The following is a 143,226-nucleotide window of genomic DNA, read 5'->3' as shown; positions in this document are numbered from 1 at the left end:
TATCACAAGGCTATTACATAAAGTGGTAGGCTAATTCAATGGGGATGGAATGAAAGAACAAAGCACTACATTTAGAATGCATACTTTTTGGTAGCTATTGAACACAGTTGAATTGTACAGTATTCATCAAATACAGCAGCATTTATTTATCTATCCAGGTAATTGATATAAAATTGGAATAAAATGGGATTCTATTCTTAAAGTCATCCATTGTGTTGCTAGGTGGGAGAGGGCAGACTAGGTGGGGACAGAAGGGGAATATATGTCTCTACTGTAACATGTGTCTACAGTTGTAGACTGTAACATATATCAATGTTAATATATTTAGTTTAACCCTGAAAATAAACCTATTCCACTCCAGCTTCCTTTTAATTCCTTAGTGATGTAGTATGACCTCCTTGTCAGCTTAGTAATGGTCATAGGTGTAAATGGCAAGATTCCTCTGCACATCAGTTGATTTGTCTCCATTGTAACTGTTCTCTAGTTTACATGTAGCCTAACCATTCTTCCACTAGGTGGTGTTTTTGCCAATTGTACATTTTTGTCAAATGTATTATAATTCTGTTACACTACATGTTTTTCCATTTATTTTCCAGCGTGAGTGTATCTCAGTTCATGTGGGTCAGGCGGGAGTCCAGATTGGCAATGCCTGCTGGGAGCTCTACTGCCTGGAGCATGGGATCCAGCCAGACGGACAGATGCCCAGTGACAAAACCATTGGAGGAGGAGACGACTCCTTCAACACCTTCTTCAGTGAGACTGGGGCTGGAAAGCATGTCCCCAGGGCTGTGTTTGTGGACCTGGAACCTACAGTTATTGGTAAGATTTTGTTTCTCTTTTAATTGAAACAAGGGTATGTAAAAGAGGTTTTCCTTTGCTTTTTTGCTATTGAGCTCCTTAATGAGCTGCTCATTTTCTCTCCTCAGATGAGGTGCGCACTGGGACCTATCGCCAGTTATTCCATCCTGAACAGCTCATCACTGGCAAAGAAGACGCTGCCAACAACTATGCTCGTGGACACTACACTATTGGCAAAGAGATCATCGACCTGGTGCTGGACAGGATCCGCAAACTGGTTGGTTTGATGAATGAATGAATTAAATATTTTATCAACTATCTGATGATAATGTGGACATCTGTTTCTGCCCATTTATTGGTGTGTTCCTCTTTCTCCTCAGGCTGACCAGTGCACAGGCCTTCAGGGCTTCCTGGTTTTCCACAGCTTTGGAGGTGGCTCAGGCTCTGGTTTCACCTCCCTGCTGATGGAGCGCCTGTCTGTTGACTACGGCAAGAAGTCCAAGCTTGAGTTCTCCATCTACCCAGCTCCCCAGGTGTCCACAGCTGTGGTGGAGCCCTACAACTCCATCCTGACCACCCATACCACCCTAGAGCACTCTGACTGTGCCTTCATGGTGGATAATGAGGCTATCTATGACATCTGCCGTAGGAACCTCGACATTGAGCGTCCTACTTACACCAACCTCAACAGGCTCATTAGCCAGATCGTTTCCTCCATCACTGCTTCCCTTCGATTTGATGGTGCCCTCAATGTTGATCTGACAGAGTTCCAGACCAACTTGGTGCCCTACCCCCGTATCCATTTCCCTCTGGCCACCTATGCCCCAGTTATTTCTGCAGAGAAGGCTTACCATGAGCAGCTATCTGTCTCTGAAATCACCAATGCCTGCTTTGAGCCGGCCAATCAGATGGTGAAATGTGACCCTCGCCACGGCAAGTACATGGCTTGTTGCCTTCTATTCCGTGGTGACGTGGTGCCCAAAGATGTCAATGCTGCCATTGCCACCATCAAGACCAAGCGTTCCATTCAGTTTGTTGACTGGTGCCCAACTGGTTTCAAGGTTGGCATCAACTACCAGCCTCCCACTGTAGTCCCTGGTGGAGACCTGGCCAAAGTCCAGAGGGCTGTGTGCATGCTGAGCAACACCACTGCTGTGGCAGAGGCCTGGGCTCGGCTTGACCACAAGTTTGACCTGATGTACGCCAAACGCGCCTTTGTGCACTGGTATGTGGGTGAGGGTATGGAGGAGGGAGAGTTCTCTGAGGCCAGAGAGGACATGGCAGCCCTGGAGAAGGATTATGAAGAGGTGGGGGTTGACTCCATTGAGGGTGAGGGAGAGGAGGAGGGAGAAGAGTATTGAAATGCCCCTGCAGGCAAGCCATTGTCAAACACTTACTGTTGCATGATCTTATGATACCTAATAAAACATTGAATTAAAGTAGCTATTTGTGCTCTTGGACTTTATTCACCACCTTATCTTGACAAAAATAAAGACATTAGTACAGTTTTGGGGAGGGATTTTAATGGGGAAAATACATATAAATGTCTGACTTCACAGTAGTTTACAATACAATTCACTGATAAAACGTCCAGTATAAACATTTGAGGATGCACATTTAAGTTTGATGGTAATAAGCCAAATTATATCCATTAATGAACTTTCAGTTAAAAAATAAATGTATAAAAAATCGATTAAAGAAAAAGCAAAACATTTCAGATGTTTCTATGCTGTTGTGTATTTGGCAGTTGAATGGGTTGTTTTCCATTCACACCAGCCTGTCATCGAGCAGTGAGCTGTTCTCTATAAGGTCCCATCGACTCAGAAGGTTCCAGAACAGTAGAGGCCCAGAGCTCCAACCAGGACTGCTCTCAGCGCTCTGAGAGGTGGAGCCAACCACAGACTCCTCCTTCAGAGGAAGGTAGGCTTTGAATCGTCTGTGGAACAAAAGGAAAATTATTAATTACATTCATTTTTTCCACTTACACAAATGTCAATCTCAATGTGACTCGTCTGGTAAAATAAAGGATGAAAAGTTTATGAGAAAAGTGTTATCAATTGTACAATATGCTGCATACAGTTGCCCTGAGACAAGGCTATACAGTGTAGACACCATAGGGGTAATATCCCAAGCAAGCTGAAAAGGTTATACCTTGTGGTGATATGGAACTCTTCAGAGAGCTGTGACTAGAGTAGACCAATGCTGATTTGTGACTCACTTGTAAGTGTAGGCCATGGTTTCTGTGACCAGGGCAATGGTCAGGACCATCATTGCCATGGCTACAGTGCCAGCTGAGGACAGACTGGAACCTGCCACCAAAAAACCCAGACAATAATTTATGTAAAACAACTTAATATAACATCATATTACAATATATTAATTATATTATTTCGAATAACAATAGGTGTTGGACTGATTGTCCCAGGGACCCAGATTCAAGACGTGGCGAGGCAGATGTGCAGAGCAGACATCTTACGGTACATACCCACGGTCACGCTATATTTGGCGCTGGTGACTGCCAGACTGACATCGTTGGTCATGGACACATTGATACAGAAGATGCCGGAGTCATTGAAAAAGTGACGCAGTACCAGCTGGCACTCAATAGAGGGGGCCACTGTGTTACACATGGTGTGGATGGGCATAAAACAGTCTGCATCTGACACCACCTTGCACACCTCTGTGGGAAGGCTGGGTGGAGAAAAGACACAGGGTCAGAAACACTTGTTGAAACTCTCAGGACCGGATTCCTTTCCTATTTATTTTTAGATGTGATATGTTTTATGACTGCTGCAAGACAAATTGCCTCTGAGGACAATACCGTTTTCTCATAGTAATGGCTGGAACGGAGTGAATGGAATGGTATAAAACACATTAAGCACAAGGTTTCCATGTGTTTAATACTATTCCATTTACTCCAATCCAGCCATTATTATGAGCCATCCTCCCCTCAGCAGCATCTTGTGATCTGGGGCAATGAAACTGATCCTAGTGCCCAAGTGGTGGAATATAGGTCTACATACTTAGTGGATTTGTCTGTGGATCATGATTCTGCTTAGGAAATAATAAATGGTGTGATTGTCTGAGACAGTCTCCCTTAATTGGGTCTGGAGAAGGAATACTCACCTCCCTTGGCAGGTGACAGTTAGATCCACTACGTTTCGTTCAACCTCAGATTCATCCATCTTGATCACAGCATTGTCCACTTGCACTATCTTCAAACTCTCAATGCTCTCTGAAGACATAGACAGAAAGATGGGCCGTAAAATAATCCTGAATGTAAATCAAATACAATAATAGGATGTAGATTTACATGTTACATGTTACTCTTTAATTATTTCTTATTTTTATCTCTTGCTTTTTTAAGGTATTTTCTTAAAACTGCATTGTTGGTTAAGGGCTTGTAAGTAAGCATTTCACTGTAAGGTCTGTTGTATTTGGCGCATGTGACAAATAAAATTTGATTTGATTTATTTAGAGACAGTGGACTTACCAACAATGTCAATGCCAGTGCAGAAGGACCCAATAGCGATAGATCACACAGTCATCATCCTTGGGTTTGTCATTGGCTTCACGCTTAACAACTATCCCCACGGGAGCTTGGCCTGTAGCAGTCTGTCCTGTATCAGGAGAAACAACAATGGATTCCAGTTACTAAATTGAAAATCCAACAATCTAAAGCACATTAGATGAACAGTTAATTTCTTATTTAATCAGTTAAAATGAATATGTTACGTGTTTAGAACATACAGTACCTGCTGGCTCTAATTCCTCAGCAGCAGGGACAGTCGGAGTCAGGATTAACTTGAGAAGGCATCTTCGTGTCCCGAGCGGTGGAGGCTCCCTCCTCAGTCATGTCCTCTGTGTCAGTCTCAGCGGGAGCTGATGGGCCTACATTTACTGTAGCTTCCTGTGTGGCCACCATCACTGGAGCAGCTGACGCATCAGCAGCAGGAGCTCTCACTGGAGGTAGAAACAGGACTATTACATGATCTATTTTCTTTGTCAATCCTGGCATTGCCTACATATTGAGTGAATCTCAAAAGTATTTTACATGATCCCCCGCATGCTCTCTTCTTGAAGACACTAAGGATGCAAAGAATCCAAGGTAAGACTTTAGAAATTCACTTCTGGACTAAAGCGCTTCAAGATGAGAATGACCTGTTGTGCCGGCCAGGTTTGCAGGCCCGATGGTGACAGCATTACGAGTGGGGTTGACACCAGCTGGTGTGGCACATGCTTTATCAGGGATAACGGCCTGTACGACCACCTGGGGCTTGAAGCCACCAGCCACTATATAGGTGTGGGTGACAGTCAGCTCTCTGGAGATGAGCGCCCCACTGCTGTCACCAAAGTCCCAGTTGTAGGTGACCTCGGCATCACTCAGGTACTCGCTGGGGTTGTGGAGGCTGATGGTGAAGGCTATGGCTCTGTTCTGGACGAAGCTCAGGTCTGCCTCGTTGATGTCGTTCACTTGGGTCATCAAGACTGCGAAGGGGATTTGATCTAAAGATATAGAGATGGAGAAAAACCCTCAGACACGCATCTTATTTTTCAAGTCAGCTGCTCATACATTCATCTATTAATTCATTTGTCCATTCATTCATCCATTTATGACACTAACCAGTGATGGAGAACTGTGTTGAGGCGTATCCCAGAGGGATGAACTTCTCATGGCTGCGGTAGTGGTAGATTACAATGTCCACGATGTAGGAACCCAGAGGGACATCGTCTGTCCCAATGGTGAGGGAGGAGGATGGGCCATCAGACACCTGCCAGTACTGACCTGTAAAGCAAAGAAAATGGCTTATTACATGCTTATAACAGTGTTATTACAGGTTTATAACATCTTTGGCAGACATTAAATAAAACATGAATTATGTAGGCCCTAATAGGTGAGAGTGGTCGCAGCTGCACTTTACACCATGTCTTCCATACAAACACATATGCAGGGGGCTTGTCACCGCCCTTCTTGAAGGGTGTTCCGTCAGGAAAGACATCATTCCAGTCCATGTTTTGTGCAGGATACACTGGCTCAGACTGATGGAAATTTGTTCCTGGAGGAAAACAGGGCGAGTGTTGGTTTCTGCTTTGTCTTAAGACAGAGGAGTATGTATTATGAATTACACTATTTATACAAAAGTATATGGACACCTTCAAATTAGTGTATTCGGCTATTTCAGCCACACCCGTTGCTGACAGGTGTATAAAATCGAGCACACATCCACACAATTTCCATAGACAAACATTGGCTGTAGAATGGCCTGTCCTGAAGAGCTTTGTGACTTTCAACATGGCACAGTCATAGGATGCCACCTTTCCAACAAGTCAGTTCGTCAAATGTCTGCCCTGCTAGATCTGCCCCGGTCAACTGTTGGTGCTGTTATTGTGAAGTGGAAACGTCTATGAGAAACAACAGCTTAGCCGCGAAGTGGTAGGCCACACAAGCTCACAGGACAGGACCGCAGAGTGCTGAAGCGCATAGCAAGTAAAATTTGTCTGTCTTCGGTTGCAATTCTCAATACCGAGTTCCAAACTGCCTCTAGAAGCAACGTCAGCACAATAGTCATTTGTCTGGAGCTTCATGAAATGGGTTTCCATGGCCAAGCAGCCGCACACACAAGCTTAAGATCACCATGCGCAATGCCAAGCGTAAAGCTCGCCACCATTGAACTCTGAAGCAGTTGAAACACCTTCTCTGGAGTGATGAGTCATGCTTCACCATCTGGCAGTCCAACTGACAAATCTGGTGTTGGCGGATACCAGGAGAACGCTACCTGCCCGAATGCACAGTGCCAATTGTAGAGTTTGATGTAGGAGGAGTAATGGTCTGGAGCTGTTTTTCATGGTTCGAGCTAGCCCCCTTAGTTTAAGTAAAGGGAAATCCTAACGTTACAGCATACAATGGCATTCTAGACAATATTGTGCTTCCAACTTTGTGGGAACAGTTTGGGGAAGGGCCTTTCCTGTTTCAGCATGACAATGCCCCCGTGCACAAAGTGAGGTCCATACTGAAATGGTTTGTCGAGATCGGTGTGGAAGAACTTGACTGGCCTGCACAGAGGCCTGACCTCAACCCCATCGAACACCTTTGGGATGAATTGCAACGCCGACTGTGAGACAGGCCTAATCGCCCAACATCAGTGACCGACCTCACTAATGCTCTTCTGGCTGAATGGAAGCAAGTCCCTGCAGCAATATTCCAACATCTAGTGGAAAGCCTTCCCAGAAGAGTGGAGGCTGTTACAGCAGCAAAGGGGGGAACAACTCCATATTAATGCCATGATTTTGGAATGAGATGTTTGACAAGCAGGTGTCCACATACCTTTGGTGATGTAGTGTATGTAGAAAAAGGTAACGTAGTATTTAACCTCAAAATGTAATGTTTGCGGACAGCAACATGGCACTGTAGGCTCCAAATGGGAAGAAAAAAAACAATACAAATACTGTAGTCTCTCTCGTGACAGACTTAATTAACAATAGCTGGCTAGAAACCGGCATTCGTGCAATATTTGGTTCCGATTGCCAAGATTACTGTATAAGTGACAAAAGACCCTCATATGGCCAAAAGCTTGGGAATGAGGTTACCAGAACCCTGATCTTGTTCACCAGACATGGGATGAGGTTACCAAACCCAGTCAGTCCTGGAGGAGGACTTACCATTGACGGTGCAGTTCTCAGCCCACACCACCTCTCCATCGGGCGTGACCTTCTGGTTGTGTGGGAACTGCAGCTCGATGGTAAAGGTCACATTGGCTCCAGTCAGGGTCGGTGCATCATTACCCACAATGAACTTCACCTTGCCACCTGTTGGGAAGAATGTACACTTTGAAGTCAATATCATTAGTATACTATTTCACAGAGATACTTGACTTACTTTACATGAAAGTGAGCAGAGGTCATCCAAAAATGTCCACACATTTCAGTGTTATTCCAACCTCATAGTGTGGAAACATATATAAAACACAGGAAAATCTAATTTTGGACTGCATTGGGCCTTAAAACCCCTTTACTGTATGAGCAGCAGAGGTAATCCACAAATGTCCACAAATTTCACAGAGATATTCCTGTCACCATCAGTGTACACACATTGTGTTGAGACAGAGGATAACTGTGCATACCTTTCCAAGAGTCTTTGTACCGAGGATCTTCATCTTTCCAGACTGGATACATTTTCATATTCCATGATGGATATTGTGTGAAGCGACTTTTGGGCTCTGGAATATAATCATAGAAATTACATATAAAGCAGAGCATGCATTCATTAGAGTTGAAAATGAAGGAGCTGACCACACTTTCAGTTGCAACCATAAAGGAGGGCACTGATAAACACTGATTATTTTCATATGCAGTAGTAGTATGTTTTAATTTATAATCCTAAATTGGGATTGAATGCTGGTCATCCAAAATCACAATATGGATATCCCAATTGGCGGAGACCGCAAGGTGCTTATCAAGAGTATGATTGTTACAATAGGCTACTGTATTGTGCAATGATCCCACCAACGGTACAAGTTTACTGTTAAATTAAGAATTAACAGCCGCTGACAGATACTTTCTATATTGTTTGGAATTAATGTAAACTGCTGATTGGTGACAAATGACACTCTTGATTTTTTAACAATTAATTTAAAGCTCATGCTACTTGACCTATGTTGAAGATAGCATGCATTACTGCATTGGATCTTCCTAGATGCCCAATGACTGCAATGATGCTTCCCCATAAAATCAAGGATGTCAACAGGTTGAATTCAGATTTGTGCAATGTTTGAAAAGCATTTGGCTATCAAAACGGACAATCTCCCTTGAAAGGGTTTTTGTCCAGGACTAGGCTTAATCTGTGTCTGGGAAACTGACCCTTGGTCATGCAAAGGGCACATAGTGTTGCACTGTGGAGCCTCTTTCATAAAGCATCTAAGACAAGACCAAATGCAGTGTTCCTCAATACACTGAAAGGTTTGAATAAAACAAGTGTTGCCTGAAATGCCAGATGTGCTGGTCCATTTTTAGCCCAGTGGGCATGTCTAACTTGATAATTTTTTGTACAAGATGATCATTATCTGGCTAATAATGGGGGCCTCAAGGGAAAGAAATGGTTTGGTGAGGGGACCTCAAGGGGAAAAATGGTTCGGTGAGGGGACCTCAAGGGAACAAAATGGGCAGGTGAGGGGACCTCAAGGGGAAAAATGGGCAGGTGTGTTAGAAATTCCTTGAGGCACCCTCACCGAACCATTTTTTTTCCTTGAGGCCCTCTCACTGGACCATTCTTTTCCCTTGAGGCCCTCTCACTGGACCATTTTTTTTTCCTTGAGGCCCTCTCACTGGACCATTTCTTTCCCTTGAGGCCCTCTCACTGGACCATTTTTTTTCCTTGAGGCCCCCCATTGGGAAATCCTGGTGAGCCACAGCCTTAAATGAGGAATAAATCCCTTTTGTAAATTTAAAAAAGACTTTCTTGAAAACATAAATGTAGATATGCCTGGATTATCTGGTATACATAATGATATCCAGAGTGGCTGTACTTACTTGCTGTAGCAGATGAAAAAAGTGCCAGCACCAACACTGCAAGAGCTGTCTCTCTCCTCATGTCCTAAGTGTGCACGCATCCTTTCCACCTTAAATATGAAACATCCCTTTTCTTCTCCTGCACTGCAGGTCGGAACAAACTCACAAAAGCATTGTGATTACTGGCTTTATAAATGCTCTAATCTCTGACATAACAGCAGTAGTACTAGACCCCTCCTACCCCACTGAAACCTGTGATCCCACCTCCCCAAAGGCACTTGTGACCTATCTAGTTTTCATAGAACAGTAAAGGAGGGCTCACTTATGTAAAGGCACATAATGAAATGGAGATTCAAATGTATTTTACATGCCCATTTTAGGTTGACCTTTGTAGACCATGTGTACAAGATTTCAGAAGATACCTGAGCGTAAGAAAGAAGTGTAACTTGTCTGATGACACAGGGAGTGATATTATTTGAGGAGTGACGTCCACCAATCCAGTTAAAAGTAAGACATGAATAGAAGAGAACACACCTGTTGTGATTATTTCCCATTAGGCTGTGCAGAGTCTTGGGACTTCTGTCTATTTCTGTCTTCTTTATCTTAATTTGTTTCCATACTGTAGCCTTATAAACTCACTATTACCTACACATCTTCATGAGTGAATTTAGATTCATACTGTATTTGTTAATCTGATTACAGATGGGTGCAACAACTTGTGAAATCAGCAGTCTACCTTGCCAAGGCATTGAGCTAATAAAGCTGCATACAAACATGGCCTCTTTCTTGCTTTCTTGAGTAAGGAAGCTCCAAAATGCAGGTGTTTCAGCCTAGCTCAGTGCTTTCTGTGGTGGTGGGGCATCCAGCGGGAAGTACAGAGCGTAGGGTTTGGTAATGTTCTCTAGTAGCACCGTGATTGGCTCAGTGTTCTGGCACTCTTGGGGACACTCCGTCACCGCAAAATATACAGGGACAGCTAGAAAGTTCTAAATCCCTTGGGTGCTGCCATAGATTTACATTAGACGTGCCCATCCAAGAAGGCTCAAGGTCATTGGCCACAGAAAAAATTACGTCAAATCATGTTATATATTTTTTATATTTTACCCCCTTTATTCTCCCCAATTTTGTGAAATCCAATTGGTAGTTAAGATCTTCAATCAGATGTATTTATAGAGCCCTTTGTAAGGGTTTTCCTCCTCTTCTTCCAAAGAGGAGAGGCGAGAAGGATCGGAGGACCAATATGTGGCGTGGTAAGTGTTCATGGTTCTTTAATCAGAGAAACTATACATGAACAGAATACAAAAACAAGAAACGTGAAAACCCGAAAACAGTCCCGTGTGGCACTAACACTGACACAGGAGACAACCACCCACAAAATACTCAAAAAATATGGCTGCCTAAATAGTGTTCCCAATCAGAGACAACAAAAAACACCTGCCTCTGATTGAGAACCACTCTAGGCAACCATAGAATTAGAGTTTAAAACAGGGCCAAACAGGCAGGATATAACCCCACCCACTTTGCCAAAGCACAGCCCCCACACCACTAGAGGGATATCTTCAACCACCAACTTACTATCCTGAGACAAGGCCGAGTATAGCCCACGAAGATCTGACCGAAGTTAGCTTGCAGGTCCCCGGCCCGCCAAAAGGAGTCGCTAGAACACAATGAGACAAGGAAATCTTCCCGGCCAAACCCTTCCCTAACCACGCAGAGCCAATTGTGCGCCGTCCCATGGGGTTCCCGGTCACGGACACTGTGACACAGCATGGGATAAAATCCAAGACAGAAATGGCGCCTCAGCACTGCGATGCAGTGCCTTAGATAGCTGCGCCAAAATCACGCTATATCTACTGTAGCTTTGATTGGACTGATCATGTCAACATCATATCTTCAACATCTTAGCTAGCAAGCTAGACAAGCAGCCATCTTCATGAATCAAGTCGAGAATCTACTGGCAAATCCTTTTCAATCTTTGTGATATGAAGAGAAATTATAAATAAAACGTATATCAGTGCTCATCGGCCATTGGACATTACACAACAAGTTGGAAATCACAAATTCAACATGAGCGGTTTGGAAGGAATCAGTGGCTAACTGCAAGAGTTGCAAAGCAAGCATTATTTTGCTTTCCCTGCTATTCGGTGGAGAGGGTGTGTGGTCTCCTTTTCCAAGCTTAAAAGGATAAACATTCACACGCAACACCATGGGCCAGAAAATGTTGAATATATTGGTGTGACCTCTGCTGAGTTCAAAACAACTGGAAACTCAGAACTGGGAAATCTCATATTTCAGTGAGTTCAAGACAACTGGGAACTCGAAAAAGAACAAGCTCCAACTAGGAAAATACGTTTTGAGTGGTCATCCAATTCGAAAAATTCCAAGTCAGGAACTCAGACCTCTTTCTAGAGGTCCGACCTGAGGTCATGATTAAACATTTTTTCTGAATTCTCAGTTGTTGTAATGCTCCGGGTGTCGTGGGTGTGGAGTCAGACGCAGGAGACAGAGAGTGCAAGGCTGTGCTCTTTTAATGGACCAACAGGGTGCTCACAATAATAACGGCCCCAAACACGGGGAATCAGAAAGGTACAACTGAAATTTCACGACAAACACGTTCCTCTACATTAGAGCCAAAGGTTACAATCATTAATCCCGCACAACAACCAGGCGGGCCGGCTGTCTAATAAAGACAAACTAATCATTCACCAACAGGTGCTAACAATAAACATACAAGGAGGGGGAGGAAAGACAATCAGTTGCAGCTAATAGGTCGGTGACGACGACCGCCGAGGGCCACCCGCCCGGGAAGGGAAACCACCCTCGGTCGGACTCGTGACAGTTGTCTTGAAAGCACCATACATCCAGAGAATGCCAGACTTTGATGACAAAGATTCATGACAAAATTTGCAAGCAAGGACCGCTGCGCCACCTTCCTGTTCAAGTGAGCACAGCACAACGGTGAGTCCAAAAATGTCTTGTATACTGGTGAATAAATTATGTAAAATACCAGGGAGATATTTATTTATTTTCATTTTATTTCACCTTTATTTAACCAGGTAGGCTAGTTGAGAACAAGTGCGACCTGGCCAAGATAAAGCAAAGCAGTGTGACACAGACAACAACACAGAGTTACACATGGAATAAACAATAAACAAGCCAATAACACAATAAACAAGTCAATGACACAGTAGAAATAAAGAAAGTCTATATACAGTGTGTGCAAAAGGCATGAGGAGGTAGGCAATAAATAGGCCATAGGAGCGAATAATTACAATTTAGCAGATTAACACTGGAGTGATAAATGAGCAGAGGATCATGTGCAAGTAGAGATACTGGTGTGCAAAAGAGCAGAAAAGTAAATAAAAACAGTATGGGGATGAGGTTGGTAGATTGGGTGGGCTATTTAGAGATGGACTATGTACAGCTGCAGCGATTGGTTAGCTGCTCAGATAGCTGATGTTTAAAGTTGCAATTCGTTCCAGTCATTGGCAGCAGAGAGCTGGAAGGAAAGGCAGCCAAATGAGGTGTTGGCTTTGGGGATGATCAGTGAGATATACCTGCTGGAACGTGTGCTACGGGTGGGTGTTGTTATCGTGACCAGTGAACTGAGACAAGGCGGAGCTTTACCTAGCATAGACTCAGTACCTTGACTCGGTACCTTGAGCGTGGCTGAGGTGCACCCGTGACTGACTCGGAACCCAATTGCACAGCGGAGAAGGTATGGTGGGATTCGAAATGGTCAGTGATCTGTTTATTAACTTGGCTTTCGAAGACTTTAGATAGGCAGGGCAGGATGGATATAGGTCTGCAAGATCCCAATCTTTAGGGATCTCGGACAATATGAAAGAGAGGTTGAACAGGCTGGTAATAGGGGTTGCAACAAAGGCGGTGGATAGTTTTAGAAAGAGAGGATCCAGATTGTCTAGCCCAGCTGATTTGTACTCGGCCAGGTCTTGCAGGTCTTTCAGAACATCTGCTATCTGGATTTGGGTGAAGGAGAAGCTGGGGAAGGCTTAGGCGAGTAGCTGCAGGGGGGGGGGGGGGGTATTGGCCGGGGTTGGAGTTGCCAAGAGGAAGGCATGGCCAGCCGTTGAGAAATGCTTATTGAAATTTCGATTATCATGGATTTATCGGTGGTGACCGTGTTACCTAGCCTTAATGCAGTAGGCAGCTGGGAGGAGGTGCTCTTGTTCTCCATGGACTTTACAGTGTCCAAAACCTTTTTGGAGGTAGAGCTACAGGATGCAAATTTCTGATTGAAAAAGCTAGCCTCTGCTTTCCTGACTGACTGCGTGTATTGGTTCCTGACTTCCCTGAACAGTTGCATATCGCGGGGACTATTCGATGCTATTGCAGTCTGCCACAGGATGTTTTTGTGCTGGTCAAGGGCAGTCAGGTCTGGAGTGAACCAAGGGCTATATCTGTTCTTAGTTCTGCATATATATTTTTGAACATGGCATGCTAATCTAAGATGGTGAGGAAATTACTTTTAAAGAATGACAAGGCATCCTCGACTGACGGGATGAGGTCAATATCTTTCCAGGATACCCGGGCCAGGTCAAATAGAAAGGCCTGCTCGCAGAAGTGTTTTATGGAGCGTTTGACAGTGATGAGGGGTGGTCGTTTGACAGCGCACCCATAGTGGATACAGGCAATGACGCAGTGATCGCTGAGATCCTGATTGAAAACAGCAGAGGTGTATTTGGAGGGCAAGTTGGTCAGGATAATGTCTATGAGGGTGCCGATGTTTACGGATTTAGGGTTGTACCTGGTGGGTTCCTTGATGATTTGTGTGAGATTGAGGGCATCTAGCTTAGATTGCAGGACTGCCGGGGTGTTAAGCATATCCCAGTTTAGGTCACTTAGCAGAACGAACTCTGAAGCTAGATGGGGGGCGATCAATTCACAAATGGTGTCCAGGGCACAGCTGGGAGCGGAGGAGAGTCGATAGCAGGCGGCAACAGTGAGAGACTTATTTCTGGAGAGATTCATTTTTAAAATTAGAAGTTCGAACTGTTTGAGTATAGACCTGGAAAGTATGACAGAACTTTGCAGGCTATCGCTGCAGTAGATTGCAACTCCTCCCCCTTTGGCAGTTCTATCTTGACGGAAAATGTGGTAGTTGGGTATGGAAAACTCCAAATTTTTGGTGGCTTTCGTAAGCGAGGATTCAGACACAGCAAGGACATTAGGGTTGGCGGAGTGTGCTAAAGCAGTGAGTAAAACAAACTTAGAGAGGAGGATTCTGACATTAACATGCATGAAACCAAGGCTTTTTTGATCACAAAGTCAAAAAATGAGGGTGCCTGGCGACACGCAGGGCCTGAGTTTACCTCCACATCACCCAAGGAACAGAGGAGTAGGATGAGGGTATGGCTAAAGGCTATCAAAACTGGTCACCTAGAGTGTGGGGACAAAGAATAAAAGAAGCCGATTTCTGAGCGTGGTAGAATAGATTCAGGGCAGAATGTGCAGACAGAGGTATGGTGGGGTGCGAGTACAGCGGAGGTAAGCCCAGGCACTGAGGGATGATAAGAGAGGTTGTATCTCTGGAAATGCTAGTTATAATGGGTGAGGTCTGTAACTAAGAAAGTGTACTGTAGCTAAGAAAGTAATACTAAGTGTATGTTGTGTAGTAAGCTGTTAGTAGCCCATGTGCCTCACCATAATAATTTGGTCCCTTTCCCCTTCATAACTTAGCCTACTGTAACTGAGCCTACTGACTTGGTGGTGCACATGTACAGTTGAAGTCATAAGTTTACAAACACTTAGGTTGGAGTCATTAAAACTCATTTTTCAACCACTACACACATTTCCTGTTAACAAACTATAGTTTTGGCAAGTCAGTGAGGATATCTACTTCATGCATGACACAAGAAATTTTTCCAACAATTGTTTACAGACAAATTATTTCACTTATAATTCACTGTATCACAATTCCAGTGGGTCAGAAGTTAACATACACTTGACTGTGCCTTTAAACAGCTTGGAAAATTACAGACAATTATGTCATGACTTTAGAAGCTTCTGATAGGCTAATTGACATCATTTGAGTCAATTGGAGGTGTACCTGTTGATGTATTTCAAGGCCTACCTTCAAACTCAGTGCCTCTTTGCTTGACATCATGGGAAAATCCAAAGAAAGCAGCCAAGACCTCAGAAAAAAATGGTAGACCTCCACAAGTCTGGTTAATCCTTGGGAGCAATTTCCAAACGCCTGAAGGTACCACATTCATCTGTGCAAACAATAGTGCGCAAGTATAAACACCATGGGACCACGCAGCCGTCATACCGCTCAGGAAGGAGGCGCGTTCTGTCTCCTAGAGATGAACGACCTTTGGGGCTAAAAGTGCAAATAAATCCCAGAACAACAGCAAAGGACCTTGTGAAGATGATGGAGGAAACAGGAACAAAAGTATCTATATTCACAGTAAAACGAGTCCTATATCGACATAACCTGAATGGCCAATCGGCAAGGAAAAAACCACTGCTCAAAAAAACGCCATGAAAAAAGCCAGAATACAGTGTGCAACTGCACATGGGGACAAAAATCGTACATTTTGGAGAAATATCCTCTGGTCTGATGAAACAAAAATATAACTGTTTGGCCATAATGACCATCGTTATGTTTGGAGGAAAAAGGGGGAGGCTTGCAAGCCGAAGAACACCATCCCAACTGTGAAGCAAGCATCATGTTGTGGGGATGCTTTGTTGCAAGAGGGAAATAGATGGCATCATGAGGTTGAACAATTATGTGGATATATTGAAGCAACATCTCAAGACATCAGTCTGGAAGTTAAAGCTTGGTCACAAATGGGTCTTCCAAATGGACAATGACCCCGAGCATACTTCCAAAGTTGTGGCAAAATGGCTTAAGGACAACAAAGTCAAGGTATTGGAGTGGCCATCACAAAGCCCTGATCTTAATCCTATGGAGAATTTGTGGGCAGAACTGAAAAAAAGTGTGTGAGTAAGGAGGCATACAAACCTGACTCAGTTATACCAGCTCTGTCAGGATTAACAGGCCAAAATTCACCCAATTTATTGTGGGAAGCTTGTGGAAGGCTACCCAAAATGTTTGACCCAAGTTAAGCAATTTAAAGGCAATGCTAAAAATACTAATTGAGTGTATGTCAACTTCTGACCCACTGGGAATGTGATGAAAGAAATCAAATCTGAAATAAACAATTCTCTCTACTAGTATTATGACATTTCACATTCTCAAAATAAAGTGGTGATCCTAACTGACCTAAGACAAGGAATTTATTATTTGGATTAAATGTCAGTAAATATGAAAAACTGAGTTTAAATGTATTTGGCTATGGTGTATTTAAACTTCCGACTTCAACCGCAGCTTAAAGCCTGTTTTAGAGAAATGTCATCATCGAATATTGTAAGAGCTTTCATTGACTGCTTATGTGCCCCCAATATTTATCCTACGATTCTGACTAGGTGTACAGAGAGAATACCGTAAGAACAGCCTATGTTTTGAATTCTGTTGCTGTACATTTAAAAAATGCTGACCAAATAGTTATATTGACTACGTCCACCTTAAATTGCTCATTACTGTCTTCTCAAAATTACAGATTGCCTCTTATCTGCTCATCGGTCCCTTATGCCATATTTTGTGCATCTCAATTGTCAGTAGAAACCACATTTGTTTAAGCAAGTCAGCCATGTAGTCAGTGAATGTGACAAATCAAGTTTGATTTGATATCTGCTATGTTTTATTTAAAGGTAGTAAATGAGGCTGAATGAACTGTTTCGCTGCCAGACAAGGCCCCGCTGATAGTCAGGTGTTGTGGTGGTAAGGATTAACACCATGGTGGTGAAAAGAAGGCTCTGCTGTTGGGACAGCTTTATGCAGGGCCTAAGCTTGTGGGTACCTTTTGTCACTGTTATAGTTCAATTTATGTGTTGTTTAGCTTTGCATGCATGCATCAACAACAAAACAATTGGGGAGTTTGCCCCACCAAGATTTACATGCTAAAATCGACACTAAATATCTACTATGCTATGTACAGTAGATGTACTTCTTATAGGGTACTGTAAGAAGTCTAGTGAAACTGCTGGAGTGTTGAGAATGTTACTAGCTTTTATTAAAATTGGGTAATTAGCAGTGATGTCTGTACACCCTGGATTGGTAATGCTATGTATTGGCTATGCTATGTATTGGCTATTGAGAGGCATTGACAACACCGGTCGGCCATATTGGTACTCCCCAGTAGAAGCATTAAATGTTTCAACAACAAAATTACATGTATTTAAGTATTCTGTAGTGGGGACATAGATTTCAGTAATCTCTCAAAAAAATTATACTTCAGGGAAAAAATGGTTTTGTATGTTTAGCTCACATAATATAATTTAAAAGTATGCATTAAGGTGTCTGTAATATGATAAACGTGTCACAAACAAATGTAGTCATTAATAAATTAATTTCTATTGCATCCGAAATATGTTTTTTACAATGGTGAGGGATGTCTTATTGGTCATCTAGTGTAGCCTATATATAAATCATTGGTGATTACAGTGTCACGTGAAAACCGTGCTAATAAGTGAATAGCCATCTTAAAATACCACCTGACCCATTGCATTTAGGCCAATCTGGACTCAATATGACCCAAAGTAGTCCTAATGATTCTGGGATTTACACTCAAATAGTTGCAGCTCTATTCTAATGAGGCTATTCAGTATTAAAATATTCTGACAATCTGAGCAATAATGATCAAATCTTGCCAGAATAAACAGTGAATAAAATACCACAACACTCTTGATGCATAAATTCAACAATCTGAGGTATAATAACTGGAATACAGAGTAAGTTGAACTGATTAGTGAAGTGTTTCTGTGTCAACAGAACAATAGGTCATACATACAATGCTGTCAAGAGGACTGCTTACAGGCAGGGAAATGTCAGGAATGTAAAGTTACTAAGGATTACTGGGGCGCTTGTGACTCCTAAATTCATCCGGCTTTGTCCTCTCCTCCCTTTAGAACCATCACAGTGTAAAAAAAAAGTGTATTAATATTTTATTGTCAAATTGTGAGACTGTTTAAACAATGTCCCCATTCAGAGCAAATATATATAATTACTTTCTCCTAACTTTCAATTTAATATTCCTAACTTAACACTAACATCTAAGAAAAACTACACAGTGTAAATAAATGCTTTTGTCTTTTTTAGAAAATAAATTCATTCTTTAATAGCACAATGTGATTCAAAATAATGTAAGCAAATGCTTCTATCATGTATGTCCAAGTAAACATGTGAATCTTTCTTCAGTTATCACTCTCGCTGTGAGGAGAGGTGTTGGAGGCAGTTCAGGAATCGGTGCGGGGTGTCCCACTCTGAGCCAAAGGGTTGAGCATCTCATTGTCAGATGACAGCGCAGCCAGATTTGTGGCCAATTCGCTCTGCTTTGCCTCAACAACGTCCTCCCGAACAGACAGCATTATCTCTGCGACGAGTCTTTTGGATGAGTCTATATTAAAGATAGACTCCTTGTCTGAGCTGTCCACCGCTCTTAATGAATAAAAAATACATTTAATTTGTGCAGCACTTTTCATAAGAGTTCTCAAAGCTCTACAAAAATAAAAACATTTAGAATTAAGGCTGTTCAAATATCAACAGTGGGCTAGGTGTTAAAAAGCTTTTCATATTAGGACTATGAGAAAGACAGTATTACCTTGGCCTCTGGGACTCTGGAGTTGAGAAGTCTCCCTCGGATGATGAAGGACTGGTCGATTGCATTGTCTCAGTTGGGAAATGAAAAGCATCCCTGTGAACTGTGTAAATGTGCATCTTGTTGGGGGGCTGCTCTGGAACCTTTCTACGGCGAAGCACTGGGCGCCATGGCTTCCTCACCTTTGGCTTTCCCTCTGGAGGAGTAGGGACGAGGCCAGAGACATTGAAGACTGATTTGGAAGAGGTCAGGAGGGATTTGGACAGACTGTCTTCTTCTGTGTAGGAAATCCTATGGGCCTCTTCGTCAATATGGATATCAGATTCACTGGAGGTAAACTCCAATGAGCTCCAACAGTTGCTCATGGCATAAAGTGAGGATGATGCAGAGACATCCTTTTGCAACTGTGTCAGTTTCAATTCTGTGCCGTATGAAACTTCCTTTGAGGTTGAAGTAGGCACACCAATTACGGAGAGAGAGTCAAGGCTTCTACTGAGGTGAGTAGCATTTTCAATGTCTTCAGGATTCTTCAAAGCATCAAGGTAGGACATTGACAGGCATCTTTTGACAGGCATGCAATTGACTGGGGATGCTGGTTTTGAAGTAATTACCTTCTGAAGATCAAGGTCTTCCTGTGAGGATATTGCACCAGCGTTCCGTCTGAGGAAACCATCCTCATCCAGTAGGTCATCACAGACAGTGTCCATGAGGCCTGAGGCAATATATTTGATCTTCTGGGATGACATCCAGATCCCTGGATATGCCTCAAAAGCTTCAGTTGAGTAAGATGCTACATCATCTAGGTCAGGCTGGAGTCCAGCCACATCAGGAACAAATGGTGTGTTGCTTGCCATGAGAGAGGTTCCCATAGCACCCAAAATGTTGCTGACAGCATTGATGGCAGTCTGGCTTGCCTTGGAGGAAATCGCCCTGTTGGGAGAATCTTGTCTAATCATATTGATTATTATAGTCTTGACCTGCTCCAGAACTTTGATGATTAGGTCTTTGGCAGTAGACTGTAGTTTGGGGGTAAGTGAAATGGCATCTACATTGGCATTCATGGTCTCACTGGCTTTCCCGGTCAGCTGACAGGCCTGGTCTTTACTGAGTTTTCTAGATACACTTTTCAACATATCCTCAATCATTTCTCTCTCCGAGCAGTCCTCGCTTTTGAGGTTCACCGATCCAAATTGAGGCAAAGAGACAGAACGTCTTACCTCATTCCTCACAGATTGGGCCAGTATTTCTTTGAAAGGTTCTGTGCTAATTTGGTCCAGAACTCCATCCACAAGGGTGACATAGAGGTTAGGGAAAGAGGTGCTTCTGGTGGCCTTGTGAGCTTTCCTTCTAGGGGATGAGTCAAAGGCATAACTTACTCTAATGACTATTTTTTCATCCGTATTCTTCTCACCTGGAGATATGAGCGCTGTGTCTTGAATCAAAATTGGCTTTACCTCATGGTCTTCAATCTTTACTGCAGGGACCTGTGATTTTGTGTGGCATTCATCACATCCAGACAGGCTGCTCTGAATTGGTCCAGGAACAACAACATGTGATGGACCTTCTTCAGGGTCGTCATGTAGTAGAGCCAGTGGCTGGTCGTCTAAAATCATTTCACTGCACATATCGATGGCATCTTCCACTAAATCATCAGCGATCAACTCAACTTTTGCAGAGGCCATTGATTTCGCTGGGTGCTCGCCTGTTGCCTCAGAGAGCATTCCTTCCATATCTGCTCTGGAAGTAGTACAAGAACATGGAACACTGGCCATCACAGTTGTCTCCATGTCACCCAGAAGACTGCTCACAGCATTGATGGCTGTTCGGCTTACCTTTGGAGATAGAATCAGAATACTTTATCGCCATGCAACCAATGCAGTGGTGTAAAGTACTTAAGTAAAAATAGTTTAAAGTACTACTTCAGTAGTTTATTTGGGTATCTGTACTTTACATTTTATATATTTTGACTACTTTTACTTGACTACATTCCTCATGAAAATAAAGTACTTTTTACTCCATACATTTTCCCTGTCATCCAAAAGTACTCATTACATTTTGATTGCTTAGCAGGACAGGAAAATAGTCCAATTCACACATTTATCAAGAGAACATCCCTGGTAGACTCACTAAATACACATGTTTCATTTGTAAATTATGTCTGAGTGTTGGAGTGTGCTCCTGGCTATCTGAAAATTTAAATTACAAAAAAAATTGTGCTGTCTGGTTTGCTTAATATAAGGAATTTGAAATGATTTATACTTTTATTTTTGATTCTTAGAAATATTTTAAACTAAATACTTTTAGACTTTTACTTAAGTAGTATCTTACTGGGTGACTCATTTTTACTTGAGTCATTTTCTATCTTTACTTTTACTCAAATATGACAATTGAGTACTTTTTCCCCCACTGAACAAATGATACTAGGAATTTATCTTGGTGTTGCAAATAGAAGCATCCCCATCAACAATCACATCAATAGTCAATCAGTTCGCCATCAACACAGATTAAACATCAACACAAATACATTAACACCTGCTCTTTCTATGATATAGACTGACCAGGTGAATCCAGGTGAAAGCTATGATCCCTTATGGATATCTCCTGTTAATTCCACTTCAAATCAGTGTAGATGAAGGGGAGGAGACAGGTTAAAGCATTTTTAAGCACTGGGACCATTGTATGTGCCATTTAGATGGTGAATGGGCAAGACAAAACATTTAATTGCCTTTGAACGGGGTATAGTAGTAGGTGCCAGGCACACCGGTTTGTGTCAAGAACTGCAACGCATCTAGGTTTTTCACGCTCAACAGTTCTAAGAATCGTCCACAACCCAATGGACATCCAGCCAACTTGACACAACTGTGGGTAGCATTGGAGTCAACATGGGCCAGCATCCCTGTGGAATGCTTTCGACACCACTCAATATTAGATTAGGAAGGTGTACCTAATTCTTAGTATACTCAGTGTACATGGCCTCCCTTGTAGGAAAAGTGTCATGGCATCACACAGCACATATAACATTACACATTACACAGTACATACAACATATTAATATATTGACTTACTTTTGGGGATAGACATCTCTTGGGAGAACCCTTCTTGATCTTGACAACAAAATGTGTCTTGACCTCCTGGAAAACCTTCTGTATCAGTTGTGCTGCAGCAGATTCTAGTCTGTAGATCTCTTCTTCATCTGTAGCCTCTTCCGCCATGGTGCAAGAGCTTGTTCCTCCGCACTGTCGGGATACTTCCTTCAGCATATCCTCTAGCATTTTCCTCTCAAAGTAATTATCAATTTGAGTGTTCAACAATCCACAGTCAGGCATAGAAAGGGTGCGTCTCACCTCATTCTTCACTGATTGGGCCAGACTGTCTTTGAAGGGTTCTGTGCTGAAGTGGTCCATAACTGCATCCACAACAAGTCCATACAGGTTGGGAAGAGAAGCGCTTCTGGTGGCTGCATTTTCTTTCTTCACCTTGTGCAAGAGAGTAGGCTTTGAAACAACTTCTTCAGTATTGACTGAGGGGACAGAAAGGGCGTTGTCTGTTTCACTGGTGTTACCATTCTCTACTCTTTCTTCTTTGCATTCTACAGTGGTTGTGGTATCCGTCTCCTGGGGCGAGGTTGATGCAGCTGCGGAGGCCACTGAGCTGCTTGTCTTACTGTTGTTTTCTGCAACCTCTGAAGTGTCTGATGAAAACATCATTCCATAACTGGGAGAGTTGGATAAAGATGAGTTCACTGGCTCTGAGGGAAGTATTTCCAGAGTCAGGGAAGGAGCTTTTTCTTCAAAAGAGATTTGTATGTCACTTCTGATAGCCCTTGAGTTGCTTGGTTGTTCATCTCTTTCAACCTGATGCTCAGGAAAAGCCAGCCTAAATAGGAGGCTGTCATATGCAGTGCTAATAAGGTCACAGGCGACACCCTCTAGTTTTGAACAGGAATCTGGGCGGTTCTCGGGGTCTTCCTTTTTTAATGCAGGTGGCTGACTGTTTGATATGCCTGGGGTGCCTTCTTCAGCATCACAGTCTAGTGCAAGCTCTTCAACGTTTTCCTCATTTAATAAGTGTCTAATGTCTTCCAAAACATTGCTTACCACATCAATGGCTGTTTGGATGGCCTTTGCAGAGACAACTCTGAATTGGGTAGGGGAGTCTTCCCGGATCATTACGATAACCTGCTCCTGGACTTCCTCCAGAACGTCAGTGATCAACGTTGTCACATAGGTGTTTATGTCTTCTCCGTTGGCCATCCACTCCTCTGGTTCTGGATCATCTGCTTGAGCATTGGGTTTGATTGTGTTTCCCCCACGGAGTCTGCAGGCAGGTTCATTGCTAGGATTGGCCGCTCGAGAGACGCACTTCAACACATCGTAAGCGATTCTGGCACTCAGTGCCCTTTGTGCTGCTGGTGTAGACCCTGGAATCGTCAGTTTGACCTCATCCCTGATTGACTCCGCCAGCTGCTTCCTGACAAGCTTGGAGCCCAAGTGGTCGAGGATGACAGATTTCAGCTGAGCTCTGTCTGGGATGCTTTGTCCCTCGATGGCTTTGAAGATACTCAAAACAGGTTCTTGGAAACCCTTCAGCGGTGCCAGACCATCCAGGCATGGTCGCCTCTGGAGTGGTGCAAGGCCTGGTCTCCTCTGTAGCATGGCTGGCTTTTTCTTAGATTTCCCTATTAATAACACACACACATTTAAAAAATGTGACTAAATTTAGCATTCACTGGCTATGAACATGGTTCTTTAGTAAGGAAATGTTCTTACCTGACAGAGAAACTGTTTTCTTTACTGTTTTGGAGTGAGCAGGTTTGAGAGCAGGCTGAGCAGATGCTATAATAGTTTAAAAAAGTACAAAATATGAGATGATATACAGCACAACACATTCAACTGCTCCTTGTATGTTGCATTTGGCATAGTCATTTACACATTGCTTAACTGTGTGATGAATTCAAATGAAATCTTACCTGGTTTTTCAAATATTTCTTCCAGCAGCTTATTTGGTTTGATAGAGGCCTCTCTCAACCTCTCAAACTCCTGGAGGTTTTTCAATTCCTCTTCCATTATCTTCAACCGAATAGCCTGTTTTTGTTCCATAATGCACATTTTCTGTGAAGAACAGAGTCCAAAAATAGCAATTTAGCATCCACAAAAGTTGAGGTAAAATTATTTCTTAATTTTCATGATTTATTCAAACTTGAAAATAATTGTGAGTAGTTTTGTGAAGTATGATGGAAGTGTGACGTTTGTACCTTTCTGATGCGCTTTTCTTTGGCCTCTTTCATATACTTGGCCTTGTTCACATCGTGCCTCACATCCTTTTCAATGAGTTTCAGCCTGGATCGCTCCTTAGAAACCCAATCCTCTTTAAACTCTCTCTCTTGGTCATACAACGCAGTTTGCAGGCCATATTTCTGTCCCCTGTCCCTATCAATACATTAAACAGATGAGTCATGACATTGCCAACACAGAGTAGGCCTATATAACTCTACTTTATTACCTCATGGACTTCTTGCCTACCTGGAACCAATGGTTGACTGCAGATGCTTCAGGTTCTGTGCTCCTTTATTCAGTAAGTACTCTATCATATCTTCCAGGGTAACATCCTTAGGTATATGGCCTTCCTCTTGCAACTGAACCATTCTCAGTATATGTTCCTTCTTAAATAGGATAAATACAATTTTTGTACATTTTAAACACTTATCTACCTAATAAAATACATGTTAGAGTAACATTGTTTTTAGAGTGATGAATGATAATTTCACATTTTCTTGTGAAAATAACATGTGTGATCTTCACGGAAATTCACATTTAAGAACGCAGTCATACTGCTCACATACCAACTTTTTGCTGTAAGTTTTATGGTGGTCAGTCTTGACCGTATCCAGGTAATGTTTGTATGTGTTATACTCCTTTAATGAGCATACAACCTTGAGAAGAGAGAGAATCAAAATGTTTCCTGCTATAATACTCCTGGAGTTAACTATCGGTAAAGCTTATAGTCTTCTACTACACTGTTCAGAAACAACCATATTAACTTCAAACTTACTTTGTCCTCTTCAGTGATGAAGTTTCGCTTCTTTAACTTCTCATGCATTTCCTTCTGATGGTAGTATTTATTGAGGTTTGGGTCATGCAAACTGTTGTACGTCGGCCTCATAATGTGACAGTTTGGGTCACTGAGGTTGAAATCAGATGTAGGCTGATACAACTGAAGGAACAACGATGTAAACAAATAAAAAATAAACATTCTACTGCACCATTATATTGGATCCTTCTTCCATTCTACTGCACCTCTCTACTGGACCCTTCAACCATTCTAAAGCACCACTCTACTGGACCCTTCTTCCATTCTACTGCATCATTGTACTGGATCCTTCTCCCATTCTACTGTACCATTATACTGGATCCTTCTTCCATTCTACTGCACCATTATACTGGACCCTTCTTCAATTCTACTGCACCATTATACTGGATACTTATCCATTGTACTGCACCATTATACTGGATCCTTCTTCCATTCTACTGCACCATTATACTGGACCCTTCTTCAATTCTACTGCACCATTATACTGGATCCTTCTTCCATTCTACTGCACCATTATACTGGACCCTTCTTCAATTCTACTCCACCATTATACTGGATACTTATCCATTGTACTGCACCATTATACTGGATCCTTCTTCCATTCTACTGCACCATTATACTGGACCCTTCTTGGATACTGCACCATTATCTGGATCTTATCCATTCTACTGCACCATTATACTGGATCCTTCTTCCATTCTACTGCATCATTGTACTGGATCCTTCTCCCATCCTACTGCACCATTATACTGGATCCTTCTTCCATTGTACTGCACCATTCTATTGTATGCATGTTCTTTAAAAGAATGTTATACCGTATCCTGTTAAATATATGTTCTGCTTACCTTTTTACCCAGGCTGGCTCTATAAAATTTAAAGGCGACCCCAGGTAGGAACGGAAGCTTTGTCATGGCAGGCAATCTGCTGCTCACTGACGGCTTTGTTTCTATCATGATCTGAGGAGGCTTCCCTTTCAGTGGACGAGTTTGCTTCTCTGGTTGCGAGGGTATCTGACACAGGGGCTTTGAGGTCTTCTCCTGAAAACAGCAACATAGCAATAATGTATTTCTTACAAACTCACCTGTGATAGTTTATCCGACCATTATGACATGGCGGCGGGCCTGATATGTCATCATAGGTTGACGCCCAATGAACTACTGTGGCCATAGCCTGAGTGCCAGTCTATTTTTTTTTTTTTTTTTACATAATCTCCCTGCCACTCACTGTCATGCCAAATATGATGTTTGGCTTAGCTATGAGAGCAATTAAGTTGACAAGAGCACAAACAGATCTGGGCCCAGGCTACTGTTGCCATTCTAATTATGTGACCTGTGTCTGACCAGTAGCGGTGCATGTGTAAAATCACTGGGGAAGCCAAGACAGTAAAAAAGCCATATTGCAACCTATGTTGTGATATTTGCTCTTTATACAACGGCTGGATCTAATCCTGAATGCTGATTGGTTTAAAGCGAATTCCAGCCGGTGTCTATTCCACAAGTTACCACCGGGCTAAATCTATGATGTTAAAATGCCTATTTACTCTGTTCCATCTGACTGCGCAATCCACTGTCTCCTCAGTCCAGGTAGGGAAGGTATAAACTTGATCTGCACTGTAAAAAGCATCTAGACATTATTTAACATTTCTTTTAGACTAACATTTTGTTTTCAACAGCAGATATTTGTATAAACCTTGCTGTCTGTCTCTTCGACATTTGCAACATTGTTTCAATATTCAAATTTGATCTCCAACTGTCCCATACAACGTGTAGGGGTAGGGTGTTGGGACGAGAGAGAGGCAGACAGCATTTCTCAGCCAGTCAAAATCACGAATCAGCTGGCATGATTTTTATGGATATATACAAAGACATGTCAACTGAAAAAAGGTCAAATGAAACTAAGTGCGGGTAGTTTACATCTTTCCAGCTTCAGTTTGAAGTTATTGTGTTAGCTGTGTTGTAGGCTAGCTCCTCTGAACAACAGTGTCCTAAGAACAGAAAAGATGGTGCCGACAGATATGGCAGCTCTGCTTCTAGCTCCTAAGCAACTTTGCAGTATTTTTTTTTTGTGTGTTATTTCTTACATTATTAGCCCAGAAAATTTTGTGTGTTATTAGATGCAGCCGGAAAGAACTTTTGGATATCAGAACGGCGGTACCTCACGTTCCGGAATTGGATCCTTTGTTCATACCCCCAGGGCAATTTAACTTATTCCAGAGACTGGTCCAAAACACTGACGGCAGAGAAGAGGTATTTGGAGTGGACTTCTGAGTCCGATTGTGGAGGCGTGCACACCATCCACCGCTTCCGAGTATATTACTTGCTAATGTTCAGTCTCTGGATAATAAAGTAGACGAGCTCAGGGCGAGGATCTCCTTCCAGAGAGACATCAGGCATTGTGACATACTCTGTTTCACGGAAACATGGCTCTCTCGGGATATACTGTCCCCGTCCATACAGCCATCTGGGTTCTCAGTACATCGCGCAGACAGCTATAAAGAACTCTCTGGGAAGAAGAAAGGCGGGGGTGTATGTTTCATGATTAACCACTCATGGTGTGATTGATATAACATACAGAAACTCAAGTCCTTTAGTTTACCCGACCTAGAATACCTCACAATCAAATGCCGACCGTATTACTTCTCATTACCCCTCAAGCCGATACCACGATGGCCCTGAAATAACTACACTTGACATTATTCAAACTGGAAACCACAGATCCTGAGGCTGCATTTATTGTAGCTGTGGATTTTAACAAAGCAAATGAGGAAACGTTACTGAAGTTCTACCAACACATTGACTGTGGTCAATATTCCTCCTCAAGCAGATACCACGACAGCCCTCAAAGAACAACACGGGACTTTATGCAAACTGGAAACCACATATCCCGAGGCCGCATTTATTGTAGCTGGGGATTTTCACAAAGCAAATTTGAGGAAAACGCTATCGAAGTTCTACCAATACATTGACTGTAGTACCCGCTCTGGTAAAACATTTGACCACTGCTACTCAACCTTTCGAAATGCCTAGAAGGCCCTCCCCCACCCTTCCTTCGGCAAATCTGATCACGACTCCATTTTGCTCCTCCCTTCCTATAGGCAGAAACTCAAACAGGAAGTATTCGTGCTAAGGTCTATTCAATGCGGGTCTGACCAACCGGAATCCATGCTTCAATATTCAAACCCACGCTTTTACTTTATGCTTTCATAGGCTACCTAGCTAAATTTTGTGCTGCCCTAACTTCCTCACATGGGCAACAATGAACCAGCTATGTTAGCTACCTAGTTAATGTGAGTCTACTAGGCTACATATTGAACTTCAATCGTCTCAGGCCAGTGGCATGAATTTATGGTTAGATCAGAATTGCCATTATAATCATTGGCCTGTACAGATAATTAAGTCAAAACCTCAAGTCCAAATCCCTATCTCCATCACCTCAAGTTTAAATCCCCATCTCCATCCATGGCTTGGAAAAGGGCCAATTAAGCAAACTAGCTAGATTAAGCGAACTACTGCAAGACATCAACACAAGAAGACTAGAAATCAACACCTTTTCCTGACATGATGACGTTTGCTCTGGATGTGATTTGATTGGATTTGGCTTCACACCAAATTGGCCTCCCTTGGGGGGCATTTTGCTGCACCAGGACAACCCACAGTTGAGCGCAGCTCAATGCTGATTGGCAAATAAAAAAATCAGAATCAATCAGATTCAGCCACTTGCAAATTTACGGATGATTATGATAACACAGAGACAAAAGATAAATTATTTTTATTGGTCAAATATTTGGGAAAGCCTGGCTTCCCTTGGCATCTATGAATACACGCCACTGTGTCTGACTTAGTTTGAACTGGAGTCATCTGCATGCCACAAGACTGTGTTAGCCCACTGCTGAGCAAATGCCTAGGCTCTAGCTCAAGTATTATTCTGTTCACGGAACCACCGCTACACTTCACCCCTCCCTCGACCTTCTCTCACAACACCCCAGCAGCTGATGGACCTTGATCGCACAGTTTATGTCTAATGGCACCAATGACTGACTGTGTTTGAACCCAGATCATATCCACGCCACAAGACTGATACCTCGGTGGGAGGAGTTTGAACTGTGTGAAATGTGATTGCATTCGTTTTGGAACCGCACCGCCTCCCGGGGGTGAGCCAGGTGCCCCGCTCTGGCCGAAGGCGAAGTCAGCTCAAAACAAAAGTGACGTAATTATTAAGCTCATGGAGTGATGAGTAGGATTGTGTTTTCACATGCAAAAGTGATTGCTTTGATAAAAACGCTTTATCTGCCTTCCCAATGAAAACTAGTTTGAAAATTCAAACGCCTATTTTATGCAAAAGAGATGTGTTTCTGGAAGATGCACCATGCTGCCTTGTTGACAACATGACCGACTGGCGCAGATTACTATTTTATTGAGAAGGGTGCTCCTTCCTCCCTGCTTTCACCCAATGATGTGACTGGCCATTGCTCGGGTCAACCCGGGCCAGCGTAATAAAACTCCCTCACTGTGTGTGTTGGCCAGAGGGTTGTTGCCAGGGGCCGCTCCATAGGATGTCCCAGGGATACAGGCCTAGCATCAACCATGAGACTGACTGGATTTGAACCGAGGTCAATCTGCATGTCACAAGACTGTTATCCCACTGAGCTTAAATCTAGGCATTAGCTCAGGCAGATAACACACATTTCAGGCAAGGTTACTCATCGCACAAGAATAGTTCACTTTGTAGTCCTTTGTAGCTCAGTTCAGAGCATGGGACTTGTAAACTCTGATGGCAATTAAGCTTGATTCACTTAAACAGTAGGACTATGTTCAGACTTCATATTATTGGAGTACACAATTGCCTATTTTACCTTTTCAATTAGGCTAGACAATTGTTTACAAGTTTAGCAAAATGTGAAAAATGTGTTACAAGTTTAGCAAAAGGTGAAAGCAAAAGTGTTTACCTGATTGCTTTTAGAAACGTCGTTCTCCATTGCACAGCATGACAGGAAAGAGCAACATGCCTCTGAACATGATTATTTGTCAATAAATATGCATCATAATGTAGTTAGAATACTGTACCATCTGTGACGCAATTCATTAGCATATCCAAAATTCCATTGAATATATCGCAGGTTGCAAGTTCAAACCCCCGAGCTGACAAGGTACAAATCTGTCGTTCTGCCCCGAACAGGCAGTTAACCCACTGTTCCTAGGCCGTCATTGAAAATAAGAATTTGTTCTTAACTGACTTGCCTGGTTAAATAAAGATACAATAAATAAATAAAAATGTATTGGAGTCAAATTGTTTAATTGTTCCCTTCTAAATCTGTTGGATAAAAAAAAGTATGGATCGATGTATATAATGAACGACTTAGGCCTATCACTAAAGATATTTTACATGAAAAACTGGGCTATACATTTCATTGTGTCAAAGCAAATTACTAAAATTACACCGAATTTACACACAAAAACAAACAAAAAAGATTTATGATAGCAATGTACCAACTCAAAGTGGTTGGGATTTTACTGAAGAAGCAAACGGGTCGATTTCTGATGGATGAAACAGATTCCGCATCTACTCAACCAAGTAGTAACAGGCATTCCGAGTCTTTTCGACTGGTATCATTGGTCTACATTCCCCTCAGGAGCCGTTCATTCGGGCTTTTCGTTTAGTAGTTCTTAGGAATGGACCTAAAACCATGATGAAATTGTCAATATATAATTTAAATCCTAAAAAGGTTGCCTACCAGATCGTGAAATTTGAGTTCAAATACATTTTTACCTGACCAGATTATTAGATGGTCTGCAAAAACAAATTGAGAAAAAAATGTAACGCACTGAAAAAATGAGCGCGAACCAGACTGAGGCTCCTCACTAGATTGTTCCTGCACTGAGCAATTACCATCTTCAGTGAATATTTTTATAATTTGTCAGCAGATAATCGATGTCTGGGGCTCAAAAAGCAATAACAGTAGGCTATGCAAATCAGGACGCCAAAGTAACGGCTCTTTCACAGTTGCAATTCGGTTCCCGACGGTCCCCAAAAAGAGCCGTTCAAAAAGAGTCGTTCGTTCGCGAATGACCTACCACTACAACAAAGCAAGATGGCTGAAGTTGTGGAGCTCCAGAAACTAAAGGTTGTTAACCCGTTTTAGCTTAGTGTGAAACGTCTAATACTGGTATTATATTTTGGGGAAATCAAGTATTGTATGTTGTTAGTTATCTTTACATTGTAAATCATCTAGCACGCTGGGGATCTTCGGACACATCTAGCACGCTGGGGATCTTCGGACACAAAGAGTCGTAGGTAGCGAGCTAGCAGATGCTAGCGGACAGCACGGAAATAGTCCATGCTTGCTGCACGGTGTAGCTAGCTAACAAGGCATTTTGATGTTTAAGATATCCACGCGTGTATTGGGTTGGGTTGGCTTTGTTATTCAACGAGGGCCAAAGTTAGCTCTGCTACTGCTGTGAAGTTGGCAACTGACATCGGCGCATGCGCGACTACAAGTGAATGAATGAAATTTTACAGAATGTGCTTGAGAATGTTAGGCCAAACTTCGCTGTTGGGCAGTAACATTTGAATTGCAAAAAAATGCCATTTAGTGGGAAATCTCAAATGTAATCTAACCAGTAATCTACACTCATGCCTGACCTCCCACAGCTTGCTGAACTGAAGCATGAGTGTGAGACCAGGGGTCTGGATGTGAAGGGCAACAAAGTGGAACTGATCACACGACTACAGGCTTATCTGGAGGAACATGGTGAGCATGCAATAATGGATGGACTAAATACACATGGGGTCAGGTTCCCATACTCTAATAACGCCTGGTGCTGTTTCCAATCAATCAAATGTGTTTAATCAGCCCTTTTTACATCAGCTTATATCAAATCAGCCGATGTCGATCAAATAAAATTTTATCGGTTGCATACACATATTTAGCAGATGTTATTGCGCATATAGCGGAATGCTTGTGTTCGTAGCTCCAACAGTGCAGTAATATCTAAAAGTATACAAGTGGAATTAAGAAATATAGAAATATTAGGATGAGCCAGGTTGAGTGTGTTTGTGATGGGATGTATAGACATTATGGACAGTGTGGATATAATATGTACTATATCTGAAGAATACGTGAATAGAATAGTATATGTACAGCAATAGTTGAATAGCATGGCCCTGACTAGAATACAGGATATACATATGAAATGGGGAAAACGGTATTAAACATTTATTAAACTGACCAGTGTTCCATGTCTATGTACATGGGACATCAGTCTCCAAGATGCAGGGATGAGTAACTGGGTGATAGCCAGCTAGTGACTAAGTTCAGGGAAGGATACTGGGTGGAGGCCAGCTAGTGATGGCTATTTAAGTCTGATTGTCTTGAGATAGAAGCTGTTTTTCTGTCTCTTGGTTCCAGTTTGGATGCACCTGTACTAACCTTCTGGATGATAGCAGGGTGAACAGTCCGTGGCTCATTTGGCTGAGGTCATTGATTATGTTCTTGACCTTCCTGTCACACTGGGTGCTGTATATATCCTGAAGGGCAGGCAGTGTGATATGTTGGGCTGACCGCACCACCCTCTGGATAGCCCTGCTGTTGTGGATGGTGCCGTACCAGGCAATGCTACAGTCTGACAAGATGCTCTCAATGGTGCATCGGTAAAAATGTGAGGGTCTTAGGGGCCAAATTTCTTCAACTTCCTGTTGCGCCTTGTTCACCACACCATCTGTGTGGGTGGGCCATTTCAGATTGTCATTGACGTGTATGTTGAGGAACTTTAAGCTTTTCACCTTCTCCACTGCGGCCCCATCAATGTGGATGGGTGCGTGCTTCCTCTGCTCTCTCCTGAAGCCACGATCAGCTCCTTCGTTTTGTTGAGGTTATTTTCCTAGCACTACTCCGCCAAGGCCCTCCCCTCCTTCCTGTAGCATGTCTCGTCATTTTTGGTAATCAGGCTGTTGTCATCTGCAAACTTGAGGATTTGAATTGGCCTATGAAAGTGTAACTTGCTGAATTCCAAATCAACTCCTACTAGCCCCTACCCCTTGACACCCTTTTATATTTCAAATGTGTGAGCAATATGGTGAAAAGTCTACCCAGTCTATGAAATAAGGTGAATCATAAGCCTGATTTTCATCCTAAACAGAGGATGACATGGGCCTAAATGAAGATGATGTTCTGGGAGAAGAGCCAGAGGTAAGCCTGGTTTTAAACCACTATAGCAGCAATGGCACTTCATGTATGGATTAGATGGGTTCCACCATGTCCAGTATGATTTTGATCATACAGTATAAAGTCACTTTGTACATGCTGCAATTGCTTTGGTGAAATATCTGCTTGGAAAATAAATGTAAAATCATAGGTGCATTTCTTGATGATGCTTTATGCATTTGAACATGTAGGACCTCACGAAAGAGGATGCCATCACTGAGGATAATGACAAGAAACCCATAGTGTCTGAGGAGTAAGTTTTTCCTTTTATGTGAACACACATTGAAGAGTGACATTTTCCCTCCATTTTCCTGATGATCTGATGTCCCTATTGAAATATGTTAGTCATGTGATCTTAATGCGTTTCAGGACGGCTGAAAAGAAAGTGGTAAAAATCACACCCCCAGCGTCTGTGGATGAGGTAATATGATGCTTGCTGCACTCTCACCAGTCATGACAAGTCGTCAATGCAATGGTGGTGTGCTAACCTTATAATTATTTTTTTAAATCCTGTTTTCAGAGGGTACAGAAAAGAGCAGAACGCTTCAATGTCCCTGCGTCAGCTGATGGCAAAAAGGCCATACGCGCTGCCCGGTCAGTATCCCACAAATATTCCCCACACTATTGATTGGGCATATCTATTAACCTATATTGACAATTTGCATTGTGTGCCTCCCCCCAACCCCCCTTTTACTCTGCTCTCATATATGCATAGCCACTTTAACTATACATTCATGTACATACTACCTCAATTGGGCCGACCAACCAGTGCTCCCGCACATTGGCTAACCGGGCTATCTGCATTGTGTCCCACCACCCGCCAACCCCTTTTACACTACTGCTACTCTCTGTTCATCATACATATGCAGTCACTTTAACCATATGTCGGAAGGGACGTTAAACGGGTGTCCTGACTCTGAGGTCATTAAAGATCTCATGGCACTTATTGTAAGAGTAGGGGTGTTAACCCCGGTGTCCTGGCTAAATTCCTAATCTGGCCCTCAAACCATCACGGTCACCTAATAATCCCCAGTTTACAATTGGCTCATTCATCCCCCTCTCCCCTGTAACTATTCCCCAGGTCGTTGCTGCAAATGAGAATATGTTCTCAGTCAATTTACCTGGTAAAATAACAGATTAAAAAAATGTACATACTATCTCAATCAGCCTGACTAACCTGTGTATGTAGCCCTGATACTTTTATAGCCTGTCTTTTTACTGTTTTATTTCTTTACTTATCTATTGATCACCTAATACCTTTTTGCACTATTGGTTAGAGCCTGTAAGTAAGCATTTCACTCTAAGGTGAAAAATACCTGTTGTATTTGGCGCATGTGACAAACTTGGATTTGATTAAATATGCATTGTGTTCAGGTTTGGTTTGCCCGCTGCTGCACCTCCAACTTCCACCCCAGGTCAGTGTGAATCTTTCAGTCATTTTCACAGTTCATGTGTGGTTTTAATATAAAAAAATTCAAGAACCATAACCTGCAGTCAGTTTATAAACAAGTGTTGAACAACCTCATCACAAGTAATGATAATGTTTTCTCATTTGCACTCTGGTTTTAATTTGTGTTTCTCTCTATCAAAGGTGTTACTGTAAATAAATCCACTGTGAGTAATCCAAATATGAGAAACAGTGACCTCCCCTCATTTAAATAATGTAACCATAAGTGACCCAGAATATTTAATCAAACATCTCTGTTCTGTGTAGGCGGTCAGTGTTGAACAGCTAAAAAAGCGAGCAGAGCGATTTGGCGGGAACGTTTCTTCAGTTTCCAAGAAGGTGAGCGCCTAGGGGTAGGGCAGCTTCTATCCTCCCTGGACAGCTTATTAGGTACACCTATCTAGTACTGCCTTGGACCCCTCTTTACCTCCAGAACAGACAGATTTCTTCAGGACTTTCTAAAAGGTGTTGGAAACATTCCACAGGAATGTTAGTCCATGCTAATGCGATAGCATCACACAGTTGTTGCAGATTGGATGGTGGTACATTCATGCTGCGGACAGCCTGTTCCATCTCATCCCAAAGATGCTCTACTGGGTTGGGGACTGTGCAGGCCACTCAAGTAAACTGAATTCACTGTCATGTTCCATGCAATGTTTTTCCACTCCTCAAATTGTCCAGTGTTCGATCGCGTGCCCACTGGAGTCACTTCTTGTTTTTAGCTGATGGGAATGGATCCCGGTGTGATCGTCTGCTGCAATAGCCCATCTGTGACAAGGATTGATGAGTTTTGTGTTCCGAGATGCTGTTATTTGCCTGCTTGTGGCCTGCCTGTTAGCTTGCACGATTCTTGCCATTCTCCTTTGACCTCCTCAACATGTTGTTTTCACCCACAGGAGTGCCCCTGACCAGATGTTTTTTTGTTTGCTGCACCATTCTTGGTAATCCCTAGACACCGTCATGCATGAAAAGCCCAGGAGTACGGAAGTTTTTGAGATACTGGATCCGGTGCACCTGGCACCATAGATTATATCACATTCAAAGTTGCTTAGGTCACTCCTTTTGACAAGTTTAACTTTCTATCGAGCAGTAACTGAATGCCTCTGCCTGCTTTATATAACAATCCACAGCCACGTAACGCACTGTCTTTAAGGGTGATCCATTTTTGTGAATGGGGTGGTGTACCTAATGAACTGTATGGTGTGTTAGACTACAGGGCATCCTGAAAGAAATGCTCAATCGAAACCTTGTGATTATTACACTAAAGCATTTCTGATTAAGTCACCTCCAAGTTACATATTTAATACAATGTCAAATCACATTTTATTGGTCATACACATTTAGCAGATGTTATTGTGGGTGTAGCAAAATGCTTGTGTGTTACAGGTTGAGGAAGATGAAAAGCTGAAGAAGCGGAAAGAAAGATTTGGGATACTCGCTGCTGTTACACCTGACGTTGAGGTATGTTTTCACATTCTGTATTGAATCAATACAGGTATTATACAATTTCTTTGATACTTAATACCGTAAAGATTTTTTTTTTATGGTTTAATTTTTTTCCCACAGGCAAAGAAACGGAAGCGTTCTGAAAGATTTGGAAATGTGACTGTGTAAATTGTGGTATTTACAGATGTTTTATGTTTTTTTATTTTGTTGCAAACAGAACTGAAATGTACTGTATATAGCTTGTCAATTATCAGTTGCATTACATTTAGTCATTAAAGTCGTTTTCAATTATTTTCTGTGATTCTTTCTATGGGTTTGCTACTTGATTATCATCTAGTTGTACCAAGTGGAGTACACGGCCTGGTAGCAGGGCACCTGCCTCATTGGGTCCCCCAAGATAGCGGCCTGAAACAGCATGCTGGACCATGTGCTTACATTGCCAGACCTGTGAGCTGACAAGTCAGGACCTATCTCACTAATCCGTATCAATATAGGAAGCCAGACAAGTAAAGGGAAGAGTTTGTGCAGCCTTGTCTCGTTGACTAGACCCAACATAGTAAATGTAAATCAGGGACCCCCCCCCAACAAAAATAAAGTTGGTGGGGTGGGAGTATAACGCAAACGTCTAGCATCCTAAAGGTTGAGAGGTCACATCTCAGACAACATTAGCATTTTAGCAACTTTAACTACTTTTTTAGTTACTTTGCAAATACTTAGCTTGCTCGCTAACCCTTCCCCTAACCATTTTTAGCTAATCGTCCAACTCTAATTTAACTCCTAAATTTAACCCTTAACCGAGCTAACAGTCATCTAATACTAGCCACCTAGATAAAATTTGTACTATGAAATTGGTGATGGACATCCACAAATCAATACATACCAAGTGACTCGGATTTAAAAACAGGATAATATGAAATGTCCTGAGACCGGGTTGGTTGGTTTGTTGGGTCATTCTGCTAAGTAGTAATAAGAACATTAATGGATTTATTTTATATAGCAATTTATAAGAATCTCGGTCGCTTTTAAAATGAGAAATATTTGGGATTTATTGGGCGATGTCTTCCACACCTTCAGATGGGTATAATTTATTTTTTATTATACAGTTATTTTATTCATAATACAAAAATCAACTTACATTGCTACATCAAACATGTCTAGCAAACCAAACACAGGTATTAACAATGCTCAAACATACAAAAAAAAAACAATTTAAGTGCAATTATATTCACTCTGAAAATATTCTTATGATTCATGAAGATGTTATTCTTGTTACTCACTATGGTTAGTTTTAATAAGAATTCAATCACAAAAATTGGTAATGTTGGTATAGAATTTTGGAATTGGTTTGTGTATAAAGTATTTAGCGACAAGAATAAAAAATTAATTTCAGTGGTTTTGATATCATTGCAATGGTAACATATTGTTAAAATTATAGGCAGTGTTCATAATGGTAAAAAAGTACTTTGCAAGGTTTTCCCAAAACTCTGACACACATTTACATTCAAAGAACAAGTGAGACAGATTCTCACCCTTTTCACAGAAAATGCAGATATCATCAATAGCCACAAATTTGGAAATCATAGAATTAAATGGATATCTTGTAAAATGTTGAAGTGCACTTCCTTAACTTTGTTTGGTATACAGTATTAAGGCCTTAACCATACATTTTTCCAGACGATGTCAGGAATAAGCATGTTCCAGAAAATCGTTTCTCTCTGTGTAAGTTGGTTTTGTGAATGAAGAATGTCTTTATTTATTACAACAAGATTTCTCAAGTAAGCCCACGCATTCCAATCTGAGTTCTGGATAAACCTTGATCATTCCCCAAATTAAGATGACTTCATAAGTGTTGTTAGACCACTGGGAATGGCTTTGATCACAAACTCTCTGAAAGGTATTGGAAACTCTTTCAATGTTATCAATTGTTCATATGTGAGAATATTACCCTTGTTGTCGAAAATATCAAGAACAAAGTCAATATTCTTCTCATGCCAGCTGGGGTAGAACAATGACTTATTCCTTACAGTTATGTCTGAATTATTCCACAAAAGAGCTTTATGAGGGGAACAATTGTGCAGGAAACATATTTTCCATGCCAGTAAAGCTTGTTGGTGGAACCTAGCCAATTTAGCTGGTAATCTTTCAGGAAAATAATTACATTTCAGTAAAAACTGAAGACCTCCCAATTTATTAAACACATTATTTGGAATGAAATACCATATTGAATCAGTATCGAGCAAACATTTTTTCAACCAGTATATCTTGAAAGTGTTATTTATGGCAACAAAATCCAACATTTCTAGACCGCCTTCAGCTCTTCTGTTAGAAAGGACATATTTTTTTAGTTTGTGAGACTTATTTTTCCAAATGAAGTCAAGAAAGGTCTTATTGATCTCTTTACAAGTAGCTGGATTTACACATAACAATAATGAGAGGTACACAAAACGAGATAGTCCCTCTGCCTTGGACAGAAGTACTCTCCCAAGTATAGAAAGATCTCTTTGTAGCCAATTATTAAATATATTTTTAGTTCTCTTAATTTTAGGAGAGAAATTGAAATGTTGTCTGACTAAGTGGTTTTTTGACAGATGTATTCCTAAATATTTAACACAGTCCTTTACAGGAATATTTTCTATTTCTTTATCATCAGAGTCAAATAAACATAAGATTTCACATTTAGAAATATTCAGCATTAATCCTGATGCAATAGAAAATGCAGTTATAGCATTAAGGCATGTGCGACCTGGTCTTTGTCTCTTAAGAAAAGAGTAGCATCATCAGCCAGTTGGGAAATTTTGATTTATTTGTTAAAAATGGTTAAGCCATACAAATTTGCATCATTCAGAATATCTAGAGATAGAAGTTCCACAACCAAAATGAATAAAAATGGCAAAATTGGGCATCCCTGTCGTACACTTCTGTTGATACTAAATATTTTGGAAATATTAAGGTTTAGTAGCACAGAACTATTTATATCTTTGTAAAACATGCAAATTACTTTAATAAAATATTCACCAAATCCAAAAAGTTTAAGAGACCTAAAGAGAAATGCATGTTCAAATGTGTCAAAGGCTTTACAGAAGTCCAGAAATAGAACAACCACATCTGAGTCAAATGCATCTGAATAATCTATAAGGTCCAAGACTAAACAAATATTAGAGTTTATGTGACGACCCTTCATAAATCCTGTTTGAGTCTCATTTATAATGGTATCTATTCCTTTCTTTAATCTTTTGGCATAAACCAGAGCAATCAATTTGTCATCAACATTTAATAAAGTAATTGGTCTCCAATTGTCAATGAGAGAAGGGTCTTTATCAGGCTTCGGAATCAATGAAATAAGGCCCTGTTTCATAGTGGAGACCATTTCCCCATTTTTAATGCAATCTTGAAACATATTGAAAATCGGGTCTTCTCCTAACTCCCAAAACTGTCTATAGAATTCAACTGACAGGCCATCAGGGCCAGGTGATTTTCATTTTTTCATTGAATTCAGAGCCTCTCTAATTTCTCCAATTGACACAGGTGAATCGCAAACTGAGCATCCTCAATTACAGGGACACAATTCTGAATGTGGCAAATGTAACTTTCACAACCATCTTCCTGAAATTGAGAGCTGTAAAGGTTTTCATAAAAGGAATTGACAAATGATTTTCTTTTGTAGTTTCTCTTATCAAGTGCAAAAAAGTAACTAGTGTTTGTTTCCCCCTCTTCAATCCATTTTGCTCTTGACCTTACAAAGGCACCCTTTGCCAGATCCGTGTAAGTCTGTTTAATTCTAGTTGTAAAGACCTGAACACAGACTCCTCTTCTTCAGATAGATTATCTTTCTTTAGAAAACTGTCAAGCTTGCTCATCATCTCCTTTTTCTCTATGGTTCTTTAATTGCATCAGCTCTTTGGCGCGTTTAATGGCTACCACTCTTGACTTTATATTTGAAATATTCCCATCTACTTCCATGACCCAAGTCTTTTCTAGCAAAAATATCTTTAGCTAATGATTTGATGTTTTCAATGAGATCAGTATCTTTAAGAAGTGTATTGTTTAACTTCCAATATCCTCAAGTACCTTTTGATGTTTTAGTAGCTTGTAAATTTAGGGAAATCAAGTGATGATCAGAAAAGGGAGCCAACAGATGATCTACATCTATAACAAATTGTAACAAAAAAGGGGAAATTGGGAATAAATCTATTCTAGATTTACGTGACATAGTTGTGTTGGTCCAGGCATAACCCTTAGCATCCGGATTGAAATAACGCCAGGCATCCTCAACACAGAGATCCTTACATAATGTAATGATAATGTTACTATTTTGAGGGTTTTGACTCGTTCTAGGAGGAAAACGATCAGGAGATGCATCAGGTGTTTCATTAAAATCCCCTGAAATAATTAGAAAAGCCTCCAAGTATTTGTTGTTTAAATCCTGTACTTTCCTGGTAAATTGGGTAAAAAGGGTCTTATTAGGAGCATGTGAGTTATGTCCGTATACATTACAGATGATGAAAATAGCATTGTTAAGTTTAACAGTTACTATGACCCATCTGCCATCTTGTGAAGATGTGGATTCTAGAATGTCACCTTTAAACATGTGAATAAGTGTCAAAACACCAGCAGACTGATTTGATCCATAACTGAAATAGGCCATATCTCCCCATTGTGCTTTCCAAAATTTCAAATAACTTTCACCCTAATGAGTTTCCTGAAGAATAACAAAATCTGCATTACTGCGTTTACAGTATAAAAATGAAGCTTTCCTTTTTGTAGGATTTCTCAAACCCCTAGCATTCAGACTAACGATATTGAGTGAATTGAAAACGAACTCCTGCATTAAAAAAGAAAGAACACAAATTAGATAACAAGTATTAATGTGAACAATAAAACAAACAGTGAATCTTGAGAGGATTACTCCACGGAAAACTACGCTCTGATGAGGTAGCTGTGGTCAACAGAATAACAAATCTATTAACTTCCTTTTCTTTGGCAAGTGTTCATCAGTTGTAGTTCGAACGGTACATGTATATTTGGCAGTACATTTACTGTACTCATGGTAGTACTCACAGTTCCAATTTGGTTAATGTCAACAGTTACCCAGTAATCATTCGTCCTTCGATAAACGCGTGTGGGCCCTTGAACCCCGCCTTCTTTCCCTCTTGTCGCGCCTTCTGTATAAACGGCCACAGTTTCTCTCTGGCAGCCTGATCCTGCGGTATCAGAGCTTCTTTGATGCGGAGTTTCTTCTCGTCCAGAAACTTGTTCCCCTTGGCCATTTTCCATATGATGTCCCTGTAATGGCGCATAGTTAAGCGCAATATGATATTGCGAGGGGGTCCATCAGATCTTCGTTTCCCAAATCGATGTACCACATCAATCACGTCTCTTAGCCTGTCGTTGATGCATGGTGCCACTTTTCCCAGGATATTAATGACTACTTCTCTAATATCCTCTCCCTCTACCTCTTGTACACCTTGGATTTTCAGATTCCACCTGCGAGAGTACCTTTGAAGTTCATCTACATTCTCACACAGCCCCGGAGTTCTTCATAGGGGACATGGTCGTCTGACGTTCACAGCTCCTCCTCAATTGGTAGGCTGAATTATCCACTACCGAAGGGTGATTATTCCGCGTCTGTAAAAGCGACCAGACTACACCACACCTGCAATAATTCAAAACAGTCCCCAGACGAGGCGATATTCTGCATCCCTTGTCCAAACCAGGAATATGTTATAGATTAACTCACCCTTGTCTGCTGATTGTAGGCCCTTCGCACTTACTTTTCTGTCAGGCCATGGATACCAGAGAGGTTTCGTTTATTTGCCACAGATGTTTAGAAATTATGTTTAGGGACACATGGCATATTTATGCCATCCACACCATTAACGTCAGTTCCTGTGACGTACCACGAGTCTAAAAAAATTGTCCTTCTCAGAATGGCGGCTTCGTTCCCTTCTCCTTCTGGAACAAACAACAAATGGTACTTCACCCGAGAACAGATCGAGAATAGCCCATCTCGTCGTGTGGGGCTTGATCCAGACAAGGAATTATCCTACAGACAGCAAGCCGCGAACCTTCTACAGGACATGGGACAGCGACTCAATGTGTATCTTTTGTCGAACCGGGGACGATTTGTGCCTGCTAACGGCTAGCTATAGAGATTGATGCCGGTTTGGCGGCATGGCTAGTTGCTATCTTATATGGATACTGTATTCATGTTAGCCTATTTATTCATCTGTGGTGTGTACAGACTGGCGTAGTTAATAGCTATTTGTAACAAGCAGCTCAGACTTACTGATGTGACTCGCGAGTGCCAGGGAATTGGGTTCTATTAGCACAACTAGATAGTTAGCCTAGACAGTTAGCTAACGTTTAGTGTAGGCCTCTGCGGCCTAGGCTTCCTGTGGAGAACAAAAGCCGAGCCGGGGCCATTTGACAGTTATTTATTATAAACGGGGTTCAGGTGTATTAAACACGTTCTTATATTTTGATAAAAGCATTGGTTTTGTTGGCCATAGTGTTAGGGTGATATCAAAGATATGTGGCGCTGTTATGGGAGCTAAGCTGGCAGTCTTTATCTGCTATTATGAGTGGCTAGCTAGCTAGCTAGCGAGTAGGCTAAAAACATCCTGGGGCAAGCGAACGTTAACTGGCGTTTACGACATAATATAAATGGTATTGGTGAGAGGTCCAATGCTGCAATGTGATAGAAATTCCTCTGTGTATTAAAGCTTGTTAGTTTCTTATTTCTAATACCATGTCATTGGCTTCTTCGTGGCCACTTATTAATTACTTCCTTAACTACAACAAACTTTGACCCAGAATGCCAAACTGGTCTCAGCATGTATTATTCTGTTACTAAAGCCAATAAGCATAATTTAGTATGATATGTTACATTTCGTATGGTATGTATTAATTTGTTAATGTGCATCATCCATTTTGTATATGTTACTAAATACAATTCTTAGCTAGAATTCGTAACATATTGCACGTTTTGCTATGTGGCTTACATTAGCTAGCTCACTAATGTTAGGTTTACGTTTAGGAGTTAGCTAACCCTTCCCATAGCCCTTTAACCGAACATAAAAAGTAGTTAAAGTTGCTAATTAGCTAAAATGCTGACGTTGTCCGTGATGCGATTCGAACTCGCAACCTTTGGGTTGCTAGACATTTGCGTTTTTACCTCACCCATCCACCCCAACCATACCAAATGTAACATGCTAAATGGATTGCCTCGGATTTACATACAAACTCTGAGACCAGGTTGAGAATGCTGTTCTAGCCAGCTAGTATGTTGTTCTAGCTAGCCAGTTATGTCCTACTATGTACCACCAGTCAACATTAGGAGTGTAGTTACAGTAGATCACTTAGCTACACCCACAACTAGCTAGTTTTGTTGAAAATAAGTTGGTAGCTGCTGTTACATAACGTTAAATCTCACTGAGATATCATATGTTATAATCCTTAACCCTTATGCATCAGGTCCCAGCTAACAATTAATACTGCTATTGTGTATATGCACCGATTCTACATGATCCAGTCCTTCACCAGGTTCCACAGAAATGTAAGTACTTTTGCACTCTCAGCCTCCCTTGCACAATTGTGTCTTGTAAAGTTAATTAAATCTGTTGTGAAATGCATAATGTGTAGCACTAACAAGACACCAGTTTTGAACAAAATGTACTATTTTTTTTTTTACCCCTAGGTCATAGCTCCAGCGACACTGTTCCTGGCTGCAAAGGTTGAGGAACAGCCCCGCAAGTTGGAGCATGTTATCAAGGTCACCCATGCATGCCTCAACCCACAGGATCCTTCACCAGACGTCCGTTGTGATGTAAGTGTCCATGGTCTGACCACTCCACTTCAAACTCACTATGACACTTGCAGTGTGATCCTCTGACCACAAACTGATTGAGTGTAGATCCAGTGTTCTCTTATCTTTTTTGGTATTTTTAAAGACCCAAAGTACGTACTTTTGTGTCAATATGCATGATGGTAGTTGCATCATAACTGTTTGACATGGATTTCTCCGCTTGCAGGCTGTTGGTGTTATATGAAACAATTTTTAAAAATTATTTAGATATTGCTTTATTTGATACAAGTTCTTGCAAGAAACAGAGCAATAACATTTAATGCAACTTGACTTTAAAGTTCTTGATAACATTTGAAGTGGTCTTGATATCTTTTGTGACAAAGACATAGCTCCAATGCATTCTCTTTCACAGGTTGTGAAAGAGGGTGTTGATATTCTCCACACACTCACCATCTTCCTTTCAGACGGGGAGATCTGTAAACAGTTCTGTCCATACCAGGGGTTGTAACCAAAATTATTTTGTTCTGAACTGCCTTTTTTTTTTTTTGTCTCAGCAAAATAAAGTTCTGACTGGTTTGAACCCCACAAAAGTGCTGGTTTATATACCTTTCTGTTCCTTTTTTAACCTGTGAAATGAATTTTAAAAAACCTATCTTATTCAATTTCTTCACCAATCAGTGCAGATTGAGCAGACCAGCTAGTTCTTTACATGCATGATGGACAGACAAGTGTAGCCTATGATGCAAATGCGACTGAAATTTTGCGGGAGTGGTGGAGGCTTGACGTGCTGGGCATCTTGTTATGCATAATCTGAATTAGGTCCACAGAGTAATACTTAACTTCTAAGTGATCCCTTCCCGCTCAGATCCCGATAACGGGATTGATTTGTCAACATCCAGTGAAATTGCAGCGCTCCAAATTTAAAAACAGAAATACTCATAATAAAAATTAACAAAACATACATGTATAATACATCAAAATAAAGCTTAACTTCTTGTTAACCAAGACGCAGTGTCAGATATCAAAAAGGCTTTATGGCAAAAGCAGACCATGCTTTGGACATTTCAACCAGCCAGGTGCGACACAAAACTCAGAAATAACGATATAATTCATGCCTTACCTTTGAAGATCTTCTTCTGTTGGCACTCAAATGTCCCAGAAACATCAAATTGTCATTTTGTTTGATAAATTCCTTCTTTATACCCCAAAAATGTCCATTCATTTGGCACACTTGATTCAGAAAATACACCTGTTCCAACTCGCCCAAGTATCTAATAAGTTACCTGTAAACTTGGTCCAAACATTTCAAACAACGTTCCTAATCCAAATTTAGGTATCGTAAAACGTAAATAATCTATACAATTTAACACAGAATAAACTGTTCAATACCGGATGAAAACAAAGTGAAGCGCGCACCAAAAGACGAGAGTCCACCTGGAGTGACACATGGAAAGAACAGGGCTACTTCTTAATTTCTCAAAAGAAAAACAACCCATTTCTAAAGACTTGACATCTAGTGGAAGCCATAGGAACTGCAACTAGATTCCTATTAAAAAGGGCTTACCATAGAAAACTAATGGAAAACAGATTGACCTCAAAAAAACATTTCCCTGGGTGGATTGTGTTTGGGGTTTTGCCGGCCAAATCAGTTCTGCTATACTCACAGACATTATTCAAACAGTTTTAGAAACTTCAGAGTGTTTTCTATCCAAATCTACTAATAATATGCATATCCTAGCTTCTGGGCCTGAGTAGCAGGCAGTTTACTTTGTGCACACTTTTCATCCGGATGTGTAAATACTGGCCCCTATACCTAAGGTTAACCTTTCTGGTAAGGGGGTTCCGCCAGCGGAACACCTGGCCTAAAGCCAGTGAAATTACAGGGCGCCAAATTCAAACAAATCTGATTAACATTCCTCAAACATACAAGTATTATACACCATTTTAAAGAATCCAAACAGTGTCCGATTTCAAAAAGACTTTACGGCGAACCACACCATATGATTATTAGGACAGTGCCTAGCCACAAAAAACCATAGACATTTTCCAGCCAAGGAGAGGTGTCACAAAAGTGAGAAAGCGTTAAAATTAATCACTAACCTTTGATCTTCATCTGGTGGCACTCCCAGGACTCGATGTTACACAAATGTTTGTTTTGTTCGATAAGGTTCATCTTTATGTCCAAAAACCTCAATTGAAATTGACGCGTTATGTTCAGAAATGCGTCGTCTCAAACAAACATCCGGTGAAATTGCAGAGAGCCACATCAAATTACAGAAATACCTCATTTTTGTCCGCGCATTTAGTTCAGTAATCCAAATGCACAAAGTCCAGACGAAAAGTCATAAAAGTTCCATTAAAGTTTGTAGAAACATGTCAAACAATGTTTCTAATCAATCCTTGGGGTGTTATCATAAATATTCATTAATGTTTCAACCAGACAATACTGTTTTCATTAGAAAGGAAAGGGAAAGAACGTCCGTGATAAACAACTCATGGCTTTCAGCTGAGCCACTTGCTTTGAGTGGTCTTATTCTCTCCCCTTACACAACAGAAGCCTGAAACAACTTCTAAAGACTGTTGACATCTACTGGAAGCTTTAGGAAGTGCAATCTGACCGCACAGACACTGGATATTTGATAGGCATTCACTTGAAAACTACAAACCTCAGAATTCCCACTTCCTGGTTGGATTGTTCTCAGGTTTTCGCTTGCCATATGAGTTGTGTTATACTCAGACATTATTTTAACAGTTTTGGAAACTTTAGTGTTTTCTATCCAAATCTACTAATTATATGCATATTCTAGCTTCTGGGCCTGAGTAACAGGCAGTACTCTGGGCATGCTTTTCATCCAAACTTCCCAATGCTGCCCCCTTTCCCAATCCATCAAGGTAACTAGGCCTATAGTATCCTTAACTAACATTGGAAAAACATGTATCCATTCTTCTCTCGCCAATTACAAATCTATCTCCCTATCTTCTGAATAATGCTTCTAACGTCGGTACCGTAGCCTATGCTTCAGAGGGGGAAGGGCAGGTAACCGGCACAGGCAAAGATTTTTAGGTTGCAAACAGACACCGGAATAAGTTTGAGTGACCCAGTGAGGGCGTTGCATGGACGTTTTGTTGGGACTAGGAAAAAAGTGCCTGGAACATAAAATAGTGTTATTAACTGGTTCCCATGCTTTTAAAATAATGGTTTTGTTCCGGAACAGTGGATCATTTTCATTCCAGGTTCTATTTCCGTTCCTTAAATGCCATTGTTTTCGGTTCTGTTCCCTTAACCGGATCCAACCCCTGATCCATACTCACTGCTTTGATCTGTAGAAATTTTAAAGCTATCCTGCGCTTTGGGGTTTTCCTTTTTCTCAATCTTACCTTTACCATCATGCTCCTTTTAAGTGCTTAAATTGTTATTACAAAGTAAGAAATTGGGTGTTCTGAGGCAGTTGTACCTCCTTGAAGGTAAGACTGCGTAAAGGGAAAGCAAGAGGTGTGAGTGAGACATGAGGGGTGAGAGAATGCCTCCTAGTGAGTAATGCCTGTCTCCTGCCTGTCCTCTCAACCTCAGGCTTACCTGCAACAAGCCCAAGACCTGGTCATTCTTGAGAGCATTATACTCCAGACCCTGGGTAAGTTGGGATGGACAAATGAATGGGGTCTTTGATTTCATCCCAAAATAGAGAGATGTGATGCTTGCCTACTGATAATATTAACCTCTTTGTTCTTGTCTACAGCAGTCTTTGAGTAGCAGCCCATTCCATTGGAAGGTCACATCTAGTCTTCCATGCTCACTTTATCAATACTGTCTTGCATTTTCGGTTCCCCGCTGTTTTCGTCATTAACTTTACAGCGCAGCACTTTCTTTGACCTTTTCCTCTTGACTTTAAGCCATTCTTTTGAGTCACGTAATTGTTGTGATGGAAGATATGTTGGTTTTAATCACATTAGATATAATGAATTTAGTACAGTATTGATAGAATTTGGATGGCACAGTAAAATGCCCATTCACCACCTATAACCCTTGTCTCAATGACTGGCGAAAATGTTAATGCTAAACCTCTAATTCTCAACTCACTCATTTACATTTGTCTTATACAGGGCCTGTCATCTGAAGATCTAAAGCAGTGCATTCATTCACTATTTACTGTAGTTTCATAAGACTTTGGTTTTCAGGGAATTATTTTAATGCACAGTGAGAATACTGAAAATTCAGTAACTATTGAGCTGAAGCTATTTTGACTTAACACCCTCAGGTTCCCATAAATCAGGATAGAAGATTCTAGAGTGTTCTTAGAAATTCTGTTGCTCATGAAACCTTTTGTCTCCACTCTACCCCCTTCATTACAGCTTTTGAAATCACCATTGACCACCCACATACTCATGTTGTCAAGTGCACCCAGCTCGTCAGAGGTAAGAATCAACAAACCCCCTTTCTAGGCTACTGGTGAAGTTTGAGAACCCTAGTACTTTTACAAATAGCATAAATGGTTCTTACCTATTTAAATGTATTGAGTATTTTTATTGCATGTATTTAATGGCATTATTTTGAACGCAGCAGGTTTTAATTTTATTTTCTTGTTTCTCGTGTTGTTGTCCCAGCGAGTAAGGATTTGGCCCAGACCTCATACTTCATGGCTACCAACAGGTATGCTGTTCACTCTGTGTTCAACTTTGAGCTCTACATTTGTCAATTCAATACAAATGCAATGCAACATTGTCTAAACTGAAAAAGGAGATGTTCTTATGACCTGTATTAGAATGAAATCACCACCCATTGATGAGATGTACAGTCCTTTTTCATTGTATTCTGGAACTGAATCGGTTTCTTCTCCCTCCCCCCTTGGATTGTTGATCTGGGACTCAACCTGCTGTGTAGCCTACACCTGACCACATTCTGCCTGCAGTACAGCCCACCCATAGTGGCCTGCGTCTGCATCCACCTGGCTTGCAAGTGGTCCAACTGGGAGATCCCTGTCTCCACAGACGGCAAGCACTGGTGGGAGTATGTGGACAATACTGTCACCCTTGAGCTGCTGGATGGTATGTTTGAATTTCATTTTGTTGGATATGATGATATAACGCGATAAACAACTCATGGCTTTTTTTGCTTTGAGATGTACTGCAGATGTTGGTTATATTGTAAGGAAGTGAATTGCAGAGCCCCTTGTAATACTTTGTTACCCACAGAGCTCACTCACGACTTCCTACAGATCTTGGAGAAGACACCAAGCCGATTAAAACGCATTCGCAACTGGAAAGTAAGTTGTAGTTTAACATACTTGCACTGATTTTAAATTCTCATAGCTCCATTTCATTCAAGGTATTTCCTTATATTGTTCCTTAACGCAATGGCCCCTTGTCCCAGGCGGCAGGTCAGACAGTGAAGGGAGGGAAGTCTAAGGTGCCAGAGGACGGGGACCAGACAGATTGTATGATGAGCATGATCTCCATGTCGTCCTCTGAGACAACGCTGGCCAGCCTCTCCAACCCTTCCTCTTCATCCATGGCTCCCATACTACTGGAGCTCAAGTCGACCCTGGGCAGTGGTTCCGACCAGCCCAACCATGTCGAGCTGCACGCCCCAGCCAAGGTGTCACTGAGTGAGTACCGGGCCAAGCACGCTGATGTCCTGGCTGCTCAGAAGAGGAAGCTGGAGAACATGGAGGCCAGCGTGAAGAGGGAGTATGCCTCGGCAGCCCAAGCTCTGATAGGCCAACATCAGAGGAAGGAGAAGTACCACCGTGATCAGCCGCAGTCCAGCTCCCACCATTCCAGCTTAGCCTCCTCTGACCTCAGCAGCCCCTCGCCCATCATCCTCAAGATCCCCCTGGAAAAGGAGAGGGGCGAGCGCAGCTCCCTGAAGATGCGCCTCCCTCTGGGGACTGGGGGAGGAGGGGGGCACAGTGGAGGAGGGAACAGAGGAGCCGGAGGAGAACAGGACATCAAAGTGAGAATCCGGGTGCCTGAGAAAGTACGCAGTGCAGGCTCGGGAGAGGAGGGGGGCAAGAGTAGGGAGGGCAAGCATCGAGATCGCTCCCACCACCACCATCACCACCACCACCATCATTCATCGTCGTCTTTGAGTGGTGCTTCCGTCTCTTCGTCCTCGTCACATAAACACTCAGCCAGTGCTGCTGGAGCTGCAGGAGGAAGTGGTAGCAAAAAGACCCCCAGTGACTCATCTAGAATGAGCTCCTCTTCCTCTGCTTCTCGAAAGAGGACACACTCCACTGAGTCCCAGGGATCCCACCCCTCCAAAGTCTCTAAGTCCTCCAGGAACTCAGCCTACCAGCTACCTGCTCTGTTAGCTGCCTCCAGTGCACACTCCCTGGGGGCGCAAACTGCTGAGATCCTCCCATCCCTGGGTCTCCCCTCCCTCCACCAGGGAAACTTCTCTCACTCCAAGGGGGACAAGACTGACACTAACGGACACAATGCAGGCGGGGGAAGCCAGTCAAATGAGTACCAGGACACATTTGAGATGCTGAACTCTTTACTGAGTGCTCAGGGGGTCCAACCTGCTCAGCCTCCCATGTTTGACTACCGGTCTCAGTACGGGGAGTACAGATACAGTGGAGGGTCGAGGGGGGGCTCTCGACCGCCACCCCTGCCTGCTGAACCTCCACCCCCGCTACCCCCTTTACCCAAATGATCCCTGATGAAGGGGTGAGTTACTGACAGTATCTGTAGACGCCTCCACATCCTTCCATAAGACATTTGCACTGTGACTTTGGGTCCCTTTATGTGTTTGAAGGAATCATGTTGTGGTTTTCAACTTGACAGCAAAGAAATGTACTTCCAATACATACTTATCAGTGATGCATGTACAGAAGTTTCTCCCTTGTTACATCATCATATCCAATACATCTGTGGGGCAATAACAGGTGTGAAAGAAAACAAAATGAATTTATTTATAAAAAAATGTAAATACTATTTTTGATGTTATTCATTTTTGTATTGTGATATGAACTCAAATCCAATTTAATGGAATGACTGGACCTGATACTTTAAACATGGCTGTTTAAGTCATTTTGAATGCACAGAAGAAGAAACAAACTTGTCTGCTTCACTTCTTAAATTGTGTATGTCTCGCTAACAATTAGTATTTTTCAGAATGTTTTTAAATGTACTATTTATTATTAGTGTTGAATGCAATTAGAACATTTTGCCAACTGCCTCCCATGCGCTTTCTCCTGTGTCCTGTTGAACTGAATGATAGTTGAGTGCTCCTTACACAAGTCTATTTGAGAATGCATGTCTTCAAAGCCATCGTTTGAAATGTTTTTGTTTAAAAAGTAGTCACTGAATCAGACCCCCCCCCCCATTTTGTCTATTATAGTACATTTTTTCCCCTCTGCATTATTTGCAACACTTTATATGTTAATTATGTAAAATGAGTGGACAAAATATTTTCACATTTAGTTAAAAGTTGCAAAGAATACTTAAAATTTAAAGGAACATTTCAGTTTTTCTACTTCATATTCATCTCTAGCACCACCCCTGCATCAACATGTGAAAATTGTGTTTTTTTTTGTAGTAAGAAATAGTCATATAAGTGTTACCAATGAGTATGCAATGCCAACTCGTATTTGGTTTAAATCCAATGGTGCATATTAGGAAAACTTATCTTCCTCTCTTTTAAATTTTAAATGTATTTTTTTTACTAAACATAAATGTGCCATTTTCACATGTTGATTTTGGGTAGATGCTGGACATGACAAATATGAAGTTGACTTTAAAAATATATTTTTTTATTTGAAGGCTTGTATTTTAGATTCTAGATTTGAATGTGTTGCAGTCATTGTTTTAAATGGTTGTAAAATGTTAGTCATAATACTCAAATAATTACACTAACGTACAGAGTTTATACTACAGTACTTATCTACATATTCCTACACATTTTGATAATGGACTGATTTTTGTCTTAGTGCTTTGAACAGAATTCATAGTGTTGCTTCCACTACTGTTTTAACGATAACTGATGTCCTCACTCGTACATTTTGAATGCAACTGAAATTGTATTTTTGTGAGATTTTGATAAGGTGCATAATCATTTGTCTATATTATTTAGATAATTTGTTTTTCTGGTTTCCTGCCACACCATATGGTTGCTTGTGGCAATCACACCATGTGGTTGCTTGTGGCAATCACACATGCTCAACTGAGGGACTTTTTAGAGGTTTTAACATAACATCTCCGGTACCACTGTGTCAACCATCACTGTATACATTTAATTTCAGTGAGAATGACCTGTTCAATTAAGATAATCTTTCCCTTCATGTTCCAGACTTGCTGTTTGTCATGCTTATGAACAAACTGGTATAGTCTTTCTCCTTAAATCATGTTTAAAATTGTATGATAGTGGAAATGGGCTTGAACTTAGCTCTGACATGTTTCAGACTGTTTAACAGAACTCTTTGTTCAATGGATGGGGGTTAGCTGACAACGTCACAAAAACGATGCACATGTTTCAATGGGGCAGAAGTCTGTGTGTTGTGATTCTGGATGGCCAGATGGCTAGAACCAATACAAGAAGCTGCTCATTTCAGTTTTCTTGTTCTTGATACCATGTCTTGTTTTTAGGTGTTTTGACTGATGTCACATCTTTGCAAATATGGCTAAACTTCACAGGCTAGCTAACCAACAACTGTAACAATGTATTTGAGAGACAAATGCTCATTGTGCAAATGTATTTATGTTTTCAATAAACATTGGAGACTAAATATAGTTTACATGTCAACAATTTAAGCCAACACTCTGTTTTGCCCCATAGTTGTGCACACATTGGTTGGTTGTTAAGCAACAAAAGCAATCTATAAGCTGCCAATGGACAATTAATCAGCTAGAAATCATGTAACACAGCTGTGGCATACTGATTTGATGTGGTATTTCGCTATTGATTGGTTTTGTATATAATGGAAAGAGTTGACATTATGGGAGCTGTTTCCTAGTACTTTAACTGATGCATTAAGGGAACAGGTGTACGGTTCTACAGTCTGCTCAGTTTCTACAGTACTTGAGCCCAACCATTGATTCTTGTCACTCAGGTAAGCCTTTATGATGATATATGAAGAGAAACACATGGATATACTTTAAAATGCACTGAATCTCTATCCCAGCAAGATTGTAATCACAGATTTTGTATTGTTAAAACTGAGGAAATTGTATTTTGTATTACCAAGAGCATTATGCTTCCATTCTGTGTTTTATATTATAAGATAAGACACACTATCGTACTATATTTAGTTAAGGATCGACTGGGACTGATACATGGATAACTGTATGCAGTCTGTCTTGTGTGAATGCTTGTTGAACATGAATGACTACAAAATAACACTGATATGAAAATAGGAAGACATGCAACAAAGTGCAAAGTCACTGCTACTCATCTACTTCATAAACTTTTCCAAAAGTTGTATCAGTTTGTACCTATTGTCACATCTTGTTAATGTTGTCATGGTACCACAAACTCAGGTCTGGAATAGGAATGTTTGGGCTATCTTTTGTTTAAAATGTATCTAAAAGTCTGCATTGTTTTGTTGTGAACACGGTTATTTTTTAAAAATGTGTTTGATATAATCCCATGTCAATAAATGTTTGAAGAAAAAACCCTTTCTAAATGTTATTGTGTATCTTATCATGCAACAAACTTGGTTTTACAGACATTACACTGAGGGGGGTGCAACTCAATATTAGGAATACGTTCCTAATGTTTAGTATATTTAGGCAATATGGTCCGAGGGGGTGTGGTGGGTTGTTCTTAGGCTAGATGTATTGAATATCTCCGCTTGCTCAGATGTGGGTTCTCTAACTTGACAGAGGTATTTCAAACAATCGTGTATGTCACACCCACAAGTCTACACCAATCAAAACTCAAATGGGGCGGGTATCTTCTCAACTCCGGGTGTGCGGGGGAAAAAGGCGCAGTCGCTTTCGATAACTGGTTAGGTAACGACACGGTAAACTCCTCGTATCAACCAAAATGCTTTTTTAAAGTACTTTTCTTGTCCATTACATATTTTGTTTACATCAGAGGGCAACTGTACATTGACAGCGAATAAATAACTATTTTGCTACATCGAGGCTAACGAACGCTAAACAAACATGGCTACTAAAGCTAGCTGGCTAGCAAGATAACAAAAAAGCTACAGTTCGCTGAATTTTCGACAAAAAAAAGAGAGGCGGACCTGTTCCATGTTGCACGTGATTGGGTTTATGCAGGATCCTCATTAGGGTCCGGAACAGTCATTCTGATTCCCATGTAAAATAGCACTTAGAGGTACAAACACAGCAGCCATTAAAAAAAAAAAAAAAAAAAAACGGATAGAAATGCTCAATTTAAGTACATTTTTTTCCTCATGGCTAACTACCTTCATTTATGGTTAGGCCTAAGGATAGCAGTGTAGTTAAGGTAAGGTTTGAATAGAATTTGTAGAAATAGGAAGGGTTTATGACTTTGTGGCTTTTATAACTAGCCATGACCCTGAGTGGGCGGGGAGCTTGTGCTTGCCTTGACTGACAGCTCTTTGAAACGCCAATGTCAAGAAACTTGGATGCAGTTAAATACATTTTCAAGAAAATCTGGCGATGCATAAAGCAACTCGAACCACATTTTAAATTGCATTTTATTATACATCTCCCATTTGGTATCTCGTGATGTGACAACTCCCGCAGTATAGCTATTAACCACGCCCCTCTGCAAACATGCCTTCTCTGATTGGTTACAAGGCGGTATTTATTTAAATTCAGGAAAGGAATATTACGTTACCGTATTAAAATGAGTGTTAGGGTGAAACACCCTATCTTAATAAACCCGCCTCCTGAATCCAAGAGTTTGACATGGGGAGGGGACCAGTAACTTTATGATTTTAACTTTTATCAATGTACAGGTTTCGCACAAAGTGCTTTGAGGTTCTTAAAGTACTTAGATTTGGCACTCTGAAATTCAAGTAATAGAATACCTTAAATCAGGCATTTTCTCAAGTTGAATTAAAATGAGAGAATAGAAAATTATCAAATATGTTAATCCAAAAAATATTAGAAATGTATTGGTTTTACGAATACATTTCCAGTTAGACGACAGTTTCATTTTCTCATGTGTTTTGCGCACTGGCTGCCAGGCAAGCTCGCTCATTCTACCCACACTGCCACATACACCGAACCCAAACCGGCTGTGCACATGCGCATCGTGCATACATTTATGCTGTCCCCTCACCCTGACTCCACCGCAAGCGTCGCGTGAGCTGCAAAATAAATGTAGAAATCAATGTTATTCAATAGCCCTTATGCTATTATAGTTTTTTATTAGGTGTCTTCAGGATTTGCCTCAAATTAATATTAATGATGTACATCGAATTGTTACATCAGCCTCCGAGACTCCAGCTAGCAAGAATGAAAAGGGGTTCAATATGTATATAGGAAGCTACATAGACAACTATGAAGGTGAGTACCAAGTCAGTGATATAACGTTAGCTAGCTACAATCATTAGCTAGCTAATTTAACTATTAACTGTAACTAGCTAGTAGCTTCGTAAAATTAAGTAAGTTTGACAATCTACCTGAGAATGTGTATTTTTCGTTAGCTTGGTTAAGTTATGCTTGCTAGATATATTTGCTAGCTTAAAATAATTGTTATTCATGTCTTCTACACAGTATCTAACAAAGACACATTGACAGGGGAGATCAACGTGAGGGCTGCCTGCCACAGGTCCATGAGGAAGAGTGAGAAGCTGCACAGCATGAGAGTAGGGAGGTTATAGATAGCTTCTAGGGACCTTGTTAAACATCTCCTGTGAGACACTGTCATCATGGTCAAAATGTGTTGGAGACGGTGTCAACGTTTAATCTTATCAGTAGATCGATTTTAATGATGAATCCCAATCCCAGTTTAGAATTGCCCATTTAACAGGTTATTTGGTAAATAAAATTTAATTATATAGCCCTTCTTACATCAGCTGATATCAAAGTGCTGTACAGAAACCCAGCCTAAAACCCCAAACAGTAAGCAATGCATGTTTTGAAGCACTGTGGCTAGGAAAAACTCCCTAGAAAGGCCAACACCTAGGAAGAAACCTAGAGAGGAACCAGGCTATGAGTCCTCTTCTGGCTGTGCCAGGTGGCGATTATAACAGAACATGGCCAAGATGTTCAAATGTTCATAAATGACCAGCATGGTCAAATAATAATAATCACAGTAGTTGTCGAGGGTGCATTTACTCAGCACCTCAGGAGTAAATGTCATTTGGCTTTTCATAGCCGATCATTAAGAGTATCTCCACCATTCTTGCTGTCTCTAGAGAGTTGAAAACAGCAGGTCTGGGACAGGTAGCACATCCGGTGAACAGGTCAGGGTTCCATAGCAGCAGGCAGAACAGTTGAAACTGGAGCAGCAGCACAGCCAGGTGGACTGGGGACAGCAAGGAGTCATCATGCCAGGTAGTCCTGAGGCATGGTCCTAGGGCTCAGGTCCTCCGAGAGAAAGAAAGAGAGAATTAGAGAGAGCATACTTAAATTCACACAGGACACCGGATAAGACAGGTGAAGTACTCCAGATATAACAAACTAACCCTGGCCTCCCAACACAAACTACTGCAGCATAAATACTGGAGGCTGAGACAGGAGTGGTCAGGAGACACTGGTCCCATCCGATGATACCCCCAGACAGGGCAAACAGGAAGGATATAACCCCACCCACTTTGCCAAAGCACAGCCCCCACACCACTAGAGGGATATCTTCAACCACCAACTTACCATCCTGAGACAAGGCCGAGTATAGCCCACAAAGATCTCCGCCACGGGGGGGCGCCAACCCAGACAGGAAGATCACGTCAGTGACTCAACCCACTCAAGTAACTCACCCCTCCTAGGGACAGCATGAAAGGGCACCAGTAAGCCAGTGATTCAGCCCCTGTAATAGGGTTAGAGGCAGAGAATCCCAGTGGAGAGAGGGGAACCGGCCAGGTAGAGACAGCAAGGGCGGTTTGTTGCTCCAGGGTCTTTCCGTTCACATTCACACTCCTGGGCCAGACTATACACAATCATATGACCCACTGAAGAGACGAGTCTTCAGTAAAGACTTAAAGGTTGAGGCCGAGTCTGCGTCTCTCACATGGGTAGGCAGACCATTCCAATAAAATGGAGCTCTATAGGAGAAAGCCCTGCCTCCAGCTGTTTGCTTAGAAATTCTAGGGACAATTAGGAGGCCTGCGTCTTGTGACTAGCGTACATGTAGGTATGTACGGCAGGACCAAATCGGAAAGATGGGTAGGAGTAAGCCCATGTAATGCTTTGTAGGTTAGCAGTAAAACCTTGAAATCAGCCCTTGCCTTAACAGGAAGCCAGTGTATGGAGGCTAGCACTGGAGTAATGTGATCACATTTTTCAGCCTGGATTCTAGCAGCCGTATTTAGCACTAACTGAAGTTTATTTAGTGCTTTATCTGGGTAGCCTGAAAGTAGAGCATTGCAGTAGTCTAACCTAGAAGTAACAATCATGGATTCATTTTTCTGCATCATTTTTGGACAGAAAGTTTCTGATTTTTGCAATGTTACGTAGATGGAAAAAAGCTGTCCTTGAAACAGTCTTGATATGTTGGTCAAAAGAGAGATCAGGGTCCAGAGTAACACCATCAAGATTAATTGTCAGATCCAACAGTTTGTCAGAGGACAAACCATCCACAGAGACAAACTGATATCTTTCCAACAGATAAGATCTAAACCAGGCCAGAACTTGTCCATGTAGACCAATTTGGGTTTCCAATCTCTCCAAAAGAATGTGGTGATCGATGGTACCAAAAGCAGCACTAAAGATCTGTTGATGCAGTGTTTGGTAGTTTTGTTACTGAAACACAATGTATTCCTGTATAGTTAAATGAGCCCCTAGTTAAGAAGACTAGACACTACTATGTTTATTGTTATTCATTCTCACTTCAGTCTTTTATCACACATATCTTCAGAGATGGTGTTAAAGCACTCCGTACCAGTGATAGTGGTCCAAAGCCACTGCTCCTGTGTTGCAGGAAGTGTTATGTGTATACAGACCATGGAGATGAAGAGGGGGCTAGCTATGGAGCCAGTGGCTGTACAGGGATCTGGTATACAGACCATGGAGATGAAGAGGGGGCTAGCTATGGAGCCAGTGGCTGTACAGGGATCTGGTATACAGACCATGGAGATGAAGAGGGGGCTAGCTATGGAGCCAGTGGCTGTACAGGGATCTGGTATACAGACCATGGAGATGAAGAGGGGGCTGGTCATGGAGCCAGTGCCTGTACAGGGATCTGGTATGCAGACCATGGAGATGAAGAGGGGCTAGTCATGGAGCCAGTGGCTGTACAGGGATCTGGTATGCAGACCATGGAGATGAAGAGGGGGCTAGCTATGGAGCCAGTGGCAGTACAGGGATCTGGTATGTAGACCATGGAGATGAAGAGGGGGCTATGGAGCCAGTGGCTGTACAGGGATCTGGTATACAGACCATGGAGATGAAGAGGGGGCCAGCTATGGAGCCAGTGGCTGTACAGGAGTACTGCACACTGAAGAATGTTAACTTCTTTCCGTATTGTATTTTTTTATAAATTTGCAAAAGACTGTCGTGGTCTACTCGCATAGGTAGGCGAGATTAGAACTCAGATCAAGAAGCCTTCTGAGCGTTGATCAACACTGTGAAGGCAATAATATGTGGATAAACGATAATTAAAATGGCGAGTAAATGCCATTTCACAAATGTATATTTTAGTCATTTAGCAGACACTCTTCTCCAGAGTGATGTACAGTAGTGACTGCATACATTTTAGTACTGGTCCCCAGTGGAAACCGAACCCACAACCCTGGCATTGCAAGCGCCATGCTGTACCAACTGAGCTACACAGGATTATAAAAAAATAGCGTAAACGCTATTTACCCTCCACTATGTCGCTGGATGGGTCTGGCAAAGCCATTCCTAAACATCAATATCCTGCAAGGCAGAACTGAATCTGCATTTTCCCTGCATTTTAGCTAACAATGTGATGTTTGGAGGCGTTCTGTATCTGCCTGGCTAACACTAAACCCACAACAGCTGCGCACGTGTGCCATCGTGCATACATTTATTTTGTCCCCCTACACCACACGATCACAACATGCAGGTTAAAATATCAAAACAAACTGAACCAATTACATTAATTTGGGGACAGGTCCGAAAAGCATGACACATTTATGGCAATTTAGCTAGTTAGCTTGCACTTGCTAGCTAATTTGTCCTGGGATATAAACATTGAGTTGTTATTTGACCTGAAATGCACAAGGTCCTCTACTCCGAAAATTAATCCACACATAAAACAGTCAAACGAATCGTTTCTAGTCATCTCTCCTCCTTCCAGGCTTTTTCATCTTTGAACTTATATGGTAGCATAGCCTAGTGGAGGCAGTGTAGCCTAGTGGTTAGAGCGTTGGACTAGTGATCATAAGGTTGCGAGTTCAAACCCCCAAGGTACAAATCTGTCATTCTGCCCCTGAACAGGCAGTTAACCCACTGTTCCTAGGCCATCATTGAAAATAAGAATTTGTTCTTAACTGACTTGCCTAGTAAAATAAAGGTTAAAAAAAAGATTTTATTACGTTACAGCCTTATTCTAAAATTGTTAATTAGTTTTTTCCCCCTCAATCGACCGGATTCAAATCCGGGCTCTGGCTGGGCCACTCAAGGACATTCAGAGACTTGTCCCGAAGTCACTCCTGTGTTGTCTTGGCTGTGTGCTTAGGATTGTTGTCCTGTTGGAAGGTGAACCTTCACCCCAGTCTGTCCTTAGCACTCTGGAGTAGGTTTTCATCAAGGATCTTTCTGTACTTTGCTCTGCTCATCTTTCCCTCGATCCTGACTAGTCTCAGTCCCTGCTGCTGTAAAATATCTTGGTGGTTCCAAACTCCTTCCAATTAAGAATGATTGAGGCCATGGTGTTCTTGGGGACCTTCAATGCTGCAGACATGTTTTGGTACCCTTCCCCAGATCTGTGCCTCGACACAATCCTGTCTCGGAGCTCTATGGACAATTTATTCAACCTCATGGCTTGGTTTTTTCCTTGACATGCACTGTCAACTGTCGGATGTTATATAGACAGGTGTGTGCCTTTCCAAATCATGTCCAGTTAATTGAATTTACCACAGGTGGACTCCAATCAAGTTGTAGAAACATCAAGGATGATCAATGGAAACAGGATACACCTGAGCTCATTTTCGAGACTCATAGCAAAGGGTCTGAACACTTATGTAATAAGGTATTTCTGTATTGTATTTTTTTATAAATTTGCAAAAAGATCTAAACCCGTTTTCGCTTTATCACTATGGGGTATTGTGTGTAGATTGATGAGACAACAGTAGTTTAATCAACTTTAGAATAAGGCTGTAATGTGACAAAATGTGTGGAAAAGTCAAGGGGTCTGAATACTTTCTGAATGCACTGTATAGTCACCAAGAGTAAGCTAAACATAATGACTTATGTAGCAAGTGAGTCAGCTGTTGATTTAGCATGTTTTTCCAATAATCAATAAACCCTGATTTAATTCAAAGTAAAGCTATTGTAAATGAGGTACAGAGTATCGTTGTACAAAACCAATCAACCTTGTAAATAATTTGCACCTTCCAGCTTTTCATACAAGTACCCAAATACTGTTATTGTAGTGAGCTTGTGTGACATAACACTGGTAATCGCTGCATAAGTCTAATTCATAGTGTAATTATATTAAGTTTATTGGTATGTGGTAATTGTAGTAACCCTGATAATCTCCATGTTATATGTGTTACTAACTGGTAGATGTTTGTTTCTGTTTAACTTCTTAATGCCAAATGCATCTATGGAAATGCAATAACATCCTATAGACTTAATATCCTAGATCTAATAGTCACGGTCTGATGGTGTTTTCCACAAAAAATAACACATCTGCAAGGACAGTAACCAGGTACTGTTTAACATGTGTCCGGGGCTAAAAGATGTTCCGTGTGATAGGCCGGTCCACATGGACCAGTCTGAGGAGCCTCGCTGCCCCCTGCATCTCTGCCTGCCGCCCCCCATGTACCAGCCTGAACAGCAGACAGCCCTGGCCCCAGAGCAGCTAGATGCAGTACTACTCAGATACATGTACCTGAGTGCTGCAGCGTTAAAGCCCAAGGAGAGCCTGCTGCTAGAGTTCAGCGACGTACGTAAAGTCTGACTCCCACCAAGTTTCCTGCTCTTATGATATATCCATAATATAATGATTAACCCATGGCTAATATACCCATATTTTTTTTTCAACTGATTTTCACCCCAAATATTAATTTACACTCTCCCTAATCAAGTCTGGCAGCTTGTTATAGCTGTTCAGATCCAAACCGGGACAACGTTAACCTCTTCCCATGGTCTGTTGGTTTTCCCCCATATTAACAAAGGAGATAGTCAATTCAGTTGGAAGGAATAAACGCCTCTATTCCTCAAACATTCACCCCCAAACTGTCTAAAATGTTGCATGTTTTGCCTCCCATGTTTTAAGTGTTATACACTCTGGTGGGGAATGCGCATGAGTGCAACTGCACTGAAAATGCAAACCTCTGCTCAAAGCTACTTCCTGCCTTTGCAACACAGCTGTCTAACGTGCTGACCACACTGCCACCGTTGAATAACATGTACATTCTATTTTACAATTTTATCCAAACTGCTCGCCCGCATCAATTAGCATCTGCGTAGCCAGGCACTAATATATTACTTGGTTCTATTTTTTATATTTGTGCGCTGCAAGTTCGTCCTCTCCCATCTCCTCATTGGGTTTTAGGAGCATATAGCCGCGTGGGGATTCAAAGATGAACTGAGATCCACACTCAAGTCCAGTTGGTGGTGGTAATGTACCTTTAAAGTTAGTTGCCAACTGCCATATAAAGTCCACAGAAGAAGACTGAAGGAGGAGAGATTACTAGAAACTAACTAGGTTACCCCTTTAATCTATCAATTTTAATTGTCAGAGTAGGAAACACGCTTTTTTTGTGACTCAAAAGGGGTCAAAATTCTACAAAGATCCTGAAAATAATAACCCAATGTTTATATTCCAGGACAAATTAGCTAACAACAGCATGCTAGCTAGCTAAATGTGCATGACCTTTCCTCAAATTAATCTAGTTGGTTCAGAGTTCGTTTTGATATTTCAACCTGCGTGTCCTGATCGCGTCTGGTGTGGATGGACAAAATCAACATGCCCAGTCTAGTCAGTATGTAAGAATGTGTTAATAAATTAACCATGACCGTCTCCAGGATTTGCACATGTTTTCTCGCTTGATTTCCTGGGATGCCAGACAAAACCCAATATAAAAGTTCTGGCTTTTTTTTTTAAGGCAAACTTAAATGATGGGTCTTTGATACCAAAATAGCTTCTAAAATACTTTGATACTAAAATAACACTTGTGTGCTACACACACCTCCTAGAACAGCGTTAACCAGGCTTACAGTTTGGTTGTACATGCTCACAAAAATCTGCCTTTTACTTCCCCTGCAGCCTATTTAGCTGTATTAATCTACTTTGTTGAGGAATATAAACTTCTTGCAGTGTATGTCCCCCCCCCCCATCTGTTAATTTCCTTTTGGACACCCCACTACATCCAGGGAGTGCAAAAATCAGGCTGATCCTACGTGGCCAGTGGACCAGAGCCCTATATAGGTGTTTGTCTACCATTTTATTATGGTACTCTGCATCAACCCTTTTTAGCTTCAGCACTGTCAAAGCTGTTAAATTATACATTGACATTTTAGTCATTTAGCAGATGCTCCTGTCCAGAGCGACTTACAGGAGCAATTAGGGTTGGGTTAAATTCGGAAGACACATTTCAGTTGAATGCATTCAATTGTACAACTGACTAGGTTATTCCCCTTTCCCAAGTAGGGTTAAGTGCCTTGCTGAAGGGCACATCAACAGAATGTTCACCTAGTTGGCTCGGTGATTCGAACCAGGGACCCTACGGTTACTGGCCCAACACTCTTAACTGCTAGGCTACCAGCGCAACAATAATTGTACATTGTAAAAGTAACCGTACTCCATAGAACAGTACATTGCTCTTAGTCATAGTCTTAGTTACTGTACAGTGCATTCAGAAAATTCAGACACTGAGTTTTTCCACAGCCTTATTCCAAAATTGATTAAATAGTCCCCCCCCCTCAATCTACACTACCTGAATGACAAAGCAAAAAAACAGATTTTTCTAAAATATAAAATAAATGGAAACATGACATTGACATAAGTATTCATACCCTTTTCTCAGTACTTTGTTGAAGCGTCTTTGGCAGCGATTACAGCCTCGAGTCTTGGGTATGTGGCTACAAGCTTGAGCCACCTGTATTTGGGGAGATTCTCCTCTGCAGAATCTCTCAAGTTCTTGTCAGGTTGGATGGGGAGTGTCGCTGTACTGCTATTTTCAGGTCTCTCCAGAGATGTTTGATTGGGTTCAAGTCCAGGCTCTGGCTGGGCCACTCAAGGACATTCAGAGACTTGTCCTGAAGTCACTCCTGTGTTGTTCTGGCTGTGTGCTTAGGGTTGTTGTCCTGTTGGAAGGTGAATTTTCGCCCCAGTCTGAGGTCCGGAGTCTCCCTGCCTCTGATAAAAAATATCCACAGCAGGATGCTGCCACCACCTTGCTTCACCTCCAGACATGACACTTGGCATTCAGGACAAGAGTTCAATCTTGGTTTCATCAGGCCAGAGAGTCTTGTTTCTCATGGTCTGAGAGTCCTTTTGGTGCCTTTTGGCAAACTCCAAGCAGGCTGTTATGTCTTTTACTGAGGATTGGCATCCGTCTGGCCACTCTACCATAAAGGCCTGATTGGTGGAGTGCTGCATAGATGGTTGTCCTTCTGGAACTCTGGAGCTCTGTCAGTGACCATCAGGTTCGGACAATTCCTTCAACCTAATGGCTTGGTTTTTGCTCTGACATGCACTGTCATCTGTGGGACCTTAGACAGGTGTGTGTGCCTTTCCAAATCATGTCCAATCACTTCTTTTACCACAGGTGGACTCCCATCAAGTTGTAGAAACATCAAGGATAATCAATGGAAACCGGATGCATCTGAGCTCAATATCGAGTCTTAAATATTCTGAATACTTATGTAAATAAGATACACTACCTGTCAGAAGTTTTAGATCACCTACTCTATCAGGGGTTTTTCTTTATTTGACTATTTTCTACATTGTAGAATAATAGAAGACATCAAAACTATGAAATAACACATAAAATCAAGTGTTAAAACAAAATCAAAATACATTTTAGATTTCAGAATTCAAATAGCCACCCTTTGCCTTTGACAGCTTTGCACACTCTTGGCATTCCCTCAACCAGCTTCACCTGGAATGCTTTTCCAACAGCCTTGAAGGAGTTCCCACGTATGTGGAGTACTTGTTGGCTGCTTTTCCTTCACTCTGCGCTCCGAATCATCCCAAACCATCTCAATTGGGTTGAGGTCGGGGGGATTGTGGAGGCCAGGTCACCTGATGCAGCACTCCATCACTCTCTTTGGTCAGATCGCCCTTACACAGCCTGGAGGTGTGTTGGGTCATTGTCCTGTTGGAAAAACAAATGATAGTCCCACTAAGCCCAAACCAGATGGGATGGCTAATCGCTGCAGAATGCTGTGGTAGCCATGCTGGTTAAGTGTGCCTTGAATTCAAAATAAATCACAGACAGTGTCACCAGCAAAGTACCCCCACACCATAACACCTCCTCCTCCATGCTTTACGGTGGGAAATAAAAGTGCGGAGATCATCCGTTTACCCACACCGTGTCTCACAAAGACACGACGATTGGAACCATAAATCTCCAATTTGGATCATCGGAACAAAGGACAAATTGAAGCAAATGTCCATTGCTCGTGTTTCTTGCCCAAGCAAGTCTCTTCTAATTGGTGTACTTTTAGTAGTGGTTTCTATGCAGCAACTCGACCATGAAGGCCTGACTCCGTCTCCTCTGAACAGTTGATGTTGATGTCTGTTACTTGAACTGTTATTTGAACTTTCTGAGGCTGGCAAGTCTAATGACAGCAGAGGTAACTCTGGGTCTTCCATTCCTGTGGCGGTCCAGTTTCATCATAACGCTTGATGTTTTTTGCGACTGCACTTGAAGAACTTTCTTAAAGTAATGATGGACTGTCGTTTCTCTTTGCTTATTTGAGCTGCTGTTGCCATAATATGCATTTGGACTTTTACCAAATAGGGCAGTCTTCTGTATATCCCCCTTATCTTGTCACAACACAACTGATTGGCTCAAACGCATTAAGAAGGAAATCAATTCCACAAATTAACTTTTAACTAGGCACACCTGTTATTTGAAATATATTCCAGGTGACTACCTCATTAAGCTGGTTGAGAGAATGGTAAGAGTGTGACAGCTTTGCAAAGGCATAGGGTGGCTGTTTGAAGAATCTCAAATATAAAGTATGTTTTGATTTAACACTTTTTTTTTGCTACTACATGATTCCATATGTTTAGATGTCTTCACTATTATTCTACAATGTAGAACATAGTCAAAATAAAGAAAAACCCTTGAATGAGTAGGTGTTCTAAAACTTTTGACCAGTAGGGTATCTGTTTTTAATTTTTAATACATTTTCACACATTTATAAACTTTTTATTTATTTTTTTGCTTTGTCATTGTGGGATTGATGATTTATTTTTTATTTAATACATTTTCGAATAAGGCTGTAACAAAATTTGGAAAAAGGGAAGGGGTCTGAATACTTTCCGAATGCACTGTATGTTGAAGAAAATATTTCAACACCATAGGAAAAGACTATGGAAATTGTCTTTGTCTGAACTGCATTTCTTCTTGTTCTCTCCAGATTGTCATGGAGGTGATGGGGAACCTACAGAAAACTCAACAGGACTGGACCATGTTGCTGCAGATGAGAAGATATTTACCTCAACCTATGTTCTAATGGGTTGAAAAGACTAAATCCCACCCATATAAAAAAAGACATGTCGAATTCCAGCATCTGTGCCTGACCTCACTAATGCTCTTATTTTTATTTGACCAGGCAATTCAGTTAACAACAAATTCTTATTTTCAAAAAGGTTTAACTGCCTTGTTCGGGGGCAGAAATATTTTTACCTAGTCAGCTCGGGAATTCGATCTTGCAACCTTTCGGTTACTAGTCCAACACTCTAACCACTAGGCTACCTGCCACCTCTTGTGGCTGAATGGATCAAGACCCCACAGCAATGTTCCAACATCTAGTGGAAAGCCTTCCCAGAAGAGTGGAGGCTGTTATAGCAGCAAAGGGGGGGACCAACTCCATATTAATGCCCATGATTTTGGAATGAGATGTTCGACGCGCACATGTCCACATACTTTTGATCATGTGTACATACCTCAAGTACCTTGTACCTCTGCACATTGATCTGGTACAGATACTCGCTGTATATAGCTCCATTCTTGTAAATATTTTTTTCCTCGTTTAGTTACAAAAATAAAATAGTAACTCTGCGTTGTTGGGAAAGGTTCTGTAAGCAAGCATTTCACTGAGTTGTCTACACCAGTTGTATTCGGCGCATGTAACAAATTAAATGATTTCATTTATCTGAAAGCTTTAAAAAGGCAGAATTTTTTATTTATTTTATACAATAACATATTATAGATTGAAGGCAGGACATGGCAATAGTGGGCTTGGTGCTAAAATGACATTCCAGATTTGGACTATAAGAAAGTCAGTTTGTAGAAATGTGTTTTAAGGCCTGTTTTTAAAAGTTCAAATTGGTGGAGCAGCTCTAGTCAGGGAAAGAGTACCATAGGTGAGGGGCAAGAGAGCAGAAGGCTCAGTCCCCCGAAGTACATTCCTTGGGATCTTGGAGCAGTGGTGTGTTGGAGTGGCATATGTGATGTGGCTCATTGATACAAATTGGTCGCTAAAGTAGGTGGGGCGAAATCCATTCATGGCTTTAAACACTAGGAGGATAATTTTAAAGTCAGTCCTATAGTTGACCGGTAGCCAGTGGAGTTTGGCAAGGATGTGGGTGATGTGGACTATTCTAGAGAAGCCTCTGAAGTGATTTGGCTGGAAGGCCACCGAACAGTGTTGTCGATTCGGGAGACGATCAATGCGTGGATGAGTTTCTCTGCATCTGGCTGCGAAAGCGATGGTTTGAGCTGGGCGATACTTCTTAGATGGAAAAAATGTTTTTTTGCAGATGTTTTATATGGGCATCAAAGGACAGCGAAGGATCAAACTTTACTCCCGGGTTTAAGAAGACAGAAGGGTTGCTTGACCATCAGTTTTAGTGCAGATGTTTTCAGCACTGGTGACCTGCTTGGGTGTCCCAATAAGCACTGGTGACCTGCTTGGGTGTCCCAATAAGCACTGGTGACCTGCTTGGGTGTCCCAATAAGCATAGCCTCTGTCTTGCTGCTGTTCAGCTAGAGGAAGTTTTTCATACATGCCCTGATGTCATCTAGGCAGCTGCTAGGGCTGAGATGGTGTCCGGATTTGTGTTAATATATAATTGTGTATCGTCAGCGTAGCCGTGGAAGTTGATGTTATTCACTCAGTATACCAAACATTAAGAACACCTTCCTAATATTGTGTTGCACCATTACCCCTTTCTTTGACCTCAGAACAGCCTCAGTTTGTCGGGGCATGGGTTCTACAAGGTGTCGAAAGCATTCCACAGGCTTTGTTGACTCCAATGCTTTCAACAGTTTTATCAAATTGGCTGGATGTCCTTTGGGTGGTGGACCGTTCTTGATACAGATGGGAAACTGTTGAGTGTGAAAAACCCACCAGCGTTGCAGTTCTTGACACAAACTGGTGCGCCTGGCACCTACTACCATACCCCGTTCAAAGGCTCTTACATCTTTTGTTTTGCACATTCGCCCTCAATGGCACACACACAATCCATGTCTTAATGATTAAAAATCCTTCTTTAACCGGTCTCCTCCCCTTCATTTACACTGATTTGAAGTGGATTTAACAACTGACATCAATATCAGATCATAGCTTTCACCTGGTCAGTCTGTCATGGAAAGAGCAGGTGTTCTTAATGTTTTGTATACTCAGTGAAGTCTCTGAGGATTTGGCTGAGAGGGAGCATGTAGATTAGGAACAGAATAGGCCCCTAAACGGACCCCTGTGGGACACCACGTGTGACTGTAGACTCCTCCGATCTGGACTTCCAATCGTGATTTACTGCTTCCTATTGGAGAGGTAGGTGGAGAACCAGTTCAGAGCAGTTCCGGAGACTGCAATGTGCTCTTTGAGACACCGCAGGAGGATGTCTTGGGCAAAGATGTCAAAAGTAGAACAGATCTAAGAGGATGAGGCTAAGTGACCCAGAATCTGCAGCCATCAGTAGGTTGTTGCTAACTTTCACCAGAGCTGTTTTGGTGCTGTGCAAGGGCCAGAAGCGAGACTGGAAAAATGTGTACAGCTGATTGGAAGACTGATGGAATTGAAGCTGGTCTGCAGCCACTTTCTCCAACACTTTCGATAGAAAGGGGGAGGCCGGAGATGGAGCTGTAGTTGGATAGGATGTTTTGAAGAGGGATTGCATTGGTACCTCACCGGTCAGCAGGGACTTGTTGATGAGGGTGGTGACAAACTGAAGTTGGCTAGATGAGCAGGTTTTGTGTAGGGATAGGGTCAAGGGAGCAAGTGATTGACTGTAGTGGTGGATGGAACTTTGTGAAGTTGCTGAGGGGATGGGCAGTCTGGGTTGGGGGTTCAGGACAGAGTGGGTGCAGGTCGACTTAGAGGAAAGGCACTCAAGGCTGAAGCAAGGCACTCAAGACTGAAAATCAGCAGCAGATTGTGGGTTTAAAATGAAGCAGTCTCTGTATATAACAGCAAGGCCTTGGCTGCTCGCCTTTTCAATGTATTTACAGTGCATTCAGTAAGTATTCAGACCCCTTGTTTTTTTTATGTTTGCAAATGAGAGTTGTCTGGTGCATTCTGTTTATTTGGACTTTATTGGAGTCCACCTGTGATAAATTTAATTTGGACATGATTGGAAAGGCATACGACAGAGCTCCAGAGTTCTTCTGGGGAGATGGGAGACCCTTCCAGAAGGACAACCATCTCTACAGCACTCCACCAATCAGGCCTTTATGGTAGAGTGGCCAGACAGAACCCACTCCCTAGTAAAAGGCACATGAAAGCATGCTTAGAGTTTGCCAAAAGGCACCTAAATGACTCAGACCTTGAGAAACAAGAATCTCTGGCCTGATGAAACCAAGATTGAACTCTTTGGCCTGAGCCCGGACTTGAACCCAAATATCTCTGGAGAGACCTGAAAATAGCTATGCAGCAACACTCCCTAGCCAACCTGACAGAGCGAGAGGATCTGCAGAGAAGAATGGGAGAAACTCCCCAAATACAGGTGTGCCAAGCTTGTAGAATCATACCAAGAAGAATCGAGGCTGTAATTGCTGAAGGTTCTGAATACTTATGAAACTGAAATATCACATTTAATACATTTTTTAATACATTTGAAACATTTCTAAAAACCTGTTTTTGCTTTGTCATTATGGGGTATTTTGTGTAGATTGAGGGGGGGGGGAAATTTCATCCATTTTGGAATAAGGCTGTAACATAACATTTGGAAAAAGTCAAGGGGTCTGAATACTTTCCGAATATGTATATCCAGGCGGCGCTGCCTCATTTTGATGGTAGAAGTCCCCTCTTTGAGCCATGTTTCAGATCATGTCAGTCATTGTCTGAGAAACTCATACAAAAGAGGACTTGTTAAGTATTGGATATTGTAGATTGCAAAACTTGTGGAGGCATTGGTGGAAACTTTCATCACATTTTGGTTGATCCACAGTGCTCTGTATGGACTGTATTGGCTTGGAGTGGGTGATGTCATTTGCCTGAGGGTCAGTCTGCAGAAATGGCTGGTGTCCTTTATCGTCCAAGTCCGGTGGGCATGTTGTACTGCACTCATTACGAGTGCACACAATAGACGTTGGTTTGTTAATTAGTCTCCTACCACCTCGCCGTCTGCATGTTTTCCATGGGAGCTTGTATTGAAAGAGGCTGTTCTTGAGCTCCTTACACAGGGTTGGTTTTAATCTGTTCAAGACTTCTAAGGAATCCTTCTGTATAATGAATGAAGGTTGCTGCCATTTCTGAATGTTTTGGTCCTGCCTTTGGACTCGTACATGGTAGATGAGATGAGGATCAAGGAAGATTTAGCTAGGCTGACATTTGAATTCAGACATTTTGCTAGTTGATTGGCGAGGTTGGAGAAGTAACCACATATGATAACTCTTAATGTTAATGATCAAAATAAAAAAGATTCCTATGATCTTGATAAGCTATCAAAAAAACAAAAGGTTGATTTAAAAACAATGTGCATAAAAAAGTGTATAACAATTTGAAGGAGTAAACTACTACGGCTGCCTTAGGCACCATGGCAACCATATCCCAGATGGGTTGGAATGTTATTTATATAGGAGCAGAGCTCAGTGACATCACTTTCTGAGGAAGGGGCAACCCCTTAAAGCTGCAATATGTAACTTTTTGGGTAACCAGAGCAAATTCACAAAGAAGTGTGAGTTTTAAAAGTGGTAGATCTGTTCTATGTGCGCTATTTCTATGTTTTCCGTTCTTAAGTTTCCTTTTTGTGTCTTTTACTTTTGGTTTTGAACACCAGCTTCAAACAACTGAAAATACAATATTTTTTATGAAGAAGATAGAGGTTCAGATGGTACAATGATTCTCTACTCTATACTTGCTTGTTTTTTCACAAACTAAGGTAAACTATTTGAATTTTAGCAACCAGGAAATGGCAGAGCGATTTCTGCACAGTGCACCTTTTAAAACGGGAAGTGATGTCACTGAGCACTGCCTCTAATATAAAGGACCTTCCACGCCCACATGGGATGTGGATGCTTGATGAAGACCTCAGGGTTGAAATGTTGTCAATTAAAATCTCATGAACAGCAGTGTGCAGCGTTTTCCTTTAATTTTTCATGAGTTTACCTGTAACTCCAGCAACTGCAAAGAAGTTCCTGGATGTACATAAGCTCTTCAGATTTTCTATTTTGTGTGTGCAACCCATTTACATTTGTACCGCACTTAGGCTGCATTTACACAAGCAGCCCAATTCTGATATTTTTCCCCGAATTGGTCTTTTGACCAATTACAATAGGCTCTGAAAAAAAAGCTGTTGTGAAAAGTTCTGATGTGATTGGTCTAAGACCAATTAGTGGGGGAAAAAAGATCAGAAATGGGCTGCCTGTCTAAATGCAGCCTTGATGTACTTTCTGAAAATGCCTGCATCTTGATTTGCCTTTTTCAATGAAAAAAAATATTATTCTCCAAAGCATCATCAGTGGAACTTTTGAGACGACAAAGTGACATTAAAAAGTCGTACTTGGCAACATGGAACACAGCCTGACCTGAAATTGGGGTGGATAATGCAATTTAATTTGGTGACATCACTTTCCCTTACCCAGTCCGAGAAGTCAAAAGCTGCAAACAAGCCGAGGCAACCTGGGGTGTATTCATTACCTCTTGCAATGGAAACAGTTTACCTTTTAAGAACCGAACGAAACGGGGAGGAGCCTACCTGAATTTGTCCAATAGAAACTCTCGTTTTTGTTAACCATTTCCGTTTGGGGTAAACCGTTTCTGTTGGAAAACGTTTTGCAACAGAATCTGCGTAATGAATACACCCATGCAGACGAAGCGATAAAACGGCCCAAGACAAGACAGGGGTGGCCTCTCAATACACCGCCTTATATAAAGGTTATTGTATAACGTAGCCATTGAGTATATTTGGGCCAATACATTACTGAATGGTCAGTTTTCAGCAGGACCCACCAAAACTTCAAATGAGGTGAGTTTGATTTCAATGTATTGATTCGACTCGCGCGTGTGTTGTCGCACCAATGTGACAAGCGAAATAGGTAAAATAGGCAGTCGTGTTATTGATGTAATGAAATTTGTCTAAATGTCGACAGATTTGTTTTAGCTTTCAGAAAAATAAAACGAAGCGAGTGCAAGTGACATTTGAATGAATTGATCTTGCAATTCAGTTTGGGTATAGCATTTCACCTTTGGGTTAACACACCACTTTGACTATGGGGAACCCCTAGATTTCAGTTCAGTATGGAATCTAGGCCATTATTTTAAGCATTGTTACCAAAATGTGCTCACTTACACCATGAACAGCAGTGACTAATTCAAGTGTAATGGGTGGTAGAAGCACTCCCTCACCCTGGCTCTAATTGTTCACAGATGTTTTTGCATGCCTTTTGTGTCACACTACCGTTAAAACGTTTGGGGTCACTTAGAAATGTCCTTGTTTTTGAAAGAAACAACATTTTATCAGTAATACAGTGTAGACATTCCTAATGTTGTAAAAAAATATATATATTTTACTAGGCAAGTCAGTTAAGAACAACTTCTTATTATTTTCAATGATGGCCTAGGAACAGTGGGTTCACTGCCTGTTTAGGGGCAGAACGACAGATTTGTACCTTGTCAGCTCGGGGGTTTGAACTTGCAACCTTCTGGTTACTAGTCCAATGCTCTAACCACTAGGCGAAATGAGTATCGTAGGTGGAAACGGCTGATTTTTAATGTAATATCTACAGAGTCATATAGAGGCCCATTATCAGCAACCATCACTCCTTTGTTCCAATGGCATGTTGTTAGCTAATCCAAGTATATCATTTTAAAAGGCTAATTGATTATTAGAAAACCCTTTTGCATTTATATTAGCACAGCTGAAAACTGTTGTCCTGATTTATATCAGCAATAAAACTGCCCTTTAGACTAGTTGAGTATCTGGCGCATCAGCATTTGTGGGTTTGATTACAGGCTCAAAATGGCCAGAAGAAGATCCTAATGAAACTATTCTTGTTCTGAGAAATGAAGGCTATTCCATGCAAGAAATTGCCAAGAAACTGAAGATCTTGTACAACGCTGTGTACTACCTTCACAGAGCAGCACAAACTGTCCCTAACCAGAATAGAAAGAGGAGTAGGAGGCCCCGGTGCACAACTGAGCAAGAGGACAAGTACATTAGTGTCTAGTTTGAGAAACGGATGCCTCACAAGTCCTCAACTGGGAGCTTCATTAAATAGTACCCGCAAAACTCCAGTCTTGACGTCAACAGTGAAGCGGCAACTTCAGGTTGCTGGCATTCTAGGTAGAGTTGCAATGAAAAAGCCAAATTTCAGACTTGCCAATAAAAATAAAATATTAAGATGGGGGGGAGAACACAGACACTGGACAGAGGAACTCTGCCTAGTAGGCCAGCATCCCGGAGTTGCCTCTTCACTGTTGACGTTGAGACTGGTGTTTTGTGGATACTATTTAATGAAGCTGCAAGTTGAGGACTTGTGAGGCGTCTGTTTCTCAACTGAGATACTCTAATGTACTTGTCCTCTTGCTCAGTTTTGCATTGGGGCCTCCCACTCCTCTTTATATTCTGGTTAGAGACAGTTTGCGCTGTTCTGTGAAGGGAGTAGTACACATTCATTACTGGCCATTTTGAGCCTGTAATCAAACTCACAAATTCTGATGCTCCAGATACTCAAATAGTCCAAAGAAGTCCCGTTGTATTGCTTCTTTAATCAGGACGACAGTTTTCAACTGTGCTAACATAATTGCAAAAGGGTTTTCTAATGATCAATTAGCCTTTTTTAAATGATAAACTTGGATTAGCTAACACAACATGCCATTGGAACACAGGAGTGATGGTTGCTGATAATGGGCCTCTGTACACCTATGTTGATATTCAATTAAAAATCATCCATTTCCAGCTACATTGTTAATGTTGTACATGACTAATGTCGACACTGAATTTCTGATCAATTTGATGTTATTTTAATTGACAAAAAAAGTGCTTTTCTTTCAAAAACAAGAACATTTCTAAGTGACCCCAAACTTTTGAACAGTAGTGTATGTCTGTGAGACACAGTTGCTATATGTCATCATGTTATAAGATTGGGATTGTTGCATATATTTTTTAATGATTTACAAGCTTAAAACATGATGAATATTGGATCCATTGAGATAAAAACAAATTATATACTTCCCTTAATTGCAACAAGACTGTCTTTTAAAATATGTGAATCATGTTACATCTGACATAGTAGCACATGATCAAAATATGTGTTTATTTGGCCTTTGATCATCAAGCTTCCATGTATCCATTGTGTTCTGAGTCTGACAGAATCATGCTGACATTTGAACATCATTACAATATCCAAATACTCACAGAAGACATCAGCCATTACCTCTAGTCTTGGTCTAAAATGTTGACTTAGTGTTTGACTATTCCTTGGGCTCCTACTCATGGAATAGGCCTAATTTCGTACTTTTTTAAATGTAACATTTATTTTTACATTTTAGATTAGAACCTCTGTAAAGTCAAGGTAATTAATTCCCTAGCGGTCACTGTTGTTCCTGGTTGTGTTGACTGATCTAGTGTAGTTAACCTAATTCAGCTTGTCAACCATTCATATCGGGTTCGCTAAATTAGGGTTGGAGTAAAAATCTACAGGAAGGTAGCTCTCCAGGAACATGGTTGGAGAGCCCGGAATTAGACTTGATAACAGTTACATCTGCACAGGGCTCCATTCAGACACGCTTCTACAGTGCTGTTATTGAATGCCTTCCACAGATAGGTCACAGTGTCACTAGGAGGCCTACCTTTCTTAAACCTGCTGCTTCCCCTCTGCATATGCCTCATCAGCATCCTTTGAAGATGTGCTGGGCAGGGCTACCCCTCTCTAGCCTTGCTGACGCGACCCATGTGACTGAGTTAGGTGTCAGCCAGACTAACCCCACTCCCGTCTCGTCTTATCAGTTGTTCCTCTAATTCCCTCTGCACCCCCGCAGTCTGCTGCATGCAGGTAGTTACCATGGTTATGCAGCCGCACCAGCTGAGGCGCTTCTGGAGCTGCATCACATTGGCATGTCAAATATTCATAAATTACCCTGTGTAGCTGGAATGATATGACTGAGCTCAAAGCAGGAGACAGGACCAAGGTCTCCCTGAGACATCACTACTGTTTCCAAACACACTGCAGAAATTTGGATGAAAGAACATTTCCCTCATCTGCATTGTTTTACCCAGCAGCCTTTTTGTTTCTCCTTTTCTTAAAAAAACACAAACCACAGAATCAGAAGAGTTGGTGCCTGTGTGTCAGTCAACTGGAATGTTCTGCTAAAGGCAGAACATTATTTAGGGGTCATTAAGGACAGCTTAAACTATTCCCCTGGTATTTGTCTACTAATATAAACCGTATCAAATCATTTGCTTGGTAGAAAATAACAATAGCCGTTTGGGCTTAGATATAGGCCTATACTGCAACAATTCATTAATCTGTGAGTGTTCCTCAAAGTATAAAGGACTAAAACTCGTTCAAAATCCACCCTAAAATGGAATCTGCGGTCACACATTGCAGTTGGTTAAAACACCTGGTTAAAACACCTCCACAAAGCAGCTGTAACAAACATCCAATTCATCGCCTCAACCAGGGGATATATGGCTTGCGATGTAGCGGCTTTAATCAATTCAAGCAAGCCAGTTCAATGGCACACATCCAGTTTGGCCAATAACATGTTAAATGGTTGGTCGTGATTGTGAAAACCTGATCTGAAAGAGCATGAAGTGACAGACATCAAAAAAATTGGTACAACATGCTTGTAAAATGCTATAACTTGCTTGCGTATGGTCTCAGAAAGTCCCATTGCTCTGAGAAATTCACTCATGGATTGCCATCCAAAATAGTGCTTAAAATGGTGCATTATTAGGGTACTGCCCTTTTAAAAACAATCAATACATCACTCCTACAAGCGGCTTAGTAACAAATCAGTACATCACTCCTACAAGCGGCTTAGTAACAAATCAGTACATCTCTCCTACAAGCGGCTTAGTAACAAATCAGTACATCTCTCCTACAAGCGGCTTAGTAACAAATCAGTACATCTCTCCTACAAGCGGCTTAGTAACAAATCAGTACATCACTCCTACAAGCAGCTTAGTAACAAATCAGTACATCACTCCTACAAGCGGCTTCGTAAGCTTAGGATATGCCTTGTTGCTGGTATGTTTAAAATTCACTCTCCTACTTAAATCCGCTACCATCAATCTAATTTCTCAATGCACTTGAAACACATGAAGATACTTGGACATACCATGGACATTATATATAGCTAGCTACCCTCTGGCATCTGTATGATCAATTGTTTTCATAAAGAGATGGCTCTCAGACAGTCAAGATAAAAGATGTATGGAGTTTCCAACCATATAGTAACCTCTTTGTAATGTCAATGGGCTTCAATTATATATATTTTATTCTATGAATAAGTCTTTCTGGGTCTGGCCAGACATGAGAACAAAGGATGTGGATGTTGGGATGTGAGAACATGCTTGGCTTCAGCTGAGCTGGTTCTGTGGGCGTCTGTACTGACTGACACGGGCTTGCGTCTCAAACGGCACCCTATTCTCAGCATAGTGTACTACTTTTGACTCGAGCCCTATTGGCTCTGGTCTAAGGTAGTGCACTATATAGGGAATAGAGTGCCGTGTAGGACGCGCCCACAATGCCTGGTGTCCAGATGTTAGCGCCTGGCTGTGTGCCTGCCCACATGTTAATGGTCCCTGCACCTCTCTGGCCCTGAGAACCACCCTGCTCTTCTATAGCCAGGACCACAATCAGTAGGCAAACATTATGGAACATTGCAGGGGTCCGGGGTTGTGTCCAGTAGGTACAACACAGAAACAAAAATGTTTTGAGCTGGTGAAACTGAGTTATTACCTGAATTTGTTCAGTAAGGAAGGCTGCACTCTTAGAAAAAAAGGTTCTGGATAGAACCAAAGGGTTCATTGATCAGAACCTCAGGGTTGCTATATAGAACCTTAAGGGTGCAATATACACTGAGTATACAAAACATTAAGTACATGACAGACTGGCCAGGTGAAAATTTATGATCCTTTTTTTATGTCACTTGTTAAATCCACTTCAGTCCGTGTAGAAGAAGGGGAGGAGACCGGTTAAAGAAGGATTTTTAAACCTTGAGACAATTGAGACATTGATTATGTTTGTGTGCCATTCAGAGGGTAAATGGGCAAGACAAAAGATATGTGGCTTTGAACGGGGTATGGTAGTACAGTAGGTGCCAGGCGGACTGGTTTGTCAAGAACTGCAATGCTGCTGGGTTTTTCATGCTTAACAGTTTCCTGTGTGTATCAAGAATGGTCCACCACCCAAAGGACATACAGCCAACTTGAATAACTGTGGGAAGCATTGGAGTCAACATGGGCCAGCATCCCTATGGAATGTTTTCGGGGACACACACCTTAACTCAAAGTCTAATTTAAAACCCTAATCCCCATTGACAGCAGTGAGGTTCACTTTGCACACCAACCAACCACTCAATGAGGAAGAAGAATGTCCATCTGACTGACGCAACCTGTCAATGTATTGCTGAATTTCTTTATTGTGTTGGGGATATATTGATTTGAAGGTTGGATGCAGTGTATTTTTGTGCTTTTTAGTCATACAGGTCCAGGGCAGGTAGAACCTTGAGGATTTTGTATTTTTATGGAGAAAGCCAGTCTTATAGAATGGACTTGGTTTTCAAACTGTTTGCGTTGTGCTTAAGTCAAATGTCCTGCTATGTCTTCGCACATCTGTTAACGTGCCACGTTGAACAGTGCTCCGTGGTGGCCGGGTCTGTCAGCATGTCATACCGGTTGTTACTAAGAGGACTCCAGTTGTCATTGTCTATTTTAGACAGGTTTTATACAGCTGCAAATAGTACAAGACATGTTATAAAATAACTTGAGTTTAATGTTTAGTGAAATGTAAGAAGAACAATACATTACATTTTTATTGAACATTAATCAAATATTTTTTACCTGGAAGAAATGTATTGTTATTCTGGCTACAGAATAATGTTTTTCTGTGGTGGATCTGGTCTTTTTATGCATTTTAAAGGAATGTCTTTGTATCCACCACATGAATAGTTAAAATCAGCAATGCAGAAGCTATAGTACATGCCGGGGATGTCTCTGGAATGGATAGTACGATTCGAGACTTCATGGTCTTAGTAAAGGATTCGCTGAAGCTTCATGCAAATTACCATAGAGGCCACCATTCCCCTTTTATAGCCCCAGCTGTGGACCCACCCTAGACATCTCCCAGTAGAGTGTGTGTGTGTGTCTCCCAGCAGAGCACAGAAGCAGCCAGTGTCACATTTCTTCTAGGTGGATTAGCTCCACCTCCCATGAAGCTGAGCCTATTACAGGCCATTAAACTGTCTGCCTCTCAATAGGGTTTTTACCTCAGGGGTCTAATTTAAAACCCGAATCCCCTTTGACAGCAACGAGGCTCGCTTTGCAAACCAACCAACTGCTCAATGAGGAAGAAGAATGTGTCAGTCAGATGGACAACCTGTCAATGTATTGCTGAATTTCTTTATTGTGTTGGGGATATATTGATTTGAAGGTTGGATGCAGTGTATTTTTGTGCTTTTTTAGTCATACAGGTCCAGGGCAGGTAGAACCTTGAGGATTTTGTATTTTTATGGAGAAAGCCAGTCTTATAGAATGGACTTGGTTTTCAAACTGTTTGCATTGTGCTTAAGTCAAATGTCCTGCTATGTCTTCGCACATCTGTAAGGTGCCACGTTGAACAGTGCTCCGTGGTGGCCGGGTCTGTCAGCATGTCACTAGTGACTCAATCTGAATGTCACAATGTACTGTTACTGCAGTTTACCATTAAGCACTGATAAATAAAACTGTTAAGAAATGTGAGATTTTTAGCTACCAGTATTCTGATTTTACTCTACCTCGATCATAAATCCATTACCTATAGCTTACAGTCGCTAACTCCTATCAGTAACATAACATTAATATTCTATTTGTGGGTCATGATCCTCGAAAAAGTGGATATTTTATGGGTGACTATGGGCCATGGCAGCCTATCTGACACTCAGAGGGGACTGGTTCTGTGACTGTTCCATTCATTACATCCATCCCATAAAGATAGATGCCCATGTGGATTAATGACTGACAGAGCAGAGGCATTGACTGAGTCCCAAATGGCATCATATTCCCTATATAGTGAACTAAAGTAGTTCCCTATATAGGGAATAGGGTGCCATTTGGGATGCATTAATGGTCTCCAGCCAGATTCATCCACCATTTATATGACTTTGGATGGAGATAAACAGTTTATTCTCACTTCCAACCACTAGGTGGACAGACAGCAATTTCTGTCTCTCTATTGTTGCACTACATTGATTGTCTCTTTGATAGCAGGAAGTAGGATACACCTCAACCTAGTGCCATTTTAGATGTAGGTATGGCTGAATTGTTCTCAATACAATATGTGGCAATACAATGATTTTTATCCAATGTCGCGGTTGAATCGGCAGAGGTTTAAAAGCTTTTGTCAGAATGTGGCACCACTGGCAAGCTGATGAGGTTAAATATAAATTCCAAGTGTGTGTGAGAGCCTGCAGACACTGACATTCAGGAAAGAACCAAAAGGCTTTTTATTTTGCGTTCCGGAATGCTGAAGTACATTACATTCAGCTCAGGCCTCTGTCAAGTCAATTAGGGTCCATGAACAAAGGATGCACCCAACTTTCTATTAGTAATGATGTGCTATTTACTAGAAAATACTAAACAATTAGGCATACTGGTGTAAGGCAGTTATTAAAGCTGTTATTTGAAAAAATCATTAGCTGCTTAATCAATTCACAAATGAATAATGCTATTACAAATCAAACAGCATATTCTAATTATTAGCTTATGTATTGGTTGTTCATGTATGGTTATTAATTCACTCTTTGTCTTTCCCTCTGTTGCATATTAATAATAGTCATTAATGGTCTGATTCAGGATAAAATCCTCTTAGCACAGAACTCATGTTCTTTATACAAGCAGTTGAATAGCCCTGGCTGGATAACTCCATTACTAAACAAACCAACTAGCCAGACTGTTGGATATCCTCTCTGGGTCCACGCTTTTGTCTGTTACATAGTGGGGTTTCTTTGGAAACATAACACCCTTTCTTTTCTGTCTCGCTCCTTTATGGCCTTGCCTGACCAGCAGCTGCAGGGTTAATGTTTAGCAGTAGTTGGAGGGGAGAGGAGGAGGAGGAGAGAGGTGGGGGCAAGTCTACAGTTATTGTAGTAGGCAGGGTCTATTGGGGCAGGAAGCCTGCCTCCTCACTCGCCCTGGAACAATGGGAGATATTGCAGGCAGACTGCACGGCACAGGGCAGCCAGCGAGAGATGCACACAATTCACATGCTCGCGGACGGGCCTTTTTCTATCAGTAGTTTAGAGGAAACAGTTCCTTATTAGAGGAGAGGGCCTCACCTTGTGGATAAATCCTTTCTTCAACTGGAAAATACTTACATTGTGGATCTTTTTTTACGACTGATTTCCTTTAGACTGGGGCTCTCTCGGTGCTTTGAGTGGATGCTAGGATATGAAGCAAGGTGAGACTGGGTGGGCATTTTAGGACAAGCAGATCTGAACATATATAGTGAAATGTTTTTATTGTTAGGACTGACAATGTAGTCTAGACTATTTGTCCATTTTGTGCCGTTATGGCTGTGTTTAGATTTCATTGATTGTGTAGATATGAGATGTAGAGTTGATGTGACAGGTGAGGTGACAGAACCACACCATATGACGTATTAGCTGTGGCGACAGATGAACTTGGGAAGCAGAGATCAGACGCCCACAGGCAGGTCTTTGTAACCTCTATGTTATTATGAACACGTATGACACTGTTGCAGCATCAGTGGACAATTTTGGAGCAACACTAAGCACTCAGACCCATGTTTAGTAATTTCATTGTTCAACCCAACATGGATGCGTTTGATTGGGGTTTATTTAGTTTGTTTTATAGATCATAAGAGAGGGGCATATGTAAACATGTGGTTTGCTGTTTAGTGTGCCCAATTATGACAAAGCCTCCCCGGTCTCGCTGTATCGGGACTGGCAGTCTTATAATGCAGTTCCTGTAGGGAGGGTGGGGTTGCCTGGCAAATATTTAGAAATATCCCCGCGAGGCCTGCACCACTCAGGTTGATTAGGCTCAGACAGGGCATTGATCCAACCTCTGGGTTCTTTTGGGAATCGTCCCTCCGCCACTACCCCGATCTGTTATTCCCTCTCTCTCCCCTGTACTTTCAGTCAAAATCTTGTTATTGGATGACTAATCTCACTGTTATTTTGTCTAAACATCAGAAGCCACAGTAACAAATGAATCCAATAGTCTGAATATGATCTATGTCACTGTCTAAATGTGTATATACAGTGACATACTGTATTTTAGGCTACTGACAGTGTTGATAGTCATGTTTGTTCAGATTTATTCCTACGGGTTGTGGTTTCTCTTTTTAAGATCCTGTTCAATTTGTCTGTCTGAGTCTTCAATGCTGTTTACATCACCTGTTGACACACTTTGATTGTTCACACCGAGAGAACTTCAATCTGTGCCATCCCAGATTGGCAGATGGGGAAGGGTACTGTTTGATAACCTGAGACAGCCTCCGCCCTGCAGCAGCCAAATCCCCAAGTGTGTGACTGACTGACATGATTTTAAGGAGCTTGAAGGGGTTTGGCTCTGCTGAGTTGTCTTTGATTTATACTGTAGCCTTGCCCCCATTCCATGAATATAGAGTGTAGTCTGCAAGTCGGCTCATTCCTTGTGGCATCACACCAGATCGAGCCACTTTGAACTCTGAGCTCCATTCAGATTACCTCACACACACCGAATGATATAAATATCAATGTTACCAACCTCCACAGGCAAAACACATTCTCAAGAAAATCATTGCTCAAGAAGTGCCATTTTTCACAGTTTCTTGGATGTGATCAGGTGTGTGTGCACCCAATAACACTATTTGGCTATGGCAAGTGGATCATAAGAATAATCTCTAACACCAGTTGTTGTTTTTGTGGCACAACAACCGATCACAGGTCAGGATTTTGACAAATGGAACTGGTGTGTTCTGACTGAGACAGGTATGCAGACTGCTCTGCTCTGTTTGATCTGCAGCTGGAAACCCAAAGTGGGAAAGGCCGATGCTAATCACATTGGAAGTTGACAAGATCTAAAAGATCAGCTTTGGTTTCCCTTGTGGGCTGCTTGGGAGTGAAGAGCTAATACTGTAGCTCTTTATCTAAAACTCATCTTGTCTGAAAGCAGCCAGACTAGACTGACTCTGAATCTGAAGCCTATGACAGTGACTAAGCATGCTCCTATTTAGCAAGCTACAGTATGAGGACAAGGCAACCTTCCAAGTGACACCCTCTTCCCTAAATAATGCTCATGGGCCCTGGTCAAAAGTAGTGCACTACATAGGGAATAGGGTGCCACATGGGACTCACCCTATGACAGAGAGCATCGGAGTGTGTTCACATTTAGCTATGAGGGCAAGTCTTGTAGAAACTGAACATAACTACCGATGACAGTACAGTAATGGGGAATCCCATTGATGTTCAATACAGTGATTTTTAATACTGCGTGTCTGCAGCCTGCATGACATGGTATTATCACTGGAACGTGAAAGGGGATTTCTTAAAGGCTACTGGGTTTATCTGCTAAATTATTCATCTTTCTTTCATTACACTTTACAATTACTCCGATGAAAAGAAGGCAAGATGAGAGCGAGAGGCAGATTTTGGTCTTGGACTGTCTGGGAGGACAGGAAGTCCATACCAGGCCCAGTCCTGATGGTGACATGACATTTCTCTGGGTCTCACAGAGCGCCTTGAAGTGCTGATTTAGGATCTCGCTGACCATATAATCTTATTTTAATCCAAAAGGCTAGACTGATCCTAGATCAACAGTCTGACACTTCATGAATACGGGTCCTGATAATGACAGGCATGTTATTTCTCGAAGGTCCACACATGCTAAAACCACTTTGAAGCCCCTCTCTGGAGATGTTTTTTCTGAGTGTGCATCTGGGAAACCAAGAGGGAGCAAGATGGCCTTGATGTCATAGACTATATCAAAATAATGTTTGATGTCAGCAAATCTGACTGAATACTGTGAGTGGTGGAAAAGGAGGGATGAGAGAACAGTTGTGAGGATGACAGATGATAACAAGATGTAACTTTGTTTTTCCTCAGCTTTTTGGCTCTGACATTGGGAGAATACAAGAGTGAGAGCGAGGTGGTTTATACACTGAGGAGTAGGACTGAGTGCTCTGCTCTAAGGAGAGCTGACATCACAGGTGACTGTCTGTTCCAGATGACTCTGTTCTTGTCGACAGTTCTTTTCCATGTTCTTTGTCTTGTATGTTCCACCCGTGAACTGACTCCCCCTTGCAATAGCTTCTGGCTGGATAATACCTTTGGGGAGACCCCCTGCTTGGCAATTTACTTCTGGTACATGACACATTTGTTTTCTTATGGTATAATGTTACAGATTTTTGTCTCCTTTATAAAAGCACATCACATGTCCTCAAGCATACTTTTTTTATAGCAGGTATCTATTTTACAACCGTTTTAGAGAAACAGGTGTTATGTGTTCCAGCCCAGAGATTACGTGATATATCTTGTTCTCTACATTTAAATTGGGAAACTGTGTGTCATTGCACTTCATGTACTCTTTGTTTTATGTGGATGTATTATGGGGAAAGCGCAGTGGAGGTGGGAACATCATTGAAAACAAGCAGTGCTGCTGAAATAGCTATGTCTACCTTATGGTGTTCAGGGTTACCCTTTTGTTATCTGTGTATTTCACTCTCTGCTTTCTCTTCATGTCCTTTTGTTCATTGTCAGATTCTCAGTGTCCTCGCTTTAGTTTTGTGGCATTTGAATAGGAAACAAAGGGAGATACTGTGTTTAGATATTTTATTGATGGTGGTGTAAAATACAATTTGCTCTTTAGAAGTTTTCTCTTTATAGATCCTCCTGTATGTCAGTCAAATATCAGGGTCATAAGTGATCAGGCACTAAAGGGATGATGGGTGACTGTTTCCGTTCTATGCATCTCACAGACAGACACCCATTATCTACAGTAGCTAATGTAACAGTATAACTTTATGCCGTCCCTTCGCCCATACCCGGGCGCGAACCAGGGACCCTCTGCACACATCAACAACAGTCACCCTCAAAGCATCGTTACCCATCGCTCCACAAAAGCCGTGGCCCTTGCAGAGCAAGGGGAACTACTACTTCAAGGTCTCAGAGCAAGTGACGTCACCGATTGAAACGCTATTTAGCGTGCACCGCTAACTAAGCTAGCCGTTTCACATCCGTTACACTAATAAACATTGGAATCACAGTCAGGGTTCTCTCTGCATTGTGAGACAAAGAGAAGTGGGAGATGAAGGAAGTATGTACAATATGATTCATAAATATCACAGACTGCAGATTGTAATAAAGCATGTCTTTTTATCCGGGGATATCGTAAATTGTTTGGGTGACGTACATTTTCCCTGAGTGTAATTCTAGAATGAGGAAAATAGGGAAGCGGCAATATGGCCGTCCTCCTTGTACACAAACTCCTTTTTGTATGCAGTGCTTCTCTATGGCTCTCTCATATCAGCCCATTTCTGTAGCATGGAATCTCTCTCCTCCATATCACTCACTCGCTGAGTGGGGGGAAAGATGAGGGTGGGGGAAGGATGAGGGTGGGGGAAGGATGAGGGTGGGGGGGAAGGATGAGGGTGGGGGGAAGGAGGGTGGGGGGAGCGGGTGGGGGGAAAGAGGAGGGTGGGGGATGAGGGAGTAGGAGCGGATGAGGGTGGGGGATGAGGGAGTAGGAGCGGATGAGGGTGGGGGGGGAAAGAGGAGGAAGATGAGGGTGGGGGGAAAGAGGAGGGTGAGGGAGTAGGAGTGGATGAGGGTGGGGGGAAAGAGGAGGGTGGGGGATGGGGGTGGGGGTGATGAGGGTGGGGGATGAGGGTGGGGGGAAAGGAGGGATGAGGGTGGGGGATGGGGTGTAGGGATGAGGGTGGGGGGATGGAGAGGGTGGAGAGGGTGGGAGAAAATGAGGGTGGTGTGGGGGGGAAAGAGGGGTGGGGGGTGAATGAGGGTGGGGAAGAAAAGGAGGAATGTGGGAAAGAGTATGGGGGTGGAGGTGATGGGTGGGGGAAAGAGGGTGAGGGTGGGGTGGGTGGGGGCGAATGAGGGTGGGGTGTGAAAAGGATGAATGTGGAGATGAGGGTGGGGAAAGAGGATGAGGGAATGAGGGTGGGGTGGAGGATGATGGGTGGGGAAAGAGGGTGGAGGTGATGGGTGGGGGAAGAGGATGAGGGATGAGGGTGGGGAAAGAGGGATGAGGGAATGAGGGTGGGGAAAGACGATGAGGGAATGAGGGTGGGGAAAGACGTTGGGGGAAAGAGGATGAGGGAATGAGGGTGGGGGGGAAATGGGTGGGGGGGAGGGTGATGGGTGGGGTGGGGGGGGGATGAATGTGGAGTGGTGGGGGAAAGGGTGGAGGTGATGGGTGGGGTGAGGGTGGGGGAAAAGGATGAATGTGGAGATGAGGGTGGGGGAAAGAGGGTGGAGGTGATGGGTGGGGGAAAGAGGGTGAGGGTGGTGGGGGCGAATGAGGGTGGGGGGGGAAAGGATGAATGTGGAGATGAGGGTGGGGGAAAGAGGATGAGAGAATGAGGGTGGGGAAAGAGGATGAGGGTGGGGGTGGGAAAGAGGATGAGTGTGGGAGGGTAAGAGTGAGGGTGGAGGTGATGGGTGGGGGAAAGAGGATGAAGGAATGAGGTTGGGGGAAAGAGGATGAGGGTGGGGGGGAAAGAGGGTGGTGGGGCGAATGAGGGTGAGGGGGGAAGGAGGAATGTGGAGATGAGGGGGTGGGAAAGAGGATGAGTGTGGGAGGGTAAGAGTGAGGGTGGAGGTGATGGGTGGGGGAAAGAGGATGAAGGAATGAGGTTGGGGGGAAAGAGGATGAGTGTGGGAGGGAAAGAGTGAGGGTGGAGGTTATGGATGGGGAAAAGAGGATGAGGGGATGGGGGTGGGGGGGGGAAGAGGATGGGGTGGGGGAAGAGTGAGGGTGGAGGTTATGGGTGGGGAAAAGAGGATGAGGGAATGAGGGTGGGCCCATTTCTGTAGCATGGAATCTCTCTCCTCCATATCACTCACTCGCTGAGTGGGGGGAAAGAGGAGGGTGGCGGATGAGGGTGGGGGAAAGAGGAGGATGAGGGTGGGGGAAAGAGGAGGGTGGAGGATGAGGGTGGGGAGAGCGGATGAGGATGGGGGAAAGAGGAGGGATGAGGGTGGGGGGAGCAAATGAGGGTGGGGTGGGGGGAAAGAGGGGGTGGGGGGGTGAATGAGGGTGGGGAAGAAAAGGAGGAATGTGGAGATGAGGGTGTGGGAAAGAGTATGGGGTGGAGGTGATGGGTGGGGGAAAGAGGGTGAGGGTGGGGTGGGGGGAAAGAGGGTGGTGGGGGCGAATGAGGGTGGTGGGGGCGAATGAGGGTGGGGGTGGAAAAGGATTAATGTGGAGATGGTGGGGGAAAGCGAATGAGGGTGGGGAAAGAGGATGAGGGTGGGGAAAGAGGATGAGGGTGGGGGGAAAGAGTGAGGGTGGAGGTGATGGGTAGGGGAAAGAGGATGAGGGAATGAGGGGCGGGGAAAGAGGATGAGGGTGGGGTGGAAAGGGATGAGTGTGGGGGGGAATGAGGGTGGTGGGTTATGGGTGGGGAAAAGAGGATGAGGGAATGGGGGTGGGGGAAAAGGATGAGGGAATGTGGGGAGATGAGGGAATGAGGGGGGGAAAGACAATGAGGGTGGGGGAGAGGATGAGGGAATGAGGGTGGGGGGGGAGGGTGGAGGGGATGGGTGTGGTGATGGTGGGGGGAAGAGGGTGATGGGGGGGAAAAGAGGATGAGGGTGGGGGAAAAGATGAATGTGGAGATGAGGGTGGAGTTGATGGGTGGGGGAAAGAGGGTGGTGGGGGCGAATGAGGGGTGGGGGAGAAGGATGAATGTGGAGATGAGGGTGGGGAAAGAGGATGAGGGTGGGGAAAGAGGATGAGGGGGGGGAAAGAGTGAGGGTGGAGGTTATGGGTGGGGAAAAGAGGATGAGGGAATGAGGGTGGGGGAAAGAGGGTGGGGAAAGAGGGTGGGGGTGGGAGGATGCTGGTGGGGGAAAGAGGTTTGGGGTGGGGGAAAGAGTGAGGGTGGAGATGATGGGTGAGGGAAAAAGGATGAGGGTGGAGGTGGGGATGAGGGTGGGAGAAAAAGGATTAGGGTGGGGGTAAAGCGGTTTGGGATGGAGGAGAGGATGGGTGGATGGAGGTGGAGGAAGGAGGATGAGGGTGGGGGAAAGAGTGAGGGTGGAGGTGATGGGTGGGGGAAAGAGGATGAGGGTGGTGGAAAGAGGGTGGAGGTGATGGGTAGGGGAAAGAGGATGAGGATGGAGGTGGGAGAAAAAGTATGAGGGTGGGGGAAAGAGGATTGGGGTGGAGGAGAGGGTGGGGTAAGGAGGATGTGAGTGGGGGAAGAGGGAGAGGGTGGGGTAAGGAGGATGTGAGTGGGGGAAAGAGGGTGGGGGTGGGGGTGGCGGATAAGGGTGGGTGGAAAAGGATGAGGGTGGGAGAAAGAGGATTGGGGTGGAGGAGAGGGTGGGAGGAAAGAGGATGAGGGTGGGGGGATGATGGTGGAGGAAAGAGGATGAGGGTGGGGGGGAAGGATGAGGGTGGGGGAAAGAGGGTGGGAGGGAAAGGATGAGGGTGGGGGGGAAGAGGTTTGGGGTGGATGAGCGTGGAGGAAGGAGGGTGGAGGATGGAATGGGGGAAAGAGGACGAGGGTGGGTGGGAAAGAGGGGCGTTAAGAGGATGAGGGTAGGTGGAGGTGGGGGTGGCTTGGAGAGAGGTGGGGTGAGAGGATGAGGGTGGGGAAGGGAGGATGAGGGTGGAGGGAGAGGTTGAAAGTGGAGTAGAGGATGAGGGTGGGGAAGGGAGAATGAGAGAGGATGAGGGTGGATGGGAGAGGTGGGGGAGGGAGGATGAGGGTTGGGGAGGGTGGGGTGAGAGGTGGGGGAGGTTGAGTGGGGAAGGGAGCATGAGAGAGGTTGAGGTTGGGGGATGGAGTGGTTGTGTGAGGATGAGGGTGGGAAGGGAGGAGGTGGGTGGAAAGGTAGGGTGAGAGGAAGAGGGCGGGGAAGGAAGAATGAGAGGGGATGAGGGTGGGGAAGGGAGGGTGGAGGAAAGAGGGTGAGGGGGAAGGGAGGATCAGGGTGAGGTGGAGAGAGGATGAGGGTGTGGTGAGAAGTGGGGAAGGGATTATGAGGTTGGGGTGAGAGGATGTGGGTGGAGGAGCGAGGAGGGAGGGAGGGGGGTTGGGTGAGAGGATGAGGGTGGGGTGAGAGGATGAGGGTGGGAAAGGGAGGATCAGGGGAGGAGCGATGAGGGTGGGGGAAGGGAGGATGACGGTTGGGGAGGTTGGTGAAGAAGGGTGAGGGTGGGGTGAGAGGATGAGGGCGGGCAAGGGAGGATGAGGGTGGTGGAGGGAGGTGGGGAAGGGAGGATCAGGGTGAGGTGGAGGAGAGAAGATGAGGGTTGGGGAGGTGGGGGAGGGAGGATGAGGGTGGGGGAGGATGAGAAAGGATGAGGGTGGGGTGAGAGGTGGGGAAGGGATAATGAGGTTGGGGTGAGAGGTTGAGGGTGAGAGGATGAGGGTGGGGAGGGAGGATGAGGGTGGAGGAAAGAGGTGGGGGAGAGGATGAGGGTGGGGAAGGGAGGATAGGGGTGGAGGAGAGAGGTGGGAAAGGGAGGATAGGGGTGGAGGAGAGAGGTGGGAAAGGGAGGATCAGGGTGAGGTGGAGGAGAGAGGATGAGGGTTGGGGAGAGAGGATGAGGGTGGAGGAGAGAGGTGTGGAAGGGAGGATCAGGAAGAGGTGGGGAAGGGAGGATGAGAGAGAGGATCTAGAATGGACTCATCCCAACAGCATGTTTGTTGTAGAATGGACTCATCCCGACAGTATGTTCTAGAATGGAATCATTCCGACAGTATGTTAGTGTTTGTTACCTACTGTATGGTTTACTTTAAGTGACCTGTCTAGCACTGTCTGTTTATAGGTCTCGTTGGAGGTGATGATTTCAGTACCTTCCCTCTACTTACAGCTGTCCCTGAACCCTAACACTAGCATTGACCATATGTTCTGCTCCTATGGGCTTTGACAAAAGAATCGCAGTGTGCTATAGATTACTATAGATTCCTCCGTTATCTAGCTAAAGCCAGCAAACAGATGGATACACCAGTTCTACATTTATCTGATCCAGCACATCCAGTCTAACATGGCAGAATAGTGTGACATCTCTCCATCATCAAGAACCTGACACGAGAGGGATTTACTGTTCCATTCTCAGAAGAGAATGTCTTTATCGCTAAACACTCCCTGTTATTTGAGGTACAGTTGAAGTCGGAAGTTTACATACACCTTAGCCAAATACATTTAAACTCAGTTTTTCACAATTCCTGACATCCTAGTAAAAATTCCCTTTCTTAGGTCAGTTAGGATCACCACCTTATTTTAAGAATATGAAATGTCAGAATAATAGTAGAGAGAGTGATTTATTTCAGCTCTTATTTCTTTCATCACATTACCAGCGGGTCAGAAGTTTACATACACTCAATTAGTATTTGGTAGCATTGCCTTTAAATTGTTTAACTTGGGTCAAATATTTCGGGTAGCCTTCCACAGGCTTCCCATAATGAGTTGGGTGAATTTTGGCCCATTCCTCCTGACAGAGCTGATGTAACTGAGGTTTGTAGCACCCTCAAAGCATGATGCTGCCACCCCCGTGCTTCACGATTGGGATGGTGTTCTTCGGCTTGCAAGCGTCCCCCCTTTTCCTCCAACTATAACATGGTCATTATGGCCAAAGAGTTCTATTTTTGTTTCATCAGATCAGAGGACATTTCTCCAAAACATACGATCTTTGTCTCCATGTGCAGTTGCAAACCGTAGTCTGGCTTTTTTTATGGTGGTTTTGGCGCAGTGGCTTCTTTCTTGCTGAGCGGCCTTTCAGGTTATGTTGATATAGAACTCGTTTTACTGTGGATATAGATACTTTTGTACCTGTTTTCTCCAGCATCTTCACAAGGTCCTTTGCTGCTGTTCTGGGATTGATTTGCACTTTTCGAACCAAAATACGTTAATCTCTCCTTCCTGAGCGGTATGACGGCTGCGTGGGCCCAGGGTGTTTATACTTGCATACTATTGTTTGTACAGATGAACGTGGTACCTTCAGGCGTTTGGAAATTGCTACCAAGGATGAACCAGACTTGTGGAGGTCTACAATCTTTATTTTTTTAGGTTTTGGCTGATTTCTTTTGATTTTCCCATGATGTCAAGCAAAGAGGCACTGAGTTTGAAGGTAGGCCATGAAATACATCCACAGGTACACCTCCAATTGACTCAAATGATGTCAATTAGCGTATCAGAAGCTTCTAAAGACATGACATCATTTTCTGGAATTTTCCAAGCTGTTTAAAGGCACAGTCAACTTAGTGTATGTAAACTTCTGACCCACTGGAATTGTGAAACAGTAATTTATAAGTGAAATAATCTGTCTGTAAACAATTGTTGGAAAAATTACTTGTCATGCACAAAGTAGATGTCCTACTCGACTTGCCAAAACTATAGTCTGCTCACAAGAAATTTGTGGAGTTTTTGAAAAACGAGTTTTAATGACTCCAACCCAAGTGTATGTAAGCTTCCAACTTCAACTGTAGATTATTGCCCTGAGATGAGGCTGTTATGTCTCCTATGGTCTAGCTGTTAGATGCCATAGGAGTCTACAGCCATGTCCCAGGGCAAGGGTAGACTTATGCTTGTGGTTACGTAGTGCATTGTGGTTTTGTGAGTAAAGTGAGACGATTGTAACATTAGGAACCGCCTTCTTGTGTTCATGATGAGAACCATGTCTGATGAGACAGAACCGAGGATGTGTGATAACCTGGAGTCAGACGAGGGAGACGTTGAGGACTACCTGGAGGAAGAGGAGAACAGCGGAGAACTGATGGACCGACTCAGAGAGCTGGAGGTGAGCCAACCACCATCACAATTAAATGAATACAAGACATCTCAAATTATATCATGTTTTAAATATTATATCATTTTTACCACATTCAGTGCTTTTATTTCTGTAGAAGAGGAGGAAGGGAAGCGCTACTAAGGTCCACAATAGTACATATTGGTAGACAGAAGGGGCTCTTTGGTAAAAGGGGTGAATTGGTCATCAAAAAGAAAGGAGGACCAAGGCACTCTTCATATAATTAATTAAAATGCCTTTATTTGTAACTCATGTTCAATAGAAACAAAGTTGTAAAAATCCGACGCGTTTTGGCTGCATGGCCTTCGTCAGGGAGTACAAAGAAACAATACAATGTCCTCTTTTGAACAGGTTCTCCAAATAGCCCTAATTTGAAGAACCACTCCCTCTTTTGTTTTAACATATGACAAATATATTAACATTTAGGAATAATCTTTTGTCTTCCTATTGATAGGCAGAAAATTCAGCTCTTTTGTTGGCCAATGAGAATCAAAGAGAAGCATATGAGAGATGTCTGGATGAGGTGGCCAACCATGTGGTCCAAGCCCTCCTCAACCAAAAGGTAATTTGCAACAAACAACCCACCATTGACAAGACAAAATTTTGAACCACAAGCAGTTAAGGCATGGGTTGTTATCGTGGTTAACGTATAGTTGTGCTATACATTGTGTGTGTGTTCTGTGTGTCTTTGCAGGATCTGCGAGAGGAGTGCATCAAGCTGAAGATGCATGTGTTTGACCTGGAGAGACAGAACAGAGTGTTGTGTGAGCTCTTCCAACAGAAGCTACCCAAACAGTCAAGCTCTCAGGACCAGGTATGAAGTAACGTCACAATTTGCCCTGAGACATGGCTGCAGACTCCTATGGCATTGGAGGCTCTACATCTGCTGAGTATTTGAAACAAATCTCTCAGCTGTTATACCTCTTGCTTTGTGTTGTTGTAATGTATAGATTCCTATAACAATGTTGTGCTTAAAGTGGTGTACATGATTGCATTGAATCTCATGTTACAGGTGCAGCCAGGACCCCTCCCAGTATACAATACACAGTTGCTGCACAATGTCTCTGACAAGCAGGTGGGGTCACAGTCACAGAGCGACGCACAAGCCAAGGTGTGGATAGAGCACTGTTAGCACTTCACCCTAAGACATGGCTGTAGTCTCCAGCATTCCTCCAACATTAGCTGTCATGACATATTCAGTGGGTTCCAAGGTTTCTCAGATGAAATGGCATTTTCTTTCTATTTCACTATTGTATTCAAGAGACCTTGATGTTCTAATCTCTGTTTAACAATGAGGCTGCAGTCTTGGAAGTGTTGAATTAAGTGATTTCAATCTTGTTTATTACCTTGTATTTAACCAGTAAGGTTATTGAGAACTCACTTCTATAATAACAACCTGACAATCTTTCTCTCCACAGGGAAATGGGTTTCACCGCACACTGCCACAGGCCCCAGCAACTCCCCCTAGAGGCCCAGCCGCATCCATGGAGGCCCTGTCCCCATTCTTCAAGAAGAAAGCACACATTCTGGAGGTCCTTCGAAAGATGGAGGAGACAGACCCCCTCAAGTTCCACCCCTCTGCAGGCAGCATCACCTTCTGTGACTACAGCCAGGTCCTGATGTCCACAGAGGCTGTCCTGGCTGCTGGAGACCTGTGTAAGAAGCACCAGACACTCTGCTCCTGCTCAGACTCCGACATGCAACAACAGCAGCACGTGAATGGTGAAGGGCAGTTATGTCCTACGCACCTCAAAAAGAGCACAGACAGTCCAGTCAAATGTAACTATCTTTGTGGTAGTACTGCAAAGCTCAACCTGACCCCGAACAATGTCAAAGGCACATCCACCACAGCTGCTATCAGTGAATGCCACATCAATAGCACATCAGTGGAGAAACAACAGACAATGAATGACCACCAACAACCAGCAGGTCCTAACTCTTACTTGTCAATCACAGTTGTAGATCAGACTAGTCCAGCCAATCAGGGCCCAGAGGCTGGATTAAAGACTGGGCAGGTCCAGGACACAGAGAAGGAGAGCTGTCTTAAAGGGAAGTCTGATGAGGATGGTAGTTTGTTTACCTCCCAGCTGCCTGTCCCTGGAGTGAAGGACAACCCTCAGCTAGCATACTGTGAGCTGGAAACCAATGGGTTTATCTTCTCTTCCAATGACAGTGATAACGTGTTGAGTGATGTAGTTATTCCAGAGAAAGACGGTGGCCCAGCAGAGGAGGGGGATTTCTCTGGGAGAGCCAACGTGGCCCTCAGCCCCATCCCTTCATCATGTCTCAGCGACGTCAAAGCCGCTGCCATCAATTCCCCATCCAGGGTCCTCAAGTTCCTAAAGATCCCTACAATGGCAGAGAGGACCCAGGCAGGGGCCAGCCCTGTCCGTCTGAGCCCCCAGCTCACCCGCACGTCGAAGATCCCCTGTCGCACTAACAACTATGAGGTGTACCACTCCCCTGTCCCCTCACGCAGAGCCGCTACCACAGAAAGGGCCAGGCAGCCTCCTCCTCCACCCGCCAGGTCCGAGTCCTACCCAGCCACTACGCACTCAGCCTCAGCCCCCACCTCCCCGCCTCAGCCTGAGGACACCTGCTCCCCTCCAGCCAAGGAGCTTTGCTACAGGAGCCTCTTAGCCCCCAAGAGCAGCGATGGTGTCCCCGATCCACTGACCCCTGGCACTTCCCACACACCCAGGGCCTCTTTGCAGAAGGTCCCATACTATGAGAACATGTTGGAACTTTCCACCTCGGCTCAGGTAGAAGAATCCAAGGTCCCAGAGAACGTAAACATATCATCTTTCTCTCATACCATAACAGAAAGTGACAGGAAGCAAATTAATTCACTACTACAGAAAGACAATGTCCTGTTTCTCCAGCAGCAGCATTTGTCCCCTGCTTCAGACTCCTCATCCTCTTCCTCGTCCTCCTCATCTTCGTCCGATCAGGATGGTAACACAGAGAGCCCAGTCTGGCACGGCCACCACAGTCTGCCCAACCCCTCTGCCCTCAGAGCAGCTCAGTCTCAGAGCAGCCCAACTCACTATGCAAGCATGAAAGACAGAGGATCACAGGACCAGGATACTAGAGAGGCCACAATACAGAACTCTGATCTCTCCCAGTCCCAGCCTCCAGTTCTCCCAGCCAAGAGACATGATCCCTCGTCCATTCCCAAGAGGCCTTCTGGGGTAGCAGGGTCAGGGAGTCAGCCAGCCGAGTCTAGTCACACATTCAAATACAGGCTGGCTGCACTTGGCAAGCTGAGGAGCTCAGAGGACTTACAAATCAATGTGCTCCTGCCAGTAGACAAGCCAGAGCCTCAGAGTGAGGAGAGTATAGTCTATTTTAACGATGACCGGAATAAGACAGAGGAGAGCCCTGTGGATGGTAATTTAGAGGAGCAGAGACACTCGGAATATACAGACTCTCTGGACGGTAAGCTTAAAGGTATTCCTGGTAGCGTTGCTTTGAATTTCCCAGGTGGCTGTCAGTCCTATGATCCAGCAGCTAAGTCTCTCTTTGGCTCTTCAGTCGCCAAGGCAGAGCTGGAGACGCTCTCATCCAGAGTGGGTGTGGCTAAGAAGGACAGCCCCAAAGATAAACTGGGCCTCACGTCTCCAAACACTGACACTCCCATAGTTTTACGCAACAACATGAAATGCCCGGCTTCTCTGAACCTGTCTTACCATGGTAAACAACCTGCACCCAGCACCCCTTACAGCAGCAGCAGCCCCAGCAAGGTCCCTCCTAAGTCCCCGTCTAAACCGTGCCAGGGCCTGGCTCCCTCAGCTGGAACTGGGAAGCCCACCCTGGAGGCCCCAGCCCTGGTCCCCCGGTACTCCTCCAAGTCAGAGGACAGGAGCAAACTCCACGCAAACAAGAGAAACACCAGAGTGTACGGTGACAGCCTTCCTCCCCCGCTCCCAATGCCAGAACCGCAGCAGCAGGAAGAGGAGAAGAGACACCTTCTCCCTATTGTCTCCAGCCCCACACTTGGCCCCACGTCAGCCATTGAGGAGAAGGTGATGAAGGGTATCGAGGAGAACATGCTGAAGCTGGCAGAACAGGACAGAGGACAGGTATAAATGTTTGTTTTTTCTGTGATTTTTTTTTATGCATTATTTATTAGTGACATGTCTCATTTTTTCTTGGAGCTGGAATTTGTTTGTTAATATAAAGTATTTCAGTGTTTGCTGTCAGCAATTTGATAAATAAAGACTTTGAACAGGTTACTGAGGTCAAACTGAAGGCCTCTAACGGGATCGCCAGCTGGTTTGGCCTGAAGAAGAGCAAACTCCCAGCTCTCAGCCGCAAACCAGACATACCACCTAAGGTCAAAGACGAGAAGAAAGGTGGAGAGTGGAGGCTGAACATCCCTTCCAAAATGGCGGGGTCTAAGTCTAAAGGAGAGGGGGTGGGGGTGGAGAGCCTAAATATCTCGATGCTGATGGAGAAGGCGGAGGGTCTGAGGAGAGCTCTGGAGGAGGAGAGGGCCTACGTGAACGGGGTTGGGGGGGTCGGGATGGACCGGTCTGGAAGGGGCCACTCCTGTGAGGTGGTGATGGACCAATCACAGGGCCAGCTGGCTGTGATGTACAGGGGAGCGCGCTCAGACAACTTCATGCAGCAGCTACTGAACAGGTGAGGAATAGATTTAAGCTATGGGGTTATATGTTTAGTCAGTTAGGATTGTTTTGTATTGCTTTTGTTTGAAGTAAAACAACTTAAGTTGATATCTTTTTAATTAACTATCGCCAAGCTCTATGTGAAGGGAGGGGCTGTTCCTCTTTTGTTCTCTATTGCTCCTCTATTGTGCTTCAAGCAAGGCGGAGGCCGATGACATCAGAGGGAATCATCAGACTAACTCCTTGAATAACTTACTCTATGAAGTTTGCTGTTTTTTTTATCGCTGGATCTAAAATGTTAATTTTGTGCAAAGATAAAGTCAAATGTTTGTTGCCTTTCCTCTTTTGAACAACATCTTACCTCTGTGTGACTACAGGGTGGATGGGAAGGACTTCAGTGGCATCAGTGTGGCTCAGAGACGCCTCTCCTTTGACTGTAAAACCTCCAGACCGTTCAGCAGACACACCACCAGCGGGGAGGACATGCAGAAGGTAAACTACAGATTAATTGCGATTTAATATTTTTCTTTATTCTGTGTGTGAATGGAGAAGGTGAGTATTTCCACTTTATTCTGTGTGTGAATGGAGAAGGTGAGTATTTCCACTTTATTCTGTGTGTGAATGGAGAAGGTGAGTATTTCCACTTTATTCTGTGTGTGAATGGAGAAGGTGAGAATTTCCACTTTATTCTGTGTGTGAATGGAGAAGGTGAGTATTTCCACTTTATTCTGTGTGTGTAAATGTGCGTTTTGAGATTGTTTTTTTTTTACTTACTCAGGGTTCAGAACAGCTGATCAGCAACGTCCCCTCAGATGACAATTTAGCTGACCCAGTTCACTCTCATCACTTCGCAGGTAAGAAAACTGATCAGATCCATCCATTTTCATGGAGGCATTGAGTATCTCAGATTGTTTTAATCCTTACCAAATCTAATCAATAATCAAATTAGAGAAGGTTTTAAATTGAATCAGTCTGATTGTCCCTGTTCTCTCTCTCCTAGCTTCTGGTGCCTCCACCTATACCCTGGACAGTGGCATTGGCACCTTCCCTCTGCCTAACTACTGTAGTGGTACGCCTGGGAGAAGCCTGTCTAAGGTGAGGGGGGCTGGAGCTGAGCATGGCACCTCTGGTTCTCCTGGCCGGGCAGGGAGGAGGGCTAGGACCCTGGACAGAGAGCCCTCATCCATGGAGCAGTGCTATCAATCTCACAGGGAGATGACTGCCCCGGTAATGTACGGGTCTGTACTGGAGGGGAAAGGCATGCCCAGGCAAACAGCTGGGGTCATTCATGAAGGTACAATACTGAGAAATACTGCATACACAAGTTCATAATATCAACTACTGTACATCACAATTCTCTAAATCAAACATATACCCGGAATACGTATAGCAATCTGATGATTTGGTGTAATGAAGAAAAACTGGAGCTTTTATACAACCAAATCTCTATTTTTGATGTAAATGGCATGTTTTAGAAGGGCCCAAAACCTTTTTTTTATATGACTTCACTTGTTTTTGAGAAGCGTACTCCAAACAGCGATTCACTTTCCTCATCCTCGTTGTGCAGTACGGGGGCTCTGAAAAAAAAACAAATACATCCTTTAAGAAACTGAAGAGCTCTCATTATAGTGATGCAGGTCTTTAGACGTTGTACACATCAAATTGTGTTATTCTGAATTTTATCCTCAACGTTATATTCCATTTTGTTGTGACTCAGGCAATACCTCTCTGTCCATTCTAGCAGCAGGCGACACAGAGAATTAAAAATAAAAAGGAAAACGCTGCACACTGCTGTTCATGCTCCCAGGTGATATTGTTCTGTTTCGACCCTTAGGTCTTCATCAGGCATCCATATCCCATGTGGAAGGTCCTATATATAGGGGCAGTGCTGAGTGACATCACTTCCTGAAACAGGAGGTAAAAATATATCATATTGGTTCACAATATTAACATTCAATATATACAAAAAATGTACAGTACCAGTCAAAAGTTTGGACACACTCATTCCAGGGTTTTTCTTTATTTTTACTATTTTCTACATTGTAGAATAACAGTGAAGACATCAAACTATGAAATAACACACATGGAATAATGTAGTAACCAAAACAAGTGTTAAACAAATCAAAATTATATTGTATTTGAGATACTTCAAAGTAGCCACCCTTTCCCTTGATAACAGCTTTGCACACTCTTGGCATTCAGAGAACCTTCCAGAAGGACAACCATCTCTGCAGCACTCCACCAATCAGGCCTTTATGGTAGAGTGTCCAGACGGAAGACACTCTTCTGTAAAAGGCACTTAAAGGACTCTGACCATGAAAAACAAGTCTCTGGTCTGATGAAGCCAAGACTGAATTCTTTGGCCTCAATGCCAAGAATCAAGTCTGGAGGAAACCCGGCATCATCCCTACGGTGAAGCATGGTGGTGGCAGCATCATGCTGTGGGGATGTTTTTCAGCAGCAGGGACTGGGAGACTAGTCAGGATCGAGGGAAAGATGAACGGAGCAAAGTACAGAGAGATCCTTGATGAAAACCTGCTCCAGGGCGCTCAGGACCTCAGACTGGGGTGAAGGTTCACCTTCTAACAGGACAATAACCCTAAGCACACAGCCAAGACAACGCAGGAGTGGCTTCGGGACAAGTCTCTGAATGTCCTTGCGAGACCTGAAAATAGCTGTGCAGTGACGCTCCCCATCCAACCTGACAGCGCTTGAGAGGATCTGCAGAGAATGGGGAAAAACTATCCAAATACAGGTGTGCCAAGCTTGTAGCGTCATACCCAAGAAGACTTGAGGCTGTAATCGCTGACAAAGGTGCCTCAACAAAGTACTGGGTAAAGGGTCTGAATACTTACATAAATGTGATATTTGTAAAATATATATATATATTATAATTAAAAATCTAAAAACCTGTTTTTGCTTTGTCATTATGGTGTATTTTGTGTATATTGATGAGGGGAAAAAACTATTTAATTCCAATAAGGCTTTAACGTATCAAAATGTGGAAAAAGTCATGGGGTCTGAATACTTTAAGAATGCACTGTAGTTTAGCATAATTAGGTGCCACAGTGCTCCCTATCGCTGTTACTTTGGTCTGTAAGAAAAAGTATCTTCTGAAGAGAAAATAGTTGGAGGTTAGTACCAGTTCAGCCAAGTCCACAATACAGTTGGTGCTGGGTAGAGCATTAGGGGGAAGTTCACAGAGGCAGAACTTGAGGGCCTCTAGGCCACCCTGGTAGGGGATGTTAGTATATAGACTGGTAACATCAAAAGTACACAGAATATAATTTTCTGGTATGTGGTCCACAGCTTTCAGAAGATGTATAAAATAAATAGTCTCTGGTGTAGGTGGGGAGAGAGGACACCCAGGGTTTCATGAAATGGTCTCAAAGGTAGAAATGTTTTCTGTCAGAAATCTGTTACCACTCACAATGGGCCAGCCTGGTATAGGTGGCGTCATGCTCTTGTGAATTTTGGGGAGAGTGTATATTATATGACAGGTGTGGTTTGGCAGTCAACTTGCATGTACTCATTCTGTCTTTGCAATTTCCCCTTCATTTAATAACTTTGACAGTTTATCATGGATCAGAGACTTTAATTGATTATTAGGATCCCTGGGGAGTCTTGTAAAATTCATAATCACGGAGTTCTGAGAATTTCATTTTCATAGTCTCTGCATCACTATTGCACCTCCCTTGTCGGCAGCTTTTATAATAATAGTGGAGTATTTTTTTAGATGGAACAGCTGGATAGGGGAAATGGCTTGAGTCGCACATGGAATATAATGTTGCGGATAAAGTTCGGAATGACACAATTTCATGTGTACAACATCTAAAAATCTGCATCACTATACTGAGAGCATTTATGCTTCTAAAAGGACATATATGGGTGATTTTGCAGAATTTGTTAATGTTTTTTTCCAGAGCCCCATACTGCACAACGAGGATGAGGAAGTTCATCGCAGGTTGGGCTAAGTTTCTCAAAACATTTTTACACCAAAAATAGATTTGGTTTAAAAAACGCAAATTTCTCCTTGAAATTACTTTTATACATTAACAATGTACTTTATGTATGGACTTTCATTGAGTATAATCCTGAATCAAATGTACTTTATGTATGGACTTTCATTGAGTATAATCCTGAATCAAATGTACTTTATGTATGGACTTTCATTGAGTATAATCCTGAATCAAATGTATTTTGTAACCTTTGCAGACACAGAAGCCTATGGAGCTCACATGCTGTCCCCCCGCTCCAAGACCTGGACCTTCCCCAACCTGAAGACCCCTGCAGGGCCCACTGAGATGTACCTGGCTGTGGAAGAAGAGGTGGAGACGGCCCCCTATGGATCCCCATTCAGAGGGGTTGGTTGAAAGCATGATCATTTCAGACTAACCATTTTTGCATATGTAATTAATTTATAATAGGATTATTAAAAATGTATTGTGGATTTGTGACATTTTACTATTGAGTCTCTCTTCTCCCTCCTCTTCCCTCTCTACAAATTGGTGAATTCACCTTCTGACATCCTCTCTCTTTAGCTCTTATCCAGAGCGACTTACAAATTGGTGAATTCACCTTCTGACATCCTCTCTACCTTATAGAAGGCCTGTGGTACCTCTGGATCTCGTAACACAGACCCCAGCAGTCTGCCGGTGCCGGCCCAGGCAGGGCTGAGCCGACGGGGGAAGATCCGCAGTGCGCCCAGTGCCCCAGAGATGGGCCTTGGCCGGGAGACAAGCCTGGAGCTGGTGAGGGAGAGGCCTGAGGAGGCCCTCTCTCCCAGCCGCCCGCAGGTCCTAGAGACCCCCGAGTCACTCAGTGACTCTCTTTATGACAGCCTCTCTTCCTGTGGCAGCCAGGGATGACTTGCAGATCTTACTATGGTGCCAACTGACCTACCTTAGTGGAATATGGACTGTGCTAAGATATACCCATTTCACACTATCGTACCAACCTGAACCAAATTGGGCTGACTCCAATTCCAAAATGTTATTTTCAGAATGGTTCTAGCTACTATGGCAGATGCGTAACCAGGCCAGCCGGATACAGCTTGGTCCGACCCAGCTTAGTTTGTCTCAGTAGTGTGAAAAGGGTACAAGTGATGCTGACCATCCTTAAGAGGAATATGGACTGTGATAAGATGGTGTCCCCTTAAGACTTTCATGTTTGCTTTCTCACCAGCTACTGTATGTTTCAAGGTTAACTGGAAAGACAAACCTCTCCTCAGGATAACTACAACCCAAAGGATAGACTATTCACAATAACACTGTTTTATGACAGGAGAGAATTGGACAAACACACTGCTAACCAAAATAGCTATTTATATAATTGTAGGATTATGGAAATAGTGTGCTGAGCGATTTGGACTTTGAGGTCTTTTTGGTTCAATTACTAAAAAAGAATACCAGTTTGATTTCAATTATTTATTTTGCTAATTAAATGCTGTAACACAGAATAAAACAAAGTCCAATGATGGTAGTTACATTTGAAAGTGACTGCCCATTACTGCACCATGTATTCACATTCATTTAATCAAATATTTCAGTTGTGTATATTACCTTATTATTCCGTTCCAAGTCATCTCATCTCTATTGAGCTGCTGCCTATGCTCTGACAAAATCCCTATTTTAGAAGTTCAAAATAAATAAGGCATATTTTTATGACCGCTGAATACCAACTATCAATCACTTAGATAATGTATGTAGGATAGGGATAGAAGCAAGTGCTCTCTATCCCTATAGAGCATTCTTCTGTCTGCCTCACACGAACCTAAGGTAGCATGCCTAAAAGAAGCAGACCGGCCAAGTAGCTGCGCAATGTATTATGGTCATTGTAGTTAATTACCACGGTTTCAGCGCGAAATTATGTACTTTCCAACAGTTCAATATTCTACAACTCCCTACTACATTGCAGTTCTTGAACCGATTTATTCAAATAATTCAGAAAACAACTAAATGGAATTCAAATAATTGAACGGATGTCAGTCCATTTGAAAACAAAAATAACTAACATTTCAGTTAATCGCTTAGTAATAGGTAATACACATGACAATATCGAACATTCCCACACAAAAAAAATATTTTTATGTTGAAATTGAATGTCTTGTTAATTAAGTCTTACGCCAACCGTTCACCTACAGAGCGCTGGAACACCACTGAACATGCAAGGACTAATTACCAATAAATCCTTCTCTTTATCAGCACACCCAATGTACTGAATCCTTCATCGTGAGCTTAATTTTTCACTATTGAATACATTTAATTTTATGTCAAATTATTTGTTGATGGGGTTAAGATTTTCTCTAACTGCCAAGAAAGCGTTTAGTTTAGCCGACCATTCTTTGAAGGTAATATGCCAGCAATAATATTGTCCAATTAATTATGTATTTATTTTTTATGTTAAATCAACTGCATATTTGTAATTGTCCATTTTATTTGTTAACTTGTAAATGCAGTCACCTGGCTAAAATAGATTGTTTAACTTTGGATGTCATAATCTTGAACAGCTAAAATGTCAACATTCTTTTAAAAAGGTTTTTGATTATTTCTTGTTCATGTGTTCTCACTGAAGCACAAATAAAATTATACCATATACCTTGCTCTTGAAATGTATATCTGCAATGAAAACTGCATTTAGTTAACCTAATTTGATAAATGTATTCAAAGTTATCACTGGTAAAGTATGTTTTTCACAGTAGGTCTTTTCAGATAACAAAAATTTACGAGAGAACGCATCGGCAGTTGATCCATTTATTTTACAGCCTTGACCAGTCCTTTTTGTGGCGCACAAACTGACCATAAAATGCAAATGTACATCTTCATGAAAGGTCAGCCGAATTACCAATACGTTCTTCAACGTAACACAGTGAAGTAGTAAATGAGAAGTTGTGACTCGACCGGCACCCCCCTGTATATAGCCTCGTTATTGTTTTATTGTTACGTTTTATTTAGTAAATATTTTCTTAACTATTTATTGAACTGCATTGTTGGTTAATAAGGGCTTGTAAGTAAGCATTTCACGGTAAGGTCTACTACACCTGTTGTATTCGGCGCATGTGACAAAATGTGATTTGATAAAGACGTAGCAGGTCAGGATGTCTGTCACATCCCTTCCCTAAACTAAACAGATGAGAGGAATAGCATTAACAAATCCAAATATTAGAACATAAAACTATGATTAATCTCCAAAAGCTCAAACGGCCTTCTGAAAAAATGTTTATTTTTTATGGCACAAAGAGTTCAGTTCTTATGTAGACCTTCATAGAACAACCACTCCCCCTACAGGAAAAGCATTCTCACTGCAGCAGTAGCCTAAAATACAACCTTATAACCTCTTGCAAGCTCAAATCAATGGACAAAAAGTAACGACAAATAGTGAAAGCACCAACAGCACTGCAGACAGAGGCTTTGTTGCTGGTTCTGTTCCTTGTAACAGATCGTTTATTTGAAACTTCAACTGGATTTATTTAATCTACTTCTTTTCTTTCTTCTTGTCCTGAAAATATAAAATATTACCATTTGCATATTGTGAAATTTGCTAATATGAGAAAAAGTAAACATTACATGGGATTTATAATCTGTCTTTGGGGGAAAATAAAACAAATTACCTTCTCATTCATGGCAAGGAGTATCATGAGTTTTCTGAAAATGGTCACAAAGTCGAGGAACAGGTCCACGCAATGCCTTTCAAAAGAAAAACAATGACTTAATTTCATTGACGTTATATTATCTTTCATTCTAATACATCAGCAAGTAAAACGTTTTGCAACTGCTTATTTGGTGAAATGTTATAAAGCTTTACCAGATGTAGTCCTTGTCTCCGTTCTCTGCTTTCTCAATGATGAGCTGAGTGTCGAACAGAACAAAGCCACACATAATGACCAGACCCAGGTACATGTGAGCCTGTTAGTGAAGAGAAGAGCCATGTTACATCTGAGTCACCTTGCTGAGACCTCCTCACACAATTATATTACACACTTCCAAATTTACGAGTGGAATCACTTCACATCCAAGTCGTAAGAGATGGCTCTAAATATTTAGGCTACCTTGAAGAGTATCGCTGATCCAAAGAACATGTTCACCACAGACACCAGGAACAAGACAGACAAGCCAGACATCAGAGTACCTGAGAAGACAACAAACATGTCAGAGGAAAAATCACACATTGTTTCAAGATTTTTGGGGGGTTATATCTTGACTAAATTAAATTCTGCGAAATTTGTGAATGACTTGTGCTTCTCAAGGAGCAAAAGGGTTTATTCAAGTAAGTTAAGATATGACGAGAACAGATAAATAACTATGCTACTGAATAGCGTATTCTTTGTACCTCCTAGGAAGAGGAAGCTCCTGCGCTTGGCATACAGGGCACTGAGAGTGAAGCAGACAAAGATGATTGAGGTTCCAAGGAAGGCTGTCACAATGATGCTAGAGAGAGACCAGATAGATAGACACACAATTTAAGGACAGTCTTCTTGACTCAATTGAATAACAAATATTCATAAGAAATGATTTCCAACAATATTTAATAGCACATAGGCTTAGATGTTCTACCTTGGGTTAATGATGATGACAAAGTCCATTGCTGGTCCAAGACCAACACCTGGTGAGAAAGAAAAAGTCAATTTGACTGCAGGGGAGACAAAGTTTATGAATTGCCTGGCTGTGCCATGGGACAGTGGATGCGCATTGATACATTTAAAATGGAACTGTTAACAGACATTACCCGGGAATTGTGGTGAATAACTAACTCCCTGCTATCAACCAATCAGCATCCAGGATTCAACCTGTTTTATGAGTTTTTTTTCCTCCAATGACTGACAAATTAACAGTCAATAACAGCCAAAATTGGCTGTCTAAAGCTCTGAGTTTACCTGTGAAGAAAGCAAACCCTGCAAGGATAGCCAGTCTCTTCTTCTCGGTCTCTGGGTTGTGTGGTGTCATGGACAACCAAACCACCATGCCCAGGGAACCCAGAAGAGTCAGCAACCCACCCTAGAGGAATAGGATAAAGCCCAAAGTATTTTTAGTAGTTATAGCTTCAACATTGCCTAAAATCTATCTGAACGTTACTGTATTTACTAGGGGTGAAACGGTTCACAAAACTCACGGTTTGGTATGATACAGTACAGTGGTGTCATGGTTCGATACGGTTTTGATACATCGCCAAAATAAATGCCTGAGAAATATGTAATTTGTATTTAGATTTTCCATGTATTATAATAGTAAACAGGGTAGCTTGAATTCCCAGGAGCAGATGGAAACAAAGGGACAACAAAAAACAGCAGTGCTTACCTTACAACATTAAATAAAATAGTAATTTAAAACAGAACTTTAACAAGAGTGCATAGTTCAGCAGCATATATCAAAATGAAGTCACATAGCAGTGCCTTCAACAAAATAGGACCACTTGAGACATTTACTTGAGAAAAAACAAAACATTTTTATCAAATTTTCAAGTTTTTCTTTAAGATGAGTCTATCCACATTATCTGTGGTGAGCACAGATAGGCTGTGAAAATGTCAGCCACTGTGGAGAATACCCTCTCGCTAGGGACAGAGGTCCCAGGCACAGCCAGGCAGCACCTTGCTAACATGGCAACATGAGGGTATATTAACTCTTTGGTCTTCCACCATGTAAGTGGATAAGCATCCAGGGGAATACAGTCCACTTTCCTGTATGAGGTCACCTCCTCCTCTATGACCTTGACCTTTGACTTGGTTCCCTGCTCCTGGGTCGTGAACAACTCCCCAAAAAAGCTCAGCCATGGCAGACTTCTTTTCTGGAGGAGAACCCCTGTCGTCTGAAGTCTCTGGAGAGGGGTTGGCTCCTGTGGTATCTATGGCTTAGCCCTGAAGAATTAAATTAGATGAGAATTACTATCTCTGAAGTGGCTTTAAAAATATTTGTTAGAAATATATATATATATATATATATCAGACACTGTGTCACGGTAGGGGATTTTGCTATAGGACCGTTAAGGTACCCCCGTCGAGATTGATACAAGTCTTCTCACTCAAGTTCTAATGTCACCCGGCTAACAGGTGACTTACAGGTCCGCCGGACTGACCTGGTTATGTATCCTGCCCTTTATTCAGAGATCAGCCTTGTGTGATGCCGTGAGGCTGGTTTCGGGATTATCTTAGATAATATCAATCAGACTTAGAGTACCTCTTGCTTTACTTTCCCTTTGTATGCTCTTATATCTAGACTCACGCAAGCTTTACCTTGGTTACGATTTACAGTCTATGTCCGTCGACTAATACTACTTGAGTATTAATATAGAGGATACCTGTTGCAATAAAATGATTATTCTGTCCAAACCGTTTTATTGTCTTTAGTGTAGAAACTAGAAACTTGTTCCCCTAGATTGGGAGTATCAGAGGTGTTCTCTCCCCTAAGGTTTTGGGTCTACTTTTTATTCAATGTTTGCAGTTCACACAGTTGTACACGTTATTACAGTTTCTTTCTGGTCCTTAATCTATAACATCGAACATCATCAAAACACTTACTACTATTAATACTATTAATGCCTTATTATTACAACAAGTGGTTAATTACCTTAGCGTAGGTTGACCTGGTTGGTCTCCAAAGAGTATGTTCTTCCACTCACAATTGCTCTAGAGGCTTATCCAATCACTCAGTATCGGTTTCTCCTACTAGAAGTTTATACTATGCTTTAGTGATTAGTGAAGAGAACGGTTCGAGATCAAGACCCTTTGTAACACCACTGTTGCTATTTATCCACTCCGTTTAGGAGGTGGATGTATTCAGCACAAGGAGTGTACTGGGTAGCAGTCTCAGTATGTCTCGTTCAGAAATCAGAAGTCAAGAGATACAATTGTTCTAGAGTATGAAAGTCAGATATTTACCTTTTGGGTTGATGATAGTTGAAGTATCACAAGCTATCTGTCGGTGATAAGTCAAGTAGCACTATCATGCCTTTCAATTGAAAGCATGCTTCTTATATACTCTTTCTCCAGGACCAAGTCAGCCCATGCTCTGAATTTTATTTTTAAAGCGGCACTTCAGTGCGAGTTGCTAGTTGCTGTGCTTCGGGTGGTTGTGTCGTGAGGTGGCAGTGCTATTATTAGTTGCAGTGCTTCTGGTGGCTGTGTCTATGCATCATCTAAACCCAAATCTTCCATCAAGTTCACCCAGGGTGAGGTGTCCTCAAAGCTCTTTTTTGTGCTCTTGCATCAACTATGACAATTTCAATTATTACTTTATAATTAATTGTTAAATCACTAATTAATAAAATAATAAATGTCACTAACAAAAATAAATACAATACCTGTTGTATATTGGTCACAATCTCTGCTATGAGTTCATTGTAGACTCTCAGACGAGCAGCAGCATCCAGGTGCAGCAGGGACTTGAGCCGGGGGTCCAAAGCGGTGATCTTGTGTCAGAAGTCTTGGACACCAGGGTCAGCATATCTAGGCTCCAGGTTAACTCTGATAGCAGTCTTGACATCCCTTACTGCGGGTTCATCTTCATCAGATGCCACCATTGATTTCAGGGTCCTTGTTTTCATAGACCGGAAACTGATGGAATCTCTCAGTGCATATAAGTGTTGTGACTGTTTTGAGAGGTTTGCACACTTTGATAACTTCCTCTGCTAGTCTTAGGTAATTTTCAAACAAAGTCACAATATCTTTGACATTCTTCCTCACAGCTTGATCAGTCAGTGTAGAATACACTGTGACTTTCTGCTCAAGGTATCTCTCAACCATGTCATGGCTTGAATTCCATCAAGTAGTGGCATCTTGGATTAGTTTGTAGTTTGGCAGCTCCTGTTTTGTCTTGAAAACAGGAGGTGACATTGCTTTTTGAGATGCTAGATGAATAATGTGAGCAAAGCATCCTATTTGTGTCTTCAATCCAGCTAGTGCAACTGTATTTACAATATTTCTAGCTTTGTCAGTGGTCACAGGAATCACTACATTATCCCTCTCCAACTTCCACACTGCAACTACTTCCCTTAGCTCTTCCTCCAAGTTTTCCCTGGTGTGACTACTCTCAAGAGGACGTGTTTGAAGGACGTGGCTTTTTATCTCTCACTCTGCCATAATGAAATTAGCCGTTACAGTAAGGTAGCTCTAGACGTCCAATTGTCTCAAGTTTTTTTTTTTTTTTTTTGTATAAGGCAGGTATTCATGTCTGGGCAAAATGTGTACGGGGAAGGAATAGTGAAGCGCGGCTCGACCAATTTAAACATGTTTCTGAACCCCGCATTCTCTACCACAGAGAAGGGTATCATATCTGCCGCTATGAATTTTGCTTGATTTCTTTAGCCCTACCGGACTCATATTGTTGCAAGAGGCTGTGTGGGAAGAAGTGGTTGCCGTTTCATTTTTTCGCCTAGTCCCACCGATTGGCATTTCGGGGTGATGTCGGCCCAAATGAGTAGTCATGTTACTCGTATTGCCACTCTAATATGCTATCGGCAATGAACATAGCCTACATGTTGTAGACGTTATATCCACCACTCTAACAGGCTATCAGTAATGAACAGAGCCTACATGTTGTAGAAGTTTTATCCATCACTCGTCGGCAATCCCCGTTATTGTTTACAGGGAACCTGAAATGTACCCAGACGGCAGACATGCATGATACTGGGGCGTCTTCCAGTTCTGTCTTGCCATGTTGCTCCCTTGCATTTAGCTAGCTGCTAATTCCTTCATAAGCGAAATGCTGCTTCGACGGTCTCTCAGCTCTGTTCTCGCTGGAGTGAAATAACTAATGAGCTGAGCTGCAGACAACTACAACAACTTTATTACTATGTGGATATTTTCCCACTTTAATTTATACGCTATTGGTTTATGCAATAATATATTTTTGACAATGATATATATTTTCCTAGCTATAATATATGATTCATGTATTGTTCGGTTCGCAGTGCGTACCGAACCGTGCACCCTGTACAGACCGGTTCAATACGAATAGATATACCGTTTCACCCCAAGTATTTATCAATGTGTCTATTATCGGGTAGTGTGCTTACTGTTTACCTGAAAGAGCCGTGTGACAACATGGACGTAGGAGCCTGCTGCAGCCACGAACATGCAAACTGCCAAACTGGAGTAGACATTCTTCAGGTGTAACTGGGTAGATTGGGAACTGGGAAAAGCATTGTGTTAACCATGTCACGTTAGTCATTTAGCTAGCTACCATAAGTATGGACAGATATAACAAGGTGTCAAATGTTTCACCGGATGTATAAATCTGAAGCATCCAGTTGGAATTTCCATTTCCCACCAAATATGGTGAGAAGATGAAGCCCAGTCAGTGTCTGGCAGTTTGAGAGTATGGAGCGAGATGGAACTGGGCAGGCATTCAGCTGATTGATTTTCTCATCAAAGTAAAGCCAGATATCCCTATAGTTATTTTTCCAAAACTAAAAAGTGCACCAAGTTTTGTAGACGTGACCCTTTGTCAAAGTTTCAAATGTGCGTTATTTAGGAGTGTATGGGCGAATTGAGTTATTACACACGCACTTCACGGAATTATTATTTGCTAAAGGAAATATACAAATACATACTAGAACGCGCCAATACGACATCGCTAGCTGGTGCTTGGCTCTGCCCAGCTCCCTACTTGTTCAATCCACTATGTTTCATTTATTCCCATTGAAAACGACAGATTAATTTATTGGTATGTCTCTGCATTATACAGAGCATTATTATTTGCATTAGAAATTTGACACAAGAGTTCTGCTTACATTTGGGAGAACTTGAGGAGAACATCCAATTTGATGCTGCGGTCAAACACGTTCATATTGAGACAGGTTTCTGAGATCTTGGCAGATCTAAAAACAAGGAAATTACAAAGATTAATTTTAACGTAACCAACGATTATTGACTGTTCGTTAGTTAACTTGCTACACTAGCTAGCTAACATTACTTAGCCAGAATTGGAACTCTTAAGAGTTACGTTAGCTAAAACAGCATAAAACGTTAACGAAAAAAATAGTAATAATAACGTACTTGGCACAGTAGATAGCCAGCTGGCTTTATTCCTTGTCTTTTATTTCCTTCGACAACTTTCTATCTATCCTTGTTTACTAACTGTACGTGTCATTCGATTGAGCGTCGCAACGTAGTGACATCATCACATAGCAAAAAAACTCATTGATATTTATTCTATTTTCGGTGCCTTCCGGAATCATTGGGACGTCCATACCGGCATCGAAGTTGACGTTTAAAATGGTTAAAGTTTGGGTTTAGGTTATGGACGCCCTAAGGATGCCAGATAGGAAATTACGATATTTTCATAATTTGGGCTAATACATAAACAATTGACTATTCCACAAAAACACACACTGACAAGGAAATATAATCAAACTTTTATTTGGCAACGTTTGACCAGTTTGGCTCCAAAATACATGTATTTCTTTAAAAAAAGTCCAACATTATTGAAAGTAGCAACATTGTATCTCAAACTCGGTCCTGGGGATCCCAAAGGGTGCACGTTTTGGTTTTTACCCTAGCACTAAACACAATGATCTGGCCTAATATGTGTTACTGATTTAAAATGTACATTTTGTAAATTTTATTTTGTTTGATTATAACAATATCAATGAGGACAACTTAATCTACACAATATCAACAACCATATAGCTTTGGTTATTCATTAGGATTGGACATTTCTTTAGTGGTCAACATGTAGCTAGACAATAAAAACAGATATTTAACATTCTAAAAACATACTTGATTGTACTTACATAAAATAATCCAGATTTTGCTAGTTATTTGTCATTGATCTACACCCTGAACTTGGTTATTGCTTTTTGGATAAGCCAATGTCATTGGTATCATCTATGATGATATGAGGAGGCATTGGAAGGTTAAGAGATGTTTGAAAGGCACTCTTGGGAGGAAAATAATCTGCGGTGTTTGATTAACTTGTTTACACGATCCAAAAACTCTAGGCACAAATTATAATTTGGCAGATGTTTTGAATATTGTTGTTTCTATACCCTCACTTGTAGTGGGCAAATAATACACAAAATGTATAAGAAAAAAAGGCATATCATTTCAGAATTAAGAGTACCACAACTACATATCCTTTTTTTAATACAGTATTTGACCACATCCAGCATGGCATTAGGGTGCATATATCTGCACAGGCAGTGCATGATGTCTCTAACTGAATTTGAAAGGTACAGTTGTCACTTTTTAGCACATTCTTACTTATAAAACAACAAAGTGCAATTTTGACATTTAGTATTCCAAGAAAAACAGAAAAACGTGTTAGACTGGACCAAATATTCTCAGAGTGACAATATAATATACTTTTGCTGAGTAGCCATGCATCCAGTATGTCTGTATTCAAGTGACCATAAAGGAATTAATCTTAAAAAGTGGTCCCAAATGATCAACTCAAAGCTTTTTAAAGCTTTATAACATCACTGTATGCATGCTATTAATGGTATTCAGAAAAATACATTGATATAATGTATATAAAGTCTCAAACTTTATGAAGACTTTATTTATTCTAATATATTCAGTACTTAAATTGAGTGGCATTTTGCTTTGTTGGCCATTTTACAGTTAATAATACAAACATTTACATACGTATCAGTTAAACATCTAGTATTTGAGCATATACTAACTGGTCATATATCATGGAACATGTAAGGTTACATTCTGTTGGCATTCTGGATTTGACTGTGAACCATATAACAAGTAGCACTGAAGTTTATCATGATTACAGAAGAGGATTGCATAGCAAGATTGGAAGATTATTATTTATTTATTTTACAAAATGCTAATAAAAATAGTTTGAGCTGCTTGCTTTTTGTGTTTGTTTACGAAAAAGGCACAAAGATACAAGTGTCCTGAGTCAGGTCAGGCCATGCAGGCTTCTGGTTTGAAAAAAATAACCACTTTATTCATATTCATTTGGAATGACTGCAGTACTCTACAGTATTTTGGTAGTTCTCGCTCAGAACTATCAGACAGTGGTTGACATACAGAGAGATACTCAGAGTCAGAGAAAAGGCGTTAGAATGTCATGAAGTGCTCATCAGCAGGGTCCCTCCCATCATGGTGCTCGTAGCTCCCCCAATCTGGTGTAGACATCCTCTGCCTGACTCAAGTCCTCAAACACAGGCAGCAGATGGAGCAGCTCAGCATCCTCAACATCATCAAACCAGGATACCACAGGAACCTGAGGGAGCATCAGAGAAACTATTCACTCACTTACTAATGCTTTCTTTTCAGTATTGACAACTGTATTTTCTTGTCGTATATAACTACTAAATCCAAAAAGTGGAATATAAGATTAGAATAGAATCAGAATGCAGTAGAATCAGAACTAGTATCCTATTAATAATCACTTTGAATCCTGAAAGAGGTCACATTTGAGTTGACAGAAGTTGAATGAAACTCAAACTCACAGCATTCTCTGGGTGGAAGATGTAGGAGGCAGGAGAGTTGTCTAGGATGAGGGTCTTATGGAGCTCTCGGCCCAGCAAGCTGAGATCTTTGACATAGCATCCCTGGTGGAACACACAGGACTCCCGGAACAACCGTGCCCGGAATACCCCGCACTGATCCAACAGGTCAGTCACTGGATCTGCATACTGGGGGCAGGCAAAGAAGAGGGGGAAAAGGAGGAAGACCAGGATCAGGGAAGGGAGGAAATGGCAAGAGGAAGAAGGAAATGGAGTTTGGTCAGGACTAACAAGGTGTCATTAAGGCACCAAAGCTACTAATAATGTAACTATGGGTTAGATTATGGAATGTATGCTAGCTCATAATATGCAAATGTACAAAGCAGTCTTTGGTACTACAAAGGTCACCTAGTGCATGGGTAAAAGGCTACAGAGGATTGTGAAAGAGAAAAAAGTAGTAAGACTTTCTAAACTAAAATACAAGAGTTTTTTTCTTGAAGAACAACAAATAAATAGGCCAAATGTCAAGATAAGGTTTCGTTAGGTCTTTTCAGCTTACCTTGGCAAGACTGGCAGTGAACAGAATACACTCAAACAGCTCTCCCATTCGTTGTAGAAACTCATCCACATAAGGCCTCTTCAGCACGTATACCTGAAAACAAAACACCTGGCATGAAGCTTTGGTAGCTCTTTTACCTGTGTAGTAACAGACATTTCTGCTTGTTATGAAGTATTTTAGCAATTGCTTTATAAATTAACAGTAATAAAGTATCTGGAAGAAAATATTTGGAAGGTAACATTAACTCTTTTCTTCCTCTGCTGTGTCCATTTTGTTCCCATCTCAGTTGCTGGTGGCTGGTTCCTGAAACAAGTAATCAAGAATAGGCCGTGCAGGTGTTAACCAGCCTATCCTGGATTACTTGAACCAGGCAGAGGCCCATGGAGAAGAATTCCAAACACCAAACAGTTCTCATGTTGACCTGAAGTGCAAGTTTTGCATGTACAGCAGACTCCAGTACATTTCAATATATAGAGTTTAAATATTATCTCTGGTGCATTGCATTGGTGAGCAAAATGAAGTGAACTGACTAAGCTGAATTGAACTGTTTACTTCCTTTCCCATTCAACTTTTGTCCAGTAGAGGGCTCATACAGCGACAGCGCCCATAACAAACACCTTTTTTTCCTTCTTTTTTTGAACCTTTATTTTACTAGGCAAGTCAGTTAAGACCAAATTCTTATTTTCAATGACGGCCTAGGAACAGTGGGTTAACTGCCTGTTCAGGGGCAGAACGACAGATTTGGGGATTCGAACTTGCAACCTTTCGGTTACTAGTCCAACGCTCTAACCACTAGGCTACCCTGCCGCCCCAATCTGTCCTGAGACACATCCCATTTTAACCTCGGCAAACACTGACCATAACACACGCACAATACCAACCCACCCACCTCTACAAGCACAAAGATAACATATTCAGATGAGAGATTTTACCTGGTGTGTGGTCCCCTCAATCTCCACAGGCACTATGAAATCTGCATTACTGATAGGCTGAGGAGAGAAGGAACACCGTGGAAGATTGTTGTTATGATGCTTCTGGGCTTTACAGTTATACTGTATGTAATTACATAGGATCAAATCCCTAAATTAAACGCTAAACTATAAATCATTCCGTAAATCAAACAATTCACTTTTTTTTATGTAATTCAAAATTATAATTAATTTCATGAAATATATTTTACATGTGCATTGCATACAAACACCCCTTACAAAACCACATGTAACAGTGAGTGGGTGGAAAAGCGGTAGCTACCTTGAATGAGCTATGCACCAGTGTCTCATCCAGGTCTATGACCACACATATCTTCCCCTGGTCCTGGGGTGTCATCTCAGGCAGCAGGCTGGGCCCTGATGACAGCTGTGGCAGAGGAGAAAACAGGGGACAAACAGGGTCACTATAGCTGACACAATCTCCAGCCAGTACTACAGAGTACAGTACAGGACTGTGTAGAGAACACCACATCTTATCCTTTTTACTAGGCTTTTCTTATGCTTAGTAAACACAGTGCCTCACTCTACAAGCAAGGGAATAACTGCAGTTGAAATTAAATCAAATGTTATGTCACATGTGCGGAATGCAGCAGGTGTCGACTTTCATGTGAAATGCTTACTTACGAGCCCTTTACCAACAATGCAGAGTTAAAAAGTAAGAAAAATGTGCTAAATTAAAAAAGGAAATACGAACACAATAAATTAACAACCGGTACCATGTCAATCTGCAGGGTTACGAGGTAGTTGAGGTAAAATATACATGTAGGTAGGGGTAAAAGAGCTCTAACAGTGTAATAATACTGTAATCATAGAATATCAGATTAAATTCAACGACCCAAACAATACCCATGCTTCTCAACAGCTACAGCGCTGCATGGAGGACACTAGGCAATGTGAACAAAAAGAAGCGGCAATTGTGCTGTTTGTCCCTCTTGACATGCCGAAGCCATTTCTTCAATACAGTCTGAATTAAGATAACTCCAGATATATGTCATTCATTTTTACGTTTTTTTGCCGAGGTGGTCTTAGTCACGCAATTTTACCTCTAAGATGTTTGGTGCAGTAGATCTCAAGTGGAAATATTTGCATGAAAACCGAGTCGTTTCTCGTTGAATGACAACAAAGCAATTAATTGACGAATTCCTACTGTTGACCAATTACTGACAAAGGGGTGTATACTTTGGCTACTGCCCCTACACTGACAGCCTCACTAGTGGCTTGTGGGCAACACACAACTTGTCATTCTTCTGTACACTTCAGTTATGACGTACCAGGTACAAAATACTGTACATATCTAATATCTCCAACATGAACTGACAATCACATCACATTATCCACTCTTTGTAGGCCCACTGCACCTCTGTTTCGCCTTAGTGGATTGCAAGGCACTCAGCTGTCTTATCATCATAGGAGATCAATATGAACAGACCTAAACTACTTTGTATCCGCCAACAGTCATGGTTATAGTGTTCAACAAGTTCACAACAGGTGCAGCAGCCATTTTATATTGCATCATGCTGTTATAACATCAACGGGCAATAATCCCAGAAATCCTCACAGGGTATTGCTCAAGATAGGAAAGCAATCACTTGTGTAGTTATTGTCTGCTTATATATTATTTTCCTGTAATAAGCATGGCAGAGTTGTTAAACACTTGATGAGGAAGTTGACAGTTGTAAAATAAAAAGAAAGCTGAGATAAGCCTGACCGTTGTTTGGGTTTAAAAATACTTAGCTAAACTGTATACACAAGATTCATGTCCTATAAAAAAAAAGTATAAAACTAGCCAAATTACAATGCGTGAAACTTTGTGGTTAAAACCATTAATTTGTAATCTGCTTAAGCGGTCCAAACAAGCTTTGCAAACATAGCAAAATGCAAAAAGGACACTTTAGGCTACATAGTAGTCCCACACTTGGTTGAAATACAGTAAACTACAGCCCATACACGGTATATGGATAATTACAACAATGCAGCCGAGATGTTGAGAATAATATATTATGTTACCTTGACAACGTCCCCATTGTCCTGTGGCCCCAGCAAGGCATCTTGTGAAGGAGATGGTGGATTCCGGGCATCCTGTGCTCCTCTGAGGCAACAGAAGAGTGCTTTGAAGATGTTACAGCTCCTAGGCTTCTTCAGAGAAGATCTGCTCACCTCGCCTGTCACAAGACCAAAAGGAAGAATGCTGTAGGCCTATGACACAACCAAGCTTTTGATCAAAACTCTGATTTGTCCCAAATTAAAATGCTATTCACCAACACATTATGGTGATTCCACCTGCAATGAAGGTTCTTATAATCCAGGTACAGATGTAGGATTTTTATTTGATCCCCCCGTAGCAGGAAAACTTTTAAAACTTGGAGAATATTATAAGTTTAAAAAGGCTTTTGAAGTTTGTAATTTCCACTTTGACATTTCAGACTTGATTTTCCCTTACGAAAAAATGTATCAACCCTTCCATGAATTTCATCCACATTTCTTTTTGTTGCAGGATTATCTTCCTGCTGTAGCAAACTGGCTCAAGTTAAGACCCTACATCTGTAGATGTTAGGGAAATGTATGATTTTTCAGGATTTCTCAGGATTTTGCCATAAAGTAGTTAGGAGGATTTCCCCCATTTTGAGAGACATAGTTACTGCACACATGTAGAATGAACTCTGTGCTCCCTTCACAAAAGGCTTCCCTCTACACTACAGAGATGCCAGCCAGCCTGAACACGCACGCAAGGACACAAGCACAGTTGGACAAACACACACAAATAAAAATCTGCCTTTAATGAGGTTGCTGCTGCTGCTGGAAGCTGGAAGAGGTTGGTAGATGTTATATAATCATTGAGAGTGCGGGAAAACCCACACTCTTCACCAGGCAGTGACTGAGTCTCAAATGGCACCCTAATCCCCACAGGGCACATGTCAAAAGTAGTGCACTATATAGGGAGTAGTGTGTCATTTAGGATACGGTCGGTAACTTCTGCTGTATAAAAAAAAGACAGACAGAACACATTCCAACCGTTTCACTGACTCTCCTGGAACAAGATCTCTGGTTGGAGTGGAGCGAGCTGAAGCCAGTCACACCTCAATGCTCCAAGCCCCTTTGATCAGTCAATGTAAAAATGTGTCATAGTTCACAAAGGTTACACCAGAGGAGGCAAATGGCATTGGATATGCATAGCACCGCTGGTAATAGTATATAAAAATATAATGCATGGATGGCTCTGATATACACAAAACACAGATGGCTTTACTGACTAAAGCTATCAAAGGGATTAATAAAAAACTGATTTAAAAAGAAAAAGTGTGATTCACACATCTGAACACTGACTCTCCTGTGAGGATCCAAAGATCCGGTTACAGGGGATCAGCTCTACAGGGCAGAGGGGGGGAATTGATGTGTGGGTTTTATGACACCTCACGTCGATCGTAAATTGTAATGCAGCAGACCAACTGCTTTCTGGTCTCTAGTTTGGGAGAATGGAATGTCGTTGTGTTACAGAAGAGTGGCCACCCAAAACTTCAACATCAAACAATGAACAATTGGACAATATATTTCAACATCCGAACGATGGGAATGATGAGAGATGGAATATGGGCAATTAATGTCTATTTTGAGATGTCATTAAAATGGATAGAAAAACGTTATAACGGAAACATTGTAACTTGAAGAGCTTGTACACTGTGTATATCAGGTTAACGTCTAAACATTGTAAAAAAAAAAGATGATTAAATATGAGAATACTTTCGTGAAGAAAGCAATGTGATTTTAGCATTCTAAATGATAATTGTTTTTCCATGCAAAATTATGCCGTCAGTAGCAACGCCCAAGTGAGCTCAGAGTTCGTGTCAGTGTGATGGAACCGCCTTTCCGACCAGAGTGCTTAAAAGGACTCGCTAACAAAATGTACATCAGACCAGTGTGACAGACAGCGTGAGCTGAACGTTTCGAAATGGTTGGAACCTATGAAAACTAGACTAGAGAACGTGAGGCTGCGGTCCACACGTTGAAATGGTTAGAAACTTTGGAAACCAGACCAAAACGTGCCGGGTCGCTGCTGGTGTGTAAAGTGCTCGAGAGCTGAGCCCTTAATAATCAACTAGGGATCATGCGGTGGCTACACATTACGAAAGGGTTAGAAGACCTGAAACCCTCAACACGAGTGAAGAAGGTAAAGACTAGACCAGAATACTCACAGTCTGCAGCTGTGCATGTAAAAGTGGTTCTAGGACATTTAACTCTCAACAGGTGTGGGAAGAATAGGTTCCTCTGACCACCGTAGGTATGTCTGAAGAATCTACAATGACAAACACTCCAAGATCAAATAAGCATAAGGAGATTGTGACCTCTGGTGGACAACCAGAGACTTACATCGAACCACACCCCATAGACAGACTTAGTGGTTTCAACAGAGAGACGACAAAGACATCTACGCATAAATATATACATTGCCTTTCTTATTTGAGTGAGCAAAGTATTCATATTTCCGTGAGTACAGCTTCCAAATGTATGTACGATATGTTCACTCTCTTTATCTTTCCCCACCCCCTTTCCATTGTGAAACAAGCAGTCATACCATGTCTGTCCACTAGGGACTTTTATCTCATGTAAGTGTGTATGGTATTCTGTGTTATTATTTAGTTAGTTAATAAATAAAATTATTAAATCAATTTGTGTAGTACTGAATATTCAAAGGGATAGGGTTCTTGCAGATCCAGGGATATTGCGACATTCAGAATGAGACTGATGAGGTAATAATTAATAATTGACTGTTATTGATGTAAGAGATATCTGTATATCTTTAGAGTTTAAGTCAGGAGATAGTAACTCGTTAAATAACTTTTCCTGTGGTGCCCCAAATTCCTACTGAGTTAATTGTTACATGACTAATTTAATAGAATATCAATTAAAACAGTTTGATAAAATAGTCATCGGATTAATGAGTCACATCACGACGACACTCATCATGCTTGTCATATTTTGTGAAGTAGTGTTGGTTATGAGACTCTCTCCTGATTCATAACCTCAAGCCTTGATACTAACTTTTAATTTCCCACCTATCATTCTCTTCCTTTCATCTTTGGGGGGCATCTGCAGCAATTGGAATGATGATACTTTTGTAGTGTATGTGGACACCTGCTCGTCGAACATCTCATTCCAAAATCATGGGCAACAAATATGGAGTGGGTCTCCCCTTTGCTGCTATAATAGCCTCCACTCTTCTGAGAAGGCTTTCCACTAGATGTTGGAACATCGCTGAGGGGACTTGCTTTCATTCAGCCACAAGAGCATTAATGAGGTCAGGCACTGATGTTGGGCGATTAGATCTGGCTCGCAGTCTGCGTTCCAATTCATCCCAAAGTTGTTCGATGGGGTTGAGGTCAGGGCCTGGCCTGTGTAGGCCAGTCAAGATCTCCCACACCGATCTCAACAAACCATTTATGTATGAAACAGGATAGGGCATTCCCCAAACCGATGCCAAAGTTGGAAGCACAGAATCGTCTACAATGTAATTGTATGCTGTAGGTTTAAGATTTCCCTTCACTGGAATTAAGGGGTCTAGCCCGAACCATTAAAAATCTGCCCCAGACCATTATTCCTCCACCATCAAACATTACAGTTGGCACTATGCATTTGGGCAGGTAGCTTTGTCCTGGAATCCCTCAAACCCAGATTTGTCCGTTGGACTGCCAGATGGTGAAGCATGATTCATCCCTCCAGAGAATGTGTTTCCACTGCTCCAGAGTCCAATGGCGGCAAGCTTTACACCACTCCAACTGACGCTAAGCATTCCGCATGGTGATCTTGGGCTTGTGTGCTGCTGCTCTGCCATGGAAACCCATTTCATGAAGCTCACGACGAACAGTTATTGTGCTGACGTTGCTTCCAGAGGCAGTTTAGAACTCGGTAGCGAGTGTTGCAAACAAGGACAGCTGATTTTTACGCACTACACGCCTAAGCACTCGTAATCCCGTTCTGTGAGCTTGTGTGGCCTACCACTTCACGGCTGAGCCATTGCTGCTCCTAGACATTTCCACTTCACAATAACAGCACTTACAGCTGACTGGGGCAGCTCTAGCAGGGCAGAAATTTGATGAACTGACTTGTTGGAATGACGGTGCCATGTTGAAAGTCACTGAGCTCTTCAGGACAGGCCATTATACTGCCAATGATGGTCTATGGAGATTGCATGGCGGTGTGCTTGATTTTATATACCTGTCAACAACGGGTGTGGCTGAAATAGCCAAACAATTTTGTTCATGTAGTGTACATAACTAAGGAATTGGGGAAGAGTGTATGGGAACTCAAGATACATCTTTTACACTTGTAAAAATGTAAACATGTGTTTAAAGGCTAATTCCTCTAGGAATTCTTTAGGATTTTACATGTTGAGTACATAGAGTAATACTTTCCAATTCCACTCCTGTAAAAAACATTGTCTAACTAATCAAATCAAATCAAATCTATATAAAAACATACAGGACACTGGGCCCTCGCCTGGGTGACATCATTCAACACATATAGAATATAATAAATAGAATAGACAGCCCCTCCCTGGGTCACAGGAAACAGATATGCCATGGGTAACAGGTTAAAAATTATGTAACTTAAAGCACTTGTGGTAACACTATTTGAAGGGTAAGGACTTCAAAGGCACTTTCGGTCTGGCCACAGTAAACGGCAATTGAACCGGGAGAAAATCTGCCTACTGTGTGTAGAGACTCGAGGTCAACCGATTAATCAGAATGGCCAATTAATTAGGGCCGACTAAATTTTCATAACAATCGGAAATCGGTATTTTTGGACACAGATTTGGCCGATTCAATCTTGCAACCTTACAGTTAACTAGTCCAGCGCTCTAACCACTTGCCTCTCATTGCACTCCACGAGGAGCCTGCCTGTTGCGCGAATGCAGTAAGCAAAGGTAAGTTGCTAGCTAGCATTAAACTTATCTTATAAAAACAATCAATCAATCATAATCACTAGTTAACTACACATGGTTGATGATATTACTAGTGTATCTAGCGTGTCCTGCGTTGCATATAATCGATGCGGTGCGTATCGTTGCTCCAATGTGTACCTAACCATAAACATTAATGCCTTTCTTAAAATCAATACACAGAAGTATACATTTTCAAACTTGCATATTTAGCTAGAGGAAATCCAGGTTAGCAGGCAATATTAAACAGGTGAAATTGTGTCACTTCTCTTGCGTTCATTGCACGCAGAGTCAGTGTATATGCAACAGTTTGGGCCGCCTAATTTGCCAGAATTTTACGTAATTATGACATAACATTTAAGGTTGTGCAATGTAACAGGAATATTTAGACTGGATGTCACCCATTAGATAAAATACGGAACGGTTCCGTATTTCACTGAAAGAATAAACGCCTTGTTTTCGAGATAATAGTTTCCGGATTTGACAATATTAATGACTTAATGCTGGTATTTCTGTGTGTTATCATGCTATAACTGAGTCTATGGTTTGATAGAGCAGTCTGACTGAGCGATGGTAGGCAGCAGCAGGCTCGTAAGCATTCATTCAAACAGCACTTAAGTGTGTTTGCCAACAGCAGTTTATAACTTCAAGCCTATTAACTCCCGAGATTAGGCTGGTGTAACCGATGTGAAATGGCAGGCTAGTTTATTTATTTATTTTTATTTTACCTTTATTTTACAAATTCTTATTTTCAATGACGGCCTAGGAACAGTGGGTTAACTGCCTGTTCAGGGGCAGAACGACAGACCTTGTCAGCTTGGGGATTCGAACTTGCAACCTTCCGGTTACTCATCCAACGCTCTAACCACTAGGCTACCCTGCCGCCTAGTTAGCTGGGTGCGCGCTAATAGTGTTTCAAAAGTCACTTGCTCTGAGACTTGGAGTGGTTGTTTCCCTTGCTCTTTTGTGGAGCGATGGGTAACTCTGCTTCGAGGGTGGCTGTTGTCGATGTGTTCCTGGTTTGAGCCCAGGTAGGAGCGAGGAGAGGGACGGAAGCAATACTGTTACACTGGCAATACTAAAGTGCCTATAAGAACATTCAATAGTCAAAGGTTAATGAAATACAAATGATATAGAGAGAAATAGTCCTATAATAACTACAACCTAAAACTACTTACCTGGGAATATTGAAGATTCATGTTAAAAGGAACCATCAGCTTGCATATGTTCTCATGTTCTGAGCAAGGAACTTAAACATTAGCTTTCTTACATGGCACATATTGCACTTTTACATTCTTCTCCAACACTTTATTTTTGCATTATTTAAACCAAATTGAACATGTTTCATTATTTATTTGAGGCTAAATTGATTTTATTGATGAATTATATTAAGTTAAAATAGGTGTTCATTCAGTATTGTTGTAATTGTCATTATTACAAATAAATCAATTAAAAATCGTCCGATTAATCGGTAATGGCTTTTTTTGGTCCTCCAATAGTCGGTATCGGTATTGAAAAATCATAATCGGTCGACCTCTAGTAGAGACCAGCGGTCCTGGTTGTTGTCAGCTCGAATGTTTTCATTAAAACAATGGTTGACAAGATGAACTCTGCTCATTGGTCAACCATGTGCATCGGCCGCTCAAGACTTCAGCTAATTCCATCTTTTGGTGCCTCAAGAGCAGGGCAAGCGGTGCCGCTCATGGGAGCGAGCACCAAGAACCACACTGCATGTAAAACTGCTTGCGTTTTGCCGCCCGCCACGCCCTACTCCCATTGAAGTCTATGACACCTTTGGAGCTTACCACTACCCGTCTGTAAGCATCTTAACACATTCATAAAGAAGCTCTTTAACATTTCAGTAATGTCATTGTCAACAACCACAAGTTGAAATCTGCAGTATTCATGTTAGAGATGGGCATAAGTACTTGAACGGACGTCAAAGCTTGATCCATAACCAGAGATACATTTTCTTCAAATAACATAAAACTATTTTGTGGACTGTGCTTTGTGGCTGCCCAAACAGGCAAGTGAAATTGTCCCGCAAAATGTTGACATTTTGTCTTGAAGCCAATGTTAATTTGCTTTGACTCTAGTGTTCCAATTGCACATCTGCATTTGCGGAGCACAACAAAAAAAGAAACCAACCCAAGCATCGCACAGTTCTTCTCCCTAAATTACCTTTCCCCTCCTTGTGTCATTCACTCGATTGCCTTCCGACCGCTCACTACACACATGCGTGCTGAGTGTGCACACAAGCTCCTGTAGAAATAACTGTCTATAAAAATGTATCTAACTGATGGGATACACAAGCTATATACTCCTTGCCAAATGATGACAGTTTTATCGCAAATTCAAAATGGACTGGTTGATTGATGTAGGAAAATATGCATTCCAACAATGAGCTGCAGATTAGGAATAATTGTGTCCCATCTAGTTTCCGCTTAGGCTACTTTGCAAACTGCTAGTGCCATTTAGAATTAGTTAGCCTAGGCTATAATCCCCCTATTATAGACAGGTTCCACACTGAAAATATGCAAAAACATTAGTTTGATAAAGACATATATTTTCACCAGAATCATTAAGCATTCATTACCATGCAGTGTTCAATGAATTTTAGAAAATTCTATTCTAACTGGCCAAATTGATCCCCATTTCAAATGATCACTCTTTGAGAAGAACTTTCCCAGACTCGAGATGCGTCTCACTTGCACTGGCAACTTTTTCATTTGGAAAAATATTCTGATATATTTTATTCTGTTATATAACATGTTTTTTTTTACAATAAAATGTGTGTCTTTTTAAAAAGATTGTTTTCCACAATATAATATAACCAGTTGATAGTATGGTTTCAATAATTTAATCTTAAATGGCACTTGTTTTTCTATTGACTGAATATGGCAATTTAGCAATTAGGATTTGTTATCTGTAACGGTTATGATAAATGAAGCATTGTTCCACACTTTTGGCATAAACTTATAGATAAATGTGCACATATGTTTTTCCAGTGCAGGCCTTGTGTTCTAAAAATATACTTTTTTCCATTGGAGATCTCGAGAAAAAAATAATAATGTGAGTACTTGAACGGTCAAAAAAAGTAAAATGCCCATCCCTAATTCATGTGGTTGTTGGCATATGCATCTATGAAATGCTCATGTATTGTTTATGAAAGCATTATGAATGTGTTATGAAGTCTCCCTTATGTAGGTACCCTTCAAATAAAGTGTTACCAAAATCGTTTAGGGCTGACATGTATAGGCATATTACCCAGCAGTTTACAGCTTACTTAACTGTAAACATGATTGTTGTTGTGGATTTCCTTTATAAACACAAACATAACATGCTAGTGCCAAAAAGTCATTTTAAAAGGGTAGGATAGCCTATTTCTGAACATATCGAAACAAAATTCTAGTAAATGAGAGAAAAAAAACTATCTATAATAATCTAATCTATTAGATTTGTATCTGTCGAGCAAACATAGGATAACCCTGCTGCTCCTATCACACATAATCAGGTATTGTAAATCAACCATAACCATACAGCAGTACCCTACCCTCCAATTCAAAACCGGAATGCCTGAAGCATGAAAACAAAGATTCTTTGAAACCGCGCTTTACAATGGGTGGCGGAGGGCGTGTGCTGAGGGGTGTGCTTGTGCATTCCACTGTCAATATCGACCGCGGCACCTGGCATTTCTACGGTTATGTTTTTCATCCGCAACCGTTGTTGGTTTAATTTCCAACAGCAAATTGTATATCATACACCTGCCAATCTTTGTATTGTATAGGCCTGTGATGTGGTATTTTTATAATAACATTAGGATAGCGTGCCACCCTGCGCGCATTGATCTGCCTTGATGTGTCTCCAGCCTGAGCCTGCGAACAAAAACAAGACATGGCTGTGCTGTGTGTATGGCTGCCTAGAGACATATGTGACAAAGTAATAAATGGAACTGCGACATACAACAGCTGGACAGATGTATGAAAAACACAGGTTAGGCTAAATTTGGGTTGGTTTGGTTGAACATTTTACACGCAAACTTATTTGTCTGTCAATTAATGAAATTATAATTATTGGCTAATAATAATAATTTGGTATTGGATGTTGTAGCCTTGTTTTGATCGATAGAAATACTGTAGCATCAACAACTGAATCATTTGATTGGTCTTTAAAGTCCAATCATGTAAAATGGGAAATAAATATTGATTTGAATTGTTTACAGTAGGCAACAAACAGTGACTGAATATTATTGGCAACCTTGAATTCGTGATGACAAAAGACATGTATTGCGATATGGTTTTTCAAATAGCCTTTACTCTTACATTGTCAAAAATGTGTTTGTACCAGAGGGGTTTTCCCCTTCCAATTATGCAGGTGTTCCATAATACCTTTGAAAACCAATCCATGTTCAGCATCAGTTGCATGTGGCGGCTTGAATCATCATGAAATATAATATTGATATTCAACGTAGTCTATTTATATGCCAGATTAATCCAATGTGTACATGTCCGACCGTGAAGAAGAACAGTGAGCTCTAGAATGTCGCGCGCAATATCCGCGACGTTGGAACTGTCAAATGGACGCGCTGGGAACATGTTTGCATCAACGTTAGAGTGCTTTCATTTGATTACTTAACGAAGCTCCTCCAAATCAAACTAACCTTTACCCTTCTAGTTAAACCCATGATTAATCAGAACAAACAATAAAAACCGGAGCATATCATATTCTTACCTGTTTTCGGTGACAATTGAATGTCTTCTTTTTGCACTTGAGTGATGATAGAACTTTCCATCTGACAAGCACAGAGCCCTCAAAATCCAATCCGTTCCCCAAACAGAGATAAGCAGCCTTCATTAGGTTATATTGGCAAGTTACTAAATGATTGCCCTGATAACTGTCATCCGTGGCTTTGTTGGATATGGAAGACGCTACAATTCATCACCAACAATGCTTCTTTATTTCTTGCTTCTTCTGGGAGGGGCAGGGCGCTTGGATATGTTTTCGTATTTGCGTTTTCCTCGGCTGCGCGTCTCGGTTTACTTTATCGCTAGTATATTTCGGAACCGAACGGCCCCTTCCTGTCTCTGCGAAGACCTCACTTTTCGCTCCAACAACATGGAGAATACAGGCGAAAGAAGAAAAACAACCGAGGAAATGGGGCAAGGGGCGGTTTCAAGTTCCCCTTACTACAGATAAACAACACCGTCAAATTGATATTACCGAGAGGAGGAAAAGAAAACAGATTACATCGGCGGACATATTTCTCAAAAAGAGAATTGGTTATGAATATAATTCGATTTTAAATGTGAGATGTATTTTTTTTTTCTGGGCTTTGTTTTTCTTCGAATGGGACACCAAGGGCGCCTTGAAACCGTTGCTCGTTTCGGATTGGATCTTTTCAAAGTGGGAGTTGCAAAGGCATTCCTCGCCATTCTGCACACTCCACACCAAAATATGTTCCAGAGCTGGTTTTGTTACAACTGAGTGTGCATTTATGATTGTAATAAATTGGATTAGTAAATTAAGCAATTTTTTTCTTCGATATATCATCATTATAATACATGTTTTTATTGATATTGTCATTGATAATATTATACATCTTTAGTTAATTGAGACACAGGACTTCAGTAATTGCAGTAATGACTAAGAAAAAACAGAACTTAAGCATTCAAGTTTATCCACAGTATATGATTGTTTCCTTACAAATCTTACAAATAAATATACAATTTTTGCTAAATATAATGTTTATGTACATCATAACTAATGGTAATCTGTTTAGTTGATTTGTTGTAATTTTCCAGCACTCCAACATGACAACACTTCATCATATACAGATGAAGGAAGAGGTAGCTAGCTAAGTCTTTTTTTGTAAAATGCAGTGCTGCACACATCACATACAGTGCATTCAAAAAGTATTCAGATCCCTTCACTTTTTCCACATTTTGTTACTTTACAGCCTTATTCTAAAATTGATTACATTTTTGTTTTCCTCACCAATCTACACACAATACCCCATTATGACAAAGCAAAAACTGAAATATCACATTTACATAAGTATTCAGAACCTTTACTCAGTGCTTTGTTGAAGCTCCTTTGGCAGCGATTGCAGCCTCAAGTCTTGTTGGGTATGACGCTACAAGCTTGGCACACATGTATTTGGGGAGTTTCTCCCATTCTTCTCTGCAGATCCTCTCATGCTCTGTCAGGTTGGATGTGGAGCGTCGCTGCACAGCTATTTTCAGGTCTCTCCAGAGATGTTCGATCGGGTTCAAGTCTGGGCTCTGGCTGAGCAACTCAGCGACATTCAGAGACTTGTCCCGAAGCCACTCCTGCGTTGTCTTGGCTGTGTGCTTAGGGTCGTTGTCCTGTTGGAAGGTGAACCTTCGCCCCATTCTGAGGTCCTGAGTGCTCTCGAGCAAGTTTTCATCAAGGATCTCTATGTACTTTGCTTTGTTCATCTTTCCCTCAATCTTGAGTAGTCTCCCAGTCCCTTCCTCTGAAAAAAATCCCTGCAGCATAATGCTTCACCGTAGGGATGGTATTAGCCAGGCGATTAATAGTGCCTGGTATCCTCCAGATGTGACGCTTGGCATTCAGGCCATCATGGTTTCATCGGACCAGAAAATCTTTTTTCTCATGGTCTGAGAGTCCTTTAGGTGGCAAACTCCAAGTGGGCTGTCATGTGCCTTTTACTGAGGAGTGGCTTCCGTCTGGCCACTCTACCTTAAAGGCCTGATCGGTGGAGTGCTGTAGAGGTGGTTGTCCTTCTGGAAGGTTCTCCCATCTCCACAGAGGAACTCTGGAGCTCTGTCAGATTGACCATCGAGTTCTTGGTCACCAACCTGACCTAGGCCCTTTGCTCAGTTTGGCTGGGCGGCCAGCTCTAGGAAGAGTCTTGGTGGTACCAAACTTCTTCAATTTAAGAATGATGGAAGCCACTGTGTACTTGGGGACCTTCAATGCTGCATACATTTGTTGGTAACCTTCCCCAGATCTGTGCATCGACACAATCTTGTTTCAAAGCTCTATGGACAATTCTTTTGACTTCATGGCTTGGTTTTTGCTCTGACATGCACTGTCAGCTGTGGGACCTTATATAGACAGGTGTGTGCCTTTCCAAATCATGTCCAATCAATTGAATTTACCACAGGTGGACTCCAATCAAGTTGTAGAAACATCTCAAGGATGATCAATGGAAACAGGATGCACCTGAGCTCAATTTTGAGTCTCATAGCAAAGTGTCTGAATATTTATGTAAATAAAGTATTTCTGTTTTTTACTTTTAATACATTTGCGAAAAAAATGAAAAAAAAAACTTTTTTCACTTTGTCATTATGGGGTATTGTGTGTAGATTGATGAGGGGAAAAATACTTATATCCATTTTAGAATAAGGCTGTAACGTAACAAAATGTGAAAAAAGTGAAAGGTCTGAATACTTTCCGAATGCACTGTACCTCCTGAGGTGCACCAGCTCCACAGAACACACTGAAATGGATGAACAAATGTGTTTCTTTTCATTTTTAAATGCTTTTGACGCTGAAATAATGTGTAACAATAACACCTCCAACAGCAACAGAGGGCGAATTTCAGAACACACCTGTAGTGCAGTAAGGGCTAAGTGCTCTGACTGACTCTGTCTGATGTGAGGCAGGTGTATACTGTGACTGGAAATAAATGGAAATAAGATAACACATTGATGAAATGCTTATGGACATGCACACAGAGAGGGGGACATACATCAGGGAATTCTGCATCTCTTTTGGGTGCAGCATGTTTTGGAAGCCAACCTGTGTATTCTAACAGGAGCACTGAGCAGAGGACGCAAAAGACGGAAGATGTTGTTTCTTTATGACTAACCCAACTAACAACACTGGAGCAGAGAGAGAGAAACTCTGGGTCCCTACTGCCAAAATCATGGATCCGGATCAAAAAGCCAACCACAAAACTAAAGCATAAACAAGAATGGCACAGCTGTTTGCATTCCTGCTTTCGGACTGTTTTTACACAGCAACACAGATGCATTGTGAATGTATGTCAAATTAGCATCAACTTGATGACCTGGAAAATGTCATGAGGCTCAATGTAAAAAAAACGAGGCCACTGATGACACAAATTAAACTTGAAATTGTTTCTCTGCGCTTGTTTTCTGGTCTGTCTGTCTTTAAAGTGTCTCTCTCCTGGTCATGTTGTCTTTGCATTCCTCTGAGCTATAAGAGCTGAGAGAGAGAGAAAGGGACTGAGAAAGAGAGAGAGACAGAGAGGGAATGAGAAAGAGAGAGACAGAGAGAGGCATAGAAAGGGACTGAGAAAGAGAGAACTACAAAGATGGAGAAAAAGAGAGAAGGGCAGCTGATGCTGAGGCCCTGTTCTGACTATGAATTGCAAAGTGACACACAAGAGTGTGTAATGGAATAGAGAAGTAATGGAAAAGCTCAGGTTTACAACACTCAGATGACATGCCATCGTTTCCATATTTAGCAGCAGTAGTGTATCTATCAATTTGGCATCTTCATTTCAAAAGATGAAACCCAATTGTTAACTAGTGAAAGAGAGTAGTGTTCTACCTGTGGGAAACAAACTACACAACTTGGTGAGACCTGACAAAAATTCACCAAACAAACATTAGAAGTGGAGTAGGGAGAGAGGATTCAGGACAATGAAGAAAAAGTGAAGAGTAATTCAAATCATCATGCGACATTGCTTTAAATCATGTGTTTTATTATTAATATTAAATCAAATTATGTAGATTACAAATTAACCATTATGGTGGCACACTTATACTGCAACTAATATACAAGTAGCCTACATGATGTTGCAAAACAGCACAGCTGTCACGCCCTGACCTGAGATATCTCTGTTTTCTTTATTATTTTGGTTAGGTCAGGGTGTGACTAGGGTGGGTATGCTAGTTTTTGTATCGTCTAGGGGTTTTGTATGTCTAGGGGTTTTGTAGGTCTAGGTAGTATGTATGTCTATGGTGGCCTGATATGGTTCCCAATCAGAGGTAGCTGTTGATCGTTGTCTCTGATTGGGGATCATATTTAGGTAGCCATTTTCCCTTTTGTGTTTGTGGGTTCTTGTTCTATGTTTAGTTGCCTGTCTGCACTACTCATATTGGCTTCACGGTTCGTTTTGTTATTTTGTTCATTTGTTCAGTGTTCGTTCTTATAATAAAGAAGAATGTACGCTTACCACGCTGCACCTTGGTCTCCTTCGTACGACGAACGTGACAGAAGAAACCTCCATTGAAGGACCAAGCAGCGTGTTCAGGAGCAATGGACCTGGGAGGAGATACGGGATGGAGCAGGACCCTGGACGCAGGTGGGGGAGTATCGCCTTCCCAAGGAGGAGATAGAGGCTGCGAAAGCAGAACGGAGATATTACGAGGAGTTGTACCGATGAGACAAGCCCGAGAAGCAGACGAGGAGACGAGGAGATTGGTTGGAGAGTCAGGTTGGAGACCTGAGCCAACTCCTCGTGCTTACCATGGGGAGCGTGTAACTGGTCAGGCACCGTTATATGCAGTGATGCGCACGGTGTCTCCAGTTCGCATTCATAGCCCGGTGCGCTCTATTCCAGCTCCCCGCATTTGCCGGACTAGAACGGGCATCCAGCCAGGAAGGATGGTGTCGGCTCAGCGCTCCTGGTCTCCAATACACCTCCTTGGACCAGGATATCCTGTGCCGGTTCTACGTACTGTGTGTCTCCGGTGTGTCTGCACAGCCCAGTGAGTCCTGTGCTAGCGCCCGGCACAGCCAGGGCGCAGTGTGCCATCTTTATGCTCCAGATCTCCAGTGCGCCTCCACAGTCCAGTAAGTCCTGTGTTTCCTCCCCGCACTCGTCCTGAGGTGCGTGTCACTAGCCCAGTACCACCAGTGCCGGCACCATGCACCAGGTCTCCGGTGTGCCTCCACAGTTCAGTACGTCCTGTGCCTGCTCCTCGCACTCGCCCTTAGGTGCGTGTTCCCAGCCCGGTACCACCAGTGCCGGCACCATGCACCACATATCCAGTGCGCCTCCGCAATCCAGAGCTTCCGGCGACAGTTCCCAGTCCGGAGCTTCCGGCGACACTTCCCAGTCCGGAGCTTCCGGCGACCATTCCCAGTCCGGAGCTTCCGGCGACACTTCCCAGTCCGGAGCTTCCGGCGACGGGCCACAGTCCGGAACCTCCGGCGACGGGCCACAGTCCGGAACCTCCGGCGACGGGCCACAGTCCGGAACCTCCGGCGGCGGGCCACAGTCCGGAACCTCCGGCGGCGGGCCACAGTCCGGAACCTCCGGCGGCGGGCCACAGTCCGGAGCCTCCGGCGGCGGGCCACAGTCCGGAGCCTCCGGCGGCGGGCCACAGCCCGGAGCCTCCGGCGGCGGGCCACAGCCCGGAACCTCCAACGACGGGCCACAGCCCGGAACCTCCAACGACGGGCCACAGCCCGGAACCTCCAACGACGGGCCACAGTCCGGAACCTCCAACGACGGGCCACAGTCCGGAACCTCCAACGACGGGCCACAGTCCGGAACCTCCAACGACGGGCCACAGTCCGGAACCTCCAGCGACGGGCCACAGTCCGGAGCCTCCAGCGACGGGCCACAGTCCGGAGCCTCCAGCGACGGGCCACAGTCCGGAACCTCCAGCGGCGGGCCACAGTCCGGAGCCTCCAACGACGGGCCACAGTCCGGAACCTCCAACGACGGGCCACAGTCCGGAACCTCCAACGACGGGCCACAGTCCGGAACCTCCAACGACGGGCCACAGTCCGGAACCTCCAACGACGGGCCACAGTCCGGAACCTCCAACGACGGGCCACAGTCCGGAACCTCCAACGACGGGCCACAGTCCGGAACCTCCAACGACGGGCCACAGTCCGGAACCTCCAACGACGGGCCACAGTCCGGAACCTCCAACGACGGGCCACAGTCCGGAACCTCCAACGACGGGCCACAGTCCGGAACCTCCAACGACGGGCCACAGTCCGGAACCTCCAACGACGGGCCACAGTCCGGAGCCTCCAACGACGGGCCACAGTCCGGAGCCTCCAGCAGCGGGCCACAGTCCGGAACCTCCAGAGGCGGTCCACAGTCCAGAGCCTCCAGCGGAGGGCCACAGTCCGGAGCCTCCAGCGGCGGGCCACAGTCCGGAGCCTCCAGCGGCGGGCCACAGTCCGGAGCCTCCAGCGGCGGGCCACAGTCCGGAGCCTCCAACGGCGATCCGGCCCCCAGAACCAGAGCCGCCCCGAGGGTAGATGCCCACCCAGATCATCCCCTATAGGTTCAGGTTTGCGGCCGGAAGTTCGCACCTTTGGGGGTATTAAATTCTGTAAAAACAAAAATATGAACACAATATTAATTTGGGAATACACTGTTTAAATTAAACATGAACCTAAACATGTAACTAACCATATTATATACAGTTGAAGTCGGAAGTTTACATACACTTAAGTTGGAGTCAATAAAACTCATTTTACAACTTCCACAAATTTGTTGTTAACAAACTACAGTTTTGGTAAATCGGTTAGCACATCTACGTTGCGCATGACACAAGTAATTTTTCCAACAATTGTTAACAGACAGATTATTTCACTTATATTTCACTGTATCACAATTCCAGTGGGTCAGAAGTTTACATACACTAAGTTGACTGTGCCTTTAAACAGCATGGAAAATTTCAGAAAATGATGTCGTGGCTTTAGAAGCTTCTGATAGGCTAATTGACATAATTTGAGTCTATTGGAGGTGTACCTGTGGATGTATTTCAAGGCCGACTTTCAAACTCAGTGCCTCTTTGCTTGACATCATGAGAAAATCTAAAGAAATCAGCCAAGACCCCAGATTTTTTTTGGAGACCTCCACAAGTCTGGTTCATCCTTGGGAGGAATTTTCGAATGCCTGAAGGTACCACGTTCATCTGTACAAACAATAGTATGCAAGTATAAACACCATGGGACCACGCAGCCATCTTACCGCTCAGGAAGGAGACGCGTTCTGTCTCCTAGAGATGAACGTACTTTAGTGCAATAGGTGCAAATCAATCCCAGAACAACAGCAAAGGACCTTGTGAAGATGCTGGAGGAAAAAGGTACAAAAAGTATCTATATCCACAGTAAAATGAGTCCTATATCAACATAACCTGAATGGGCGCTCAGCAAGAAAGAAGCCACTGCTCCAAAACCGCAATAAAAAGCCAGACTACGGTTTGCAACTGCACATGGGGACAAAGATTGTACTTTTTGGAGAAATGTCCTCTGGTCTGATGAAACAAAAAATAGAACTGTTTGGCCATAATAACCATTGTTATGTTTGGAGGAGAAAGTGGGAGGCTTGCAAGCCGAAGAACACAATCGTGAAGCACGGGGGTGGCAGCATCATGTTGTGGTGGTGCTATGCCGCAGGAGGGACTGGTGCACTTCACAAAATAGATGACATCATAAGGAATGAAAATGATGTGGCTATATTGAAGCAAAATCTCAAGATATCAGTCAAGAAGTTAAAGCTTGGTTGCAAATGTGTCTTCCAAATGGACAATGACCCCAAGCACACTTCCAAAGTTGTGGCAAAACAGCTTAAGGACAACAAAGTCAAGGTATTGGAGTGGCCATCACAAAGCCCTGACCTCAATGCTATGGAAAATTTGTGGGCAGAACTGAAAAAGTGTGTGGTAGCAAGGAGGCCTACAAACCTGACTCAGTTACACCAGCTCTGTCAGGAGGAATGGGCCAAAATTCACCCAACTTATTGTGGGAAGCTTCTGGAAAGCTACCCGAAACGTTTGACCCAATTTAAACAATTTGAAGGCAATGCTACCAAATCATAATTGAGTGTATGTAAACTTCTGACCCGCTGGGAATGTGATGAAAGAAATAAAAGCTGAAATAAATAATTCTCTCTACTATTATTCTGACATTTCACATTCTTAAAATAAAGTGGTGATCCTGACTGACCTAAGACAGGGAATTATTATTAGGATTAAATGTCAGGAATTGTGAAAAACTGACAATAAATGTATTTGGCTAAGGTGTATGTAAACTTCCGACTTCAACTGTATCAGACTCTGTAAATCTAGCATACATGTTCAATGTCTGCCCCCTCCATACTTGGCTATGGCGACTATGAAGATCACATCTGAGCTTTATGTAGGACTGGGACTTTAGGTCTAGGATCATGTGATTTGCTGGAAGCCCACCTCCCCTCCCCTCCCTCCTCCTTCCCCTGCCCCTTAGTGGCCTCTGCTGGGCTATGTTTCCAGGAAAGGGGCCTGCTGGACAGGCTGTGAGAGAGGCCTATGCAGGGAAAGATTGGCTCATAGAGAAAAACAAAAACTCCTCCTTACATAAGGCTGCTGCCTCAATGACAGGAAAACGTTCCCAGCCACCACAATGCAAAGAAAACCTGTTTGGCGCTCTATTTCACAGTCACAGCACGGCACTTGAGGACTGAAATATGCTAAACTCTTATAACAATGACTCTACCAGTATTCTACAGGAAATGTAATGACACAATTGTGCATACTAGCATAAGAATTCCAATCAACAACATTAGCTATACACGGTAGCAATTGCATCCAGAAGCAATCAAGATTTATATTTGAGGTGAAATAAGATTAACATGATGGATGTACAAATAAAAATAAAGTGATGCACTTTCACAATATGTAAAAACTCATGGCATTAAATGTTTGTTGTTCAGACTACGTACTGGTAGTCTGGTACTTTTAAACATTACCATGAGTTTTAGTCAACAGTGCCTCCCTGTGGCAGAATGCTAGGCTTCTGTCAAGCACGTGCATTATGAAACCTGTGCTGTGAGGCTAAGCAATGAGCCTTGAAGGTGATATTTGGAAAGGGACATATCTTGTCCCTTGTACAACTCAATGCATTCAACTGAAATGTCTTCTGCATTTAACACAATACCTCTGAATTAGAGAGGTGCGGGGGGCTGCCTTAATTGACAACCACGTCATCGGTGCCCGGGGAACAGTGGGTTAACTGCCTTGTTCAGGGGAAGAACGACAGATTGTCAGCTCTGGGATTCGATCCAGCAACCTTTCAGTTACTGGCCCAAAGCTGGGGGTGCGACTGTACAGACTGTACGATAAAAAAATGTAATCAAGGTTTTTTTATTTGATATTTTTAAAGATTATACAGACAAGACAAACAAACACACAGGTAGAGGGCAAACACTGATCTCATAGTACATCAAATAGATGGCACTAATGTTTATGTGATGGTCAATGACATCTAATGGAAAAGTAGTTTCAGGAGTTGAGGAATGCTAGGCTTCTGTCAAGCACCGACATTATGAAACCATTTACAATTTTTCTATGGTAGATCTCATTGACCACCACATACAAAAAATAGGAGAATCTATTTGAGTTAACCATTTCAAGATGTAATTCAGTCACTAAGTGAATAAATAATATATTGACATTTACAGTACCATTTCACAATAATTTTCTAGACTCATCACAAAGCAAGTCCTATTACCATTAATATGTTAATTAACTTTAAAATATCCCAAGGATCCTCACATAGCACACACACACACACACACACACACACACACACACACATGCACACGCACACACGCACACACACATGCACACGCACACACGCACACAGCTGCTGTATCAGAACTGTGGTGTCGTTCCTGACCCTGCCGTTGACATCCAGACAGGACACACCTAATGCTATCAGACTAAACAACACCTAGAGAGAGGGAGAAAGGGACGGAGAGACAGAGGGGAGAAAGGGGTGTGAGAGATTCAGTACAATGTATAATCATTCTACTGCCAGGAGGGCATTCTCACACATATAACTGTCCTCATGCAAAGTTTGTCAAATGATTAATAACTGACTCAGTGGTTGAAGATTAAAGTGGTCCTCTATATTACCAATTTAGTTTAGTATGCATTGCACGATATAGAAATCAAAGAGTGAAAAACCTTTAAAACTGACCACACAAAGCTTTCAGTAATAAATAAACAGCCTAAACTAAAATACTTACCAGGTAAACTACAAATCCCAAATATCCTATGCAAAGAAAAGCATCCAGCACATATAGCCACACGCTGTCCAAAACTGTCACATAGATGACCACAAAGTACATGTTGATACAACACACTAGCAGGATCACAACTCCTCCCCAATCTTCCAAATTTTGAAAGAATGGTGATAGCAACCGAAACCTTATCATATGATGTTCTTTAAAATATAAAATTTAATGTAGCTAAAATTGTAACGTTTTCAGCATATTCACAGTATACTTACAATCCATTGGCTAATTCAGTCATGAGGGATGACAAACTGGTGAAAGTGAGGATGGGAATCAAAGTAAATGGCAGCTGAGTGAGAGAAACAGAAAACATCAACCAACTACTCTGTTGGAATGGCAGCTGAGTGAGAGAAACAGAAAACATCAACCAACTACTCTGTTGGAATGGCAGCTGAGTGAGAGAAACAGAAAACATCAACCAACTACTCTGTTGGAATGGCAGCTGAGTGAGAGAAACAGAAAACATCAACCAAAACTCTGTTGGAATGGCAGCTGAGTGAGAGAAACAGAAATCATCAACCAACTACTCTGTTGGAATGGCAGCTGAGTGAGAGAAACAGAAAACATCAAGCAACTACTCTGTTGGAATGGCAGCTGAGTGAGAGAAACAGAAAGCATTAACCAACTACTCTGTTGGAATTGCAGCTGAGTGAGAGAAACAGAAATTATCAACCAACTACTCTGTTGGAATTGCAGCTGAGTGACAGAAACAGAAAGCATTAACCAACTACTCTGTTGGAGTTTCAGCTGAGTGAGAGAAACAGAAAGCATTAACCAACTAATCTGTTGGAATTGCAGCTGAGTGAGAGAAACAGAAATTATCAACCAACTACTCTGTTGGAATTGCAGCTGAGTGACAGAAACAGAAAGCATTAACCAACTACTCTGTTGGAGTTTCAGCTGAGTGAGAGAAACAGAAATGATCAACCAACTACTCTGTTGGAATGGCTGCTGAGTGAGAGAAACAGAAAGCATGAACCAACTAATTTGATGGAATGGCAGCTGAGTGACAGAAACAGAAAACATCAACCAAAACTCTGTTGGAATGGCAGCTGAGTGAGAGAAACAGAAATCATCAACCAACTACTCTGTTGGAATGGCAGCTGAGTGAGAGAAACAGAAAACATCAAGCAACTACTCTGTTGGAATGGCAGCTGAGTGAGAGAAACAGAAAGCATTAACCAACTACTCTGTTGGAGTTTCAGCTGAGTGAGAGAAACAGAAAGCATTAACCAACTACTCTGTTGGAATTGCAGCTGAGTGACAGAAACAGAAAACATCAACCAAAACTCTGTTGGAATGGCAGCTGAGTGAGAGAAACAGAAATCATCAACCAACTACTCTGTTGGAATGGCAGCTGAGTGAGAGAAACAGAAAACATCAAGCAACTACTCTGTTGGAATGGCAGCCGAGTGAGAGAAACAGAAAGCATTAACCAACTAATCTGTTGGAGTTTCAGCTGAGTGACAGAAACAGAAAGCATGAACCAACTAATTTGATGGAATGGCAGCTGAGTGACAGAAACAGAAATCATCAACCAACTACTCTGTTGGAATGCAAAAGCTTGCCTGGGATTCGGGTTAGGGTTGAGCCGGGCGTGGAGCTGAAGCTAGAGCTTGGTTTGTGGTTGAGACAGGGGTTAGGGTTGGACCGGGCTGTGGACATGAAGCTAGGGTTAGGGTTAGGGTAAAGGCTGGGGTTGAACCAGGCTGTGGAGATACAACTAGGGTTAGGGTTATGGTTAGGGTTGAGGCTAGAGTTGGGGTGGAACTCGGTTGTGGACATGAAGGTAGGGTTAGGGTTGAGGCTAGGGTTAGGATTGAGCTGGGGTGTGGTTTAAGGTGTCCACGCTTAAAATACCCAAAATGTGGAACAATAGGATGATTTTGCAAGACATTCACGGGATATTGTAGCCCACACGGGCTCTTGAGTGGCACAGAGGTCTAAGACAATGTGTCTCAGTGCTAGTAGGCATCACTACAGACTCCCTTGTCGAATCCAGGCTGTATCACAACCGGCTGTGATTGGGAGTTCCATAGGGTGGCGCAAGTCGTCCAGGTTTGGCCGCTGTAGGCCGTCATTGTAAATAAGAATTTGTTCTTAACTGACTTGGCTAGTTAAATAAAGGTTACATTTAAAAATGAAACATGAACAAAAATGGTCAGCACCAATGTTCTGGAGCGCAAACTTCAAAGTTGTGACAATTCTGTAAACACTGAGACTGTACCCACTTTAAAGTACAGTTTTAACCTTGGCCAAGTGGGCTACTGTGGCTATTTGATCATAATGTAGGTGTCCCCATAAAAAATTATGGAGAAAATGCATCCCATAACATTTTAACATGGAAATTGCTGTTCTATCATTCAACCTACATTAGCAGCCAATGTGTGGTGTTCAATGTAGGCCTACAGTCGTGGCAAAAAGTTTGAGAATGACACAAATATTAATAGAGTCACTATTTGCTGTGTTGACCCTTCTTTTTCAAGACATCTGCAATCCGTCCTGGCATGCTGTCAATTAACTTCTGGGCCACATTCTGACTGAAGGCAGCCCATTCTTGCATAATCAATGCTTGGAGTTTGTCAGAATTTGTGGGTTTTTGTTTGTCTACCCGCCTCTTGAGGATTAAACACAAGTTCTCAATGGGATTAAGGTCTGGGGAGTTTCCTGGCCATGGACCCAATCGAAAGGGGATACATCAGAGAAATTTACTTTACCCCAGTCCTCAGCAGTCCAATCCCTGTACCTTTTGCAGAAAATCAGTCTTTCCCTGATGTTTTTACTGGAGAGAAGTGGCTTCTTTGCTGCCCTTCTTGACACCAGGCCATCCTCCAAAAGTCTTCACCTCACTGTACATGCAGATGCACTCACACCTGCCTGATGCCATTCCTGAGCAAGCTCTGTACTGCTGGTTCCCCGATTCCGTAGCTGAATCAACTTTAGGAGACGGTCCTGGCGCTTGCTGGACTTTCTTGGGTGCCCTGACGCCTTCTTCACAACAATTAAACCGCTCTCCTTGAAGTTGATCCGATAAATGGTTGATTTAGGTGAAATCTTACTGGCATTTATATCCTTGACCGTGAAGCCATTTTTGTGCAAAGCAATGACGACAGCACCTATTTCCTTGCAGGTAACCATGATTGACAGAGGAAGAACAATGATTACAAGCACCACCCTCCTTTTGAAGCTTCCAGTCTGTTATTCAAACTCAATCCGCACGACAGAGTGATCTCCAGCTTTGTCCTCGTCAACACTCACACCTGTGTTAACGAGAGAATCACTGACATGATGTCAGCTGGTCCTTTTGTGGCAGGGTTGAAATGCAGTGGAAATGTGTTTTGGGGATTCAGTTCATTTGCATGGCAAAAAGGGACTTTGCAATTAATTGCAATTCATCTGATCACTCTTCATAACATTCTGGAGTATAGGCAAATTGCCATCATACAAACTGAGGCAGCAGACTTAGTATTTGTGTCATTCTCAAAACTTTTGGCCACGACTGTACATTCCATGAGACTTTTGAAAAAAACATACAGGGCTTGACATTAACCTGTTTATCCTACAGATAAGGCAGATAAGAAGGTGACTGAAAATGTTTTTGTGTTGTGTAATGCAAGAAATCACTACAAAATAAAATGCATTATTATTTCCATATCATTATTACATAGAATCAGACAAATTATGCTACCCTCAGCCTATTGGCGACTTGGCTTATTCAAGTCTGTCTCAAAATACAACACTGCCTTTTAAGACAAAAAAAGCTTTCTCTACTTGACTCACTTTTCAGATGTCTAGAAATGTACGTACACGTTTTGTGCTCTTGTAGAAAGCAATCATTCCCCTATTGCTGACTACAAATGATCTATAACAGGGCCAGTAACTCACAAACTAGCAAAGGATATGAACTAAATGTGGATGTGGCTACATGCAGCTCTTGCTTTGATTTCAAAACAAGCACAGGACCACAGCTGTAAACATAGTCCAGTTCAACGTAAATGGCAAAGATCCATATATGGCAATGGTCTATTTGCATATAGGCCTAGTGCAGCTCTGATTGGTTATGCTGCACAGGTCTATGTAGAGTATGGGCGCAATAGATTCCTACTCAGATACGTTCTGCCTACAGCAAAATCTCATGCATATTTTGTTTTGGTATGAAAGTGGCCAGTATTAGTTGATTCGAACACCACTGTCACAGTAAAGGAAAACGTTGATAGTGTTAAAGCACAGGGAAAACTCAGCAGTCAAGGGGGCATAGAGGCAACTGCGTGGCATAGAGGCAACATTGCTCAGAACCCCCCCACACCACCCCCCCACACACACGATAAAATGTAAATTATGTGAGAAAATTAGAGCAGATGGTGTTAACTGTAGTCTTCCTGTATTTTGTTTCAATCAAAGCACATTCTGCGTAGTGGCGCAGGCTTCTGCGTTTTTGCTACATGAGATATTTTTGACTATTCAGCTAACCATCCTAAAATGTCAAAAGAAATGTGGTGTTTCTTGTGTAACAGTAACGTTATACTATACTATTATACTTGGATATGTTATGTAGAACATTAATGAATCATTATGTGATCATCCAAGACATTGATTCAGCTTTGATCTAACTTCACTAAAAGAGCACCATTGTGAGAAGTGGCAAAACTCCAGTGTGAGAAGTGGTGGAACTCCAGTGAGAGAAGTGGTGGAACTCCAGTGAGAGAAGTGGTGGAACTCCGGTGTGAGTAGTGGCGGAACTCCAGTGTGAGTAGTGGCGGAACTCCGGTGTGAGAAGTGGCGGAACTCCGGTGTGAGAAGTGGCGGAACTCCGGTGTGAGAAGTGGCGGAACTCCGGTGTGAGAAGTGGCGGAACTCCAGTGTGAGAAGTGGCGGAACTCCAGTGTGAGAAGTGGCGGAACTCCAGTGAGAGAAGTGGTGGAACTCCAGTGAGAGAAGTGGTGGAACTCCAGTGAGAGAAGTGGCGGAACTCCGGTGTGAGTAGTGGCGGAACTCCAGTGTGAGTAGTGGCGGAACTCCGGTGTGAGAAGTGGCGGAACTCCGGTGTGAGAAGTGGCGGAACTCCGGTGTGAGAAGTGGCGGAACTCCGGTGTGAGAAGTGGCGGAACTCCAGTGTGAGAAGTGGCGGAACTCCAGTGTGAGAAGTGGCGGAACTCCAGTGAGAGAAGTGGCGGAACTCCGGTGTGAGAAGTGGCGGAACTCCAGTGAGAGAAGTGGCGGAACTCCAGTGAGTGAAGTGGCGGAACTCCGGTGTGAGAAGTGGCTCGGAACTCCAGTGAGAGAAGTGGCGGAACTCCGGTGTGAGAAGTGGCGGAACTCCGGTGTGAGTAGTGGCGGAACTCCAGTGAGAGAAGTGGCGGAACTCCAGTGTGAGAAGTGGCGGAACTCCAGTTAGAAGTGGCGGAACTCCAGTGAGAGAAGTGGTGGAACTCCGGTGTGAGTAGTGGCGGAACTCCAGTGTGAGTAGTGGCGGAACTCCGGTGTGAGTAGTGGCGGAACTCCAGTGTGAGTAGTGGCGGAACTCCGGTGTGAGAAGTGGCGGAACTCCGGTGTGAGTAGTGGCGGAACTCCGGTGTGAGAAGTGGCGGAACTCCGGTGTGAGAAGTGGCGGAACTCCAGTGTGAGAAGTGGCGGAACTCCAGTTTGAGAAGTGGCGGAACTCCAGTGTGAGAAGTGGCGGAACTCCAGTGTGAGAAGTGGCGGAACTCCAGTGTGAGAAGTGGCGGAACTCCCGTGTGAGAAGTGGCGGAACTCCAGTGAGAGAAGTGGCGGAACTCCGGTGTGAGTAGTGGCGGAACTCCGGTGAGAGAAGTGGCGGAACTCCAGTGAGAGAAGTGGTGGAACTCCAGTGAGAGAAGTGGTGGAACTCCAGTGAGAGAAGTGGTGGAACTCCAGTGAGAGAAGTGGTGGAACTCCAGTGAGAGAAGTGGTGGAAATCCAGTGAGAGAAGTGGTGGAACTCCAGTGAGAGAAGTGGCGGAACTCCAGTGAGAGAAGTGGCGGAACTCCGGTGTGAGAAGTGGCGGAACTCCGGTGTGAGAAGTGGCGGAACTCCGGTGTGAGAAGTGGCTGAACTCCGGTGTGAGTAGTGGCGGAACTCCAGTGTGAGAAGTGGCGGAACTCCAGTGTGAGAAGTGGCGGAACTCCAGTGAGAGAAGTGGCGGAACTCCGGTGTGAGAAGTGGCGGAACTCCAGTGAGAGAAGTGGCGGAACTCCGGTGTGAGAAGTGGCGGAACTCCAGTGAGAGAAGTGGCGGAACTCCAGTGAGAGAAGTGGCGGAACTCCAGTGAGAGAAGTGGCGGAACTCCGGTGTGAGAAGTGGCGGAACTCCAGTGAGAGAAGTGGCGGAACTCCGGTGTGAGAAGTGGCGGAACTCCGGTGTGAGTAGTGGCGGAACTCCAGTGAGAGAAGTGGCGGAACTCCGGTGTGAGAAGTGGCGGAACTCCAGTTAGAAGTGGCGGAACTCCAGTGAGAGAAGTGGTGGAACTCCGGTGTGAGTAGTGGCGGAACTCCAGTGTGAGTAGTGGCGGAACTCCGGTGTGAGTAGTGGCGGAACTCCAGTGTGAGTAGTGGCGGAACTCCGGTGTGAGTAGTGGCGGAACTCCGGTGTGAGAAGTGGCGGAACTCCGGTGTGAGTAGTGGCGGAACTCCGGTGTGAGAAGTGGCGGAACTCCGGTGTGAGAAGTGGCGGAACTCCAGTGTGAGAAGTGGCGGAACTCCAGTGTGAGAAGTGGCGGAACTCCAGTTTGAGAAGTGGCGGAACTCCAGTGTGAGAAGTGGTGGAACTCCAGTGTGAGAAGTGGTGGAACTCCCGTGTGAGTAGTGGCGGAACTCCAGTGAGAGAAGTGGCGGAACTCCGGTGTGAGTAGTGGCGGAACTCCGGTGAGAGAAGTGGCGGAACTCCAGTGAGAGAAGTGGCGGAACTCCAGTGAGAGAAGTGGCGGAACTCCAGTGAGAGAAGTGGTGGAACTCCAGTGAGAGAAGTGGTGGAACTCCAGTGAGAGAAGTGGTGGAACTCCAGTGAGAGAAGTGGTGGAACTCCGGTGTGAGAAGTGGCGGAACTCCGGTGTGAGTAGTGGCGGAACTCCGGTGTGAGAAGTGGCGGAACTCCAGTGTGAGAACGGAACTCCGGTGTGAGAAGTGGCGGAACTCCGGTGTGAGAAGTGGCGGAACTCCGGTGTGAGAAGTGGCGGAACTCCGGTGTGAGTAGTGGCGGAACTCCGGTGTGAGAAGTGGCGGAGCTCCGGTGTGAGAAGTGGCGGAACTCCGGTGTGAGAAGTGGTGGAACTCCAGTGAGAGAAGTGGTGGAACTCCAGTGAGAGAAGTGGTGGAACTCCAGTGTGAGAAGTGGTGGAACTCCCGTGTGAGAAGTGGCGGAACTCCAGTGTGAGTAGTGGCGGATCTCCGGTGTGAGAAGAGGCGGATCTCCGGTGTGAGAAGTGGCGGAACTCCAGTGTGAGTAGTGGCGGATCTCCGGTGTGAGAAGTGGCGGAACTCCAGTGTGAGTAGTGGCGGAACTCCGGTGTGAGAAGTGGCGGAACTCCGGTGTGAGAAGTGGCGGAACTCCGGTGTGAGAAGTGGCGGAACTCCAGTGTGAGAAGTGGCGGAACTCCAGTGTGAGAAGTGGCGGAACTCCAGTGTGAGAAGTGGCGGAACTCCAGTTTGAGAAGTGGCGGAACTCCAGTGTGAGAAGTGGTGGAACTC

General features: G+C 42.7%; 7 protein-coding genes and 1 pseudogene across 13 annotated transcripts in view; 5 read left to right on the top strand and 3 right to left on the bottom strand.

Annotated features, from left to right (window-relative positions):
• LOC135504058 (tubulin alpha chain) overlaps window positions 1-2,240 on the top strand; it is a 2,628-nt gene extending 388 nt beyond the window's left edge. The window contains exons 2-4 of the mRNA XM_064922326.1: window positions 597-819; window positions 927-1,075; window positions 1,179-2,240. Of these exons, the coding sequence (XP_064778398.1) occupies window positions 597-819; window positions 927-1,075; window positions 1,179-2,159 (1,353 nt within the window). The 3' untranslated portion in view covers window positions 2,160-2,240. The remainder of the gene's footprint in view (window positions 1-596; window positions 820-926; window positions 1,076-1,178) is intronic.
• Window positions 2,241-2,299: 59 nt separating this feature from the next.
• On the bottom strand, window positions 2,300-9,385 carry LOC135504052 (melanocyte protein PMEL-like; annotated as a pseudogene).
• Window positions 9,386-31,088: 21,703 nt separating this feature from the next.
• LOC135504088 (SAP domain-containing ribonucleoprotein-like) lies at window positions 31,089-36,460 on the top strand. Its single transcript, XM_064922369.1, has 11 exons — window positions 31,089-31,197; window positions 31,725-31,824; window positions 33,212-33,261; window positions 33,468-33,529; window positions 33,646-33,697; window positions 33,797-33,870; window positions 34,651-34,691; window positions 34,868-34,890; window positions 34,991-35,062; window positions 36,110-36,184; window positions 36,290-36,460. The coding sequence occupies exons 1-11, from the start codon at window positions 31,165-31,167 to the stop codon at window positions 36,335-36,337; spliced, it is 630 nt and encodes a 209-aa protein (XP_064778441.1). The 5' UTR covers window positions 31,089-31,164; the 3' UTR covers window positions 36,338-36,460.
• A 5,605-nt stretch (window positions 36,461-42,065) lies between these two features.
• On the top strand, window positions 42,066-53,590 carry LOC135504051 (cyclin-T1-like). Of its 3 annotated transcripts, none has more exons than XM_064922310.1 (9): window positions 42,066-42,266; window positions 43,643-43,724; window positions 43,866-43,994; window positions 47,545-47,605; window positions 48,324-48,386; window positions 48,576-48,621; window positions 48,853-49,016; window positions 49,164-49,234; window positions 49,342-53,590. In XM_064922310.1, exons 1-9 carry the CDS (start codon window positions 42,097-42,099, stop codon window positions 50,626-50,628), a joined length of 2,073 nt encoding a protein of 690 aa, XP_064778382.1. In that variant the 5' UTR covers window positions 42,066-42,096; the 3' UTR covers window positions 50,629-53,590. The 3 variants fall into 3 exon arrangements, with proteins under 3 accessions (XP_064778382.1, XP_064778381.1, XP_064778383.1); XM_064922309.1 differs by having other exon boundaries at window positions 48,567-48,621; XM_064922311.1 differs by lacking the exons at window positions 42,066-42,266; window positions 43,643-43,724 and having other exon boundaries at window positions 43,907-43,994; window positions 44,386-47,605; window positions 48,567-48,621.
• Window positions 53,591-53,874: 284 nt separating this feature from the next.
• LOC135504093 (KAT8 regulatory NSL complex subunit 2-like) lies at window positions 53,875-66,442 on the top strand. Of its 3 annotated transcripts, none has more exons than XM_064922384.1 (3): window positions 53,888-53,924; window positions 60,957-61,146; window positions 65,799-66,442. In XM_064922384.1, exons 2-3 carry the CDS (start codon window positions 60,967-60,969, stop codon window positions 65,892-65,894), a joined length of 276 nt encoding a protein of 91 aa, XP_064778456.1. In that variant the 5' UTR covers window positions 53,888-53,924; window positions 60,957-60,966; the 3' UTR covers window positions 65,895-66,442. The 3 variants fall into 3 exon arrangements, 2 of the variants coding, with proteins under 2 accessions (XP_064778456.1, XP_064778457.1); XM_064922385.1 differs by having other exon boundaries at window positions 53,891-53,935; XR_010450070.1 differs by lacking the exon at window positions 60,957-61,146 and having other exon boundaries at window positions 53,875-55,418.
• Window positions 66,443-71,624: 5,182 nt separating this feature from the next.
• LOC135504044 (nck-associated protein 5-like) lies at window positions 71,625-101,506 on the top strand. Of its 3 annotated transcripts, none has more exons than XM_064922297.1 (12): window positions 71,625-71,790; window positions 90,834-90,960; window positions 91,424-91,531; window positions 91,664-91,783; window positions 91,982-92,080; window positions 92,388-95,051; window positions 95,201-95,613; window positions 95,975-96,089; window positions 96,376-96,451; window positions 96,598-96,891; window positions 99,813-99,961; window positions 100,202-101,506. In XM_064922297.1, exons 1-12 carry the CDS (start codon window positions 71,750-71,752, stop codon window positions 100,463-100,465), a joined length of 4,470 nt encoding a protein of 1,489 aa, XP_064778369.1. In that variant the 5' UTR covers window positions 71,625-71,749; the 3' UTR covers window positions 100,466-101,506. The 3 variants fall into 3 exon arrangements, with proteins under 3 accessions (XP_064778369.1, XP_064778368.1, XP_064778370.1); XM_064922296.1 differs by having other exon boundaries at window positions 90,807-90,960; XM_064922298.1 differs by lacking the exon at window positions 71,625-71,790 and adding an exon at window positions 80,155-80,425.
• Window positions 101,507-102,335: 829 nt separating this feature from the next.
• On the bottom strand, window positions 102,336-109,712 carry LOC135504084 (probable Bax inhibitor 1). Its single transcript, XM_064922365.1, has 10 exons — window positions 109,585-109,712; window positions 109,320-109,406; window positions 108,610-108,718; window positions 104,470-104,590; window positions 104,150-104,198; window positions 103,926-104,023; window positions 103,645-103,724; window positions 103,401-103,501; window positions 103,207-103,282; window positions 102,336-103,094 (listed from the first exon to the last, which is right to left on the bottom strand). The coding sequence occupies exons 2-10, from the start codon at window positions 109,373-109,375 to the stop codon at window positions 103,071-103,073; spliced, it is 714 nt and encodes a 237-aa protein (XP_064778437.1). The 5' UTR covers window positions 109,376-109,406; window positions 109,585-109,712; the 3' UTR covers window positions 102,336-103,070.
• A 219-nt stretch (window positions 109,713-109,931) lies between these two features.
• On the bottom strand, window positions 109,932-125,800 carry LOC135504081 (carboxy-terminal domain RNA polymerase II polypeptide A small phosphatase 2-like). Its single transcript, XM_064922361.1, has 7 exons — window positions 125,209-125,800; window positions 115,551-115,705; window positions 113,806-113,910; window positions 113,487-113,543; window positions 112,555-112,647; window positions 111,999-112,184; window positions 109,932-111,769 (listed from the first exon to the last, which is right to left on the bottom strand). Exons 1-7 carry the CDS (start codon window positions 125,267-125,269, stop codon window positions 111,644-111,646), a joined length of 783 nt encoding a protein of 260 aa, XP_064778433.1. The 5' UTR covers window positions 125,270-125,800; the 3' UTR covers window positions 109,932-111,643.
• Window positions 125,801-143,226: the final 17,426 nt, after the last annotated feature.

Source organism: Oncorhynchus masou, chromosome 18 (genome assembly GCF_036934945.1).
Source record: "Oncorhynchus masou masou isolate Uvic2021 chromosome 18, UVic_Omas_1.1, whole genome shotgun sequence".
Classification (NCBI taxonomy): Eukaryota; Metazoa; Chordata; class Actinopteri; order Salmoniformes; family Salmonidae; genus Oncorhynchus; species Oncorhynchus masou.
The sequence above is the reverse complement of the archived record's forward strand: the minus strand, read 5'-3'. Positions and strand labels throughout refer to the sequence as shown.

What these genes read in the sequence shown, in the direction of transcription:
- LOC135504081 (XM_064922361.1), bottom strand. Translation starts at nt 125,269, where the DNA reads ATGGAAAGTTCTATCATCACTCAAGTGCAAAAAGAAGACATTCAATTG. An exon ending in TCAATTGTCACCGAAAACAG is followed by an intron (nt 115,706 to 125,208) that starts GTAAGAATATGA and finishes GTCTTGTGACAG; the next exon opens with GCGAGGTGAGCAGATCTTCT. An exon ending in TTGAGGGGACCACACACCAG is followed by an intron (nt 112,648 to 113,486) that starts GTAAAATCTCTC and finishes TTTTGTTTTCAG; the next exon opens with GTATACGTGCTGAAGAGGCC.
- LOC135504093 (XM_064922384.1), top strand. Translation starts at nt 60,967, where the DNA reads ATGGACCAGTCTGAGGAGCCTCGCTGCCCCCTGCATCTCTGCCTGCCG. An exon ending in TGCTGCTAGAGTTCAGCGAC is followed by an intron (nt 61,147 to 65,798) that starts GTACGTAAAGTC and finishes TGTTCTCTCCAG; the next exon opens with ATTGTCATGGAGGTGATGGG.
- LOC135504088 (XM_064922369.1), top strand. Translation starts at nt 31,165, where the DNA reads ATGGCTGAAGTTGTGGAGCTCCAGAAACTAAAG. An exon ending in AAGGCCATACGCGCTGCCCG is followed by an intron (nt 33,871 to 34,650) that starts GTCAGTATCCCA and finishes CATTGTGTTCAG; the next exon opens with GTTTGGTTTGCCCGCTGCTG. An exon ending in ACCTCCAACTTCCACCCCAG is followed by an intron (nt 34,692 to 34,867) that starts GTCAGTGTGAAT and finishes TCTCTATCAAAG; the next exon opens with GTGTTACTGTAAATAAATCC.
- LOC135504044 (XM_064922296.1), top strand. Translation starts at nt 71,750, where the DNA reads ATGGTCAGTTTTCAGCAGGACCCACCAAAACTTCAAATGAG. An exon ending in AGTCAAGCTCTCAGGACCAG is followed by an intron (nt 91,784 to 91,981) that starts GTATGAAGTAAC and finishes CTCATGTTACAG; the next exon opens with GTGCAGCCAGGACCCCTCCC. An exon ending in ATGCAGCAGCTACTGAACAG is followed by an intron (nt 95,614 to 95,974) that starts GTGAGGAATAGA and finishes GTGTGACTACAG; the next exon opens with GGTGGATGGGAAGGACTTCA.
- LOC135504051 (XM_064922309.1), top strand. Translation starts at nt 42,097, where the DNA reads ATGGCGGCTTCGTTCCCTTCTCCTTCTGGAACAAACAACAAATGGTAC. An exon ending in GTGCACCCAGCTCGTCAGAG is followed by an intron (nt 48,387 to 48,566) that starts GTAAGAATCAAC and finishes TTTCTCGTGTTG; the next exon opens with TTGTCCCAGCGAGTAAGGAT. An exon ending in TACTTCATGGCTACCAACAG is followed by an intron (nt 48,622 to 48,852) that starts GTATGCTGTTCA and finishes CCTGCTGTGTAG; the next exon opens with CCTACACCTGACCACATTCT.
- LOC135504084 (XM_064922365.1), bottom strand. Translation starts at nt 109,375, where the DNA reads ATGAACGTGTTTGACCGCAGCATCAAATTGGATGTTCTCCTCAAGTTC. An exon ending in TTGTCACACGGCTCTTTCAG is followed by an intron (nt 104,591 to 108,609) that starts GTAAACAGTAAG and finishes CTATTCCTCTAG; the next exon opens with GGTGGGTTGCTGACTCTTCT. An exon ending in AGGGTTTGCTTTCTTCACAG is followed by an intron (nt 104,199 to 104,469) that starts GTAAACTCAGAG and finishes CTTTCTCACCAG; the next exon opens with GTGTTGGTCTTGGACCAGCA.